General features: G+C 40.1%; 1 protein-coding gene, 1 long non-coding RNA gene and 1 other non-coding gene across 5 annotated transcripts; 1 reads left to right on the top strand and 2 right to left on the bottom strand.

The window, feature by feature from the left end:
- The first annotated feature begins 30,389 nt into the window (after positions 1–30,389).
- On the top strand, positions 30,390–78,904 carry olfml1 (olfactomedin-like 1). Of its 3 annotated transcripts, XM_061917384.1 has the most exons (8): positions 30,394–30,819; positions 34,439–34,542; positions 38,611–38,801; positions 38,937–39,040; positions 68,357–68,548; positions 76,611–76,791; positions 78,241–78,400; positions 78,577–78,904. In XM_061917384.1, exons 1-8 carry the CDS (start codon positions 30,685–30,687, stop codon positions 78,731–78,733), a joined length of 1,224 nt encoding a protein of 407 aa, XP_061773368.1. In that variant the 5' UTR covers positions 30,394–30,684; the 3' UTR covers positions 78,734–78,904. The 3 variants fall into 3 exon arrangements, with proteins under 3 accessions (XP_061773370.1, XP_061773368.1, XP_061773369.1); XM_061917386.1 differs by lacking the exon at positions 68,357–68,548 and having other exon boundaries at positions 30,390–30,819; XM_061917385.1 differs by lacking the exons at positions 30,394–30,819; positions 34,439–34,542 and adding an exon at positions 36,815–36,995.
- On the bottom strand, positions 31,999–32,071 carry trnak-uuu (transfer RNA lysine (anticodon UUU)). Its single transcript has one exon. It is a non-coding gene; the product is annotated as a tRNA-Lys (tRNA).
- LOC133563316 (uncharacterized) lies at positions 51,830–54,253 on the bottom strand. The gene is made up of 4 exons (XR_009809028.1): positions 54,048–54,253; positions 53,054–53,131; positions 52,443–52,520; positions 51,830–51,910 (listed from the first exon to the last, which is right to left on the bottom strand). It is a non-coding gene; the product is annotated as an uncharacterized LOC133563316 (long non-coding RNA).
- Positions 78,905–144,179: the final 65,275 nt, after the last annotated feature.

The raw sequence follows: 144,179 nt of genomic DNA, 5'->3' as shown, positions 1-144,179 counted from the left end.
TTATTTATTTATTTATTTTTTTAAATTTATACTACCATATTGTATATGCACCTTAGGAGGAGCTGCTCCAATTTCGTTGTTCTTTGAACCTGTTCATTGCAATAATGACAATAAAACTCTATTCTCTATTCTCTATTCTCATTTTCGCCTTCTGCCTCCATATTCCAACCATCCGTTTCAATACATGCGTAATCTGTTGAATCGCTTAAGCCGCTGAAATCCGAGCCTGAATCCGAGCTAATGTCGCTATATCTTGCTGTGCTATCCGCCATGTTTGTTTGTATTGGCATCACTGGATGACGTCACAGGAAAATGGACGGTGGCTTCACAGATAGCGAAAATCAGGCACTCTAAAGCCTTTTTTCGGGATATTCCAAGATGGGTAACATTTTTAAAAAAACTTCGAAAAATAAAATAAGCCACTGGGAACTTATTTTTATTGGTTTTAACCCTTCTGAAATTGTGATAATGTTCCCCTTTAAGCTTTATAGTGCATTCACTCGGTACCAGTAGATTCCTGATGCTTCACCCGTTCCATGCATGTTCATCTCATCTCTCGTCTAGTGTTTACTTGTTCCTCTCCACCCTTTCGTCAGCATCCAGAGTTGTTGTTTCTCACTCTTTTTTGAGTTTGTATTTTGGTATTATTTGTACTCATTTTCTGCTTTAGGGTCCTACTCCTGCGAAGGCCGATGGTGACACTAACATTATCAATAGTGCAGTGGTGAATTTCACATTCATTGGACCAACATCTCGCAAGCAATAATAAAGTTTTCCTCCTCCCTTCGCCCACCCTACTACAATTAGTCTTTATTAGCTTCTGCTAAACAAGCCCAGACACAATGACAGCCAATCAATGTCCACTTCAGGGTGTGACTGACCATTGTTTTACAGCCCTAACAAGTCAAGCACAAGGAGAGGGCACGGTAATTTGCAGACATTTTGAATGTGCTAAATGTAGATGAAAAACAGCTGTTGCAAAACAGTTTCACGCTTAATAAATCACATAACAAGCGCTAAATGATTAAATCTCCTCTCAGTATTGCGGGCGTTTTATTAATCAGCATATTTTCTGCATATAAATGCATAAAAGCAGACAAGCTAAATGGATTGCACTCTATTTTGCTCAAGTTAGAGACGGATCCTCTGCGCACGAGTTTATGGATCAGCTCGGTGTGTGCCATGAAGTTTGTACGCGTGTTAGTACGCACAAAACAGTTCAGACCCGTCTCCCCAGTCCTTTTTCAAGCTATTTTTAACAGTTTGTGTCTGGTGTGAAAATAATTAACATAATTTTACATACTATGCAGAATAAGTCAGTTGATTTAGCAATGTTTTATTAAAAAAAATTAGCTGTGAAGAGAAGCACACACGCTGATGTGTGTGAACGTACTGTATGATAATGTAAGTAGTATTCAGTTACGAAAGGCACGAGGTACTGGATCATTACATCAGTCTTTCTCTGTGATCATCTTAAAGCTGATGATCTTTTTTCTGAATGCCCGTATTAGTCGATATCCACTGTTTAATTCAAGGGTGTCAAACTCATTTTAGACGGGGGGCCACATGGAGAAAAATATACTCCCAAATGGGCCGGACTGTTAAAAATCACGACACGATAACTAAAAAAAATAAAGACAACTTCAGAGTGTTTTCTTGTTTAAAAATAGAACAAGCACATTCTGAAAATGTACAAATCATAATGTTGTTGGGGTTTTTTACACTCACATTTTGCGGTTAATAATTTATTTGTCGTTATTTATATTTTTGGAATAAATTATGTAACAGTGTTCATCAGTCAACTCATTTGTGTTAATTTTCAATCTATCAAGATAAACAAAAATTACATCAAATTAAAATTACAGGCATGTAGTTTGATAATTTTCATCATGTGGTTTATTTTGTACATATGTAGCATCATTTACTAAGATACAAATAGTTGCTATTGTGATATATAGTAGACACATTTAGAACAGCTGTTTCTTTCATTCAAAAATTTCAGGTTAATTTTTCAACTTAGCAAACTCATCCCGCTGGCTGGATAAACCTGTTCACGGGCCTGATCCGGCCCTCGGCCCGTACGTTTGACATCCTTTGTTTAGTTAGTTAATAAGGTAACTCTAAAAGTCATGGGCGGATTTTCAATAATCTTTCAAGAAATGTTTGAAATGGTATAAGTAACTACTGATGTTATCCAGATCATTTATATTAGTGGTGCCCAACCGTTTTGTAGCTGCGGACCGGTCAACGCTTAATGATTTGTCCCGCGGGCCGGCGGGGGGAAAATTGTTTTTTTATTTATTTTTTTTGTCATGAAGAAGGGAGGTTTTTTGGGTTGGTGCACTAATTGTAAGTGTATCTTCACTAATTCTAAGTGTATCCTGTGTTTTTTTATGTTGATTTAATACAAAAAATTAAAAGAATAATAATAATAATGATAAAAAAATCAATCAATAAATAAATAAATATATAAAAAATTATTCTGCGGCCCGGTACCAATCGAGCCCGGTGGTTGGGGACCACTGATTTATATGATGCTACCTCATTTGGTGAAATTTATCAAAATTAGGGTGGTCTGAAAAAAGAAAGATTTTTCAAATTGACTGTGTGTCGGTTTTAAAAGTGCTCCCCCTCTGGTAAAACGTATGAAAAAACAAGTGTGTGTAAGAAATTGAAATGCGCCTCCTCTGGCCAAAATTAATTAAAAAAAATAAAATAAACATGTATATAGAGACGTACTGTGATAACTTGAAGTAAATAATGAAGATTAAAAACCAATTACAAACAAAAAATTCCCCAAAAGATAAATGAACTAAAATCAGTCTTTTTTTCACAATGTGTTGACTTTTGTCTTATAAAATTGGGAACAATTTCTCATATACTCTCTGTTTCTGTAATATTTGAATATTTTCATTATTATAGTAAAATTATTACTTTTTAATGCAAAATGGTGACATTTGTCGTATAAAATTCTGACTTGTATCACAATATTGCCACTTTTTTTGTTGTTCTTTTGATGACTTTTGTTATATATTTGCCAAGTAAAAATCAGATTATTATTACATTTTTAACTTTTCTGATAAAATTGTGACTTGTTTTGACTTTCATCAAATTGCCAAAACTTTAAGCTTTTCTGGTAAAATTCCAACTATTATCATAACATTGCACAAATGTTCAGTTTTTCTTGTAAAATTTTGACTTGCGTTGAGTAAAATTGGGACTTTTATTATAATCCTGCCAAAATTCCAAGTTTTTCTTGTGAAATTGTGACCTTTTCCTTGTGAAATTCCAACTCATTTTCCACAAGAAGAGTTTTTATATTTGCATAGTATGTATAAATTATTAAAGGCCTACTGAAACCCACTACTACCGACCACGCAGTCTGATAGTTTATATATTAATGATGAAATATTAACATTGCAACACGTGCCAATACGGCCGGTTTAGTTTACTAAATTCCCATTTTAAATTTCCCGCGAGGTATCCTGTTGAAAACGTCGCGGAATGATGACGCGTGCTTATGACGTTATTGGTGGCAGCGGACATTTTAGCCCAGCACCACTCACGGCTAAAAGTCGTCTGCTTTAATCGCATAATTACACAGTATTTTGGACATCTGTGTTGCTGAATCTTTTGCAATTTGTTCAATTAATAATAGAGACCATAAAGAATAATGCTATGGGTGGAAAGCGGTGGATTGCAGCTGCCTTTAGCAACCGAAACACAGCCGGTTATTCTTTGTTTGATGTGCAGCTTTAATATGGAACAGAGCGGTCAAGCGAACATGTTTCTCTACCACATGTCAACCAGCAAGCTTTTGGATGAGTAAATTGTGATATTAAGTCGGCTCTTACCAGAGACTTCAGCGGAGTTCGCGTCCTCCTGCAGCAGCTGTCAAAAAGGCAGCTGTGACCTTCTTGGCTCCTCCATGGTTTCCCTCAGAGAAACTGGCGGTCACCGCAGCCCCCCGAATTTCAGGTTTGACTTTATAATCTCATTAAAACAGTAGTAACACAATAAGCAGATAAGGGATTTTCCAGAATTATCCGAGTAAATGTGTCTAATAACATCTGAATCGCTCCCACTGTGGTCGCCTTTTTTTTTTCTCGTGCTACACTCTAACTTTCCTTATCCACAAATCTTTCATCATCGTTCAAAATTAATGGGAAAATCGTCGCTTTCTCGGTCCAAATCGCTTTTGCTGCTGGTGGCTATGATTTTAAACAATGTGAGGATGTGAGGAGCCCTACAACCCGTGACGTCACGCGAACATCGTCTGCTACTTCCGGTATAGGCAAGGCTTTTTAATTAGCGACCAAAAGTTGTGAACTTTATTGTCGATGTTCTCTACTAAATCCTTTCAGCAAAAATATGGCAATATCGCGAAATGATCAAGTATGACACATAGAATGGACCTGCTATCCCTGTTAAAATAAGAAAATATCATTTCAGTAGGCCTTTAATTTTGTCAATATAAATCTTTATATATCTAGATACGGTGGTCCTACAGAGATAGGCATTTTTCGGAGGTATCAAGAAGGATAAAAAAATACAAGAATGTGTGTGTGTGTGTGTGTGTGTGTGTGTGTGTGTGTGTGCGTGTGTGTGTGCGTGCGTGCGTGCGTGTGCGCGCGTTTGCAGCCCACAAAGACAGTGATGTCGAACAAGAGTCTTCACTAGCTGTCTTTCATACCATCTTACCTCTGTAGTCAGCGATTCTTACATTTTGGGGTTTATTCAGATTCACAACTTGTTTTTTATTGGGAGGTAAGAGCCTGGTGAAGGTCTGTGCTGTCCGAGGACTTTTTTAGTTTATATTTCACTTAACAGATTGCATTCACTGAATTCATCCATCCATTTTCTACAGCTTATTCCCTTTGGGGTCGCGGAGGCCGCTGGTACCTATCTCAGCTACAATCGGGCGGAAGGCGGGATACACCCTGGACAAGTCTCCACCTCGTCACAGGGCCAACACAGATAGACAGACAACATTCACACTCACATTCACACACTAGGGCCAATTTAGTGTTGCCAATCAACCTATCTCCAGGTGCATGTCTTTGGAATTGGGAGGAAGCCGGAGTACCCGGAGAGAAACCACGCAGTCATGGGGAGAACATGCAAACTCCACACAGAAAGATCCCGAGCCCGGGATTGAACCCTGACTACTCAGGACCTTTGTATTGTGAGGCAGACGCACTAACCCCTCTGCCACCATAAAGCCCCCATTGAATTCAATTAATCCATAAATAAATTGCAACTTGCCAATACAATTCCAGCAAATTCTAGCAATAACAATACCTAAAATGCCACATTAGCAATGTACAATACAACAATCGAGCTTTATTAAGTACAATTTTTTTCTCCATCCGTGATTTTACAGTTATGCTTACGACAGAGGCATGTAATTATGCGTTCCAACAAAACCTGCATACCCAGTTGTTGACTCATCTACCCACACTGAAACACAGAGCTGAGAGGATTGGTCCTGCCATCTCTGAGCAGGAATCGAGTCAGATGTCTTGCTGAGACTCCATGGATATTTTAAAGGTCTCTTCCACAAATTGTAATGAATCTTTCATGAGCGTACATCTTAATGTCTGTTGGTGTGTATGTGCACATCAGTGGGTGAAGATGCGTGGTTATTGGCTGGGTCATATATAACCATTACCACAGGCATGTTACTTTACGTAATGTGTGTGGATGAAAATGATTGATCGGAATCCACCCCCTGTTGAAGGTTCAATCCATAAATATTGACATCCATCCATTTTCTATACTAATTGTTTTTTCTTTTAGGGCTAGGGGTGAACGGCATCACAGCTTTCTTCATGTGAAGGGTGGGTAACCCCATGGTATAATCATCACTCAATCACAGCGCACATACAGTCGTGGTCAAAAGTTACCGGGGCGGTATAGCTCGGTTGGTAGAGTGACCGTGCCAGCAACTCGAGGGTTCCAGGTTCGATCCCCGCTTCCGCCATCCTAGTCACTGCCTTTGTGTCATTAGGCAAGACACTTTACCCACCTGCTCCCAGTGCCACCCACACTGGTTTAAATGTAACTTAGATATTGGGTTTCGCTATGTAAAGCACTTTGAGTCACTAGAGAAAAAGTGCTATATAAATATAATTCACTTCACATACACTTGTAAAGAACATAATATCATGGCTGTCTTGAATTTCCAATAATTTTAAAAATTCTTATTTATTTGTGATAGAGTGATTGGAGAAGGTCTTATCTTAGTCCATCTGATGTCAGAAGAAACAAAAATTGTGCTGTTTGGCCACGATACCCAGCAATAAATGATAAATGGGTTGTACTTGTATAGCGCTTTTCTACCTTCAAGGTACTCAAAGCGCTTTGACACTACTTCCACATTTACCCATTCACACACACATTCACACACTGATGGAGGGAGCTGCCATGCAAGGGTGAAGTGTCTTGCTCAGGACACAACGGACGTGACAAGGTTGGTACTAGGTGGGACTTGAACCAGGGACCCTCGGGTTGCGCAAAGCCACTCTCCCACTGCGCCACGCCGTCCCAATATGTTTGGAGGAGAAAAGGTGAGGTCTTTAATCCTAAGAACACCAATCCTACTGTCAAGCATGGTGGTGGTAGTATTATGCTCTGGGCCTGTTTTGCTGTCAAGGGAACTGGTGCTTTGCAGAGAGTAAATGGAACAATAAAAAAGGAGGATTACCTTCAAATTCTTCAGGACAACCTAATATCATCAGTCTGGAGGTTGGGTCTTGGGCGCAGTTGGGTGTTCCAACAGTACAACGACCCCAACTACACGTCAAAAGTGGTAAAGTAATGTGTAAATCAGGCTACAGTTAAGGTTTTGAAATGGCCTTCCCAAAGTCCTGATTGAAACGTTTGGACGATGCTAAAGAAACAAGTCCATGTCTGAAAACCAACAAATTTTGCTGAACTGCACCAATTTTGTGAAGAGGAGTGGTCAAAAATTTAACCAGAAGCTTGTGGATGGCTACCAAAAGAACCTTATTGCAGTGAAACTTGCCAAGGGACATGTAACCAAATATTAACATTGCTGTATGTATACTTTTGACCCAGCAGATTTGGTCACATTTTCAGTAGACCCATAATAAATTTATAAAAGAACCAGACTTCATGAATGTGTTTTGTGACCAACAAGTATGTGCTCCAGTCACTCTTTCACACAAAAAATAAGATTTGAAGAAATTATTGGAAACTCAATACAGCCATGACATTATGTTCTTGGCAGCCATGAATCATGAACCATGTTTACATACAAGTGTATGTAAACGTTTGATTGTGACTGTACGTACCACTCTTCAATTATCCATACATGCATGTTTTTGGTATGTGGGAGTAAGCCGGACAACCCGGAGAAAAACCCAAGCATGCACGGGGAGAACAGAGAACACAAAGATGTTCCAATGAAGATTAGAACCCAGATCTCCAGGTGGTGGAGCTTCAGGTGTAGACCTGTTCATACACATCTCTTATTGTTAAGTGTTTCAATTTATATTTAAAATTAATTGGAAAATTGGGTAATTGATTTGATAAGGTTAGACCGGGGGTCGGCAACCCGCAGCTCTGGAGTTGCATGTTGCCCAAGTGGCTCTCTGGAGCTTTTTCAAAAATATATGAAAAATGGAAAAAGATGAGGGGAAAAAAACATATAAATAAATGATAAATGGGTTGTACTTGTATAGCGCTTTTCTACCTTCAAGGTACTCAAAGCGCTTTGACACTACTTCCACATTTTACCCATTCACACACTGATGGAGGGAGCTGCCATGCAAGGCGCTAACCAGCACCCATCAGGAGCAAGGGTGAAGTGTCTTGCTCAGGACACAACGGACGTGACGAGGTTGGTACTAGGTGGGAATTGAACCAGGGACGCTCGGGTTGCGCACGGCCACTCTCCCCACTGCGCCACGCCGTCCCATATCTTTTGTTTTAATATAGTTTCTGTAGGACGAACATGACAAAAACCTCCCTAATTGTTATAAAGCATACTGTTTATTTTAAAAATGTTTTACTGATTAGAGTATTTGGCGAGTGGCGTTTTGTCCTACTCATTTTAGCAGTACTTGAACTCACCGCAGTGTGTTTACATGTATAACTTTCTCCGACTTTCTAAGACTTGTTTTATGCCACTTCTTGTCTCATTTTGTCCCACAAACTTTTAACTTTGTGCATCAATGCACAAAGGTGAGTTTTGTTGATGTTATTGGCTTGTGCAGAGTGCTAATCAGACATATTTCGTCACTGCATAACTGCAAGCTAATCGATGCTAAAATGCTATTTAGGCTAACTATATGTACATATTGCATCATTATGCCTCGATTGTAGCTATATTTGAGCTCATTTAGTTTACTTGAAGTCCTCATAATTCAATTTATATCTCATGACACACTATCTGTATGTAATATGGCTTTTAATTTTTGGCGGCTCCATGGGGATTTGTTTTTGTATTTTTGGTCCTACGTGGCTCTTTCAAAATTTTGGGTTGCCGACCCCTGGGTTAGACCCTGACCCTGTCTACATTAAACCGGATAACTTATTAAATGAATAATTCTTTAGCCTAAGCCCCGTTTCGGCCACACTAAATCATTGTTAAAGATCCATTTTTTTACACGGGTAAATGCACCGTGTATTTTTTTGAATCTCCGGCTCTTAGCTTTTGTGTGGACTCATTGATTGTTTACAAACTAGGTTCGGAGAGGAAGTGACGCCAGAAAGACCGCGCCACAGCCAACTTCATAACAAAGCGATTTTGTAACTCGGAGCTATTGCTAACCACTGGAAACATTTAGGCGAGTCATCCAGACATGCCCCTGTTCCTCTTTCCGTCCGTACTGACGCTTGTGGAAATCACACATGAATACCTTAAGAGAAAGCGATTGCAGCTCTTTGGGATACAACATTTCTCAGATGGCAAGAGAACGTTCCCGTGTCCAGGTCAGCTGTGTTTCTACTTACCGAAAAACTTTGTTCATTTGTCGAAGGAGAGACAACGTAAATGCGGGCTCCCGTGGATGTGATAAAAGAAATTACCTGGCCTTTGAGGGACGACTACGGAAAACTGCGAATGCTTTTGGACTGACAAAGCAGACTATCAGTTATTGTCCGCCACGTATATCGCGGACTCAGCGTCTCGTTCCAGAGTATATAAAGTCACCAAAAACAAATGGACAATGAAGGTGAAGGCAAAAGAGTGAGTGTCCTGACCAGATATCTAAATCCCGAGTTAGAGTGATGTAAAATGTCCTTCATCACATTGTTTACCTTCACGTGTCTAACAAAGATCTGATTAATTTATGATGGTCTGTGTTGGCCCTGCGATGAGGTGGCGACTTGTCCAGGGTGTACCCCGCCTTCCGCCCGATTGTAGCTGAGATAGGCGCCAGCGCCCCGCGCGAACCCAAAAGGGAATAAGCGGTAGAAAATGGATGGATGGATGAGGGCTCAGGTGTGATTCACTACAACTGGACCCCACGGCACACTGGATTCCAGTTAATTGAAATACCACAACACTGGATATTGTTCAGATAAGTTACATTTAGGAACTTGCACACAAAGCAACACTGGGGCTGACTATAATGTGCATGCATACTAGGTCGTGTTGCGCCGAGGGACGGAGGGGGTCTTAAATGACCATTGTTGTGTGTGTGAACAAGGATAAGGTAAGTTGGGATTTATCCTGGAAGTCATTAGCCGGCTTAGTGTAGAAGGGGCCTACTGACTTGAACTAAAACTATGTTAGGGATGTTGTAAGAGTTTGAGTCGAACAGTGTTTTAGTGTCATTTAGTTTGAAAGGTCAGAAAAGATCGGAAAGCCCTCTCCTATTGCTTTATTGTTGGTTGCTTTAAAGGCCTACTGAAACCCACTACTACCGACCACGCAGTCTGATAGTTTATATATCAATGATGAAATATTGACATTGCAACACATGCCAATACAGCCTTTTTAGTTTACTAAATTGCAATTTTAAATTTCCCGCAAATTTCTTGTTGAAAACATCGCGGAATGATGATGCGTACGCGTGACGTCACGGATTGTAAGGAAATATTAGCGCTGCACCAAACACGGCTAAAAGTCGTCTGCTTTAAACGCATAATTACACAGTATTTTGGACATCTATGTTGCTGAATCTTTTGCAATTTGTTCATTTAATAATGGAGACTATAAAGAACAATGCTGTTGGTGGAAAGCGGTGGATTGCAGCTGTCTTTAGCACAGAGACACAGCCTGTATTTCTTTGTTTGTTGTGAAGCAGAGCGGTCAAGCGAACATGTTTTCTCTACGCCAACCAGCATGTTTTTGGATGGGGAAATTGTGATATATATCTTACCGGAGAAATCATTGGATTATTCGTTGTCCTGCAGCAGCTGTCAAAAAAGGCAGCTGTGAGCTTGGCTCCTCGGCTTCTCTCTGAGACACTGCGTGTTCACAGCAGCCATCCGACCTCGAGGTATGTCTTTACAATCTTTAAAATCTCACTTAACGCCGTGGCATGGTTGGGAGAGTGGCCGTGCCAGCAACCTGAGGGTTCCTGGTTCAATCCCCACCTTCTACCAACCAGGTCACGTCCGTTGTGTCCTTGAGCAAGACACTTCACCCTTGCTCCTGATGGGTTGTGGTTAGGGCCTTGCATGGCAGCTCCCGCCGTCAGTGTGTGAATGTGTGTGTGAATGGGTGAATGTGGAAATAGTGTCGAAGCGCTTTGAGTACCTTGAAGGTAGAAAAGTGCTATGCAAGTATAACCCTTTTACCATTTACCATTTAAAACACTATTAAAACAATAAGAAGATAAGGAAGCTTCCAGAATTATCCTCGTAAATGTGTCTAATTACATCTGAAATGCTCACACTGCCGGAGCCGTCGCTTTTTTTTTTCTAGTCCTTCACTATCAATATCCTAATTCACAAATCTTTCATCCCCGCTCAAATTAAAGGGGAAATTGTCGCTTTCTCGGTCCAAATTGCTCTTACTGCTGGAGGCTCCCATTATAAACAATGTGAATATGTGTGGAGCCCTGCAACTCGTGACGTCACGCGCACATACTTCCGGTAAAGGCAGGGCTTTTCTGTTAGCGACCTAAAGTTGCAAACTTTAACGTCGATGTTCTCTACTAAATCCTTTCAGCAAAAATATGGCAATATCGCGAAATGATCAAGTATGACGCATAGAATGGACCGGCTATCCTCGTTTAAATAAGAAAATCTAATTTCATTAGGCCTTTAATGCTTGTTGTTAAAATGGCAGTTCACAAGTGAAGTCAGGTAATGGGGTCATTGGGTGGTTGTGAATGTTTATGAGCACAAGAAAGGCTTCAGCATGTATTACTATTTCATAGGGTGTGCTGCTCTCTTGTGGTGCACTTTTACCACATGACTTCAGGAGTGTAATAGGATTCAAAAAAGAAGGACGTGATAATACAGATGCTTGTTGTGTTAGTCCCTTACTGCATTGCACTTGTTCACATTAAACTGTCAAACTAAGCAATTTCCTATTATGTATGCGCCCCGTTCTGGCATACTGTGGGAAGCTGACATGTTATGGGCTGCAAAAAAAAGAGCCAGAAGCAGACCCAGGTGGCTCTAAAAAGCACCAGATGGAGACCGAATACAAGTGAACTGTGAATTATTCATAGTGGTGGTGACAGGTTTTGAACCTAAATCACTCCAAAAAAATACAGTGTGTACATCAAGACAAATTATAAAAAACAATGGCACACTATCAGGCTCACTCAAACTTTTGTAAAAATGTTTCAAGCTATACTGTGATGAGGTGGCGACTTGTCCAGGGTGTACGCCGCCTCCCAGCCGAATGCAGCTGAGATAGGCTCCCAGCACCCCCCGTGACCCAGAGAGGGACAAGCGGTAGGAAATGGATGGATGGGATTTCACCCTGTATCCTCAGTTTTGGTCTTCTTGCACGCATTCTTAAACACATTTATGTGCTGGTGTTGTTCTATTATTGTTGTTGTTTTTGTTGTTATTGTTGTGTTTACTGTTGTTGTTGTCTCTCTGTCTAATCACCTTCTTATACCCACAATTTCCCCCTCTGTCTTCCTTTTTTTTCCTCTTTCTGTACCCTCCTGCTCCGGCCCGGCTGCACCAAATGATAATATAAATATATTTAATTAAGTCAAATTCAAATAAGGCAACAAGAGGAGTATCCTACACTTCTCTTTTGTAAAGCAAATCTGTACAGAAAATATGGGTATCTACATCAACTATATGATTTGCCTGAGAAGATGGACAAAAAAACCTAAAAAAAAACAAACAATAAATAAATAAATTAAGTTGTAAAAAATTACTATTCCTTACCACGCATCGATGATGACAATGTCACGAAGTCAGGACCGGTTTTCCAGACAGGCGAACCAGACGGCTGCCCGGGGTGTCCTCTGTTGGAGGGGGCGCCAAATTGCAAAATGTACAATTCTCTATTTTTTTAATTATAAAAATATGAAAATAAAAATGTATGTATAATGCGCACTCTGTACATTTAATCGGAATATTTTCTTAAAAAGAAAAAAATAATCAAACTGTCATGATCCGCTACTTGTGTCATATCGTGTCATATTCTGTTTGTATCGAGTTCTGTTATTTGACTTCCTTAGTTCCTGGTGGCACTTCCTGTTTTGTTCCGTTGCCATAGTTACACATTAGTGTCACCTGCCTTTTGTTTTTGACGTGCACCTGCCTCGTAATGACTCTCCCTATTCAAGCCTGCCTTTTTCGTTACTCGCTCTCGCATTCTAGTTTCTATTCTGTACAACAGGTGACGACGCTGTTTCCCAATTGTGGTAAAAATCTATTTATTGTACTTGTTAGCTTCCGCGCTACTCCTTTGTTTGTTGCCTAGCTCACATGCTAGCGCTTTTTGTTATTTCTAGCTCCCATGCTAGTTCTGTTTGTTTTGCCTTTAGTGCCTTGTGCAAGTGTTTTGTTAGTATTAATAAATAATACTTTCTTACCTTTACGCTGTGTCCAAGTCCGACTGCATTATTTGAGAGAACGAACCATCACCACAATGCCAGCCAACCGTCACACAAACCTCAATAGAGTGTCCGCCCTGAGATCGGTAGGTCGTGAGTTCAAACCCCAGCCGAGTCATACCAAAGACTATAAAAATGGGACAATTTGTCTCCCTGCTTGGCAAATAACTACTAAAGTACACATTTACTTACCTTGTTATACAAAGCAAAAGATCAGTTGGAACAATACATAATGCCTACAGTCATCCATTTTCTACCGCTTGTCCCTTTTGGGGTCACGTGGGTGCTGGAGCCTATTTCAATTGCATTCGGGCGGAAGGCAGGGTACACCCTAGTAATCCTAAATACATTAATTTGGAGGCAGCCACCACGGTTAAAATACTGTGTATATATAAACAGCCATCATCAAACTACGGCCCGCGGGCCAAATCCGGCCAACCAGCGTCCAAAATCCGGCCCCGGGGAAGTCCCAAGCTAAAAAAAAAAAAATCTGTCTTTTCTAATCCGTTTTCTACCGCTTGTTACTTTCGGTGTCTCCTAGCCGCTCAGGCAAATCATATTGTCTAAAAATGCATTTTCCCATCGATAATGTGACATCATCAATGGAATCAATGGCAAAGTGCTCTTTCAGTCATATATATATATATGTAAATATATATATATATATATATATATATATATATATATATATATATATATATACATATATATATATATATACATAAAAGGATAGCACGGTGGTACAGGGGTTAGTGCATGTGCTTCACAATACGAAGGTTCCGAGTAGTCCTGAGTTCAATCTTTCTGTGTGGAGTTTGCATGTTCTCCCCGTGACTGTGTGGGTTCCATACGGGTACTCCGGTTTCCTCCCACCTCCAAAGACATGCACCATGAATTGTTCAACGTGGATCCTGACTTAAACAAGTTGAAAAATGTATTCGGGTGTTACCATTTAGTGGTGAGTTATACGGAATATGTACTGAACTGTGCAATCTACTAATAAAAGTTTCAATCAATCAATCAAACCTGGAGATAGGTTGATTGGCAACACTTAATTGGCCCTAGTGTGTGAATGTTGTCTGTCTATCTGTGTTGGCCCTGTGATGAGGTGGTGACTTGTCCAGGGTGTACCCCGCTTTCCGCCCGAAAGCAGCTGAGCTACAGTGCTCCCCGCGACCCCAAACGGGACAAGCGGTAGAAAATAGATGGATATACAATAGACTTTGAGACACTAGTGATTTAGGGCTATATAAGTAAACATTGATTAATTGATTGATTGACTATAGACAGTGATTTTAAACTTGACCAACAAGTCAATTGTCACACAGCGGTAAGGGAAGTCCTGTTTTGGGGTTGTCAGCGAATGTCCTGTTTTATGTTGAAAGTCTAATCCTCCTGTCGTTTCAGGCCACTTGCTCTTCCTCCTGTCTGATGTCTTTCCTGGTTGCCCGATTGTGCCCACCTGTGTCATCTTCCCTCATGTGCATATAGTCCTGTCTTGTTGCCAGTGTTGCAGGTCCCGGCTTGGGTACTGGGTTACAGCTTAAAGTTATCCTGCAATATGGACACAAGGATCACAGATTGAAACGTGTTTGTAATGACTGATTGGCATAGTAATGCCAGGTTTCTCCCTCCGTGGATGCGTCGACAAGAACACAGCAATGGTAAGTTTAAATGATTTATTAAACTTAACAAAAACAGGCTACGAACAAAAATACTGGAGCTAACAGACAAAATAAACCAAGGGCGCTAGCATAAAAGCTAGGAATAGAAAACAGAATAACTAAGACTGGCAAGAAGGCACACAAAAAGGAAAAATAATTCATCAGCGTGAGAGCTGGAATAAAACAAAGGCTTAGCGTGAAAAGCTAGTGAGAATATATATACGTGAAGTCAGTCGATACTGTTGCTCAAAGACAAATTATGAACCCAGACTGAACAAAGAAAAGAGGAAGGCTTATATAGGGAGTAATCAAGGAGAACCAGGTGTGTGTAGAAAACGAGGAGCAGGTGAAATCAATGTGTAACCAAGGTGACTGACAAAACAGGAAGTAAGCTGGTCGGATGGAGAATGAGACAATGGAACAATAAACAATGTGTGAAGATCCGTGTAACGGATCGCAACAGTGTTGTTGTCGTTTTCACAAGGTCCACAGGATTGTGGTATTTCTATTAAAACAATACCATATATTCTGTCTCTTTCTTTCTTTAGTTTTTTTTCCATTGTCTTTTAAATGTTCATATTTTTGTATCATCACAATAATAATCAATGACAAATTTTTGTGGGTGTCACACCAGAGTATATCTTCTGACTGTGTACCTCCAGCCGTCTTCCACAGTCTTGTCCGAGTCGTTGAGTATCGCCTTGCTTTATTCTTTGCTTTCTTTGTACCCTCTGAAGAAGAGTGATTTTGATTCATTAAAGTTTTTTGATCAGTTTTTTTGAGCTTGTTTCATATTGCTCTGCCTTCTTTTGGGGGGCTTTAATTTGTTGTTTTCTTAGCCCTTTATAGAGTAGTTCTGTTCATAGCTTTTTGTCTCCTCTTCTTGAACGATTTTCTTTTGGTGCAGTTAATCGTAGATTGTTGATTTTTGATTATTAGGTCCGTAAAGATTTTGCTATCGCCTTTTTTCCTCCCTTGGAAGTCATTTTCCGTTTGTTTTTCGGCCTGTGCTATGTGTGTCAAGTCTAGAGTTTTATAGCCATTTGTTTATTCACTCTATCTGATAAGAGTTATCAGATACTGTTGAATAAAAAGCCTGCTTCAATCATTTCTTGTCTGCAACTGAGTCCTCATTCTTGCAAAGGCCTAACATCAAGGGCGTTTTAAAATCGTGTTTTTATCATCTATCATCTTCGTCTTTTAGCAAAGGTAAAACCGTTTTATCTTAACTTTTTTGAACAAGTCCTGCATGTAATTGTTTTTATTGAATCAAAAATACTGAAATTCCATGACATAGTGAATTTGCAAACAGCTAAAATTATACACAAAGCAAACTATAATCTGCTACCCAAGAATATACAATAATTATTATAAAGAAAAAAGAGGAGAACTATAATCTTAGAGAAAAATGTAACTTAAAACATTTGTATGCAAATACAAAACTTAAGACCTTCAATATATCAGTATGAGTAATTAAATTATGGAATGGATTAAGCAAAAAAATCAAACAATATGATCTACTTCAAGAAACTCTTCAAACTTAAAGTGTTTACGAAGTACAAAGAAGAAGAACCATGATAAACATTCTGAATTTATTTCATCCGTCCATCCGTTCATTTTCAAAATAATTGTACTCAAATGTAACTTACTTCACTGATTGTTAATTATTTATTTATTATGTGATTACTTATGGATTATATTGTGAATAAATTGAGAACAAGAAATGAACATAGGTTTTAGCAGCTGTTATGAAAAAGGAAAAGGGGTAGGATGAAATAAGCTCTGCTTCGTCCTACTCCTTTTCGGACATGTTGAAAAGAGAAACTGGAAATTGTGATGTATCATGTTGTATGCATGCACGTTCGAAATAAACTCAAACTCAAACTGGCATTAGCTAAATAGCTCTCTCCCAGTTGCAGTTAGTCCAGAACGCGGCAACACGACTTAACAGGGGCCAGGGAACGCAAGCAAATAACCCCAATTCTTGAGACTTTGCACTGGCTCCCTGTTCATTTTAGAATTGATTTTAAAATGTTACTGTTTGCTTTTAAAGCTTTGCATGGACTGGCACCTCATTATATCTCGGACCGCCTCCAAATTTACACTCCTGCGCACGCTCTGAGGTCTGAGAGCCAGCTCCAGCCCGTGGTGCCCAAGACCAGACTAAAAACCAGGGGAGACAGGGCCTTCTCTGTGGTCGGCCCTAAGCTCTGGAACACTCTGCCCCTCAATGTTCCAACTGCTCCCGGAGTGTAGTCTTTTAAGTCTCGTCTAAAGACCCACTTTTACTCTTTGGCTTTCAACACTACGTGAGTTGTGTGGTCCTCTGTGTTTTTAAAGGAGGGACGCCTGTAACAGTTAAATGAAATGACTGTTGTTCTTTGATGTCAGAGTGTTGTCGCAGCACTGATGTCATTAGAGGGCGACAGTTTTGTAGTTTAAGTTGTATTTGGGATCTGAGCCAAGGATGTAGTTGTGGCTTGTGCAGCCCTTTGAGACACTTGTGATTAAGGGCTATATAAATAAACATTGATTGAAAACAGAATGAAAGGGAGTCACACGCACAATTCAAAAGAATACAAGTTCCTGTGTTGTTGTCATCTCAGAGAGTGCCTTGGATGTCCTAAACCTCGGACATGACACTATCAATGGGCCACTATCTGCTTTGGTGCTTATAATAACAATATTACTCCTATTTGGAGCTGCATAAAAACAGGCCAACCAATAGACAAAGTGGATATGAAACTAATAAATGCTAAAAGGAGAAAATGGCGTGAAGTGCTTACCAGGTTAGTAGCAATCATTTGGTCATTGGCAGAGCAAAACATTGCTCTCAGGGGAACCACTGACAAATCAAATAAACAATAATGATAACTTTTTGACAGAGATCGAGTTAATGGCTGTAGCAAGGCTCGTGCTTGGGTTCTGATGGATCACAGGAAGGTGGGACACTCCAGGCAGCGGTTACACTTTTTTGATATCTTTTCATTACACTCAAATATATTTTCGTTAAACTCAAATATCTTTCCGTTACACTCAAATGTCTTTTGGACTTTTCAGCCCGTACTTGGAATCATCAGTCTTTTTCTGGTTTGTCCATGCACTCTGCGTTCCTCCCACTTGTGCCTCCTGTTTGCGTCTCTTCCGCGTTCCTCTCTCATTGAGGTCTCCCGAGCTGCAAATAAAGGAACAGGTGATTAGATAACTCGTTCCAGCTGAGATTATCCACTCACCTGTCAGCTGCTTCATGACCGATCTCTGCACACATCCCACCAGCAGGGAACGCGCGGACCACGCCCCTTGCCACAATGGCTCAGTCTCCTCTTTCAACCTTGGCAAAATGTCCTGAAGGAGAATGTTGCCAAGGTGGGAAGAGGAGCCAAACACATTATACCTTGAAACAAATATTCAGTATGAACTCATTGATTGCATCAGTCAGAAGATTGTTGAGTCCATTGTGTTTGAAATCAGACAGTCCGAATACTTCCAATAAATGTAAACTGCACTTCAAATGTCAGCCATAGAGAGCAGTTATTCATTATCATTACAATTGTTTTAGTTGAAGATCCTCCCCATATAAGAGAGAATTTCTCTGGGTTTCTTGTGGCAGACAAACTACTAGAGAAAGTTGAAGTTAAAGTACCACTGATAGTCACACACACACTAGTTGTGGGGAAATTACCCTCTGCATTTGACCCATCTCCTTGTTCCACCCCCTCGGAGGGGGAGGCAGTGAGCAGCAGCGATGGCCGCGCTCGGGAATCGTTCTGGTGATTCAACTCCCAATTCCAACCCTTGATAGTGAGTGCCAGGCAGGAGGTAATGGGTCCCATTTTTTATAGCATTTCTCTCTGGCACCCATCGAGGGTGAACGCTCCTCTTTCCTCTCCCTCATCTCTCCTGCTTGCTTCTTTGCCTTATCATGTCTTAACTTTTTTTTGTTGGCTCTTTTTGCACTGCTCTCCAAATCAACATTGGAACTATTTAACTTGTCTCAACGAAATTGACAAGATCTTGGGTTTAGGGGAACCTGCTTGTTGTGACGAAGCCGTTGTTGCTGTACATACGACGAACTCTTGGAAGAAGGAGTGCCGCGTGCCTGGCGACCCTTTCAGTCGAGGACGTGAAGATATCCACCTATTCGGAATAATGACAACAGGACATCTGCTGATTGGAGTGAGCGTTGTTCTGGTTTGTCGACAAATTAGAAGTTTCTGGCAGTCTTCAAAGTGCCCCAAAGCTGCGACACATAATTGCAGGATGCGGTAAGAACTGTGATTTCGGATCACATCGGACTGTCTGCCCTGCAGGTTTGAGGACGAGTCGTAGACAATTTAGAGTGAAAAGCACATTTTATTTTTGCTCGTGTACAAAACATTTTAACTTGGATTGTTTCCCTGGCTTCGAGACTCTCCCGAAGGACAGTGCAGCGAAGACACAACAAATTCCCTTCTTGTCTCTCATGGACACACACCTGTTGTTGTTGATTTTGGACTAGCGACTGCACGACATCAAGGCCACGGAACAGAGACACATTGCAGGCTTACACACAAACATGCATCCACAAAAATACGACACACACATACATAACCTCCCCCCAATCCAACGCCCTCGACGTAAATCCCGAAGGGGTGATGAAAGGAAGGTCAGCGCCTGAGAGCTGTGCCCTACCACCATGACCGCGCACTCCCTTCACTCTGTTGCTAGATATCTCAAAATGTATGTTGTAATATGTACAGTATATGTGCTTTGCTATGGACGTTCTTTCCCACTCCATCCTTCCCCAGCATTTTACCTTTTTCCTAATCTTTTATGGGGCGCCTTGTGGCGACTCATCAGCGTTCCTGTTCTGTAACCATGTACACTGTTTGTTTGTCTAATCTTGAACAGGTTTGTGCTGAAAACAAAGTTTCGTATTACTTGTGCAATGATAATAAAGACCTATCCAATCCTATCCTTTGGTATGACTCGGCCGGGGTTTGAACTCACGACCTACCAAACTAAGGGCGGACACTCTAACCACCAGGTCTCTTAGCCCTCATATTCAGGAGACCTCAAAAGCTGCAAACATAATGGTGCAAACATGAAGGGAAAGAAGACCGGAGTCCAAGCCAGACTAAAGCAAATGAACCCAAGAGCATTATTTGTGCCATGGGGAGCATGCACTGTCAATCCTTTTGTATCGGACGCAGTTAACAGCTGTGCAGATGCAACTGGCTACTTTGGCTACCAGCAACAACTTTTCACTTAGTTTTCTGCCTCTGACTAAGGTGGTCATTTCAAAATAAAAAGCTTGTTAGACCACATTACAGGCCAGATACAAGATGAGAGTCAAATTAAAAGGGTGGCAGCTGTAAAGTTTCAGGCTGCCAAGGTTTGATATGTCCTCATTGAGGTGAAAGACAAAACTGCGGATCCAATCAATCAATCAATCAATGTTTACTTATATAGCCCTAAATCACTAGTGTCTCAAAGGGCTGCACAAACCACTACAACATCCTCGGTAGGCCCACATAAGGGCAAGGAAAACTCACACCCAGTGGGACATCGGTGACAATAATGACCCAGTGGGACGTCGGTGACAATGATGACTATGAGAACCTTGGAGAGGAGGAAAGCAATGGATGTCGAGCGGGTCTAACATGATACTGTGAAAGTTCAATCCATAATGGATCCAACACAGTCGCGAGAGTCCAGTCCAAAGCGGATCCAACACAGCAGCGAGAGTCCCATTCACAGCGGAGCCAGCAGGAAACCATCCCAAGCGAAAGCGGATCAGCAGCGCAGAGATGTCCCCAGCCGATACACAGGCAAGCAGTACATGGCCACCGGATCGGACCGGACCCCCTCCACAAGGGAGAGTGGGACATAGAAGAAAAAGAAAAGAAACGGCAGATCAACTGGTCTAAAAAGGGAGTCTATTTAAAGGCTAGAGTATACAAATGAGTTTTAAGGTGAGACTTAAATGCTTCTACTGAGGTGGCATCTCGAACTGTTACCGGGAGGGCATTCCAGAGTACTGGAGCCCGAAATGAAAACGCTCTATAGCCCGCAGACTTTTTTTGGGCTTTGGGAATCACTAATAAGCCGGAGTCCTTTGAACGCAGATTTCTTGCCGGGACATATGGTACAATACAATCGGCAAGATAGGATGGCGCTAGACCGTGTAGTATTTTAGACGTAAGTAGTAAAACCTTAAAGTCACATCTTAAGTGCACAGGAAGCCAGTGCAGGTGAGCCAGTACAGGCGTAATGTGATCAAACTTTGTTGTTCTTGTCAAAAGTCTAGCAGCCGCATTTTGTACCAACTGTAATCTTTTAATGCTAGACATGGGGAGACCCGAAAATAATACATTACAGTAGTCGAGGCGAGACGTAACAAACGCATGGATAATAATCTCAGCGTCTTTAGTGGACAAAATGGAGCGAATTTTTGCGATATTACGGAGATGAAAGAAGGCCGTTTTAGTAACGCTTTTAATGCGCGCCTCAAAGGAGAGAGTTGGGTCGAAGATAATACCCAGATTCTTTACCGTGTCGCCTTGTTTAATTGTTTGGTTGTCAACTTGTAAGAATCCAATCTTACAAGTTGAAGCATTGTCTTTAACTAAAGAAGTTGGCTCATACCGCTTCTGAATTTGCACTGTTGTCTGGTATGACATTCAAACAAAAGTCCAGACTGTTAATAAACTGCTGCAATCAGTAGACATGCACACTGATCTGTGGATCAATTGAACAAAGCTGAGGTCTTCCTTGCCAGCTACCCAAACACTGGTTTTGCTGATGCCCAATCTTCTGCAAAGTAAATGTACGAGGAGATGAAGATGAATGTAGTTGATGCTCTAAGGCACAAGAGACTCGGAACTACCAAAAGGCAGTTTTCCTATGAGTCTCCCGACAAGCAGCTCAGTGATGAGATAAGAGAGAGAACACAAATGATGGCTGACATTTCCAATACGTTTAGTGTTCTCACAAACTTCCCCGAGCTGCCTACTGATGAGCTAGTAAAGCAAGCTAAATGTCTAGCCAACACGATGACCTTTGGAGATAAGTCAGACATAGAAGTGGAAGTGAATTTTGTTCAAATTTTTGTATTTATAAAGCGCTTTTTCTCTAGTGACTCAAAGCGCTTTACATAATGAGTGAGACCCAATATCTAAGAATAACTGATTGGGGAAATTCAAACTTTCCCAACTTGAACCAATCCCAAAATGACAACGCTGGAACGTTTGCGTTTTCTTGAGGACAAAAACCTTAAAAGGGGAACATTATCACAATTTCAAAAGGGTTAAACACAATAAAAATCAGTTCCCAGTGGCTTGTTGTATTTTTTGAAGTTTTTTTCAAAATTTTACCGGTCCCGGAATATCCCTAAAAAAAGCTTTAAAGTGCCTTTTTTGTCGCTCTCTGCGAATACACTATCCATTTTCCTGTGACGTCACACAGTGCTGCCAATGTAAACAAACAATAGCGAATAGCACAGCAAGATATAGCGACAGTAGCTCGGATTCAGACTCGGATTTCAGCGGCTTAAGCGATTCAACAGATTACGCATGTTTTGAAACGAATGGTTGGAGTATGAAAGTATTGAAGAAGAAACTGAAGCTATTGAGCGAATAGCTATTGACGCTATTCATAGCCATAGCATGGCCGAATAGCTGCGTTAGCATCGCCGGTAAAATGTGCGGACCAAATGATCAGAACTTTTGCATCTTGTGACACTGGAGCAACTTAAATCTGTCGATTGGTAAGGTTGTTTTTTTTTGCATTAAATGTGGGTGGATGGAAACGTAATATAGTTGCAAATGCATCTGTAGGTTATCCATACATCTCTGTGCCATGTCTGCTTTAGCACCGCAGGTAAATAGCATGTTAGCATCAATTAGCAAAGCATGTTAGCATCGATTAGCTGGCAGTCACGCCGCAACCAAATATGTCTGATTAGCACATAAGTCAACATCAACAAAACTCACCTTTGTGATTTCGTTGACTTTATCGTTGCAAATGCATCTGCAGGTTATCCATACATCTCTGTGCCATGTCTGTCATCGCCGGTAAAATGTGGAGGCACTCCAGCACATTCAATGGGGGTCTGGCGGCAGACACTTTCGCATCTTCGGACCAGTGGTGCAACTTGAATCCCTCCCTGTTAGAGTTGTTACACCCTCCGACAACACACCGACGAGGCATGATGTCTCCAAGGTTCCAAAAAATTGTCGAAAAAACGGAAAATAACAGAGCTGAGACCCGGTGTTTGCAATGTGTTGAAAATGAAAATGGCGGCTGTATTACCTCGGTGACGTCACGTTCTGACGTCATCGCCACAGAGCGATAAACAGAAAGGCGTTTAATTCACCAAAATTCACCCATTTAGAGTTTGGAAATCGGTTAAAAAATATATGTGGTCTTTTTTCTGCAACATCAAGGTATATATTGACGCTTACATAGGTCTAGTGATAATGTTCCCCTTTAAGGAAGCGTATGACTCCCAAAGTGTGGACAGCACTAAGGATTGCTGTCACCACTCCAGTGACTGTGGCATCAGCTGAGAGAAGCTTCTCCAAATTCGAGCTGATTAAATTGTTTTTGAAAGCTACAGTGTCTCAGAAACTTTTCAGTAGACTGGAATTAATTGATTGATTGATTGATTGAGACTTTAATTAGTAGATTGCACAGTACAGTACATATTCTGTACAATTGACCACTAAATGGTGACACCTGAATACGTTTTTCAACTTATTTAAGTCGGGGTCCACGTAAATCAATTTATGTTAATCAATATTAATTATGAAGTATCAAAACAAATGTCATTTGATGAAACCCTTCTCTATAAAGTCCAGACAAATGCTGTTTATAACAGCATTGAAGATGTTAGCGCAGTTTTGTTGTTTTTAGAAAGTCTTCTTTGTACATTGTGTTTATTGTTTTTACGTTTGCCTTATGAAAAGTATAACCAAACAGAAAAGTAGAAATGGTTGCTTTATTACACTATTTTGTAGGGCTGCGAATCTTTGGGTGTCCCACGATTCGATTCAATATCGATTCTTAGGGTCGCAATTCGATTATTCATCGATTTTTTACGATTCAACGCGATTCTCGATTCAAAAATGATATTTTTCCGATTCAAAACGATTATGTATTCATTCAATACATAGGATTTCAGCAGGATCTTCCCCAGTCTGCTGACATGCTAGCAGAGTAGTAGATTTGAAAAAAAAAAAGCTTTTATAATTGTAAAGGACAATGTTTTATCAACTGATTGCAATAATGTAAATTTGTTTTAACTATTAAACGAATCAAAAATATGACTTGTTTTATCTTTGTGAAAATATTGGACACAGTGTGTTGTCAAGCTTATGAGATGCGATGCAAGTGTAAGCCACTGTGACACTATTGTTTTTTTTGTTTTTTTTACAAATGTCTAATGATAATGTCAATGAAGGATTTTTAATCACTGCTATGCAGAAATTATAACTAATATTGATACTGTTATAGATAATATTCATTTTTGTTTCACTACTTTTGGTTTGTTCTGTGTCGTGTTTGTGTCTACTCTCAATTGCTCTGTTTATTTAGTGTTGCTGGGTCAGGTTTGGTTTTGGAATTGGATTGCATTGTTATGGTACTGCTGTGTAGTGGTTTGTTGGACTGATAAAAAAAATAAAAATAAAATAAATACAAAAATAAAAAATGAAAATAAAAATTGATTTTTTAAAAAATGAGAATTGATTCTGAATCGCACAACGTGAGAATCGCGATTCGTATTCGAATCGATTTTTTTTTTTACTATTTTGTATTTGCTACTATTTCCCCCCTTGCTATTTGCACTACATTTGTAAGTGGTGTAATTGTATTCTCAGGGAAGTTATTCAAATGGCAGTATATATTTTCCTCATATTGCATTAATTCATAATTTTTGGGGTCTTTAAATAGATAATATGTAAGTAAGTCCACTCTCACCTGGGGCGTCAAATGATCTGGAGCTGGCTCTGAAAAGATTGGAGCGTTGGAGCGCATGCATCTAACATGGGCTCAGTTTTAATCAGTGATGCAACAAAAGTGAAAAAACAGCCAGGCCCTCCCGAATTTTGACAATAACCTAAAACAGCACAGGATTTAAAAAAAAAAAAAAAGGAAAACAAATACTGTATTTATGTTTTACTTGTTGTAAACCACATATTCCTAAAAGTAAACACCAGATATTGCAAAAGCACATACTTTGAGCTTATTGACAAATCACTGTGCTGTCCTAAATATTTTTATTTAATAATAATTAATTATAAATACAAACTTCCTTTTTGTCTGCTGTTGTCCAAAAATTGCTTAAATTTTTTTTGACAATGAGTTATTTACCATAAATCAGTCAGGAAATACCAATTAAACAGAAAAACATGCAGATAGCATGAGGAGTAATGGCGAAGCTTAGTCCAAAAACAGGAATCACAAAGATATTCACATGTAACTTGTTGCATGGAGCAAAAAAACAGCCAGCACTGAGTGTGGCGGAAAGCAGGAATATATAGCTCTCTGATTAGTGCCCTTGAACCAGCTGAGCGTCCCAAACACTAATCAGAGGGAGGTGAAAATAATCAGCATCCATGAAACACAAACCCAGGGGTGCTAAAAACAGAACTAAGGGAGTCAAAGTAAAATAAAACATGATCCGGGCAACGGATCCTGACATATACATACATATGTGTGTGTGTGTGTAAATATTCATATATACTGTATATAAAGAAATACATAAAATGCTTATAAATGTATATATACATAACGATCTCTCTCTCTACATGTATACATATATATATATATATATATATATATATATATATATATTATATATATAAATGGGTTGTACTTGTATAGCGCTTTTCTACCTTCAAGGTACTCAAAGCGCTTTGACATTACTTCCACATTTACCCATTCACACACACATTCACACACTGATGGAGGGAGCTGCCATGCAAGGCGCCAACCAGCACCCATCAGGATCAAGGGTGAAGTGTTTTGCTCAGGACACAACGGACGTGATGAGGTTGGTACTAGGTGGGATTTGAACCTGGGACCCTCGGGTTGCGCACGGCCACTCTCCCACTGCGCCACGCCGTCCCATATATATATATGTAGGTGTGGGAAAAATCACAAGACTACTTAATCTCTACAGAACTGTTTCATGAGGGGTTCCCTCAATCATCAGGAGATTTTAATGGAAGCATTCACATACAATGGTTTGTATAGGGCACAAAGTGGGTGGGTACAGGCAGGCGTAGGGGCGTGGTGATTGGCTCATGTGTTACCTAGGAGGTGTTTCCATCTGTGGCGGCATGTTGAAATGATTTCACTGCGCTTGTTGAGGGATGATAGATCTGGATGATATATAATAAACAGTTTCTCTTTTAAGCATAGGTTGCATCTTTTATTACCACTGTTGTAAGGTGTGCTGGATGCAAGAATTTGCCATGTTATTGAATATTCAACATTATTGTCTTTGAGGTTCCAAATGTGTTTGCTGAGTTTTGTAGGATTCCGCAAAGTCTGGTTTCTAAAGGAGGAGTTGTGATTATTCCATCTTTTTTTGAACGCTCCATCGGTTAATCCTACGTACGTGTCGGATGTGTTAATGTCCTTGCGTGTTACCTTTGCTTGGTAAACGACTGATGTCTGTAAGAACCTTCCGTTGAGAGGGCAATGAGGTTTCTTGCGACAGTTACATTCCTTATTGGTTTCAGAGTCGTTTAGTCTGGGGGTAGGCAGTCCTTTGCAATTGCTTTGTTGTGGTTTGAAATGATTTGTTGTATGTTATTCATACAGCTGTAGCTCAATTTAATGTTGTTCTTGTTGAATATTTTTCTTAGGGTGTTGCCTTTGGGGAAGTGTTTGTCGATCAGAGTGAGGAACTTGCGGCCGATGTTGGTTGAGACGTTTTTGCTGAATGGCGGATTGTACCAGATGATGTTGTTTCGTTTTCTGCTCTTTTTTGGTTGGTTTCCTGGAGTGGGTTCATAGGTGAGGGTGAAGTTGTATCCGCTTTCATCAAGTGCTTTCTGGTAAGGGGGGGTTGCTTGGTCGAATTCAGATTTGCTAGATGACAGCATCGATAGCCTTTTATTAATTCCGGTAGGTATTCTTTTCGTGGTGGTGAGTGGGTGGTTGCTGTCATGGTGCACGTATTGGAGTGTTGTGTTGGGTTTCGTGAATGGTTGGTAGCTGTTATTTCTCAGGTTGAAAGTGACGTCGAGGAAGTTGACGGTTTGCTTGTTGGCTTCAATCGTGATCCGTAGGCTGTTTTCTTTGAAGATTTGGCATATGCGCTTCTTGGTGTTCTCGCTGCTCCTTGGCGAGGCGCGGCACACTGCCAGTCCGTCATCACGGTAAATACCAAGGTTCAGGTTGAGGCTAGCAAGCTTGGAGAGGAGGAAACTCCCAACGAGTTCGCACGTTTCTGCTCCGTCAAAACTCCCCATAGTAACGTCAAATGTTGAATTGTTCTTTTTTTGCCATGGTGTACTGTTGTGGATGAGTATGGAGTTCTTTGCGTGGATGATGATGTTTCTTTCGTTGCCTGTGATTGAGTCGTAGTCCGAGGCGAAGTTTAGTGCTTGGGTCAGTAGGTCTTGCATGATGAAGGGTAAAATTCTTCGATGTCGAAGGAGATAAAGTTGTGTTGTTGTTTGTCTTGGATGTTGTTAAACCATTTGATTACTGCTGCTGTATTTCTCCATTGGTTGAGTGGTGTTTTGTCCTTGATTTTTGTGTTGATTCTGTCCAGGATTATTTTGCTGATTTTTCCTATTTCGGATTTAGTTGGGTTTATTAGTCGGCATCTTGAGTTATTTGCGAAGTTGGGTTTGTGGTCCTTCAATGTGATGAAGGCTTCTTTGTTGGCTGTGGCGTCCACCCTGTCCTCAATGTCCAGTTCGGTTGCGATCCGCTTGTTTTCCCGGTGGATGTTCTGTAAAGTGTTGGGTTGCACTTTTTTGTATGATTTGGTGATGCTTTTGTCCAGTAAAGAGTTATGTTCTGGTATGTCCATTCTGTAGAAGTTTGTGGTTTTATCGGCGGTTATGATGAGGTTGCTTACTTTCTTGATGCGCTCCGTGTCATTTTTCAGCTTGGTGAGGAATGGGTTGCGGGCTGGCCTAAATTTGACTGATTGTATCATTTTGAGCATGTCGTTCTCAAAGTCCTTTAATTCCTTGACTGTGGGTGGGTTCTTGGTAGATTTGAATCCGTAAGTTTCCTTTTGCGTTCCTTTTGTTTCAGGGTGGAGGAAAAAGTGTGCTTTCCACCGCATCCTTCTTAGGAAGTGTTCCGTCTTTTCTATGAGCCTTTGCTTGTAGTCCTTCCGCGCGGGTATGGGAATGTTCTTCGTGGAGTAGTCGATGCTGAACTTTTCCATTTCGGATCGTCGTACAGTGCTCAACAAATGTCAATTTGGAGCGGAGTATGTCTTGATTGGATTATCCAGAGAATAGTGCTCGATACCGTGGTAGAGCGCAATATGTAGGTGTGGGAAAAATCACAAGACTACTTCATCTCTACAGAACTGTTTCATGAGGGGTTCCCTCAATCATCAGGAGATTTTAATGGAACCATTCACATACAATGGTTTATATAGGGCACAGAGTGGGTGGGTACAGGCAGGCGTAGGGTGTGGTGATTGGCTCATATATATATATATATATGTATATACATATATATATATATATATATATATATATATATATATATATATATATATATATATATATATATATATATATATATATACATATATATATAGTGGGATAGTAGGGGTTAGAGTGTCCGGCCTTAGATCGGTAGGTCGTGTGTTCAAACCCCGGCCGAGTTATACCAGAGACTATAAAAATGGGACCCATTATCTACCTGCTTGGCACTCAGCATCAAGTTTTGGAATTGGGGGTTAAACCACCAAAAATGATTCCCGGGCGCAGCCTCCGCTGCTACTCACTGCTCCCCTCACCTCCCAGGAGGTGATCAAGAATGATGGGTCAAATGCAGAGAATAATTACACCACACCTATGCGTGTGTGACAATCATGGGTAGTTTAACTTAATATATATATATATCTATATATATATATATGCTAACCCTTGTATCTTGATGGCTAACACATGAACAAGAGAGGGCGTTCCAAGCCATTGGGCAATCCCTTTCAATTGCTTTTTAATAATATCCCCATTCATTCACTGATTTTCTACTGCTTATCAAGCCATCCAGGAATTTGCAACGTCGGGATCGCACCAATTTATGCAAATTCAACCAATCGTCATAAGTCATGCGCTGCCTTTCAGCTTTGTCCAAAGTCCGCAATTTCCCCACACATTTTTGGACAGTCGAATACGAATACTTGGTTGATATTCAGGTCACGAAATGAAAATAGAGTACCGTTGGCAGTTTGTGGATGTTTTTTTCGTAAACCCTATGGGCGTAATCTGCCCAATGACATCATGCGTCCTGATTTGCTAGCATGTATATACATATATATATATATATATATATATATATATATATATATATATATATATATATATATATATATATATATATATATATATATATATATATATATATATATATATATATATATATATATATATATATATATATATATATATATATATATATATATATATATATATATGTCTTAATTGGATTATCCAGAGAATAGTGCTCGATACCAGGGTAGAGCGCAATATGTATGTGTGGGCAAAATAATCTCCTGACGATTGAGGGAACCCCTCATGAAACAGTTCTGTAGAGATGAATAATTTCACCACACCTATGTGTGGTGAAATTATATATATGTATATATATATATATATATATATATATATATATATATATATATATACAAAGTTAAAGTACCCATGTTTGTCACACACACATAGGTGTGATGAAATTATTCATCTCTACAGAACTGTTTCATAAGGGGTTCCCTCAATCGTCAGGAGATTTTTTAGGGCTTACGAAAAAAACATCCACAAACTGCCAACGGTACTCTATTTTCATTTTGTGACCTGAATATCAACCAAGTATTCGTACTTGACTGTCCAAAAATGTGTGGGGAAATTGCGGACTTTGGACAAAGTTGAAAGGCAGCGCATGACTTATGAGGATTGGTTGAATTTGCATAAATTGGTTCGATCCCGACGTTGCAAATTCCTGGATGGCTTGATAAGCAGTAGAAAATCAGTGAATGAATGGGGATATTATTAAAAAGCAATTGAAAGGGATTGCCCAATGGCTTGGAACGCCCTCTCTTGTTCATATGTTAGCCATCAAGATACAAGGGTTAGCAGGGACAATGGTGGGCTCACTAGCCAGAAGCATGAAACGAGTCATTCAAAGATTGTGGTTATAACAGAAGAAGAGTGCATGTGGTAAGAAATAACTTTTAGTTATTGGAGAATGAGGCGACGATAACAAAAAAGGGAACCTATTGAACAACTTTCCAATTTGATCCAGTTGCTGTTCAGCTGCTTTGTGTGAGAGCTGAGGACGTGTCACTGGGGGAAGAAAATACAATCATAACAGAGCAATCATTAAAATTTCTTGCTATTTCCTGTTTTTTGGTGCTTTAAGGGGCACCACCCAGTTTCTTGTTTTTATTCCTCATACCTCACGAGTAAAAAAAAAAATGCAACGAAAAAAGGAGTGAGAGCATCAGAACTAAAGACAGATTGGAGGATTGGAGGAGGAGAGAGGCGAAGTGAGCCAAAAAAACCCCACTGGCCTCTGAGCAAAGACTGATAGTGAAACAAGCAGAATGTTCTGGAGCTACAAGTCGGAGCAGAGCTTTTTTTTAATCCAAGCAAAGAGAAAAAAAACATATTTTAACGCAGCAAGTACATTGCTACTGACTCAGAGCGAGTTTGTTTTCTTGTATCTTGTTTGCAGGGGAGGCATTCTATGAAGTGTATTTCGCAAGAGAAGTAGGCAGCGACTGTATTAGATTCAGCCTCGGTTTATTGGCTTCGGGAGAGCAAACAATGTCAGGCAGAGAGTTTCTTGTTCTTGTTCTTTTGCTGTGTTTGTGTTTAAATGGGAGTTCAGTCAAGAGCCAGGGTTTCCCCCAGGATGGCTTTCTCATCCAGTACCTGGAGAGGAGGTTGACTCAGATGGAGGTAAGTACAGGAGAATGAGGCGGAACAAACTATTTTCCTATAGAATCAGAATCAGAATAGATTTTATTGCCATTGTTTGAGAACGGGTTCACAAACTAGGATTTTTACTTGGTGTAATCGTGCAACGTAAAACACATATAATACAGACTAGAATAAATTTGACACAGTTAAATATTTTCTTGTATTAATCTACATTAACTTAAAACGTGATACTTAAATCGTGGAACTTCGAGCTTAAGAGTGGCCCGATTTAAGAGTGTTTTGAGATAAGAGCTGTCTCTCGGCTAATTGACATGCTTCAAATTACAAGCAAAAATGTGAGTTACATTAGTTGGCATAGCATGTCACAGTGAGTGAAACTCGTACGATTTTCCCAAAACATCTGGTCTTACTGACTTCCAATGCTAGAGATGGAGATAACTTTGTTTTTCAACCATGGGAAAGAAGCCTGAAGAGGGTGAAGGCAACACTGATTTGAGATACAAGTGTTTTGAATTAAAAAGCTCCGTCACAGAGCCCATACTGTACTTTGGTTTTAGAACATGGTCAATTCCTTCTCTAAATGTATAAATATCTTCTGGTGTGACCGTAGATTACAGTATGTGCAGTACTGGGCAAAAGTCTGATGACACCACATGACGGGATGTTTAAAAAAATGCTAAAATTATAGTAGTGAAGCAAATTCAAGATTCAAGATTCAAGATTCAAGATTGTTTATTGTCATATGCACAGTTAAACAGACAGTTTGCCGTACAATGAAAATCTTTCTTTGCTAGTCCACCCTTCAACAAGTCACACGGTACTTAGCTAAAAGTAAAAAAAATAAAGATACAAATGTATATACAAGGTACAGTAAGTAACATAACATTCTTGCACATTCTGATTGACAGTCAACAGTATAAATATGGAGGTGACCTTGGGTCACAGCAGCTGTTAAAGTGTCTTCAGTGATCAAAGGTGAAAAGTGTCTACAGTGATGGTTCACAGTTTGGGGGTGGTCAAGGTAGCTGTCTTTTGTTCAAAAAAACAAAGTAAAAAGTAAAAATGGGGGGGGGGGGGGGGCTAGCATTCACGAGTTAGCATTCACAAGCCTGATGGCCTGTGGGTAGAAACTGTTTGTCAGTCTCGTAGTCCTGGATTTCAGGCTCCTGTATCGTCTAAAAAAATAATGAGACTTACTGCCTGAACGGGAACGTGAACCCTGGACCCTCAGATTAAAAGTCTGATGCTCTACCAAATGAGCTATCCAGGCTGTTTATAAATTATATTTGTATAGCATGTTTCTTTACTGACTCAAAGCGCTTTACATGGTGAAACCCAATATCTAAGTTACATTTTTAAATCAGTGTGGGTAAAGTGTCATACCCAAGGACACAACGGCAGTGACTAGGATGGCAGAAGCGGGGATCGAACCTTGAACCCTCAAATTGCTGGCACGGCCACTCTACCAACTGAGCTATACCGCCCCAATTGTACAATCTATTTTAGTGAAAACACAGTACCGTACTTTTCGGACCATAGGGCGCACCGGATTAAAAGGCGCACTGTCGATGAGTGGGTCTATTTTTGTAACAAAGGCGCACCGGATTCTAAGGCGCATTAAAGGGGTTATATTATGATTTTTTTTTTGAAATTCAAAAGAATATATTGTGGTCTATATAACATGTAGTGGTAGTTATTTGGTCAAAATGTTGCATGGATTGTTTTACAGACCATTTTCAATTAGCTATATGAGTGTCTCTTCAGGATGCGCCGTTTTGTGGGCGGTCTTACCTAAGTGGCTCACCTTCGACAGCGTCTTCTCCCCGTCATCTTTGTTGTAGCGGTGTAGCGTGCAAGGACAGTAATGGAAGAAGTGTCAAAAGATGGAGCTAACTGATGGACATTCAGACTTCACTTAAATCAACAACGGAGCAGCATCTCCTCATCCGTGGCTCATTGTTGCAACAACAACGCTGGAAATGTATCCGGAGAAAAATCGTCCGACTGGAACCCTCGGATAAATAAAGTTCCTTGGGTAAAATTATGTAAACTCACTACAGTTTTTAGCACTTTGATACCTAGTCTACTGACAGATATATGTAAAAACGTAATGCTCCTTTATATTAGAAATGGCAACAGCAGACGATAAATGCCACATTAGAAGGTAGAGAAAAAGAAGAAATTTCGACTACGGTGTCGCCACAAACTACAATGTTCGACGCGCGCAAATTTTCAGGACTTATGCATATCCAAATACACATCAGCCGGTACTAGAAGGTAAGAAAAGTTGGTTTTGCATAACATTGCAAAACAAAACACCAGGTAAAATGTCTGCTAATAGGTGCCTTTTTGCAGTCTTTATACACAGACCATATTAATACTCGTATGTTTAATGAGCCGATAATCCATCAAGTGGTGCGGCTTCATAATTTACCGATGTCGTACTAAAACCATTTTGACAGATTTTTGAGCGCCGTGTGTAATGTTCTCTTTCTCAATGGAACATATAAAGTTTTGGTGTTGTTTTCTGCCATCATATTGCAGCCTACACGTATCTCTTATGGATGACTGCCATCTACTGGTCACGCTTATCATTTACACCAAATAACAAATGAATTTGCTTGGAGGTCGGTAAGCACCACCAGAATTATGCCATACATTAGGCACACCAGGTTATACTGTAAGGCGCACTGTCGATTTTTGAGAAAATTGAAGGATTTTTAAGTGCGCTTTATAGTCTGAAATATACAATAAATTCCTGTATCAGCACCTTCTTAACAAAAATGTAATTGGATTCATCTTTCACCCATGAACAGTGAACACTGTTTTGTGGAAATCGATATGTTTGGAGTAAACTTTAAAAAAAAAGTGAGTGAAAGAACAAACCTAAAGTGACCCAAGACTTCGGTAAAGGACACTACGTTTCTTATGCTATCTGAACTCACTATGTTCTCTGCTCGCTCTACATATCCTACGAAGTAAGACCTACACAATTTCAATGTCCATTCCTCTGTGAATGTATTTGTTAATGACTGAAATACTGAAATCAACCAAAGCTCCTCATCCCAACCCCCGGATTGTAAATAATGTAAATAATTCAATGTATATACTATGATGATTAACCTGTGTGATGACTGTATTATGCTGATAGCATATATTTGTTCCATGAATTGGTTAACGTGGAACCCGACTCAAACAAGTTGAAAAACTTATTCAGGTGTTACCATTAAGTGGTCAATTGTGCGGAATATGTACTGAACTGTGCAATCTACTAATAAAAGTATCAATCAGTCAGTCAATCAATCAAAATCAATTTTGGTCAGTCATGTGTGTATTGTATGTGTCAGTGTGGTAATAGACATTTTTATAGTGAAATTGTAGCTTTATTAAATAGTGATTTCTAATGAAAGAATAGAATCCATCTTGTTAAACTGATTGGGTCGTTAAGATTAGATGAGCTACTAAAACTCAGCCAGAAAAACACTGTGTAAGTTAATGATCCCTGAACACATACACAGATGTGTTTTCCTTTTGCAAGAAGACACATATTAAGAACTTTAAGTGATTTAGTCTTTTTGGTATAAAACGAGAAAATTCTGCATTTGTAATATTTTTTCTTTTATATTAATTCCGTCAGGAGCGTCTAAACCAATGTGAGCAAAACACAGTGAGCATAACCCAGAAGACCTATGATCTGTCCTCAGGAATGAGAGGCCATCTGTCCGCCCTCAATGTTATGAGGTATGTTGCGTTCACACCTGCGTTGTTTGGTCTGGTGAAAAGGAACTGTTGTGGTTTGCTCTGCTTGTACAATTATTTAGTTGAGTGTTAATTCATTCATCCGAAATTAACTCTGTTGCGATACAGGGACCAAAGATATTGACCTGTGTTTAGAAGTGCATGTATCAATCAATCAATCAATGTTTACTTATATAGCCCTAAATCACTAGTTTCTCAATATGTCAACATGCATTAAACCTGCGCTTTCCCAATGTATGTGTGAAAATATCTCTATAAATGTATATTTTAGAAGCGTTTCATAAAATCTGTGCTGGTAAATATTGCAGATTATTAAAATAATTTATGCTTTCAACTAGGGTTGTACGGTATACCAGTATTAGTATAGTACCACGATACTAATTAATCATATTCGGTACTATATCTCCTCTGAAAAGTACCGGTCCGCCACCACACCCCATGCCCCCGTCACGTCGTCTCATTGCTGGTTTACGAGCAGATGTGCATGTTCGGCAGCGCATAATCCCAGAATATTTACAAGCAGACAATGTGTGTGGACAAAAAAGGGGGAACGGACGCAGTTTGGCTTAAAAACTAATGATAAAGGTGAAGTAATAGCACTAAAAAGCCCATAGGAAGAGGTGCTTTAAGACATGGCTAGCGGCTAAAGTCCAGCCGCAGTCGGCAGTGTTTTAGCGACTTCTAAATCACTAATCCTCACCTCCGTGTCGACAAATAAAGTACGTTTTTTACAAGTATCATCCCTGCAGGACAAAGAATAGCTAAACTACACACTGTAGCTTACCAGCGCCAAAATGTAAACAAACACCATTGGGGGATCTAAACCTAACATCCACTGTAATGATACCAAGTACAGTAGCGTATCTAGTTGATACCACTATGATTACATGGATATTTTTTGGGATCAACACATCTTCTTTCGTTATTCCTGGACACATGAGGACTTTGAATATGACTAATGTATGATCCTGTAACGACTTGGTATGGGATTGATACCTAAATTTGTGACATCATCTAAAACTAATGTAAAGTATCAAACAACGGAAAAATAAGGGAATATTACATTTTAACAGAAGTGTAGATAGAAGATGTTAAAAGAAAAAGTAGGCAGATATCAACAGTAAATTAACAAGTAGATTAATAATTCATTTTCTACCAATTGTCCTTAATTTTGACAAAATAATAGAATGGAAAATGACAATAATTTACTGCATATGTCAGCAGCTAAATTAGGAGATTTTGTTTGTTTACTTACAACTAAAAGACATATTGTCTTATATGTTCACTATTTTATTTAAAGACAAACTTGCAATAAGAAACATATGTTTAATGTAACATAATATTTTTGGTTAAAATAATGCCAATAATGCAATTTTTTGTGGTCACCTTTATTTAGAAAAGTACCGAAAGGTATCGAAATAATTTGGATACCGGTACCACTACTTTCAACACAACAATTTGGTTCAGAATATGTAAGTTATGTCATGAAAGCTGTCCAATCAAGTCCTTTATTTATGCCTTTAGTCTTTGCTTTTCAGCCTTTGATCCAATGATAAAATTACCTATGCAAACTCAAAGTGTGCACTAAGTATCTTATTTTTATAAGTACCGTATTTTCCGCAGTATAAGGCGCACCTAAAAACCTAAAATGTTCTCAAAAGCTGAAAGTGCGCCTTATAATCCGGTGCGCCTTATATATGGACCAATATATATAAGAATAATTTTGCTGAGCCAACAGGTCTAACAACTACGGTAAGCAGCCGCCGATTTCCTTGTCATTTTCCCCCGCGGACGGTGCATGCTGGGATAGATGACTCCGCCAGGCCTTGCCATTTCATTTCCATTTGTGTGTTTATGTAAAGACCCCAAAATGGGAGACATGATTTCAGGAAGGCAAGAATTGTCACTGAACTGCTAGACAACACCAGCGACACTGACTCCTTTAACGACGTCTCGAAATAGTGCAAAGCAATAACAATATATCAATAACTCAACGTTGCTCAAACATTGATGTCACACAACACAACACACAAAATAAACATGTAAAGCTTACTTTATTAAGTTATTCCGCATCCACGAATCCCTCGAATTCTTCTTCTTCAGTGTCCAAATTAAACATGCCACAAGAGGTCTCACAACTACGGCCTACCTTATTTTCCCTAGTAGAAGAAGAAGCGCGCGGTGCATGCTGGGATATATGACTGCGGGAGGAGTGCCGGGTTTTAAACTCAAGGTGATCAGTCACACAGTAGAAGACGAGAATGGAGCAGCAACCGAGAGAATTTAACATTAACAGCAGCGACACTGACTCGTTTAATGACGACTTCGACGAGACGGATCCGGGCGTGTTGGATGCCGTATTCGCCCAACTGTTTGATTCGAACACTGAAGAAGAAGAATTTGAGGGTTTCGTGGATGAGGAATAACTTAATAAAGTGAGCTTTACATGTTTATTTTGTGTGTTGTGTTGTGAGACATTATTGTTTGAGCAACGTTGAGGTATTTGTATATTATTGCGTTGCACTATTTCGAGTGTTACTATATTGTGATTTACTGTAACAGTATCAGACTGTTTTTTTTACGTGTTTATTGAATCGGGGAAAATAATAAAACAGCTGTTTATTTATTTTGGGAGTGAACGAAATTGTCAGAATGCTGATTTGTAATCTATTAATAAAGTTTGACTGACCTATCTGACTGTTGTGTTGACATTCCCTTTAGCGCAGCTCCATCTAAAGCAGGGGTCGGCAACCCGCGGCCCCGGAGCCGCATGCGGCTCTTTGGCCACTCTGATGTGGCTCAGCTGCACAATCGCCGACCCCCCTGATTGTTACGGGGGGATTCCGGTTCTAGGGAGCCTCTTCCGGACATCACCCGGGGTCAACATTCTTCGATTTTAACTTGGACAACAATATTGAGGGCGTGCCGTGATGGCTTTACTTTTGACGCGTTTCACAAAATAAAAAAGACAAAGGGATCTGCAACCATTCTCGCGAATAACCGCTGGTGGTCACCCATATAACAGTAATAAGGGCGTGCCATGAAGCCATTGCCTTTAACGCCTTCTACAACATGTACAGACATCTTGCCAGTCCAGCATCATGTTGTATGTGGCTTCCGCGGATACACGTACACGACTGCAAGGCATACTGGGTGACACAGAGTACGCTGAAGGTTGTGATATAAATAACTTTAACACTCGTACTAATATGCACCACACTGTGAAGCCACACCAAACAAGAATGACAAACACATTTCTGGAGAACATCCTCACAGTAACAACACATAAACACAACACAACAAATACCCAGAATCCTTTGCATCCATGACTATTCCTGACTATATTATACACCCCCGCCCACCTCAACAGACGCACGGAAGGGGTGGTGGGGGGAAGCCGGTTTTGGTGCTAGCGGGGTGTATAATATAGCCTGAAAGAGTCATGGATGCATAGCATTCTGGGTAATTGTTATGCTGCATTTATAATGTGTTACAGTGCGGATATTCTCCAGAAATGTGTTTGTCATTCTTGTTTGGTGTGGGTTCACAGTGTGGTGCATATTAGTAAGAGTGCTAAAATTGTTTATATCACAACCTTCAGTGTACTCTGTGTCACCCAGTATGCCTTGCAGTCGTGTATGTGTATCTGCGGAAGCCACATACAACATGTTACTGGACTGGCAAGATGTCTGTACATGTTATAGAAGGCATCAAAGGCAATGGCTTCATGGCACGCCTTTTTTACTGTTATATGGGTGACCACCAGCAGATATTTGCGAGAATGATTGCGGCTCCCTTTGTCTTCTTTAATTTGTGAAACGGGTCAAAATGGCTCTTTGAGTGGTAAAGGTTGCCGACCTCTAATCTAAGGGATGCATAACGTAACCCCAGCCTCTACTGTAGCATCTATTCTATGCGCCTTATATATGAACTAAATAATAAAATAGGCCATTCATTGAAGGTGCGCCTTATAATCCGGTGTGCCTTATAGTGCGGAAAATACGGTGCCTGTATCAAGATTGACCATAATCGTGGTATTTTACACTTCAGATCAGAGGTGAAGAATCAGCTGGAGAGTATGTCTGTACGTGTCGACCGGATGGAGCGAGAGCTAGAATATCTGGAAAACAAGATGCCTGCCCTTTCCGACATTGAGATGGAGGAGGCACTGATTGAACAACAGATAAAAGCTGCAGAACTGGACCAGCTCAAAAAGAAAGCTAAAATCCAAGTGGAAAATGGTATGAAGTATATTACTATCAAGTGGAATACCATTTAAAATAGAAAACAAGGACAGAGAAAAATACAATAGAAAAGAAAAATACACATGTGCAGTACAAATATAATTTAGTCATTGTTGACTGTATTGTTTATAGATTGTAACGCAGCCTTGAGCCAAATCAAGTCGCTCAAAATTGTGAAGAAGATGGGAGACACTTCTGGTTCCTGGTTTAAGGACCCTTCAGATGGATCGAACAAGGTCAGTGTGCATATGTACAGAATGAATTGTCAAAAAATCGTTTGTTGTCCTCATTTTTGTATCCGTCACACTGTTGTTGTTGCTCATCAAGTCCAGTGTGTTCATAATAGGTCAAATAATGAAGCATATGATTAACACATAAACACTTAAAAAACTGTAGCTTTTTCCATACAAAAAAAAAAAGATGTGGTAGCATCAAGCGCCTTTTAGCTTTCTTACACCACCTCAATTCCTACTGACTCAGTGTGTTTTGCAACTAAGGGCCTGATTTACCAAAGGTTTGTGTGTACTAAAATCTGCAAAGCTGTCTTGTTCAGAGAGCAAAATAAGGCGTGCAATCCATTTTTCATCCGTCTTCATTAATATGAAAAAAACATGCTGATCATCAAAACGTCCACAATCCTGGGAGGAGAAGATGCAAATATAATTATTTAGCACGCGCAATGTGATTTATCAACACTCATGAGCGTTTTGCGAGCACTATTTTGCATGTGAATCCTCAGTCCTATGTGTGTATGTCAACACTTAGGACTGTGAGAAGAAAAAAAAATTTAAACATATTGTCTATTCATCATCATCATCATCATCATTTTATATTATCTTAGCTGCCAGAAGATTTAAGGATTTATTGAAACAAATTCAATGTATTTGTTTTGGTGTCATTTAATATATTTTTTTCATAACATTTGATTATTTCACATAGAATATATATTATTAAAATATTCCTTACATTGAAAAAAACGTATTTAAGTACGCCGGAGTAAGTACAGCCTCCCTTCAATGAGCACACTTTTGGTGATTAAAAAAAAAAAAAAAAAAAAATAGTGGTTCCAATGTGGATGCACTGCACAACTGCTTCTAAAATGGCCATAAAAAGTGGTACATGTCGCCTGCATGTATGAAAACATAACAAAACATGCATTCAGGCAGTGCTCTCTGTCTAGCATACAGTAGATGTCATAAATGAATGACGATTAATTACAGTTTGTTTTGTTTTGACCGCTGGAAGGTGGCACGCATCGCACAGGCTGAGGTTAGTTCGAGTCAAACTCATTTTAGCTCAAGGGCCGCATGAAAGAAATGTATTCCCCACGCGGGCCGGTCTGGTAAAATCATGGCATAATAACTTAAAAATAAGAACAACTTCGGATTGTTTCTTTTGTCTCACGTTGGCCAAAAATAGAACAAGCACATTCTGAAAATGTACACATTACAAACAAATCCTCTTGGCTAAACAATTCAAGTTTGTTGAAAATTCTAAAGAAAAAACTGGGGATGTTCCAAAAAAACCATGAAGAACACGTAACTTAGACTTTGTCTCAGTGTTTTTACAAAGCCATTAAACCTTAAGCACTTGTTGTTTAGGATTCTCATGTTGGCTGTTCCTCATTAAAAATATTACACTTATAGTATAAACAAAAGAATTATCAAAATGACACCATAGCTGAAATCTAAATATACAACTATAAATTTAACCAATGTATAGATGGTAGATTTAAGCATTAAAAAATAGAACGAACAAATGTAGAAAGACACATTTTTATAATTGAGTTCAGGATGCGCATCAGGCTGGAATTTTTACTACTACAAAGATTACAGTCATGTTACCTAAGTCTTTCTTTTTTACCGTTTTGTTATTTGATCCATTGAGTGGATAATTTACAATCGAAGAAGGTATTGTGTGTTGCTACTGCATCAGTCTGCCGCCATCTGCTGCCAGCCACAACAGGAGCAGCTGATTGCTTGCACCTGCACTGACTGGAGTAGCGGCAGCCAACCCAGAGGACGCTTAAAGTCAGCTGACCCGCCATCTTCAAACAGTGTTATGTCTCCCGTCCAAAGGCAGAACCTAGTAACTCACTTCTAGCTGATTTTGAGCAAACAAAGGAAAACCAATCTATCTTGATGCTGTCTTACAAAGATCTCCAAAGTCATCAAACGTATGGATGTTTTCTTGAGCTTTCATTTTCTTGCCGATTGAGCCATGGATTGAATATGCTCTCATGAACATGTGCCCTTTTTCCAGATATTTTATCACAATCTCGGGTGGGCCCCATTCTGCGTTTGCACATTGGGCAAGAACCGTGTAAAGCGTCCAGTTTTTATTTTGACCTCCACAGTTATCTGCCTAAAAGAGTATGTAAGGGGAAGAATCAAGAACAATACATTTAATGAAGGTGCTTGAAACGTCCTGGGCCAATCTTCCAAATATCCCCTCGTGCCATAATATCACATAATCAGGTTGACCGTCGGCCCGCATTCATGCAAATGTCTCATTAAAGACAATAAGGTGACTGACAAAGAAGCTCCGATTTGTCCCTTGAGATACTAGGTTTTTCTGTTGTATCTACGCGGTTATGTGGTAGTTGCTAGGTCCTGCCATGCGCGTAACAGCTTACTTACGGAACAAATTACAATATCGCATACACTAATGTAAAGCATATCACCTAGGAACTCCAAAATTATTATCAGCTGAGTTTTGACTAAAATTGAGTTACTGGGTTTTGCCTTTGGACGGGAGATGTGTGTCGTGGGTTACACTTGAATTACAATTGCGACATCCAGTGGACTCTCAATTGTGTTTAGAACAGCAGTTTATGTCAATAAAAAATTGCAGCTCATTTTTAAACCTAGTAAACTAATTTTGTAAGCCTCGGGCCAGATTAAATCTGTTTGGGCACCCTTAGAGTCCTGCAGACAGGTTTGACACCTCTGAGTTACATAGTTAGAGAGGTGTGTGCTCTGCGCACTTCAAAACAAACTCCAACGCAGGGTTAATTTTGTTGACTAACAATTTTCGCCTTCGGTATTGTCAACAACCTATTTTTCCCTTGAAGAAATTAAGATGATAATGAATAAAAACATAAGCAAAAGCACGTTGTGACTAAATCAATGATGAAATTGATAGACAATGTAGTCAACAAGTTAAAACAAGACGAAAATGTTGACCGAAATTCAATTTCATTGAATTTCGTCTTTAAGTGGGTGGGACAAAAAATCCAATAACATTTGCATGTGGGAGAGGGGCAGGTGGAAAAGCACAGAACTACTGTATTTGTAAGTCCCAGTGTTTTAAATTTTTCACCCGGAAAAGCAAGAATCAATAAAAAACACCAGCACAATATGTCTTCTACACCAGTGGTTCTCAACCTTTTTTCAGCGATGTACCCCTTGTGAACATTTTTTAAATTCAAGTACGCCCTAATCATTTTTGGTTGAAAAAAAGAGATAAAGAAGTAAAATACAACACTATGTCATCAATTTCTGATTTTCTTAATTTTATAACATTGCAAAATATCGCTTATTTGTAGTGATATTTTTTTAACTATTTGGAAAGAAAGATATAAAAATAACTAAAAACTTGTTGAAAAATAAACAAGGTATTCATCCATCCATCCATTTTCTACCGCTTATTCCCTTTTTTTGGGGTCGTGGGGGGCGCTGGCGCCCATCTCAGCTACAATCGGACGGAAGGCGACCTGGACAAGTCGCCACCTCATCGCAGGGCCAACACTGATAGACAGACAACATTCACACTCACATTCACACACTAGGGACCATTTAGTGTTGCCAATCAACCTATCCCCAGGTGCATGTCTTTGGAAGTGGGAGGAAGCCGGAGTACCCGGGGGGAACCCACGCATTCACGGGGAGAACATGCAAACTCGACACAGAAAGATCCCGAGCCTGGATTTGAACCTAGGACTGCAGGACCTTCGTATTGTGAGGCAGACACACTAACCCCTCTGCCACCGTGAAGCCCACAAGGGATTCAATTATAAATAAATAAAGATTTCTACACATAGAAGTAATCATCAACTTAAAGTGCCCTCTTTGGGGATTGTAATAGAGATCCATTTGGATTCATGAACTTAATTATAAACATTTCTTCACAAAAAAAGAAATCTCTAACATCAAAATGTATGGAACAGGTCCACAAAAAAATCTAGCTGTCAACACTGAATATTGCATTGTTGCATTTTTTTCACAGTTTATTACATTCATATTTTGTTGGAGTATTATTCCTTAAATATATTTATAAAGGATCTTTGAATTGTTGCTATTTTTAGAATAATTAAAAAAAATCTCACGTACCCCTTGGCATACCTTCAAGTACCCCCATTTGAGAACCACTGTTCTACACCAAGAAGAAACAGAAGAGAAAATCCAATAAACCTTTGCAGCGTTAAACAACAAAACAACTTGTAAACCCTATGGCTCGATTTTATGAGGAAAAAATACAACCAACTTGAAGCACCATCTGCAAACTAACCATTGGGACATGGACACAACAGTAAGTAAGCCAAAGGTAACACTCTGAAATGACTCATACCGTACTGAATTGCTGTTAAAGATGGTGCAAGATGGAGCAAGAGTGCTTACTTTACCTCATGTCCGAAAATTAACTACATGATCTCATGAGCTTAGCCGAGTTTACCCAATACCTGCACAGTTCACTTTAATCGATGTTCAGCTGATGTTGTGTTCAGCTACTAATTGCACAACTTGACAACCCAAAAGACAACATTTGTCACGTACAAAGAAAGAAAGCTATGCGAGACACATTCTTTATGAGTTAGTGTTATGACACTGGTTGCTGTACTTCCACAGGACAGTGGCCAAGATGTCAATTATTGTGCACACTGACTGTATTTATATACAATACAAAATAAAACTAGTTTGTTTCTTCATATGACCATACCCGTTCACACATATTTTCATGCACTGTACACTGGCATTGAGAGTGTTCCTTTTTTTTTTTTATCTAACTATAGATGAGTGATATTAATACTTTTCTAAATAAATAGACCTACATGACAAAATGTACACATTACATTTTAAAGGCCTACTGAAATGAGATTTTCCTATTCAAACGGGGATAGCAGGTCCATTCTATGTGTCATACTTGATCATTTCGCGACATTGCCATATTTTTGCTGAAAGGATTTAGTAGAGAACATCCATGATAAAGTTCGCAACTTTTGGTGCTGATAAAAAAGCCTTGCCTTTACCGGAAGTCGCAGACGATGACATTACAAGGGTGAGGGCTCTTTACGTCCTCACATTGTTTATAATGTGAGCCTCCAGCAGCAAGAGCTATTCGGACCGAGAAAACGACAATTTCCACATTAATTTGAGCAAGGATGAAAGATTTGTGGATGATTATATTGATAGCGAAGGACTAGAAAAAATAAATAAATAAATAAATAAAGTAGAAAAAAAAAGGCGATAGCATTGGGACGGATTCAGATGTAATTAGACACATTTACTAGGATATTTCTTGGAAATCCCTTATCTTTCTATTGTGTTGCTAGTGTTTTAGTGAGATTAAATAGTACCTGATAGTCGGAAGGGTGTGTCCACGGGTGTCTGAGGGAACTCACGGCAGATACAAGAACGGCACAAACTCCACAGATCTCCGGTAGGAGGCGACTTTTTAACACAGTTTTCTCACCGAAACCTGCCTTTTGACAATTGGTCAGGAACCATGTTCGCTTGACCGCTCTGATCCATAGTAAAGCTTCACCTCCGGGAATTTTAAACAAGGAATCACCGTGTGTTTGTGTGTTTAAAGGCTAAAGCTTCCCAACTCCATCTTTCTACTTCGACTTCTCCATTATTAGTTGAACAAATTGCAAAAGATTTAGCAACACAGATGTCCAAAATACTGTTTAATTGCGTGATGAAAAGAGACGACTTTTAGCCGCAAATGGTATATATATATATATATATATATACCATTTGTCCATATATATATATATATATATATGGAAAAGCAATACCCCTCAATACTCCTTATAAGTATGCAAATCCTGGTCAGAAGAATAAGAACCACGCTGAAGAACCATCGACAAGCTGGCTGAGGGTGCTGACATTGGCAGACAGCGTGTGGAAAGCGGCAGTTAAATCACGCAGCAGCTGGTCGTGGTTATCGAGAGTTTGTCCAAAGGCAGTTAGCGCAGATTAGAGGTGTTCCTTTTTTGCGGGGTCCATGTTGGCCAGTAGATTTGTCACGATCGGCTTTGCCTGAGTAGAACCCCAACGCAGCGAAGAAATAAGCAAAAAACAAAAAGTGCACTCAAAAAAGAATTGGGGCCTCTGTGTGTTTATACATGTCTGATAAAGACCACATTTCACTTGTAAACTAAACAGTCAGCTGGAAAAATATCAGATTTTCAAAAAAATTAGATTTGGTCCACTTTGGCCTGCAGTGTAAACATAGTCATTGAACTCCATTCTAAGTGGCCTGAAGTGCAACATGCAGTCAACACCAATGTGGTCACATACTTCCTTGTTCTCCTGTAGGGACGTGCATGATGTCATCACCACTGACAATGGGCCCGAATAATCTTGGTTAGCTTTGCTGTCTTTTTATAGGAGTGAGGAAAAAGCACATTAGGACAGTCTTACACAATCCTCAGGCCAACGGCTGTTTGGAGAGGTTCAAGCTCAAGAATGGCATCAGAGCGCACCTTGCAGGTGGACTTACATTGGCCTTGGCACGCTGTTGCATTACAGGGCAACATCAAGCAGTTCTTCAGTCCTACTGATACTCGGCCGTGAGCTGCACTGTTAACGTCCACTTCAGATCAGGCTGAGTCAGTAGACCTGCACCACACAGATGATGACTGGGTTTTGCTGTAATGCAGAGCTGCCTGAGCCACCTGGCCCGCCTGACTCAGGATGACCTTGTGCAGCCTGGCCCCCGTCATGTCAGGGCCCCACAAAAAAACATCTACAAACCCTGTTTCTTTATGAGTTGGGAAGTTGTGTTAGATGTATATATATATAAATGGAGTACAATGATTTGCAAATCCTTTTCAACCCATATTAAATTGAATGCACTACAAAGACAAGATATTTGATGTTCAAACTCATAAACTTTATTTTTTTTTTTACAAATAATAATTAACTTAGAATTTCATGGCTGCAACATGTGCCAAAGTAGTTGGGAAAGGACATGTTCACCACTGTTTTACATCACCGTTTCTTTTGAACAACACTCAATAAACGTTTGGGAACTGAGGAAACTAATTGTTGAAACTTTGAAAGTGGAATTATTTCCTATTCTTGTTTTATGTAGAGCTTCAGTCATTCAACTGTCCAGGGTCTCTGCTGTCGTATTTTACGCTTCATAATGCGCCACACATTTCGATGGGAGACAGGTCTGGACTGCAGGCGGGCCAGGAGAGTACCCGCCCTCTTTTTTTACGAAGCCACGCTGTTGTAACATTTGTCTTGCTGAAATAAGCTTGGATCACAACATATGTTGCTCCAAAACCTTTCAGCATTAATGGTGCCTTCACAGATGTGTAAGTTACCTATGCCTTGGGCACTAATGCACCCCCATACCATCACAAATGCTGGCTTTTGAACTTTGCGCCTATAACAATCCGAATGGTTATTTTCCTCTCTGGTCTGGAGGACACCACGGCCTCTGTTTTCAAATATAATTTGACATGTGGACTCGTCAGACCACAGAATACCTTTCCACTTTGCATCAGTCTATCTTAGGTGAGCTCGGGCCCAGCCAAGCCGGCGGCGTTTCAGGATATTGTTGATAAATGGGTTTGGCTTTGCATAGTACAGTTTTAACTTGCACTTACAGATGTAGCAACCAACTGTAGTTACTGACAGTGGTTTTATGAAATGCTTGTGAGCCCATGTGGTGATATCCTTTACACACTGATGTCGGTTTTTGATGCAGTACCACCTGAGGGATCAAAAGTCTGTAATATCTTTGCTTATGTGCAGTGATTTTTCCACATTCCCTGAACTTTTTGATTGTAAAATCCCTAAATTCCTTGCAATATCTCGTTGAGAAATGTTCTTCTAAAACTCTTCGACAATTTGCTTACAAATTTGTGACCCTCACCCCATCCTTGTTTGTGAATTACTTAGCATTGCATGGAAGCTGTTTTTATACCCAATCATGGCATCCACCTGTTCCCAATTAGCCTGCGCACCTGTGGGATGTTCCATATAAGTGTTTGATGAGCATTCCTCAACTTTATCAGTATTTATCGCCCCCTTCCCAACTTCTTTCTCACGTGTTGCTGGCATCAAATTCTAAAGTTAATGATTATTTGCAAAAAAAAAATGTTTATCAGTTTGAACATCAAAAATGTTGTCTTTGTAGCATATTCAACTGAATATGGGTTGAAAATTATTTGCAAATCATTGTATTCCGTTTATATTGACATCTAACACAATTTCCCAACTCATATGGAAACAGGGGTTTGTACTTAGAGGACTATGTTGGACTTTTAAAAAAAGTGGGTTCAATGGAGCAAGGGCCTAGTTTGTCATGTAGCAGAATAATTTACATGCCCTTTCCGCCCAGCTACCCAGTGAGCATGGCTATATGCAGTCATGGGCAGTAACGTGCTATAAGTAGCAAAGCTATGTAGCTCAGCTGCATTTCTCAGTAGCGTGGGGATAGCGTCACTTCTTTTTAAACGAGAAGCGATTCCTGGAGCTTAGTTTTTTAGACCCATGAAGCATAAAGCATTCATCAAAAAACAAAGAAATACAGAGAAAATCCATGATGATGTCTTGGTTTATGCATGATGAATGAATGAATGAATGAATGGTTTATTTTGAGCCATGCAAACAAAACAAGAGAATGACATAAAATACAAAAGAAATATATAAATACATTATTTTTACACCTACATTGAAAACATTACATGTGACTAATCTTTTGTAGATGTCAAGATTGGCTCAAAAGGGAGTGGGAAGAAGTAAACTTATTAGGTCCCACCCCTATACATATACAATATATATATATATATAATATGTAATACAATAATATTTATAATATAATTCAGTTCAGTGGTTGCTGCGTAGATGCTATATATTATCTATATATAATACATTTAAATTCACACACACTTACATATATACATATGTACACACACATATATACACACACATATATACAAGTTATATATATATATACATATACATATATATATACATATATACACATATATATACATACATATACATATATATATATATATATATACACATACATACATACACATAATCACATACATACACAAATGCATATACCCAAAATACACATATGTCCGTCATATACACAGACACACACACACACACACACACACACACACACACACACACACACACACACACACACACCTATATAAATACTATATATATAACAGTATATATAATGTACACTTTTGTCTAAACATTATTAACAGTTTATGGTGCCTATGGGAACAAGCTTTCATTTTGACTGTGATATTAGTGGTTAAAAGTGGATCTGTGGCTGTGAAGCTGCTGCCCCTGATCAACAGGACCTGAGGACCACTCTTGCTATGTGTCCTATGCTGTGCATTAAAAGAGACGAGGAGAGCCCCCTGCCAGAGGAGTTATCCACGAGCAAAAGAGCCCCCACTCGCCTGCCCTGTACTCCAGATAGTGTACCCAAATCCCTTTTCTTAGTTTCCATCGGCACCAATTCTTTAGTCAGAATTCATATTTGTTTTTACATTTGCAGAATATTAGTATTACTCAAACTGCATATAGGATTGTTTGTACACACACACACACACACACACACACATACGTGTTTGGGTGACATATGAGGACTTATGACAAAAACGTGACATATGGGGACATGCCTTTCCAATGGTCCTACAGGCCTGGGAATCAGACGGTTAGTGAACCAGAATTTTAGAAACACAGTGGTCTATTAAGATTTTTGCAACTCTTTTGTTTTTTTCTGAACCTGTTTTTTATGGTACATATGAGGACTTGTCAGGTTTAGGTGACAAATGAAGACCAGAGTGTTTAAGATTTCAAGTTTATGTGACATATGACGACCATGACGTCACAGAGTGTTTAAGATTTCAAGTTTGTGAAATATGACAACCATGACATCACAGAGTGTTAAAGATTTCAGGTTCATGTGACATATGAGGCTAATGACATCAGAGATTTAACAAAACCACCTGAGTTGGTTTAGTTGATGTGTTGTCATTTAAAAAAAAATCCCAATCTCATGCTACTGTAATCTAAAACCAAGAAGAGTTTAAAAGAAACATGGGTAAAAATGTAATTGTCGACTAAGGGTAACTGAATTGTTTTTGTGGATTTTGTCGCTAAGAATTATCTGGAATAAATACAAAACGCTTGCTGTTTATTTTGCTTTTTTATAGTCTGGTAACATACTCAAACTACCACAGAAGATGTGGGAAAACATTTTTTTCCCCTTTTTTTAATATAATTCTGTTATGGATGTAGTACTTGATGGCAAGCCAATCTCTGTCCTGTAGAGCTACTAGTTCTTTATGGAGGCAGGCTTCACAATCTTTTTTACCTGGTACTTTGTTGCCAGTTACAAAATGCAACATGTGTCATTCAACTGCTTCCACTTCTTCCCCTTTGCAGCTGTCATAAAGGAGACAAAATACAATTTCTTACTGAAGGAAAAATGACTATAACACAGTGAAAAGGTGCAAAACGTAATATAATATTCTAGTAAATGATGTGGATTATTTATTTACCCCGCTTTGGAGTGGACCAAGTGGAAGAAGCTTGAGACATACCCACTTACAGCGATTTGTCCTGCTGTCAATGTGAAAGGAAGAATTAGAAAACTGTAAAAGTAAACATTTAACATATTGTGCTTTGTGAAGCAGCGGAGTATATGTGTTGTCTGTCTATTTATCAATAATGCAGACCAGGAGTGTTGGCTGAGTTCTTAACGTTTGCTTTCAGAGCGTGCATATCACAACATACAAGATGCCGTCATGGCGACACACAACCTATACCGGGCTACCGCGCATGCTCGTCACTCCTGTTGCATGCTGGGTAGGGTAGTTCTTTTTTCCCCTGGCTCATAACATTACAATATAGTACCATGTATATGTGTTCAGTTTATAAAAGCACCAAGCAAACAGATATGGTCATAATTATTTTAAGTCCACTACGCAGAATAAACACAACATTATTAATATTGCTACTACGGATAATTTGATCAAAAATTCCCTAAAACAGCCCACCACCTATAATATAAGTTTTTTAAACATAAGATCCCTGATAAAAAAAAATGTTTCTGCTGTTACCTCAGAAATTGCCTGTTCAGATGTTATGATTGTGGCTCAGAGATTTGTATGCAGATTATATTTATTTTCCATAACAAACAGGATAACTTAAATACCCTGGCAGTGGCAATAAGCTTAAATGTTTGTATTTACATTTTTTGAGTTGATTTTCATAAAATTTGCTATTTAACTGCTACTGTTTAACAAGGACTGATTTAAATTGTGTTTGCACAACAAATGTTTTGGCGCTTTTGTTCATGTGGGAGAATATTCCGATAAAGGTGCACTACACACTACTTTTGAATTCATTATTGGGCTTTGCGTATACAATGCATTTAATCGCGATTAATAAGAGAAATAGTGCGATTTACGCTTTATAATGCGCTACACATTTTCGATGGGAGACATGTCTGGACTGCAGGCGGGCCAGGAAAGTACCCGCACTCTTTTACTACGAAGACACGCTGTTGTAACACGTGGCTTGGCATTGTTTTGCTGAAATAAGCAGGGGCGTCCATGATAATGTTGGTTGGATGACAATATATGTTGCTCCAAAACCTGTATGGACCATTCAGCATTAATGGTGCCTTCTCAGATGTGTAAGTTACCCATGCTTTGGGCACTAATACACCCCCATACCATCACACATGCTGGCTTTTGAACTTTGCGCCGGATGGTTATTTTCCTCTTTGTTCCGGAGAACACCACGTCCACAATTTCCATATATAATTTGAAATGTGGACTCGTCAGACCACAGAACACTTTTCCACTTTGCATCAGTCCATCTTAGATGAGCTCGGGCCCAGCGAAGCCCGCGGCGTTCCTCTGTGTTGTTGATAAATGGCATTTGCTTTGCATAGTAGAGTTTTAACTTGCATTTACAGATGTAGCGACCAACTGTAGTAACTGACAGTGGTTTTCTGAAGTATTTCTGAGCCCATGTGGTGATATCTTTTACACACTGATGTCGGTTTTTAATGCAGTACATCGCTTACGTGCAGTGATTTCTCCAGATTCTCTGAACCTTTTGATAATTTTACGGACCGTAGATGGTAAAATCCCTAAATTCTTTGCAAAAAAAAAATGTTTAGCAGTTTTAACATCAAATATGTTGTCTTTGTAGCATATTCAACAGAATTGGGGTTGAAAATTCTTTGCAAATCATTGTATCCTGTTTATATGTACATCTAACACAATTTCCCAACTCATATGGAAACGGGGCTTGAATGTATTTATATATATATAGCCTATTATTTGCGCACTATTTACAAGTTATGTACCAAAAACACGACCACCGAAAAAATACTTTGATCAATGAAAACAGCGCTGCAGAAACCGGCTGTAAACAAGAGGAACTGCATTTTCTGAATTGAAACACTCATTTTAAAGCTTTGACATTAACATTTTAACACACACTAATCTGGTTCAGAAAACATGAGGACCTTATATGAAACACACCTAGGTCTTTCTTGGTTCAAACAATATGAGGACATGACGAGTGCTCACATGTAGAATTTATGTTGTTGACTTGTAACATCTCCTGTTTTGCTAAACATGAGTTCCAAACTCCCTACTGACTAACATGGATGTACCCTTACGAAAATGTTGTCATATAAACTGATCTGTGAGAGATTAAAATTAATAAATGTCTTTCAAAATATAGGTTGGGTCAAATTTAGAGCAGATATAGTAAAAATAGACATGTAATAACCTGTTGGAGGGATGAAGTCGGTTTATGGCTGTCATCTGAATCTAGAGAATGTTGAGATAGAACCTCAACAGTTGGTTTCTGCAACAAAACACAAAAATATAATGTCATAACTAATTAATTATAACATTCTCACCACTTTTTGTTGATAAAAATCTGAGCATACAATGCCAGATAAAGGGTAAAGATTATTACAGAGTTTCAGCTCTTAGACAATTCATTAAGAATGTAACACACACAAAAATCTGGTTCAGAAAATATGAGGACCTGAATTGAGACACTCATTTTAAAGCTTTGACATTAACATTGTAACACACATTTTCTGGTTCAGAAAATATGAGGACCTTATATGAAACACACCTAAGTCTTTCTTGCTTCAAACAATATAAGGACATGACGAGTGCTCACATGTAGAATGTATGTTGTTGACTTGTAACATCTCCTATTTTGCTAAACATGAGTTCTAAACTTTCTACTGACTAACATGGATGTACCCTTGCGAAAAAGTTGTCATATAAACTGATCTGTGAGATATTAAAATAAATAAATGTCTTTCAAAATATAGGTTGGGTCAAATTTAGAGCAGATATAGTAAAAATAGACATGTAATAACCTGTTGGAGGGATGAAGTCAGTTAATGGCTCACATCTGAATCTGGAGAATGTTGAGATGGAACCTCAACAGTTGGTTTCTGCAACAAAACACAAAAATATAATGTCAGAACTAATTAATTATAACATTATCAGCACTTTTTGTTGATGAAACTCTGAGCATACAATGCCAGATAAATAGTAAAGATTATTACAGAGTTTCAGCTCTTAGACAATTAATTAAGAATATAAAACACACTAAAATCTGGTTCAGAAAATATGAGGACCTGAATTGAGACACTCATTTTAAAGCTTGGACATTAACATTGTAACACACACTAATCTGGTTTAGAAAATATGAGGACCTTATATGAAACACACCTAAGTCTTTCTTGGTTCAAACAATATAAGGACATGACGAGTGGTCACATGTAGAATGTATGTTGTTGACTTGTAACATCTCCTGTTTTGCTAAACATGAGTTCCAAACGCCTTACTGACTAACATGGATGTACCCTTATGAAAATGTTGTCATATAAACTGATCTGTGAGAGATTAAAATTAATAAATGTCTTTCAAAATATAGGTTGGGTCACATTTAGAGCAGATATAGTAAAAATAGACTTGTAATAACCTGTTGGAGGGATGAAGTCGGTTTATCGCTCACATCTGAATCTGGAGAATGTTGAGATAGAACCCCAACAGTTGGTGTCTGCAACAAAACACAAAAATATAATGTCAGAACTAATTAATTATAACATTAACAACCACTTTTGGTTGATAATATTCTGAGCATATAATTCTACATAAACAGTAAAGATTATTATAGCGTTTTAGCTCTTAGACTATTATTTAAGAATGTAACATTCACTAAAATGTGGTTCAGAAAATATGAGGACCTGGATTGAAACACTCATTTTAAAGCTTTGAATTAAACATTGTAACACACACTAATGTGGTTCAGAAAAATATGAGGACCTTATATGAAACACACTGAAGTCTTTTTTAGTTCAAACAATATGAGTACATGACAAGTGATCACATATAGAATTCATGTTGCTGACCTGTAACATCTCCTGTTTTGCTAAACATGAGTTGTAAACACCACAGACTAACATGGATGTACGCTTAAAAAATGTTGTCATATAAACTGATCTGGGAGATGTTAAAAGGATTACATGTATTTTCAAGTATAGGTTGTGTCAAGTTTTTAGCAGATATAGGGCAGCACGGTGGAACAGGGGTTAGTGCATGTGCGTCACAAATCGAAGGTCCTGAGTAGTCCTGAGTTAAATCCTGGGCTCGTGATCTTTCTGTGTGGAGTTTGCATGTTCTCCCCGTGACTGCGTGGGTTCCCTCCGGGTACTCCGGCTTCATCTTACCTCCAAAGACATGCACCTGGGGATAGGTTGATTGGCAACACTAAATTGGCCCTAGTGTGTGAATGTGAGTGTAAATGTTGTCTATTTGTGTTGGCCGTGTAATGAGGTGGCGACTTGTCCAGGGTGTACTCCGCCTTCCGCCCGAATGCAGCTCAGATAGGCTCAAGCACACCCCGCCAACCCAAAAAAGGGACAGGTAGTAGAAAATGGATGGATGGATGGATAGTAAAATAGTCAAGTAATAACCTGTTGGAGGGATGAAGTCGGTTTATCGCTCACATGAATCTGGAGAATGTTGAGATAGAACATCAAACAGTTGCTGTCTGCAACAAAACACATAAAAATAATGTTAGAACTTATTAATTATAACATTATCAGCACTTTTTGTTGTTAACATTATGAGCATATAATGCCAGATAAATAGTAAAGATATTTATAGAGGGTTTCTGTCTCTTGTCCCGCTCACGTCTTGAGATGAACTTCCCTCGGTACTTGACCACAAAAGAACCTTTTTAAATTGATGCAAGAGCAAATACACCATATCCTGATAAAACAGTTTATCAATTAACAATGTTTGGAATATCTGTTTTAAAAAGGAATAATAATAGTCGTTACTTGACTAAAAATTCAATTACAAACAGAATTACTCTTTCATAAATGTAAATAATTATTAAATTAAGTACAAACCCCGTTTCCATATGAGTTGGGAAATTGTGTTAGATGTAAATATAAACAGAATACAATGATTTGCAAATCATTTTCAACCCATATTCAGTTGAATATGCTACAAAGACAACATATTGGATGTTCAAACTCATAAACATTTTTTTGGTGCAAATAATCATTAACTTTAGAATTTGATGCCAGCAACACGCAACAAACAAGTTGGGAAAGGTGGCAATAAATACTGATAAAGTTAAGAAATGCTCATCAAACACTTATTTGGGACATCCCACAGGTGTGAAGCCTAATTTGGAACAGGTGGGTGCCATGATTGGGTATAAAAACAGCTTCCCAAAAAATGCTCAGTCTTTCACAGGAAAAGATGGGGCGAGGTACACCCCTTTGTCCACAACTGCGTGAGCAAATAGTCAAACAGTTTAAGAACAACTTTTCTCAAAGTGCAATTGCAAGAAATTTAGGGATTTCAACATCTACGCTCCATAATATCATCAAAAGGTTCAGAGAATCTGGAGAAATCACTCCACGTAAGCGGCATGTCTGGAAACTAACATTGAATAACCGTGACCTTCGATCCCTCAGACGGCACTGTATCAAAAACCGACATCAATCTCTAAAGGATATCACCACATGAGTTCAGGAACACTTCAGAAAACCACTGTCACTAAATACAGTTTGTTGCTATATCTGTAAGTGCAAGTTAAAGCTCTATTATGCAAAGCGAAAGCCAATTATCAACATCCAGAAACGCCGCCGGCTTCTCTGGGCCCGAGATCATCTAAGATGGACTGATGCAAAGTGGAAAGGTGTTCTGTGGTCTAACGAGCCCACATTTCAAATTGTTTTTGGAAATATTCGACACCGTTTCATCCGGACAAAAGGGGAAGCGAACCATCCAGACTGTTATCGACGCAAAGTTGAAAAGCCAGCATCTGTGATGGTATGGGGGTGCATTAGTGCCCAAGGCATGGGTAACTTACACATCTGTAAGTTACCCATCTGTTTGGAACAACATTTGCTGCCATTTAAGCGCCGACTTTTTCATGTACGCCCCTGCTTATTTCAGCAAGACAATGCCAAGCCACATTCAGCACGTGTTCAGCTTCATAAAAAAAGAGTGCAGGTACTTTCCTGGCCGGCCTACAGTCCTATCAAAAATGTGTGGTGCATTATGAAGCGTAAAATACGACAGAGGAGACCCCGGACTGAAGCTCTACATAAAACAAGAATGGGAAAGAATTCCACCTTCCAAGCTTCAACAATTAGTTTCCTCAGTTCCCAAACGGTTATTGAGTGTTGTTGAATGAAAAGGTAATGTAACACAGTGGTGAACATGCCCTCTCCCAACTACTTTGGCACGTATTACAGCCATGAAATTCTAAGTTAATTATTATTTGTAAAAAAAATTATTCCGTTTGGATTTACATCTAACACAATTTCCCAACTCATATGGAAACGGGGTTTGTAATTAATGTGTTACTTGAAAAAGAAAAGTTTTAAATATCTAGCATATGCAGTTGAGAGACATTTCATGAGAGCAGAGTGTGTGTGTGCCTTTAAAAAGCTGTGCCTTTAGCCAAGTGACGTGGGACTTCAGCGCCCAGACATAGCAGAATAGTTCAGCTGTATTTTTTAGCTTAGCAGTGGCAGTTAAGATAGTTCTGTTGAATGTTTTTGTTTGCGTGTGGATGAGGCCTCTTTCTATTTGATATCGTGTTCGTAATTACTTCCGGGGGTTGCTTTCATTAGTAAAAAGATATTACCTGCACTAACCCTTTTGTGCTTCTAACGCTGTCTTGTTGACATACAATCACATCAAAAGTAGCATGCCATATTACATCAAACGCATCGTAACAGCATTGTAGCGTACATAAAAGTTATTAGATTACTCGTTACCGGTAAAAGTAACAGCATTAGTAACATCGTTTTCATATACCGCTGTTATACCATCCATCCATCCATCCATCATCTTCCGCTTTTCTGAGGTGGTGTCGCGGTGGCAGCAGCCTAAGCAGGGAAGCCCAGACTTCACTCTCCCCAGCCACTTCGTTTAGCTCTTCCCGGGGGATCCCGAGGCGTTCCCAGGCCAGCCGGGAGACATAGTCTTCCCAACGTGTCCTGGGTCTTCCCCGTGGCCTCCTACCGGTTGGACGTGCCCTAAACACCTCCCTAGGGAGGCGTTCGGGTGGCATCCTGACCAGATGCCCGAACCACCTCATCTGGCTCCTCTCCATGTGAAGGAGCAGCGGCTTTACTTTGAGTTCCTCCCGGATGGCAGAGCTTCTCACCCTATCTCTAAGGGAGAGCACCCCTACCCGGTGGAGGAAACTCATTCCGGCTGCTTGTACCCGTGATCTTATCCTTTCGGTCATGACCCAAAGCTCATGACCATAGGTGAGGATGGGAACGTAGATCGACCGGTAAATTGAGAGCTTTGCCTTCCGGCTCAGCTCCTTCTTCACCACAACAGATCGATACAACGTCCGCATTACCGAAGACGCCACACCGATCCGCCTGTCGATCTCACCATCCACTCTTCCCCCACTCGTGAACAAGACTCCTAGGGGCCATAGAGGTCGGGTGCATTGTGAGCTGGGCGGCAGCCGAAGGCAGGGCACTTGGCGGTCCGATCCTCGGCTACAGAAGCTAGCTCTTGGGACGTGGAACGCTGTTATTCCAAACACTTCTAATTAAAGCCATATAATACAACTTCTATTAGACAGTAAGGAAATGATCCAAATGAGATGTTGATACAGTTACCATTGATATGTTACATAACAAGACATACCTTTCCAATCATTGATCCACTGGGCCTTAAAACAAGACTTGTCACACCCAGATCAAATAAACTCGGTGGCTTCAGCCTCAGGATTACGTCTCGCTCTTCTTTTGGACACGATGTCTATTTCACGTGTTGATGCGCCTAACAAATCCACACATAAAAATGAAAAAAGTCAGTGACACAGAAATAAAACAAAGAACTAAACCCTTCAAAAACTGTTAAATTTAGGCTCAGTGCAGACATGAAGCTTCTCAAACAAAGAACTAATGTAACAATATCAGTAACATGCCAACTCCACAGTGCTTATCAGCTTGAAATATTTGTATTTGAGAAAAAGTATAAACAATTTGAAGAACTCTAGTCTGTCTTGTTTAAAATTAAGAAAAGGTTTACTAGCATAGTGATCAAGGGTGATGGGTCAAATGCAGAGAATAATTCCACCACACCTTGTGTGTGTGACAATCACTGCTACTTATAATCTTCCATGCAACTTTAAAAAAAAAAAATGTAAATGCCTTGGCCTTGGCCCAGAACTGAAATGCTTTATTTAACCTCATAAAATCAAATCTGGTTGCAATTAATAACAAAAAACATTTAACTGTTCTTTATAATGAACTATTTTTCTATGTTAAAAAACATTGGTCTATTTAATTACGTTAAACTCCATTTTATGCTCACCTGATTCAACCATGCTGCCGAAGACTGTCAAAGATGGTTTGTGGCCAAGATAGATGTCCCCCTCTGGTGCTGCACGTCCCGGAAGTGCTGTTCACTGAGCGCTCTGTTGTGCTCAAAATCGTGTGTGAAGTTTTGTATTTCGATTATAAATGGTCCTTTTGGAAAACCCTTTTTATATATATTCAATATTAAGTGTGATACGTGAGCTGTATAACTTCCATGAGGAAAATAATAAACTAGTGATTTAGCCATCTGTTAGGATCCGACATCATCCACTGGCCAATCAGGCAGCGCCTAACTGAAAATTGGACCAATCAGACGCCGAGACTCTTCAGAGTGGGCGGAAGTAACCATCTTGAACACCATGTAAAGTGAATACCTCCAAAAACAATCCCCAATTGAATCCAAAATTTGTCCCAAAGATAAAAATACCAAAATCATGTGCTATTGTAACCATTTGAAAATATTAAATACTGTATGTAGTTTGAATTCCATTTGAATTATTGCCTTAGTCTCAATCAAAGTTGAGGGTTTTTTTTTTTTTTTTTTTTTTGGAGGGGGTGGAGTGGGGGTGGGCATATATGCAAAAACCTACATTTCAGGCACATTTAAATTAATTATTGTGCGGCATTGTATTTTAGTCAACATAATAGTAAAAAGACCAATACAGTAAAATACTGAATCAAACCGATTAAATCATCACCATAATCCCTTTATTACTAATTGTGTAGCCCAAATCCTCTCCAGATAAACCAAATGAATAGATAAAACTAACATAAAAAAGGTTGAGATAATCAGATCAGTTGAAAATGTGTTATTTGATTTAGAATTCAAAATTATGTTTATTGCTGTAATGATTAGATGTTTTTCAAAATGTTGGAGTGTGTGAGTTTCTGACCTACATGACATATGGGGACATATGACATATGAGGACAAGTGTGTGTGTGTGTGTGTGTGTCATAATAGCAAAGATGGCCACTAGGGGCAAAATCGAAGGTGACCCAAAAAATTAAACACACTTTCACACACTTTTTCTGAAAATTTGACAAATGAAGACTTTAGAGATTTTTGGTCTGGGAACATGCTGGGAGGGTCTAGAACACGATAGCATTGCGGGAAATATGAGGACATGGAAAATCAATCAATCAATCAATGTTTACTTATATAGCCCTAAATCACTAGTGTCTCAAAGGGCTGCACAAACCACCACGACATCCTCGGTAGGCCCACATAAGGGCAAGGAAAACTCACACCCAGTGGGACATTGGTGACAATAATGACCCAGTGGGACGTCGGTGACAATGATGACCATGAGAACCTTAGAGAGGAGGAAAGCAATGGATGTCGAGCAGGTCTAACATGATACTGTGAAAGTTCAATCCACAATGGATACAACACAGTCGCGAGAGTCCAGTCCAAAGAGGATCCAAGACACAGCAGCGAGAGTCCCGTTCACAGCGGAGCCAGCAGGAAACCATCCCAAGGGTAGCGGACCAGCAGCGCAGAGATGTCCCCAGCCGATACACAGAGGGACATAGAAGAAAAAGAAAAGAAACGGCAGATCAACTGGTCTAAAAAGGGAGTCTATTTAAAGGCTAGAGTATACAAATGAGTTTTAAGGTGAGACTTAAATGCTTCTACTGAGGTGGCATCGCGAACTGTTACCGGGAGGGCATTCCAGAGTACTGGAGCCCGAACGGAAAATGCTTTATAGCCCGCAGACTTTTTTTGGGCTTTGGGAATCACTAATAAGCCGGAGTCCTTTGAACGCAGATTTCTTGCCGGGACATATGGTACAATACAATCGGCAAGATAAGATGGAGCTAGACCGTGTAGTATTTTATACGTAAGTAGTAAAACCTTAAAGTCACATCTTAAGTGCACAGGAAGCCAGTGCAGGTGAGCCAGTACAGGCGTAATGTGATCAAACTTTCTTGTTCTTGTCAAAAGTCTAGCAGCCGCATTTTGTACCAACTGTAATCTTTTAATGCTAGACATGGGGAGACCCGAAAATAATACGTTACAGTAGTCGAGGCGAGACGTAACAAACGCATGGATAATGATCTCAGCGTCTTTAGTGGACAGAATGGAGCGAATTTTAGCGATGTTACGGAGATGAAAGAAGGCCGTTTTAGTAACGCTTTTAATGTGTGCCTCAAAGGAGAGAGTTGGGTCGAAGATAATACCCAGATTCTTTACCGTGTTGCCTTGTTTAATTGTTTGGTTGTCAAATGTTAGAGTTGTATTATTAAATAGAGTTCGGTGTCTAGCAGGACCGATAATCAGCATTTCCGTTTTTTTGGCGTTGAGTTGCAAAAAGTTAGCGGACATCCATTGTTTAATTTCATTAAGACACGCCTCCAGCTGACTACAATCCGGCGTGTTGGTCAGCTTTAGGGGCATGTAGAGTTGGGTGTCATCAGCATTACAGTGAAAGCTAATACCGTATTTGCGTATGATGTCACCTAGCGGCAGCATGTAGATGCTGAAGAGTGCAGGGCCAAGGACCGAACCCTGGGGAACTCCACACGTTACCTTAACGTAGTCCGAGGTCACATTGTTATGGGAGACACACTGCATCCTATCAGTAAGATAAGAGTTAAACCAAGACAGGGCTAAGTCTGACATACCAATTTGTGTTTTGATACGTTCTAATAAAATATTATGATCGACGGTATCGAAAGCAGCGCTAAGATCGAGGAGCAGCAACATAGATGACGCATCAGAATCCATCGTTAGCAATAGATCATTAGTCATTTTTGCGAGGGCTGTCTCCGTGGAGTGATTTGCCCTGAAACCGGATTGAAAGGTTTCACATAGTTTGTTAGACGCTAAGTGTTCATTTAACTGCTCCGCAACAATTTTTTCAAGGATTTTTGAAATAAAGGGAAGGTGAGACACCGGTCGGTAGTTTACCATGAGGTCAGGATCGAGGTTAGGTCTTTTAAGAAGAGGATGAATAACCGCTTTTTTGAATGCTAGGGGAACAGTGCCCGAGGAGAGTGATAAGTTTATAATATTTAGCACTGATGGACCTAATAATACAAAAAGCTCCTTGATCAGTTTCCCAGGAAGAGGGTCAAGTAAACATGTTGTCTGTTTTATTCCATTTACACGTTGTAACAATTCCTCTAATGTTATTTCCTCAAAACGAGAGAAACTATTTTGGAGGGCAGTATCCGCCGTATATACAATCGTGTCAGTGTTAATAGAACCCCGTTGTAGCTGGGACGCATTGTCTTTAATCTCCTTTCTAATGACTTCAATTTTCTTACTAAAGAATTGCATAAAGTCATCAGCTGAGTGGGTTGAGCTACTGGAAGGGGTCCCTTGTTGGGTTAGCGATGCTACCGTACTAAACAAAAATTTAGGATCGTTTTTATTACGGCGGATGAGATTTGAGTAATATTTAGCTTTAGCTAAGGTAAGCATGCGTTTATAAGTTATTAAACCATCACTCCATGCTTGATGGTGCACCTCAAGTTTAGTCTTGCGCCATTTGCGTTCCAGCTTTCTACATAATAATTTCTGAGCTCTAGTTTCTTCTGTAAACCACGGGGTGCGCTTTTTTGGAGCCTTTTTTAACTTTAGCGGTGCTATGTTATCAATGGTTTCGCGCAGGGCGTCGTTAAAGTTGTTAGTGAGGTTATCAATAGAGCCCACATACTTTGGGAATGGTGCCATTACCGAGGGCAGTAGGTCAGCAAGAGTTGTCGTTGTGGCTGTATTAATGTTGCGGCTGCTATAGCAGGTATTATTATTATTAGTTTGACGAACATGCGTCTGAACCTCGAATTTTATAAGGTAATGATCGGACAATACTTTAGTATACGGGAGTATCGTAACTTTGGAAACGGTGATGCCCCTGACAAGCACTAGGTCTATCGTATTACCGTTGCGATGCGTGGGTTCATTTATTATTTGTGTGAGACCACAGCTATCAATTACAGTCTGGAGCGCTACGCACGGTGGGTCCGATGGGGTATTCATATGGATATTAAAGTCCCCCATTATGATTATATTATCGGCGTGTGTCACTAGATCAGCAACGAACTCTGAGAATTCATTAATAAAGTCCGAATAGGGCCCTGGGGGGCGGTAGATAACAGCCAGGTGTAGAGGCAGCGGTGTGACAGACCTCATAGTAAGCACCTCAAACGATTTATATTTATTATTTATGTTAGGACTAAGGTTAAAGTTTTCGTTGTATATTAGTGCGACCCCCCCACCCCTTTTGAGCGGACGGGCAATATGCGCATGTGTAAAGTTAGGAGGACATGCCTCATTTAGCGCAAAAAAGTCGTTTGGTTTAAGCCAGGTTTCGCTGAGACCGATGACGTTAAGATTGTTGTCTCTGATAATATCATTAACTAACAACGTTTTAGGAGACAATGATCTTATGTTTAAAAAACCTATATTATAGGTAGTGGGCTGTTTTAGGGAGTTTTTGATCAAATTATCCGTAGTAGCAATATTAATAATGTTGTGTTTATTATGCCCAGTGCATTTAGTATAGTTACGACCATATCTAGGAATTGATACGACAGGAATTTTCCGATTGTTTGATTGTTGCTTTGATAAACTGCACGCATCATGGTTAGCCACCTCAGTAACGGGGATTTTCCGATTGTTTGTTTGTTGCTTTGATAAACTGCACACATCATGGTTAGCCACCTCAGTAACGGGGATTTTCCGATTGTTTGTTTGTTGCTTTGATAAACTGCACGCATCAAAGTTAGCCACCTCGGTAAAACACATGTCCAACTCTGAAACACTCAAAGCAGAAAAAACTTGTTCTAATTTAACTGACTCCTTACCCAGACCAGTAGTCTCGCATTTTCCATCTAAATCCGTCTTCGGGATGGAGGAAAGTGGTGTTCTGTGGGGATTAGCCTTCTGCTTTGTTTTAAGCCCCGCTCGGCATCCGCGTTTCCGATCACACCGCTGGCGTCTGCTCCGTAGACGGCCCCCGCTGCTACTAGACTCCCCTGCTTCACAGGCCGCTGGATGTAGCCGCCGATGTATTCCCATGCTAGTTAGCAAGTCTAGCACGCAAGTGTCTATCAGTCCAAAACGGCCCGATTCGTCCACATCCAGAAGTGTCTGGCGGTCGTACGTGATCACGGAGTGACCACGATGCGAGCCAGCCATAAAGTTTGTGGAATTGTCCGGTATTTCTGCCAAATGTTCCATCTTTAGCAGGAGCTCCTCGAGAGCGCAGCCCGTCCGGGCGCCGCCATCTTTGGAGATTTTGCTTTGTATATGTCTTATGTGTGGTTTCCAGCTTAATTTATTATCAATAGTGACTCCTAAGAATTTCATTTCTGACACCGTTTCTAGAATTACGCCATCTATATTTATTGCTGGTCCTGGATTGGAATAGCCGAATAACATAACTTTTGTTTTCTTTAAATTAAGGGATAATTTGTTTATATCTAACCATGTTTTTAATTTTGCAAGTTCATTATTTAGGGTGGATACAAAATTTGTATAATTATCGTTAGAATATAAAATATTAGTGTCGTCTGCGAATATGACTAATTTTAATACATTTGATACTGTAAATATGTCATTAATATATAAGTTAAATAACTTGGGACCAAGAACGGATCCCTATGGAACCCCACAAGCAATGTCCAAATGCACAGATGTAAACTAGCCCATCTTCACAAACTGCTGTCTTTGTGTTAAATTGCTCTTTATCCAAGTCAAAGCTACTACCCTTATTCCATATCTGTATAATTTTTTCAGTATTATTTGATGATTAATGGTGTCAAATGTATTTGTAAATTCCAGCTGCATATTTCTTACTATCTAAGCTATTGGTTATCTCTTTTACTGCATCAATTATTGCCATAGATGTTGACCTTGCTGTCCTAAAACCGTATTGACTTTCATTAATGATCTTATGTTTATCTATAAATTTCTCTAATCTAGTGTTATATAATTTCCCTAAGATTTTGGAAAACTGCGGGAGCAAAGAGACAGGTCGGTAGTTTGTGAAGATGTGTTTGTTCCCATTTTTATATATTGGTATTACCTTTGCCATTTTCATTTTATTAGGAAATTGTCCTGTTTGGAAGGACAGGTTAAGTATATAAGTTAGTGGTTTGGTGATGGAATGTATGTTTTTTTTCACAAGTGTCATAGCTATGTCAAAACAATCAGTAGATGTTTTATTTTTGCAATTATTAACAACATCTATTATTTCCTCTTCAGTTACTCCCAACAGAAACATACTCATTGGATTCATTTCAATCAGTGACTCCATTTCATTGCTGCTATAATCAAGGATTTTGGCTGCCAATTCTGATCCGACATTTACAAAGAAACTGTTAAAACTCTCCACAACATTATTCATATTATAATTATCTTGGTTATCAGTGAAATAGCTAGGATACGAGTTATTTTTTGATTTGCCTTTAATTATAGTGTTAAGTATTCCCCACACCTCCTTAGTGTTGTTCTTATTCCTATGTAATAGATTGGTATAATATAATTTCTTACTAGTCTTTATTATATCAGTCAATTTATTTTTATATGTTTTATATTTATGTTCAGAGTCTTCAATCAGTTTCTTTGTATATTCATTTTTTGAGCCAGGTTTTACATGACTTAATTTGATGAATTGTCTATATAAAGTGTTTTTCTTTTTACAAGCGTTTTGTAAACCCTTGGTTAACCATGGGCACTTTAAAGTTTTGTTGTTGTTTCTAATTTTTTTTATTGGACATTTTTGGTTATATATTGAATTAAATATATCTATAAATGATTCAAAGGCACTATCCACATCCTTTTTGTTGTACACGCAATCCCAGTTTTGCATTGTTAGGTCCTGATTTAATAGATTGAAAGAGTCTTCTGTTCTAACTCGTTTGTAAGTATATTTTTGCTGTGAATTCAGGTCTGTACTGGTCTCATCATTATACACTGTGAATACAGGCAGATGATCGGTTATGTCACAGACCATTACTCCACTGATGTTTGAATACTGCATATTATTTGTGAAGATGTTATCGATGAGGGTTGCACTGTGCGATGTTATTCTAGTCGGTCTTGTAATGGTTGGGTATAAACTCATACTGTGCATCCTGTTAATATAGTTTTCTGTTGCTATGTGGTTATTTGGATTCATGAGATCAATATTATAATCCCCACAAATAAGTATTGTTTTATTAACTATTTCTGAGAAAGTTTTTTCAGCCCACTCAGTAAATAGTTCCACATTTGAACCTGGTGACCTGTATATACAGCTAACTGTGATATTTTTTTTCCTTTCATTAATGATTTCTATTGATAAGCATTCAACTATATCATTTACTGATACAGTAATGTCTTCTAATATTTTGTATTTATATTTCTTATGAACGTACATAGCGACTCCTCCACCCAATTCATTTGTTCTGTTAATATAGTTTAAATTATAATCCTTTATCTCAAAATCAATGCCTTTCTCTTCATTAAACCATGTTTCGGATATAGCAATTATGCTAAATGGATTCACAAAATGTTCTAAGTAGTCTTGAATTGCACTGGAATTTGCATACATGCTTTTACTGTTAAAATGGATGACTGAAAATGTGCCTTTTGATTTTATTGAGTTATTATATTCCTTTTTTGAATAGCATTTGCAGTTAATGGAGTCAGATGATGGAAACATATTATCTGGATCGAGATGATATTCCAAGTCTAATGAATTGTGATCAGTATACTCAGATGATTTTAGTTCAAAAATCTTGGAATCTAGAAACCTTTGTTGTATTGTTAAATTGTTGTCTGTAATATCAGAGGACTCAATCAATCAATCAATCAATCAATGTTTATTTTTATATCCCCAAATCACAAATGTCTCAAAGGACTGCACAAATCATTACGACTACAACATCCTCGGAAGAACCCACAAAAGGGCAAGGAAAACTCACACCCAGTGGGCAGGGAGAATTCACATCCAGTGGGACGCCAGTGACAATGCTGACTATGAGAAACCTTGGAGAGGACCTCAGATGTGGGCAACCCCCCCTCTCTAGGGGACCGAAAGCAATGGATGTCGAGCGGGTCTAACATGATACTGTGAATGTTCAATCCATAGTGGCTCCAACACAGCCGCGAGAGTTCAGTTCAAGCGGATCCAAGACAGCAGCGAGAGTCCCGTCCACAGGAAACCATCTCAAGCGGATCAGCAGCGTAGAGATGTCCCCAACCGATACAGGCGAGCGGTCCATCCTGGGTCCCGACGAGCGGTCCATCCTGGGTCTCGACTCTGGACAGCCAGTACTTCATCCATGGTCATCGGACCGGACCCCCTCCACAAGGGAGGGGGGGACATAGGAGAAAGAAAAGAAGCGGCAGATCAACTGGTCTAAAAAGGAGGTCTATTTAAAGGCTAGAGTATACAGATAAGTTTTAAGGTTTGATTGTATGCCATTGAATGAACTTGTTAAAGTACTTTTTAACTCTCCTTGTCCCATTAATTCACATATTTATTCATATTTCTTCAGTTCCTGTATGTGTTTAACAACCAGCACTTTTGCTTGTTCAGGTGATCCGTTCAGTTTTATTAATATTTTACAGTTTGTGACCCAATTATTCTGTATTTTGTTTTGTTTCCTTAAGTGCCTGGCTTTTTTTACAATATCTGCATTCCTTTTGATCAGGTGATCATTCAAATATACGTTGGTGCCTTTTAGCTTTCTCCCTTGTTTCATTAGTTCAGTCTTTCTTTTCCTGTTGACGAACCTCAGGATGACAGCAAGCATGACGTCCCTCTTCGCAGGCAGAGGATGACACGCTTCGATTGAATTCTTGTCCAGATGAATGTCTCTGGAAGCCAGAAAGTCCACAACCTGCTCCTCCACCGAGCCAGCCTCCGGGTCCCCAGATGCACTCTCGCTCCCCGCAGCATGTGCATATGAGCGGGGTTTAACTTTTAGCACAATCACATCATTCAGTCTAGAATACTGCTCCAGATCTCCCACTTTCCTCTCCAACTCGCCAATCTTCTTATCCCTCTCCTGGATGCACATACGGAGCTCCGTGACTTCATCCACAAGTTTAAGAATTATATCGTGTTTAATCTGTATGTCATTTACGTCTTGTGAAAGAAATTGAAGTGACTTTTTAATGTCCTCGTTTTCCTCCGCCGCTGGGGTTCTCTTCGGTCCCATGACGACGAGCCCTTAAGACCCCACAGTCTGGTCAAAAATGATATTTAGCTGCTCAGGGATGTGTTGACAACTTCATTGATGAGTCACGATTGTTAAGGGGCAGGGCAAAGTATTACACGCAGGCCAATCAGAGGCAAGATAGGGCGGGTCATAAAAACCAGGGGGCAAAATCAGCTGTTGCAAAAAACACATAAAAAAAGGGTCTCTCCCGGGACGAGATCATGTGAGTATTCACTGCACATGTGTGAACTCAACCAGAATGTAAAATGATGTTATTCACTTTAGGAGGGCTTCCAAAATTAAATCTTGCACTCCATAAACATGAACAAATATTCAATTAATAATTATTTTTTGAAGTTAAGTTCTGCCTTAACTGCCTAGCCTGACAGCAAGTCCCTGCGATCTAATGACACTCGTCAAATAAAACATTATTTTTGTATGGCATACGCACCAAATATGCAATATTTTTCCCCAAAAAATATTTCAAAGGGAAATATTCGATGTGAAGTATTTGGAGCCTTGAACAGGTCAATAATTCATAACATAGCATTTAAGTCTCACCTTAAAACTCATTTGTATACTCTAGCCTTTAAATAGACTCCCTTTTTAGACCAATTGATCTGCCGTTTCTTTTCTTTTTCTTCTATGTCCCACTCTCCCTTGTGGAGGGGGTCCGGTCCGATCCGGTGGCCATGTACTGCTTGCCTGTGTATCGGCTGGGGACATCTCTGCGCTGCTGATCCGCCTCCGCTTAGGATGGTTTCCTGCTGGCTCTGCTGTGAACGGGACTCTCGCTGCTGTGTTGGATCCGCTTTGGACTGGACTCTCGCGACTGTGTTGGATCCATTGTGGATTGAACTTTCACAGTATCATGTTAGACCCGCTCGACATCCATTGCTTTCGTCCTCTCCAAGGTTCTCATAGTCATCATTGTCACCGACGTCCCACTGGGTCATTATTGTCACCGATGTCCCACTGGGTGTGAGTTTTCTTTGCCCTTATGTGGGCCTACCGAGAATGTCGTGGTGGTTTGTGCAGCCCTTTGAGACACTAGTGATTTATGGCTATATAAGTAAACATTGATTGATTGATTGATTGATTGATTGAACCTTGATTTTGATTATTATTAATTTTTGAGAAATGACGGTTAAAAAAAATAAAAATACCATTAAGATTCTTAGGGATCCACCTGGGAAGCTACCAGTTGAACACCTCTGCTTTTGTCTAATCAGACCCTGAACTTGTTTCAGGTATACGTGCTGAGTGGAATTCGTAACGACACTCTGTTGGAGTATGAATCTCTACAAAGCTTCTTGGAAAAGACCTCTGCACCACCGGCCAAAGTGATTCAACTCCCATCTCCATGGCAAGGCACGGGTCATCTGGTCTACAATGGATTTCTCTACTACCACAGAGCTGACACGCTGAATCAGATCCTGAAAGTGTGTAAAGTATTTACAGCTTAATATGGTTAGTATGTTGTTTTGTTGTGCAGAAGAAATTAATCGCTTGGCAACATGTGGAAATTCTGATTGCTGACTGATTGTACAGTTTAAGGTGGTTATGTAACCATGCAGCACTTGGCTCTGGACTACAGGTCACTGCAAGGCATACAGCATACACTATTGCCCCAATACTCACACATATAATAAACCTCTCAATTAAACAAGGTCAAGTACCCAAGGATTTCAAGATAGCAAGAGTAACCACCCTTTATAAAAAGGAAGAAAATTAGAACCTGGTAACTACCGACCTGTTTGTATTCTCAGTTCCATTTCAAAAGTAATGAAACAATTGTTTATGAACAGGTCAATAGATACCTTGCTACTAATAAATTAATGTACAAATTCCAATCCGGCTTCAGAACTAACGACTCCACTGACACATGCCCTCTCTATCTGACCGACCACATCAAACATGAGGTGGATGCGGTCAAGCTGGACATTCAGAAGGCCTTTGACACCGTTAATCACGCTATACTGTCGGATAAGCTCAGAGCAATCGGATTCAATAAAACCTCATCGAGCTGGATGCAATTTTACTTGGAAGGGAGGAATCAGGTGGTAGAGGTGAACGGCACCGTGCCCCCCGCCCCCTCTCAGTAAGCTGTGGAGTCCCCCAAGGCAGTATACTAGGACCTTTACGGTTCCTAATATACGTAAATGACATGCCATCAGCACGCGACTGTGAATTGTTCCTGTTTGCGGATGACTCGGCCCTGCTGGTATCCGACAAGGACAAGTCACAGGTGGAACAAATCCTCAGTGCTGAACTCCTAAATATTTGTACCTGGCTCGCTGACAACAAGCTATCCATACACTTAGGTAAAACGGAATCCATCCAATTTGGGTCCCACATCAACCCTAAGAAAGTCAGTGACTTCAGTATAAAAGTGGGAAACATTGTTATCACCAGGAAAGATGAGATCACCTACCTAGGTTCCATTCTAGAGGCTAATCTTTCCTGTGATAAAATACCAATCAAGGTAATCAAAAAGGTCAACCAAAGAACGAGATTCCTCGACGGAATCTCCTCTCTGCTCAACCAAATCACCTTGAAGATTTTATCGGGAACTCTCATTCAACCCTGTTTTGATTACACTTGCACCTCCTGGTACCCCAGCACCTCCAAATCCCTCAAATCTAGACTCCAAACATCCCAGAACAAGCTAGTCCGGTTACTTTTAGACCTCCACCCCAGATCACACCTCACTCCAACCCACTTCTCCAAAGTGGGCTGCTTAGGGTGGAGGACAGAGTAAAACAACTTGCACTGAGCCTAGTCTATAAAATCCACTACACCTCCCTGATACCCAAATACATGTCAAACTACTTCCTTTACGTAAATGACCGGCATAACCACAATTGAATGCCCTGAGAATACACTGACCTGGATGATCCATCGTCAGTTTTTTTTTTTACAATTCATTTAGACAAAATGATTAAAGCTATTAGTGAAAAGCTCATCAGTTTAATGTTCTGCATTTTGTTACCTTCTTGTACCAAAATGTAATCAAAATGTAACCTTATAACCAAGGTATGAATCAAATCTTGGCAATGGCTTTGTCCTACTGTTATACTCCTGATAGCTATTTTACGGACTATAAGGTACACTTAAAATCTTAATTTTTTTCTCAAAACTAGACAGCGCCAAACCCAGTGCGCTTAATGTACGGAATAATTCTGGTTTTGCTTACCTACGAACTCGAAACTGTTTTATTTGGTACGTGGTGTAATGATAAGTACATGGCAGTCAAACATAAGAGCCACATGCAGACTGCACTATGACGGCAATATGACTCAAGTAAACAACACCAACATGTTACATGTTCCACCGAATATATAGAGCATTACACACGGCGTTAAAAAAATCTATCAAAATGTTTTAGAACGACTTTGGTAAGCTACGATGTAGCACCGCTTGATGGATTGTCGGCGCATTAAACATACTAGTATATTGTGGTGTGTGTATAAGGTAAGACATATTCTCTGGCATTTTGTTTCGCAATATTATGCAAAAGCAACTTTTCTTACCTTCTGGTACCTGCTGATCTGTATTTAGTATCTGTGTAAATCCTGAAAAATTGCGCGTGGCCGCCTTTGTAGTCCGTACCAAAACCGTCAGTAACCTCGCCATGAAAGCGCTAAGACATACCGGTGTAGTGAGTTTACATTATTAACCCATGGAACTTTAGTTATTAGAGAGTTCCGATTGAACGTTTTTTCACGAGACATATTTGTTTTCTAGTTGTTTCCGGATGAGGAGATGCAGCTCCATTATTGATTTAAGTAAAGTCTGAATGTCATTAAAAAAGTTAGCTCCATCTTTTTACACTTCTGCCACTCCCGTCCTTGTACTCTACACCAAAGATGACGGAGAGAAGACACTGCCGAAGGTGATCCACGTAAATAAGACCGCTCCCAAAACGGCACATCCGGAAGCGACTGTCAGAAAGCGACTTGAAGATGATCTGTAAAACATAATCTATGCAACATTTTGACCAAATAACCACCATTACATGTTATGTGGACCACAAGGAAGTGTTTTACATTTAGAAAAAAAAATTATCTAATATGACCCCTTTGATGCCCCCTATAGTCCGGTGCACCTTATACAGGTACATGAAAAAAAAACGAAAATAGACCATTCATCAGCAGTGCGCCTTATAAGCCGGTGTGCCCTATTGTCTGGAAAATACGGTACCTGCTAGAACAGGGGTCGGGAACCTTTTTGGCTGAGAGAGCCATGAAAGCAAAATATTTTAAAATGTATTTCAGTGAGAGCCATATCATATTTTTTTAACACTGAATACAACTAAATGCATGCATTTTTTAAGTAAGACCAACATTTTTTAAGTATAATGAGTCTCTTATTCTTTTTAATAGAATTGTTATTCTGAACCTAACCTATAATAATTAAAATACTTCTTACCATTGATGCAACTTCTTGAACAGGTGCGGTAGAAAACGGATGGATGATTAAAATGCATGAGGTGAAGTGAATTATATTTATATAGCATTTTTCTTTGGTGACTCAAAGCGCTTTTAGATAGTGAAACCCAATATCTGAGAATGTTTTATATTTTGAAAATTATTTTTAACACTGTGATTAGTAATTATTCATTATGTATCGTGTTATCTGAGAGCCAGATGCAGTCATCAAAAGAGTCACATCTGGCTCGAGAGCCATAGGTTCCCTGCCCCTGTGCTAGAATATACAGTATTTTGTTGAACAGTCAAAGGTCAAGTCCACTGGAATATTTAACACAATTAATAAGATGGCGGCGCCCGGACGGGCTGCGTCCTCGCGGAGCTCCTGCTAAAGATGAAACATTTGGCAGAAATGCCGGACAATTCTACAAACTTCATGGCTGGCTCACATCGTGGTCACTCCGTGATCACGTACGACCGCCAGACACTTCTGGATGTGGACATATCGGGCCGTTTTGGACTGATAGTCGCGTGCGTGCTAAACATGCTAACTAGCATGGGAATACGTCGGCGGCTACATCCAGCGGCCTGTGAAGCAGGGGAGTATAGTAGCAGCGGGGGCCGTCTACGGAGCAGACGCCAGCCGTGTGATCGGAAACGCGGATGTCGAGCGGGGCTAAAAACAAAGCAGAAGGCTAATCCCCACAGAACACCACTTCCCTCCATCCTGAAGACGGATTTAAATGGAAAATGCGAGACTACTGGTCTGGGTAAGGAGTCAGTTAAATTAGAACAAGTTTTTTCTGCTTTGAGTGTTTCAGAGTTGGACATGTGTTTTACTGAAGTGGCTAACTATGATGCGTGCAGTTTATCAAAGCAACAAACAAACAATCGGAAAATCCCCGTTACTGAGGTGGCTAACCATGATGCGTGCAGTTTATCAAAGCAACAATCAAACAATCGGAAAATTCCTGTCGTATCAATTCCTAGATATGGTCGTAACTATACTAAATGCACTGGGCATAATAAACACAACATTATTAATATTGCTACTACGGATAATTTGATCAAAAACTCCCTAAAACAGCCCACTACCTATAATATAGGTTTTTTAAACATAAGATCATTGTCTCCCAAAACGTTGTTAGTTAATGATATTATCAGAGACAACAATCTTAACGTCATCAGTCTCAGCGAAACCTGGCTTAAACCAAACGACTTTTTTGCGCTAAATGAGGCATGTCCTCCTAACTTTACACATGCGCATATTGCCCGTCCGCTTAAAAGGGGTGGGGGGGTCGCACTAATATACAACGAAAACTTTAACCTTAGTCCTAACATAAATAATAAATATAAATCGTTTGAGGTGCTTACTATGAAGTCTGTCACACCGCTGCCTCTACACCTGGCTGTTATCTACCGCCCCCCAGGGCCCTATTCGGACTTTATCAATGAATTCTCAGAGTTCGTTGCTGATCTAGTGACACACGCCGATAATATAATCATAATGGGGGACTTTAATATCCATATGAATACCCCATCGGACCCACCGTGCGTAGCGCTCCAGACTGTAATTGATAGCTGTGGTCTCACACAAATAATAAATGAACCCACGCATCGCAACGGTAATACGATAGACCTAGTGCTTGTCAGGGGTATCACCGTCTCCAAAGTTACGATACTCCCGTATACTAAAGTATTGTCCGATCATTACCTTATAAAATTCGAGGTTCAGACGCATGTTCGTCAAACTAATAATAATAATAACTGCTATAGCAGCCGCAACATTAATACGGCCACAATGACAACTCTTGCTGACCTACTGCCCTCGGTAATGGCACCATTCCCAAAGTATGTGGGCTCTATTGATAACCTCACTAACAACTTTAACGACACCCTGCGCGAAACCATTGATAACATAGCACCTCTAAAGTTAAAAAAGGCTCCAAAAAAGCGCACCCCGTGGTTTACAGAAGAAACTAGAGCTCAGAAATTATTATGTAGAAAGCTGGAACGCAAATGGCGCACGACTAAACTTGAGGTGCACCATCAAGCATGGAGTGATGGTTTAATAACTTATAAACGCATGCTTACCTTAGCTAAAGCTAAATATTACTCAAATCTCATCCACCGTAATAAAAACGATCCTAAATTTTTGTTTAGTACGGTAGCATCGCTAACCCAACAAGGGACCCCTTCCAGTAGCTCAACCCACTCAGCTGATGACTTTATGCAATTCTTTAGTAAGAAAATTGAAGTCATTAGAAAGGAGATTAAAGACAATGCGTCCCAGCTACAACGGGGTTCTATTAACACTGACACGATGGTATATACGGCGGATACTGCCCTTCAAAATAGTTTCTCTCGTTTTGAGGAAATAACATTAGAGGAATTGTTACAACGTGTAAATGGAATAAAACAGACAACATGCTTACTTGACCCTCTTCCTGGGAAACTGATCAAGGAGCTCTTTGTATTATTAGGTCCATCAGTCCTAAATATTATAAACTTATCACTCTCCTCGGGCACTGTTCCCCTAGCATTCAAAAAAGCGGTTATTCATCCTCTTCTTAAAAGACCTAACCTCGATCCTGACCCCATGGTAAACTACCGACCGGTGTCTCACCTTCCCTTTATTTCAAAAATCCTCGAAAAAATTGTTGCGGAGCAGTTAAATGAACACTTAGCATCTAACAATCTATGTGAAACATTTCAATCCGGTTTCAGAGCAAGTCACCCCACGGAGACAGCCCTCGCAAAAATGACTAATGATCTATTGCTAACGATGGATTCTGATGCGTCATCTATGTTGCTGCTCCTCGATCTTAGCGCTGCTTTCGATACCGTCGATCATAATATTTTATTAGAACGTATCAAAACACGAATTGGTATGTCAGACTTAGCCCTGTCTTGGTTTAACTCTTATCTTACTGATAGGATGCAGTGTGTCTCCCATAACAATGTGACCTCGGACTACGTTAAGGTAACGTGTGGAGTTCCCCAGGGTTCGGTCCTTGGCCCTGCATTCTTCAGCATCTACATGCTGCCGCTAGGTGACATCATACGCAAATACGGTGTTAGCTTTCACTGTTATGCTGATGACACCCAACTCTACATGCCCCTAAAGCTGACCAACACGCCGGATTGTAGTCAGCTGGAGGCGTGTCTTAATGAACTTAAACAATGGATGTCCGCTAACTTTTTGCAACTCAACGCCAAAAAAACGGAAATGCTGATTATCGGTCCTGCTAGACACCGAACTCTATTTAATAATACAACTCTAACATTTGACAACCAAACAATTAAACAAGGCGACACGGTAAAGAATCTGGGTATTATCTTCGACCCAACTCTCTCCTTTGAGGCACACATTAAAAGCGTTACTAAAACGGCCTTCTTTCATCTCCGTAATATCGCTAAAATTCGCTCCATTCTGTCCACTAAAGACGCTGAGATCATTATCCATGCGTTTGTTACGTCTCGCCTCGACTACTGTAACGTATTATTTTCGGGTCTCCCCATGTCTAGCATTAAAAGATTACAGTTGGTACAAAATGCGGCTGCTAGACTTTTGACAAGAACAAGAAGGTTTGATCACATTACGCCTGTACTGGCTCACCTGCACTGGCTTCCTGTGCACTTAAGATGTGACTTTAAGGTTTTACTACTTACGTATAAAATACTACACGGTCTAGCTCCATCCTATCTTGCCGATTGTATTGTACCGTATGTCCCGGCAAGAAATCTGCGTTCAAAGGACTCCGGCTTGTTAGTGATTCCCAAAGCCCAAAAAAAGTCTGCGGGCTATAGAGCGTTTTCCGTTCGGGCTCCAATACTCTGGAATGCCCTCCCGGTAACAGTTCGAGATGCCACCTCAGTAGAAGCATTTAAGTCTCACCTTAAAACTCATTTGTATACTCTCGCCTTTAAATAGACCTCCCTTTTTAGACCAGTTGATCTGCCGTTTCTTTTCTTTTTCTTCTATGTCCCACTCTCCCTTGTGGAGGGGGTCCGGTCCGATCCGGTGGCCATGTACCGCTTGCCTGTGTATCGGCTGGGGACATCTCTGCGCTGCTGATCCGCCTCCGCTTGGGATGGTTTCCTGCTGGCTCCGCTGTGAACGGGACTCTCGCTGCTGTGTTGGATCCGCTTTGGACTGGACTCTCGCGATTGTGTTGGATCCATTGTGGATTGAACTTTCACAGTATCATGTTAGACCCGCTCGACATCCATTGCTTTCCTCCTCTCTAAGGTTCTCATAGTCATTATTGTCACCGACGTCCCACTGGGTCATTATTGTCACCGATGTCCCACTGGGTGTGAGTTTTCCTTGCCCTTATGTGGGCCTACCGAGGATGTCGTGGTGGTTTGTGCAGCCCTTTGAGACACTAGTGATTTAGGGCTATATAAGTAAACATTGATTGATTGATTGATTGAAAATTGGTCAGAGGTAAATGTTACTGGGCTGGTCTCACTCTTGTAAATACATCTGCAGGTCAGTCAAGAGCAAGAGTGATCCCCAATAGGGAAGTCTTCATCCTCTTTATTGGAGAAGGTCAGTCCCATGTGTTCAAAGTTAATTGATGGCTTGGGTCAAGTTCTGGTGCTAGGGTGATGCAGCTAGAGAGGCTGAGTTGCTTGGTGGCTTCTTAAAATTAAACTGACAGTGTGTGGCAACAATATTTCTATCTTTGATGCCTTAAATCCTGTAGTTTGTTCCTCATATTGGATATTACAGTAAATGACCTTTTATTCTTGCAGTACTTGTTAACATGAACATGAAAGACTGAAAAACATCACAAGAGCAGATTGCAAGCATTCTTGACATAAATGGGAAGGATAGAACACAGGTGTAATATGTCAAGCTGGCCACTCAAACAAAAACAATGACTTAATTTGACTTTGAGTCAAATTAATTTACAGTAAATAGTGAATTCAAAGAAAATTAAAAGCAAAACTGTATATATTCAAAATATTCCAACACCTCTCGCTGCTGCATTTTGGTCCATGTCCAGGTCCATGTACAGGGATTCTCTATTTTTCAAAACTCACCATTTTTCTAATTTACGTTTAGGTAGACCTATCGAATGCTTCAGTGGTGGACAGCACTCTTCTTCCAGGAGCAGGTCGTCTTCCGGTCTACAGCTTGAACTCCAACACCTACTTGGACATGGCTGTGGATGAACTAGGTCTTTGGGTCATCCACGCTGACCCTGAATACGGTGGAAACTTGGTCCTAACTAAGCTTGACAAAGGTAGACCACTGTACGTCTTCAAACAGTAGTGTGGCATTTAATTTCAGAGTGTGTTGTCCAATTACACAAATAACAGCTTTACCAAAGACAGATGCCATTAGTTGCATGAGCATTACAAATACATGTTCTGACCAATTAATGCAGTGGTTCTCAAATGGGGGTACGTGTACCCCTGGGGGTACTTGAAGGTATGCCAAGGGGTACGTGAGACCTTTAAAAAATATTCTAAAAATAGCAACAATTCAAAAATCCTTTATAAATATATTTATGGTGTAATACTTCAACAAAATATGAATGTAAGTGTCAAGCTTGAGCTGTGGGTGTTTGTGCTTCCTCGATGCAAGGATGATGTGGGATGAATCAGGCATGAATGTAAGTACATTTTTTATTTGTTATTTAAATACAAAAGGCAAAACAAAAAGCACGCTCGATGGCGGATAATAGTATATGCTAAAACGTTAACAAAAACAGCATAATGGCATGGCTATCTATAAATGAATAAAAGATGCTAACAATAAACCAAAAACAAACAGCACTTAGGCAAAAAAATACATGGATCTTACGTGGCGTGGTCCAAATGTTTAGCAGCGTGGCAAGGCGTGGAGATTTGTGATATAAATGTGGCATGAAGCAGAATGCAAAAATCCCAGACTGATGGACAGAAAGAAAATGATTTAAGTAGTGGCTGTGATAATTAGGAACAGGTGCGGGACTGAGGGCAGGGGCGTGACTAGGATAAAACTAATGAGGTTGTCATGGAAACAAACAAAACCAGGAAGTGCAAAACGTGACTGATTGTCCAAAATCAAAAACATAACATGACAAAACAAGATCCATAGGTGTGACAGTAAGTTCATAAACTGTGAAAAAAAAATACAACAATGTTGACGGCTAGATTTTTTTGTGGACATGTTCCATAAATATTGATGTTAAAGATTTATTTTTTTGTGAAGAAATGTTTAGAATTAAGTTCATGAATCCAGATGGTGCTCTATTACAATCCCCAAAGAGGGCACTTTGAGTTGATGATTACTTCTATGTGTAGAAATCTTTATTTATATTGAATCACTTGTTTATTTTTTAACAAGTTTTTAGTTATTTTTATATCTTTTTTCCAAATAGTTAAAAAAAACCCACTTCAAATGAGCAATATTTTGCACTGTTATAGAATTTAATAAATCAGAAACTGATGACATAGTGCTGTATTTTACTTCTTTATCTCTTTTTTTCAACCAAAAATGTCTTGCTCTGATTAGGGGGTATTTGAATTAAAAAAATGTTCACAGGGAGTACATCACCACTTAACTAATGGACAGTATTTTTAGCTCTTTCCCTGCATACAAATCAAATAAACACACAGCCGAGTGCTAAATGCTGTACCTTGTCTTATGTTGGCAGACATACACACACACAAATGGTGCATAACAGTTATATGTCTCTTAATCACAGGAAACTTGGCAGTAGAGTACATCTGGGATACGCAGTGTAAAAGTCATGATGCTGAAGGAGCTTTCATAATATGTGGAACTCTCTATGTGGTCTTCAACACGCATTATGGCGGACGGTCCACCGTGCAGTGTCTCTATGATATTCACGACACCACCCACAGGTCGGTCTTGACATACAAATATGACAACATCCTGCACACACACATTTAAAAATGTTGATTTTTAATAACTGTACCTTGCATCACTCGTCACATGCTACTGTCTGAGCAATACACTTGTTGAGCAACTTCCCAACAAAATGTTTAATTTTCCCTATGCTGTGCTAATCTGATGGCAGTGCTGAGAGTCCTGTGGTGTTCTTCCCCAAGCGATACACAAGCCACAGCAGCATCCACTACCATCCAAGAGACAACCAGCTATACGCCTGGGATGATGGATACCAGACAATATACCAAGTGGAGATGCACAGCAATGATCAAGTTACCGCTGGATGATACTCTTTTTCCATGAAGAATACACGTACAATTACACACCATTAGCCCGTACATATACAGTACCAAATACTTAAGATTGTTGTCTTTCTCTTGATATTTTGCTGCCATTTGGTCAAACTAGTTAGACATGAGCATTTTGTAAGACTGTAATAAAAAGCATTTTAATGATGATTGTAGTTGCAGATACTTTTAACAAAGTCTCGCAGCCCCTAAGTGGCTCCTCAGATTTTTCTTGTGGCTTAAATGAACATATTACCTACATATGTATTAGGGGTGTGGGAAAAAATCGATTCGAATACGAATCGAATCTTTTATGTTGTGTGATTCAGAATCGATTCTAATTTTTAAAAAATCTATTTTTTTTTTTTAATATATATATATTTTTTTTTAATCAATCCAACAAACCACTAAACAGCAATACCATAACAATGCAATCCAATTCCAAAACCAAACCTGACCCAGCAACACTCAGAACTGCAATAAACAGAGCAATTGAGAGGAGAAACAAACACGACACAGAACAAACCAAAAGTAGTGAAACAAAAATGAATATTATCAACAACAGTATCAATATTAATTATAATTTCAGCATAGCAGTGATTAAAAATCCCTCATTGACATTATCATTAGATATTTATAAAAATTTAAAAAAAGTGTCACAGTGGCTTACACTTGCATCGCATCTCATAAGCTTGACAACACACTGTGTACAATATTTTCACAAAGATAAAATAAGTCAGATTTTCGGTTTGTTTAATAGTTAAAACAAATGTACATTATTGCAATCAGTTGATAAAACATTGTCCTTTACAATTATAAAAGCTTTTTACAAAAATCTACTACTCTGCTAGCATGTCAGCAGACTGGGGTGGATCCTGCTGAAATCCTATGTATTGAATGAATACAGAATCGTTCTGAATTAGAAAAATATCGTTTTTGAATCGAGAATCGGATCGAATCGAAAAAATCAATATATTATCGAATGGTGACCCCAAAAATCGATAGATTCACAGCCCTAATATGTATACAATTAATCTGTAATGTAAATATTTAATGACAAACAAATGGGCAGAGGTGGGTAGAGTAGCCAGAAATTGTACTCAAGTATGAGTACTGTTACTTTAGAGATTTATTACTCAAGTAAAAGTAAGGAGTAGTCACTCAAATATTTACTTGAGTAAAAGTAAAAAGTATGTTGTGAAAAAACTACTCAAGTACTGAGTAACTGATGAGTAACCTGATTACGGCAACAAATAATGCACAAAAACATAAAAATAGCAATGAGCCAATTCAGCCAATATATTAAATATTAGTACATTAAAATAAAATAAAAAAATGGCACATTGAGCCACAATAACTTAAAGGCACCATAGCCTCAGTAGGCATTCATTGATTTGATTGATTGATTGATTAAAACTTGTATTATTAGATTGCACAGTACAGTACATATTCCGTACAATTGACCACTAAATGGTAACACCCCAATAAGTTTTCAACGTTTATCAATTACTTAGTAAATGACCAAGTCGAGGTGATCTACCTCATATATACATACACACACATATCATTTATACACACACATATCATACATACACACACATATCATTTATACACACACATATCATACATACACACACATATCATTTATACACACACATATCATACATACACACACAAATCATTTATACACACACATATCACACACACACACACACACATATATATATATATATATATATATATATATATATACATACATTTATATATACAGTATATAATTTATATTTATTTATTTTGCCGTTTTTGTTCACATGTTGAAAGTGTTTTAATGAATATACATGCATGTTTAACATATAGATTCCTATCTTTCATGAAGACAAGAATACAAGTTGGTGTATTACCTGATTCTGATGACTTGCATTGATTGGAATCAGACGTTTTCAAATGGAGGAGAAAAAAAGTTCCTCTTTTCTTTCTAATACCACATGAAAGTCGTTGGTTTTTGGCATCTTATTTGTCAAAGCTTCCATATTTGTTTTTATACACTTTACAAGAAATATATTGGCGGCAAACTCCGGAGCTTGCTAGCTTGTTTGCTCTGGCTTTCGGACATTCTTATTTTGTTAACGCAGGCGCGATGGAGCGGCGCTTTTATTGTGAAGACAGGAACTGTGCGATCAGTCTTTAGGCTTATGACGGGAAGTACGGTCGAAATAAAAAGTGTCTTTTTTCCTTTACACTTTTGATTGATTGATTGAAACTTTTATTAGTAGATTGCACAGTACAGTACATATTCCGTACAATTGACCACTAAATGGTAACACCCCAATAAGTTTGTCAACATGTTTAAGTCGGGTTTTACGTATCACGGTCATGTGACCGCCTGGCCCTGTTTGATTGGTCCAACGTCACCAGTGACTGCATGTGATTGGTGAAACGCAGGCATGCGTAGATTCTACTTTGACGCTCTGTCATTAACCAAAACAAACATTAATAGATCAATTAAAAAAAAAGTAGCGAGTAGCGAGCTTAATGTAGATAAATGGAACGGAGTAAAAGTAGCGTTTCTTCTCTATAAATATACTCAAGTAAAAGTAAAAGTACGTTGCATAAAAACTACTCGTAGAAGTACAATTTATCCCAAAAGTTACTCAAGTAAATGTAACGGAGTAAATGTAACGCGTTACTACCCACCTCTGCAAATGGGGTGTAGCGTTGATTGGGAACCAGTAATGTGCCTTCATGGCCAGCAAGGCCTTCTTTTCTGCCCTTACAACCAGAAATCATGATCTTAAAGGCCTACTGAAATTAGATTTTCTTATTTAAACGGGGATAGCAGGTCCATTCTATGTGTCATACTTGATAATTTCGCGATATTGCCATATTTTTGCTGAAAGGATTTAGTAGAGAACATCGACGATAAAGTTCACAACTTTTGGTGCTGATAAAAAAGCCTACCTTTACTGGAAGTCGCAGACGATGACGTCACAAGGGTGAGGGCTCCTCACATCCTCGCATTGTTTATAATGGGAGCCTCCAGCAGCTAGAGCTATTCGGACCGAGAAAACGTCAACTTCCCCATTAATTTGAGCGAGGATGAAAGATTCGTGGATGATGATATTGATAGCGACGTTCTAGAAATAATAAAAAAAAGTAAAAAAAAAAAAAAAAGGGGATTGCATTGGGACGGATTCAGATGTTTTTAGACACATTTACTAGGATAATTCTGGGAAATCCCCTATCTTTCTATTGTGTTGCTAGTGTTTTAGTGAGATTAAATAGTACCTAATAGTCGGAGGGGTGTGTCCACGGGTGTCTTGAGGCCAGTCTCTGAGGGAAGCCGACGTCAGCTGCATGGACGGCGCAAGCTCAGCTGATCTCCGGTAAGAGGTGACTTTTTACCACAATATTCTCACCGAAACCTGCTGGTTGACAAGTGTTTGGGATCCATGTTCCCTTGACCGCTCTGATCCACAGTAAATCTTTACCTCCGGGAATTTTAAACAAGGAATCACCGTGTGTTTGTGTGGCTAAAGGCTAAAGCTTCCTAACTCCATCTTTCTACTTTGACTTCTCCATTATTGATTGAACAAATTGCAAAATATTCAGCAACACAGATGTCCAGAATACTGTTTAATTGCGCGATGAAAAGAGACGACTTTTAGCCGCAAAAGGTGCTGCGCAAATATGTCCTCTACAGTCCGTGACGTCACGCGCACGCGTCATCATTCCGCGACGTTTTCAACAAGAAACTCCGCGGGAAATTTAAAATTGCAATTTAGTAAACTAAATCGGCCGTATTGGCATGTGTTGCAATGTTAGTATTTCATCATTGATACATAAACTATCAGACTGCGTGGTCGGTAGTAGTGGGTTACAGTAGGCCTTTAATTAAAGATAAAAAACATTTTAATTTACTTTCCCTAAATATCTAAACTTCATGTCATCTCTTCATGTCATATTATACTCCTTCCAGTGCTGCTGTTTTTAGTTTTAGTTTGTATCCAATCAGAATTCAGCTAGCTTATGTTGCCATGCTGTAAAAAATCTGCCGGGTCCTTCGGAATCAACACTATGGGCGTCCATGCACTGTAAGTGAACAGGCACATACAGGTGATGGACAGTTGCGATAGCCAATCAGATCACGAGTTGTTGTCAGTAAGGCCTTCTAGATGGCTTCACATTGAACGTGATGTTTATGCGTCCTGTGATTGGATACTAATCGAGACCATTAGCGAATGAAATTGAGAACACAAAGTTGAGAGACAGTTGCGATAGCCAATCAGATCACAAGTTGTTGACAGTAGTCTATCCAAGTAGTCTGATGTTGACTGGATACTCACTTGTCACTCCAAAGTGAGTATCCATTCACAAGTGTCAATTTAGCAGGAAGCGGCAAAAAGAACAAAACGTTGATTAGGTGGCAGATATATTGTAGCGCCCTGGAATAGTTGGTGCTGCAGGGAATTCTGGAAATTTGTTGTATTGTGTTTATGTTGTGTTGCGGTGCAAATATTCTCCCAAAATGTCTTTGTCATAGTTGCTTGGTGTGGTTTTACTATATGAACGAATGAATGAAATAAGTGTATTTCGGTCATATAATCAATCAAATCAATCAACCATTTTGTGTGATCAGTTTTACAGTACAGGTTATACGTAAACAATCATACACGTTTACACACAAAAGAAAAGAAAAAGAATGGCCGAAAAAGGAATAGGCTGAATCCAAAGCTTATATTTGCCTATCCTATACCTTCACTGAAAATTATATTGCCTGGAACATCAACGTTAAAAAAAAAAAAAAAAATCAATGGGATGAAAGTAATTGTTACTATATTTTATAATTTTCAATTATTTCACCTTTCAAGGTTTTCTTAAAACTTACCAAAGAAGTGCATGTCTTCAGCTCATCACTGAGCTTGTTCCACCATTTAACTCTTAAAACTGTAATACATTTGTATTTTATATTCGTTCTCGCTTTACCTATTTCAAAAATCAATATCCCCGTAAATCATATATTTCTCCTCTTAAATGAAATAGCCTAAGAATACAAGCTGGAAAGCTATTGTTCTTTACTCGAAACATAATTTTCAGTGTTTTTAAAAACACAATGTCTGAACATTTTAATACATTTGAACTTATAAATAATGGATTGGTATGTTCATAGTAGCACGCTTTGTGTATTATTCTAATGACCCTTTTTTGAAGTTTTATTATTGGGTTTATGTTTGTTTTGTAAACATTTCCCCAAATTTCAACACAATACATTAAATATGGAAAAATAAAATAATAATACAACATATACAGGCATTTATTATTCAGCATGTGTCTTACTTTATAAAGAATAGCAATAGATTTGGATATTTTTCCCTTTAAATATTCAATCTGTGGTTTCCAACAGTTTATGATCAATTACTACTCCCAAGAATTTAGTTTCATATACTCTATCAATTTCCACTTGATTTAATTTTAAATTTGCTTCACAATTTGTCCTTGCACCACTAAACACCATAAATTTAGTTTTCTTATCATTTAATGATAGCTTATTAATATCAAACCATTTTTCTAGCTGAATTAATATGACACACGTTTATGACAGTGTTAGCGTTGTATACCCTTTGTTTACGTACGAGTTCAGAATTTACAAGATCATTAAAAATGGGAATGATCGAACAGATTTAAATATTTTCTTGACACCTTCAACCAAAGACTATTATTAACCCATCAAACGCTACAATATAGGTGCAAGGCCATTTTCAAGAAGGATATTTAAAGATAAACTTTATCTTGTGAGATGATGTCGGCTAACCCTGGAGGCTAGCTCTGCCATTTTCACTTGAATCAGCCGACGACGAGGGGTACTGGCCTATGCGGTGTCGAATAGTGACTTCAATTAGTTTATTTTTTTCACTTTAAATATGTTTTTTGCCGTTTTCATTTTGACAATACCACATAAGATATGTTGTTATTGCTGATGCGTTTTAATTGATTTTTAAATGCGCCAGAAAATAACCCGTTTTGTACACTGTTGAGGTGCTTCAATGGCCAGTAGTGCGTAAATGTGTTGCTGTATAGTATTTCTCCAGCGATGGTCATGTGGTGACCGAGTCATACCAAAGACTATAAAAATGGGACCCAATACCTCCTTGCTTGACACTCAACATCAAGGGTTGGAATTGGGGGTTAAATCACCAAAAATTATTTCCGGGCGCAGCCACCACTGCTGCTCACCGCTCCCCTCACCTCAAGGGTCAAGGGTGATGGGTCAAATGCAAAGAAAACATTCATCACACCAAGTGTGTGTGTGACAATCATGGGTACTTTACTTTAAATTATGGTATTTTGAGAGATAATTATTGAAGTCGGATATCACTGAAGGCCTAGGTGGGAAGCGCATGGCCAGCCACTGCTACTGAGGTAGTTGGAGTTTAGTTCTTGCACTAAGTTACCTAATCAATGTCTTCCCCAAGGTCGCCACTGCACCATATGTTATGTCAAATGCTATCAAATATTTGTCATTTATATGGCTTTATTTGTATGTTTAACACAGAACTGATTTATTCAAAAATAAATCATATAACACAAAAACAAGGCAATTAGACAAAAAGGTCCAAATCTAATAATGTATAATATTGGTAAATTAACAACTATTTACTGTTCAATGGATCAACATAACATCAAGAAAACCTTACATAACACAATATTTAAAAAATTGATAGCTGAAGCCATAGCCTTTTATGGCCTGAATTGCACAGTGGCCAACAGGCACAGCAACGTCCAAACACTCCCAACACAGAAATTATCCAAAAATTCCAAATGCAACAAAAACACACACAAGCCCTCAAAACAACTTTATGACAAACAATGCTGTAAGTTTATAATACAAAATGAAAGGACTACCAGTGGTGCCGGTACAGAGGGACATTTGTCTTTTAGCACACCCCTTAACTAGATCATATCTCTCCGACCGCACTCAGTTTGTTCAACTCTGTTCATTTAAATCCCCTCCGTCTCCCGTTTCCTCTGGTGTCCCCCAGGGCTCTGTTCTCGGTTCCCTGCTTTTCATCATTTACATTCTTCCCCTTGGCAATATTTTCCATAAATTTAAAATACCTTTTCACTGTTATGCGGATGACACCCAGCTCTACATCGCAACCAAACCAACTGCCTCTCTTCCTCCTTCCTCCCTTACAGACTGCCTCAGTGAACTCAAGCAGTGATTCTCATCCAATTTCCTTCAACTTAATAATAATAAAACTGAAATCCTACTTGTAGGTACAAAAACCATACTCGCCAAAACCAACAGCTTGTCCGTTACTCTCTGCAATGCCTCTGTCTCTCCCTCCTCCCAAGTCAAGAGTCTGGGTGTCATCCTCGACAGCGCACTTCCCTTTCAAGCCCACAACAACAGCATTACCCGGTCTGCTTACTTTCACCTACGGAACATTAATCGTCTTCGTCCATCCCTTACCCCACATACTGCTGCCATATTTGTCCATAGCCTGGTCACGTCTCGCCTCGACTATTGCAACTCTCTCCTGTTTGGTCTCTCTCACAAGTCACTTCACAAACTTCAGCTTCTCCAGAACTCTGCAGCCCGGATAATCACCAGAACCCCTTCAATCCAGCACATCACCCCTGTTCTGCAGCAACTCCACTGGCTACCCATCAAACGTCGTATCCACTTCAAAATAATTCTTCTAACTTCCAAACCCATCCATAACCTCTCTCCATCACATCTCTCTGACCTGATCCATGTCGCCACGTCCTCAAGTTCCCTACGATCCTCTTCATCCATCCATCTCACTGTCCCCTTATTTAAACTGTCCACCATGGGTGCCCGAGCTTTCAGCCCCACATCTTTGGAACTCATTACCACCAGACCTTCGCAACTTGGACTCATTATTCCTCTTCAAGTCGAAAATCAAAACACACCTATACCGGACTGCTTATTCTTTGTAATCATCCTATCTTATCTATCTTTGTTGTCATTAGTGTTGTTTTTATCCAATTAGATTTTATTGTTTTGATTTTGTACGGTGACCTTGAGTGCCCAGAAAGGCGCCTTGTAAATAAAATGTATTATTATTATTATTATTATTATTATTATTATGAGGAATTTTGTCTTTGCTGACATATTCCAAATGATGGCAAAAGCAGCAATTCTTAATGCAGAGTCTGGAAGAAGAAAATAGCATTAAGGACTTCAAGATATACATTTAAACAATGCACATTTAAAAAAAAATAATTATGATACTTTTGGGGAGGATAGGGTGTGGTTTTATTTGCAATCTGGGAACACCTACGCCTCCGGACACCCTCAAAAAGCAGTTTATTATTTTGACTGTAGCATAACATTTACGCACATTTTACACCACAGCAAATCCAATACCTATTATCCAGATCACAAGGAAAATTGGCTGGCTTTTGAACAAGCGGAAATAACTTTTTTTTTCCTTATATCTTTGACAAAAACTTGACCGTGATATTTGACAATATTATTGGGCATTCAAAAGAAAACTGTACAATTTTTGGGAATTTTGATGAGCGACAAGAACACACATCTTTTTTTTTAGGATTTTAAAGATTATAAAAAACGCTTGAAAGATGGGGCTAATGGGAGTCACCATTGTAGCTTTCAAAGCCCTCTAAAACAACTTCAGAACCCTCCATCAACATTTTATTTACACACTACAAGTATAGATACATATATATATATATATATATATATATATATATATATATATATATATATATATATATATATATACAAACAGACATTGATTCCTGTTTCCGCAGCAGCACAGGTCCGAATTCTGGCAACAAATGGGTGTTCCTACTTCCGGAAACAAATGCGAGTGTGTACTAATCATGGCAGAATCAATAACAGACAACAAATACGAGTATTTTTGGACCATATAGGATTCACAACCTACGAAGGTCCTGCAGTCCTGGGTTCAAATCGAGGCTCGGGATCTTTCTGTGTGGAGTTTGCATGTTCTCCCCGTGAATGCGTGGGTTCCCTCCGGGTACTCCGGCTTCCTCCCACTTCCAAAGACATGCACCTGGGGATAGGTTGATTGGCAACACTAAATTGGCCCTAGTGTGTGAATGTGAGTGTGAATGTTGTCTGTCTATTTGTGTTGGCCCTGCGATGAGGTGGCGACTTGTCCAGGATGTACACTGCCTTCCGCCCTATTGTAGCTGAGATAGGCGCCAGCGCTCCCCGTGACCCCAAAAGGGAATAAGCGGTAGAAAATGGATGGATGGATGGATGGATGGATTCACAACCTTATTTTTGAAGCTGAATATACAGAGGATGAAGCAGACGAAAGCCGAGAGAGTGATGTGAAAGTGATGACGCTATAAATGTGGAACTTGGAGCCAAGCTATTTCAACAGAAATAGAGTGCTTACCCAAATAAACAAACAAACAAACAAACAAAAAAAAGTTCCTGGCTAGTCGGACCAAACGCACCACAGCCCATTGAGTGAATCACATTTTAATATTAATCAAGGTACACGCAGCACTTCATCCGGGGTATTACAACTACAGTATATACGCTGTCGAGCTGTGTACAAACAAAACATGAAATTAGGGCTATTACTTTACGGATACTGTAGTATGATTTTTCATGTTTTTTAGTCTATACAGATTGGTGTCCTATCGCAGTGTTGTGCATTACGAACTCAAATGTGTTTCATGTTGTCGTAGAAGCTGGCTTATCTCTTTCCTTTTATGGATAATACTGAAGCGATGTGTTACTACACTAGAGAAAGAGTTCCTCAGTGTTCGTTCTTACAATATCAATGTCACTACAGTTTGTTTATTGTACAGGTTACAGAACATAAATTAAGTATTGTTGACGGTCTTTGAATGCCTTTTTAAGTGATTTAGAGGCAGAATTGATTGCTCCCATTAGCTGCATCGCCAGCCACCTAGAAAGTGTCGATTTGTATAAGTTGGAAAGCAAAACAAAAAGAAAACCTTTTGTCTTCTTGTTACTCATGAGGATTTTAAAAAGTGCAGTTTTTAGTAGGTGATGTTGGAGCGAGACCAAGTGTTTCAAAAAGACATAAAAAATATTTAATTCATTATCCCGCTTCTTCTGGTATGAAGAGATGGACAAACATTCCTTTAGGTATGGCTCCACTGCTAGCCTGGCAAAACCTTTGTCAGTGAACTCACAGAATAGTTTAATTTTTTGTGCGTGTTGTGTTCAGTGTGTTTTTTTTCATTCGCAATAGTATTTTTCTTGAAAATTTTGATCTTGCAGCCTTTGTGTGATAGCAGAATTATTAATGTGCAGCATTTCCCCAAAGTATTTGTTTTATTGTTTTTGTGTTTATTTGTTTTTGGAACATTTGGACCTTGCTTCACGTTTGCACCGGCCAACCTAAAATGGAACTTCTGAATTTAAAATAACTTCTACACGATATTCTACTTCATCAGTCGCACCGGTGTATGTATAATAAAATGTCTGCGACAGAATGAGCACATTTTTAGTGTCTCTTGGGCCACTTTTTCTGCCAGTTACCCTCAGTTGAGCTCAGTGAGGGTGAAAGAGTTTTGTCAGCTGCTCAGCTACTGTGAAGGTGCCAGGATTATTACCACACATTCATTTCTTTAATGTTTATTTGCAAAAAAAAAAAGTTTATCAGTTTGAACATCAAATATGTTGTCTTTGTAGCATATTCAACTAAATATGGGTTGAAAATGATTTGCAAACCATTGTATTCCGTTTATATTTACATCTAACACAATTTCCCAACTCATATGGAAGCAGGGTTTGTACATTAAATAAACAGAAACTGAAACAGTGATTGAAAACTAAATAGACATGCACGCACAATTAAATTATTCACTTGATTTTTTTTTGTTTAATGTTTTAGTCCATAGTCTGTGCTAATGATATGCTTGTAATGTGTAATGTCTTGTGATTTATGTATTCTTTTGTATATTGTGCCTTAGGACTACCGATGGCATATTTACTGTACATTGTTGCTCTGTTGATGAAGATGCATTGTCCTAATTAATAAATAGAAAATAAAAAAATCATACCTAATTAATGCATTTAACAATAATAAATACAATCTACAAAAAAATAAAATCATAATTACTGTAGCAAAACAGAACATAGAGAATATGGAAAAAACGGCTTCCTTGAATTAAAATGTTTGATTCTCAAAATTCTGGGTATTCTTGAAAATAGGAAGTGCTGTGTTGTTGTGGCTACTGCCTAGACAAGCGCTGCAGTGCTAACCATGCTATGAGGGCTGCTCTTGGTGTGTTAATAAAGTTTAAAACGACCGTCAGACTCTGTGTGCTTCTGTCACTACGCTGCATTACTTACAAGTAGAGATGTCTGATAATATCGGACTGCCGATATTATCGGCCGATAAATGCTTTAAATTGAAAATGATGGGTATTGGTTTCAAAAAGTAAAATGTATGACTTTTTAAGACGCAGCTGTACGGAGTGGTACACGGACGTCGGGAGAAGTACACAGCAGTTGCATCTCCCAGTCACACTTGCCAACCCTCCCCATTTTTCCAGGAGACTCCCAAATTTCAGTGCCCCTCCTGAAAAATCTCCTGGTTCAACCTTTCTCCCGATTTCCAACCAGACAACAATATTGCGGGCGTGCCTTAAAGGCACTGCATTTGCGTGCCGGCCCAATTACATAATATCTACGGTTTTTCACACACACAAGTGAATGCAAGGCATACTTGGTCGACAGCCATACAGGTCACACTGAGGGTGGCCGTATAAATTACTTTAACACTGTCACAAATATGCACCACACTGTGAACCCACACCAAACAAGAATGACAGACACATTTTGGGAGAACATTTTCACCGTAACACAACATAAACACAACAGAACAAATACCCAGAAACCCTTGCAGCACTAATTCTTCCGGGACCGATAAAATACATACCCCTTTTTTCGGTGTGGTTACTAACGTGTAAATCAGCACTGATGCCCTTCTATAACCGAGTGTCGGTGCCCATCTGAACTCATTTCTCACCAAATATGCTGTCAAAGTCCCTAAGTTGGCAACATGGATTCCTCATGCTTGGTCTTCTCATTCTATGCCAAAGCAGGTGCATTATAATGCATTTATGAGCGAGGGGTGAACAGGATGAGTCAAATATATTTGTGCCAGGCTGCCACAAGTAAATAAATGTATGGGAAACACTGTAGCTAATGCATTATGAGAATAACATTTAAGTGGTAAACAAAGCAGGACAAATTGCCTATTTGTGGTTGTTTCTTTTAGAATTGTAGTTGTAAAGCTATATGTACATTGTATATTTATCAGTACAGTAATTTATTTATATATGCAAATTACTGCTCTTCTATCCTGCACTACAATGAGCTAATGAAAAAAAATATATGTATATTATCTGTACTGTAAAGTTCAAATTTGAATGACAGTAAAGGAAGTCTAAGTCTAGTTTTGTCACAGCCAGAACAAGACTCTGAACACAGATGCAGGATTTTAAGAAAATATATTTGGATAAGGGAAATGGTCCAAAAGGGGAGAAACTAAACAGGCTATCAAAACAGAGCTTACCTAACCTCTAAACTAACAAAAATCTCAATAAACTCAAAACGCTCCAGCAGCAGAGGGAAAAAAGGTGCTAAGAATACCAAATGCAAAATACAACAAAAAGCGCTCCAACGGAGGCAATGCTAAGAAGCTAATCTTACCTGACAAAAAGGTTTACAAACAAATAAAGTCCCGTGGATCAAAAGGGTACAAAAACGTGGCAATGACTGTGGACATGGAACGCTGGAGGTACGCACAAAAGATACGAAACACTCTGGCACAGGACATGAGGAGGGCGAGACATTTATACACATGAGGGAGGGTGACACAGGTGGGCACAATCAGGCAATCAGGAAGGACGTCAGACCAGTGAAACAGGAGGAAGGGCAAGTGATCTGAAAGGAGAGGCAGAGTCAGCATTTCAAAATAAAACAGGAAATGAAAAAACATGAAACCAGACGAAACCCAGACAAGACTTCACCCAGGTGTGACAAGTTTAAAGCAATTGTTTAATCATGTTTCATTTTACTCCAACAAAGGTGAAGGGGGTCGCTGGTGGACTTGGGCGTCTGTGAGTACGGTATTCTCTCAGCAATTGCACCATTGAGTGGTACTCAGAACAATTTGGGCGTGAACCTTGAGCAACCTTCCAGCCATACTGGTCAACATTCTCAATTTTACCGGGAGACTCCCGAATTTCAGTGCCCCTCTCGAAAATCTCCCGGGGCAACCATTTTCTCGAATTTCTCCCGGTTTCCACCCAGACAACCGTATTGGGAGCGTGCCTTAAAAGCACTGCATTTAGCGTCCTCTCTCACCTGAAAAGGAGACTATTATATATGTCTCCGTTATCCATAGGTTTATCTATAACCCATAAAGTAGGCAGGCACGGAGCTATTTCTCAGCGTGTGTTTATTCCAGCCAGCACGTTAATACACTGACACACAACATCCGGATTCCCATCATGCATTGCTTCAAAACTACGGCAAGTAGCAATGTCCAAAAACAAAAAAGAGACGAAGCAGAAGAACGAAGAAGAGACATGGCGACGACAAGTAAGAAGAAGAACTACGTTTGCAAGTTCCGAAATGATTGGAAAAAATAATTTCACTTCATCCAGGACAGCTCGAAGGGGAAGAGGTATGCTGCCGGCAAATTTTGTAGATCACACTTCTCCATTAAACACGGTGGCCAAACGGATATACTCATTCATATATATATATATATATATATATATATATATATACTAGCACTACTCTTGTGCCGGCCTGAATGACGGTTTGGGAACCCAGCTGTCAGGTGATACAATTCATATTTTCACTGGGGATGGCGTGGCGCAGTGGGATAGTGGCCGTGCGCAACCCGATGGTCCCTGGTTCTATACCCACCCAGGTTAGCGCCTTGCATGGCAGCTCCCTCTATCAGTGTGTGAATGTGTGTGTGAATGGGTAAATGTGGAAGTAGTGTTAAAGCGCTTTGAGTACCTTGAAGGTAGAAAAGCGCTATACAAGTACAACCCATTTATCATTTATTTATTTTTATCATACACCAGTATGGTTTGCTTTTCAGCAGTATATAATTAGGACTTTTCAGTCCAGCGTGTCTCTGCTTTCCGTGTCGTTCTTCTCTTTTCCCACTCATGGTCTCCAACGCTGCTGATAAAGAGACAGGTGATTAGACAACTCGTTCCAGCTGAGAAATCCCCTCACCTGTCACATGCCCCGCCCGCAGGGGACACGTGGACCACGCCCTTTCCACAATATACAAACCTTGTTTCCAGATGAGTTGGGAAATTGTGTTAGATGCAAATATAAACGGAATACAGTGATTTGCAAATCATTTTTAACCCATATTTAATTGAATATAATACATCATATGCTGCCACTTAAGCGCCGTCTTTTTCATGGACGCCCCTGCTTATTTAAGCAAGACAATGCCGAGCCTCATTCAGGACGTGTTACAACAGTGTGGCTGCGTAAAAAAACGAGTGCAGGTACTTTCCTGGCCAGCCTGCAGTCCAGAACTGTCTCCCATCAAATATGTGTGGCACATTATGAAGCGTAAAATACGACAGCGGAGACCCCGGACTGTTGAACGACTGAAGCTCTACATAAAACAAGGATGGGAAAGAATTCCACTTTCAAAGCTCCAACAATTAGTTTCCTCAGTTCCCAAATGTTTATTGAGTGTTATTAAAAGAAAAGGTGATGTAACACAGTGGTGAACATGCCCTTTCCCAACTACTTTGGCACGTGTTGCAGCCATGAAATTTTAAGTTAGTTATTTTTCATATTATTTTCGATGGGAGACAGGTCTGGACTGCAGGCGGGCCAGGAAAGTACCCGCGCTCTTTTTTTACGAAGCCAAGCTGTTGTAACACTTGTGTTGCTGAAATAAGCAGGGGCGTCCATGATAACGTTGCTTGGATGACAACATATGTTGTTACAAAACCTGTATGTACCTTTTAGCATTAATGGTGCCTTCACAAATGTGTAAGTTAACCATGCCTTGGGCACTAATACATCCCCATACCATCACAGATGTTGACTTTTTAACTTTGCGCCTATAACAATCCGAATGGGTATTTTCGTCTTTGTTCTGGAGGACACCACGTCCTCTGTTTCCAAATATAATTTGAAATGTGGACTCGTCAGAACACAGAACGCCTTTCCACTTTGCATCAGTCCATCTTAGGGCCCAGCCAAGCCGGCGGCGTTTCAGGATATTGTTGATAAATGGGTTTGGCTCTGCATAGTAGAGTTTTAACTTGCACTTACAGATGTAGCGAACAAATGTAGTTACTGACAGTGGTTTTATGAAGTGTTCCTGAGCCCATGTGATGATATCCATTACACACTGAAGTTGGTTTTTAATGCAGTACCGCCTGAGGGATCAAAAGTCCGTAATATCATTGCTTACGTGCAGTAATTTCTCCAGATTCTCTGAACTTTTTAATGATTTTACGGACCGTAGATGGTAAAATCCCTAAATTCCTTGCAATAGTTCGTTGAGAAATGTTGTTCTAAAACTGTTCGACAATTTGCTTACAAAGTGGTGGCCCTGACCCCATTCTTGTTTGTGAATTACTTCACATTTCATGGAAGCTGCTTTTATACCCAATCATGGCACCCAACTGTTCCCAATTAGCCTGCACACATGTGAGATGTTCCATATAAGTGTTTGATGAGCATTCCTCCACTTTATCAGTATTTATTGTCACCTTTCCCAACTTCTTTGTCACGTGTTGCTGGCATCAAATCCTAAAGTTAATGATTAATTGCAAAAAAAAATGTTTATCTGTTTGAACATCAAATAGGTTGTCTTTGTAGCATATTCAACTGAATATGGGTTGAAAATTATTTGCAAATCATTGTATTCCGTTTATATTTTAAGTTAACACAATTCCCCAACTCATATGGAAACGGGGTTTGTAAATATATATATATATATATATATATATATATATATATATATATATATATATATATATATATATATATATATATATATATATATATATATATATATATCCAGGGTGTACCCTGCCTTCCGCCTTCTGCCCGATTGTAGCTGAGATAGGCGCCAGCATCCCCCGCGACCCCGAAAGGGAATAAGCGGTAGAAAATGGATGGATGGATAGATATATATATATATATATATATATATATATACTTGAACATATATACACCCCACCCCCAACACCCCCCATCTCCCGAATTGGGAAGTCTAAAGGTTGGCAAGTATGCTTCCAGCTGCTGCTCGGGAGACCACTTCTCAGTCCTTCGACAGATCGCCATTTAAAATTTAAATTGTGCAGGGGAATTGTTTTTGGTGATTATTTAAACGTGTAAAGATTTGAGTTAAGAAGCCAAAATGATACGGCTTAATACCGGGATTTACCCATCTGATGGCAAATTTAAGATGTACTTGTAAGGTAGAAAAATATTGTTTTTTTTTCTCTCTCTTTTTATACATCGTTCCTTTCCTACTCATGGGGGAGAACCCCGAATATATTGAGGGTCAAGCCAAGCTTTTCAGGGTCCTCATCACATATGCCTGATACAATCCGCAGGTCGGATGCAACCAAGGTATTTACAGTAACTAACATGACATCACAGAGAAAACTATAACTGTGGATGTTACGCAATGCACCTCTTTTGACTTTTTATGCAAGGAATATAGAAGAAAAACTTAATCACAAACAAGGAAGAAATAAGCATTTGGATTATGTAGCAATGTATTTAAATTATGTAAGAAACTAATGATACTGCCAACACATTATGACATTGCGCAGGGCTGACCGGCGTTGTTGTTTTCTTCTTTTGACAATACATACATTGTCTTTAGTTTGTGACTCCTTTTTCCAATTGAATTCGACTCACTTTGTTTGATGCTGGTTCCTGTAGTACACTCTATGACCACCAAGTGGCGACTCAACACAGTTAATACTCCTGGCAATGAGAATGACGTTATTGATACAGGTGGCTAAAAAAAGTTCCCTCTGGGGTGACTTTATAACTTTGGCACTGCTCGCTCATGCTTTGCCAGTTGCTGAGCAAGTATTTAATTTGATGAATTATGCTGTCCTGCCTTTAAAGTTGCAATATACTAATAAAATTATATTAGATACAAACTGCTTCTCTTCACCATCTGTTTGTAAATGTTGCGCACTTGGTCATGTCAGTCTTATGGGGAGCAATGACATCACCTACCCTCTGTAATCAAGTACAAATATAAAAATATGTAACATTTACATATTTTTTTAGAATTATGTTTAGAATTAAATCTAATTACTATGATATGTGTAACTACTGTAGATTATTTTAACATACTGTATTTTCCGGACAAAAGGCGCACCAGATTATAAGGCGCACTACCGATGAATGTTCTATTTTTTTTTAAAATCTTTTTTCATACATAAGGCGCATTGGATTATAGGGCGCATCATATTATTAATTTTTTTTTCTAAATTGAAAACACTTCCTTGTGGTCTACATAGCATGTAATGATGGTTCTTTGGTTATAATGTTGCATGAATAATTTTCAAGCCGCTTTTTGACAGTCACTTCCGGACAGATCCCAGATGTTCCAAAAAAACAAAAAACTTGAACCCCCCCCACAACAAGAAAGTTCACAAGCGAAGGGAGGGTGGAGGGAGGCCATGGTGGAGGGTCGCCAAGTCATGTGTCCCCGAATCCACCGAGGATAAGTCAGGTGGCGGCGGCGGATGGAACGCCGCTGCCGCAAAAGTCTTGGCGGGCGACCTCGAAAAGGCCACATCGGTGGCCGCCGAGAAGGTGGCCGTGAGGGTCGCCAAAAGTTAAGCAGCCGTAGAGTTCCTAAACAAAGTCGTATGTTTGGCTGCTGTTTGCGCCACCGGCGTCCATGTACTGACCTTTGAGAGGGCCGCCTGCAGGCCCCAGATTGCTGCTTGGGCAGCAGGCCAGCTCGAGGACGCTGGGACGTCATCATGGAGGCAGGATGTGGAGTAGTCATCGCCGTAAAAGCAGGAGGCGGAGTCGTCGTCGTTGAGGAAGAAGGAGGCGGCGTCGTCGTCGTCGAGGAAGCAGGAGGCGGAAGCGTTGTTGTCGCCGTGGAAGCAGGTGCGGGTGCTGCAACCAGAAGAAGTCGGCGTCATCGTGGAGACAGGCGTAGTATTCGTCGTGGAGACAGGCGTAGTAGTCGTCGTGGAGACAGGCTTAGTAGTCGTCGACGTGGAGACAGGCCTAGTAGTTGTCGTTGTGGAGACAGGCGTAGTAGTCATCGTGGAGACAGGCTTAGTAGTCGTCGACGTGGAAGCAGGAGCTGGTGTGGGCTCCAGCTTAGGAGCAGGTGCTTGAGACCTTAGGGGCGGGGTCGAAAATGCAGGTGATTGTGGTTGACCGGACCTACACTTAATGAAAATGTCCTGAAAGTATCTGATTTTATTATTAACGTCCAAATCTTTAAAACCTAGCTGAGAGTTAGAATCTTTAAAAAAAAAAAAATATTCTGTGACATCACCGGGGGGCGTTACGGAAATTACATCACCGCTGCTGTCTGTGAGAGAGACAGGCCAGCCATAGGAAAATTTGGAAATAGAAACAAAAGGATTACCTGACAATTGAGGGGAATATTGGTCGGATTGTTGCTGGCTGAGTTCTAAAGGGGGAAGTCGTGGAGTGGGAGCGTCTCTGTCGCGAGGCAAAACCTTCTTCTGCAGCTTCCGCCTTCGCCAACGAGTGCGAGCGGCTTGGGAGGGACATCACTGTACCAGGTGGAATCGATCGGGACCAGGTAGCCATCAGGGCCCCACATCATGTCATCACCTGGCTCACAGCGGAGTGTCTCAGCTTCCAACGCTCGGAGCACCATCTAAGTTCCTTCGTCGTAGACGTCCTCATTGATGCCCGACGCGGAAGAACCATTCCCTGCTCGGTTCCTACTGTGAGACATGCGTGGCATAGCGATGCCGGATATGTTCTTCCAGGGATGCGTCGGACAAAAACACAGCATAAGGTAAAAAACGAGTATTTATTAAACTAATAAAACAGGCTAGAACAAAAACACTGGTGCTAAGCAGAATAGGCACACAAAACGAGCTAGCATGGGAGCTAGGGAAACAAACAGCAACACTATACTTGGCACAAAGGCACAAAAGGGAAAACAAAAAGTACTATCATGAAAGCTAGGGAAAAACAAAACGCAGCGCGAGAGCTAGCGAGTATTAACATGGAAAGCAAGTCGTCATCTGTTGCGTAAAAGCAAATTAGGAACCAAGGCAGAAGAACGAAAAGGGGCAGGCCTAAATAAGGCAGTAATTAGTAGAAACAGGTGTGCTTAGAAAGCAAGGGGCAGGTGAACTAATAAGCTACAACGGTGACAGAACAAAACAGGAACTAAGGACGTCAAACAACAGAGTGTGATACCAAAAATGGAACAAACAAGAAATATGGTATGATCCGGCCATCGGATCATAACACTATGCACAGTTATGTACACCAGTGGTTCTCAAATAGGGGTCCGCGTACCCCTAGGGGTACTTGAAGGTATGCCAAGGGGTACGTGAGATTTTTTTTTTTAATTCTAAAAATAGCAACAATTCAAAAATCCTTTATATATCTATTGAATAATACTTCACAAAATATGAATGTAAGTTCATAAACTGTGAAAAGAAATGCAACAATGCAATATTCAGAGTTGACAGCTAGATTTTTTGTCGACATATTCCATAAATATTGATGTTAAAGATTTATTTTTTTGTGAAGAAATGCTTAGAATTAGAAATAGAGCTGGATCTCTATTACAATCCCCAAAGAGGGCACTTTAAGTTGATGATTACTTCTGTGTAGAAATCTTTATTTATAATTGAATCGCATGTTTATTTTTCAGCAAGTTTTTAGTTATTTTTATATCTTTTTTTCCAAATAGTTCAAGAAACACCACTACAAATGAGCAATATTTTGCACTGTTATACAATTTAATAAATCAGAAACTGATGACATACTGCTGTATTTTGCTTCTTTATCTCTTTGTTTCAACCAAAAAGGCTTTGCTCTAAATAGGGGGTACTTGAATTAAAAAAATGTTCACAGGGGGTACATTACTGAAAAAAGGTTGAGAACCACTGGTGTACACAATGGCTATAGAATATTTTATGATCGTTTCTACACAATCTGTCAAACCTGTTGGGGGGGGGGGGGGGGGGGGGGCTGCAAAAAAAAAACTTCTGCAGTCTTTCAATATGGCTTGTGTTATGAGCTTTCTAAACTAACTTTCTAAATAAGAATCAGACAAAAATGGTAAAAAAAATAAATAGATAAAAAAATCAGTTCGATTCTCTGTCAACCCCTCATCAAAGAGTCTATTGGTGTCTTGGTTAGTTTTGTGATGCTTTGGTTTCTTACTCTCTTCACTTCCCTGCCCTGCTGGGACTCAGTCTCGGCTCTCTGGGATCTCATTATTTTGAATGGCAAGTGCACAAGAACAAAAACAGTGACACATACCACTGCATGCGTTTTTAGAAATGTTCAAACATTCACAGGAAAGAGACGTTATTTTTAACTTTAAAATGTAATATTTTAGTCATGTGCAATTACCATTTCCACTTGCATAAAGTATCCATCCATCCATCAATTTTCTATTTGCATAAAGTATGTCATGTACATATATAGTAGTATTGTTTATGATTTGCCATACATGCTGCTGCTCATTTGCATTGCCTTGCATAAACAAAATTGTATGTAGCTATTTTGGACTTTTAAACGGGAACATTATCATAATTTCTGAAGGGTCAACACCAATAAAAATCAGTTCCCGGTGGCTTATTTCATTTTTCGAAGTTTTTCTCAAAATTTTACCCATCACGCAATATTCCGAAAAACGGCTTCAAAGTGCCTTATTTTAACCGTCGTTATATCCACCCGTCTATTGTCCTGTGACGTCACTGCGTGAAGCCACCAGAAACAAACATGGCGGATAGTACAGAAAGGTATAGCATAGTAGCTCGGATTCAGACTCGGATTTCAGCGTCACAAGCGATGCAACAGATTACGCATGTATTGAAAAGGATGGTTGGAGTGTTGAGGCAGATAGTGAAAACGAAATTGAAGAAGAAATTGAAGCTATTGAGCCATATCACTCCAGACAGTGGCACGGGAGAAAGCACGGACGAATTCGGCGATCGCCTTCTAACCAACGATTGGTATGTGTTTGTTTGGCATTAAATGTGGGTGGAGGGAAAGGCTGGATGCAAATACAGCGACAAATGAGGCATAATCATGCAATATGTACATACAGCTAGCCTAAATAGCATGTTAGCATCGATTAGCTTGCAGTCATACCGTGACCAAATACAGTATGTGTGATTACCTCACTCCACGTAAGTCAATAACATCAACAAAACTCACCGTTGTGATTTTGTTGACTTTATCGTTGGAAATGCATCTGCTTTGAGTGTCGCAGGATATCCACACATTCTTTTCATCTCTGTCGTAGCATAGCTGTCGTCGGTAAAGTGTGCAGAACAAACGAGGGACTTTTGCATCTTTTGACCACTGGTGCAACTTGAATCCGTCTCTGTTCCTGTTGTTACATCCTCCGACAACACACCGACGAGGCATGATGTTTCCAAGGTACGGGAAAACAGTCAAAAAAACGGAAAATAACAGAGCTGATTTGACTTGGTGCGTGTAATAAGATTGAGAAAATGGCGGATTGCTTCATGTTGTGTTTAAATCGCCAAATTCACCCTTTTAGAGTTCGGAAATCGGTTAAGAAACATATGGTCTTTTTTCTGCAATATCAAGGTATATATTAACGCTCACATAGGTCTGGTGATAATGTTCCCCTTTAACTTGTTTCTACTCATTTTACAGCTACTGTCCACTTTGCTGCAGTAAAACCAAAATTTTCTCCTCGAAAGAGTTTTTCATTCATTCTTATTTTTAAAATGAAGGTTAAGTTTAGTTTCTGTATAAGGTACCCGCTGTTCTTCAGACTAAAACATATTTTGTCTTTTTGGATACCTGTTTGTCAACCCTTACAGTAGGGCTGGGTGATATAGAAAATGACTATATCGTAATATTCGAGTATACGTTCTCACGCCGTTGTATTTAGCTGCTGGTATTACACTATAGGCTCTTCACATTCCTTCTTGTGTCTCCTCACAGACAGCAAGCGTACAAACTTACACACGTCACATACTGTCACGTCATACATCACATACGTATACGCCCTCGCCCAGCAGAGAGGTAGCAGCATGGCTAACGTTAACTGTGATGCTAGCGGACTCGGAGGTGCTGATTCTCATCCCAGTCGAGTGGTAATACGAGAGAAAGAAGGTGCGAATATGGTAACAAATGAAGGAAGAATCAATTCCCAAGAAAAACAGTTCTGGGTATTTGTTCTGTTGTGTTTATGTTGTGTTACGGTGTGGATGTTCTCCCGAAATGTGTTAGTCATCCTTGTATGGTGTGGGTTCACAGTGTGGCGCATATTTGTAACAGTGTTAAAGTTGTTTATACGGCCACCCTCAGTCTGACCTGTATCGCTGTTGAGAAGGTATGCATGGCATTCACTTAAGTGTGTGTCCATCGTCTGGCGGTGGTTCTGCTTCAAGCAGGAATATGTCGAATAGACAACTTTAATTTGTCATGTGTGGGGCACAAGCATTGCTACCAAAAGTAGCATTACTGCTAATATGTAGCATCATTTGAAAAGTCACCTTCTAATAACATTAATAAATACAGTTTTGGTAAATTGACTTAATTGTGATTTCCTTCTCTGCATGAACGTCTAAAATGAGCATATATGAATGCAGTATGAAGAAGAATGTTTTAATGTAGACACATAGAATCATCATACTGCTGTGATTATATGTATCAAGTGTTCATTCGAGGCTAAGGCAAAATACCGAGATATATATCGTATATCGCGATATGGCCTAAAAATACCGCAATATTAAAAAAGGTCATATTGCCCAGCCCTACCTTACAGTGTAAGGTATTCATAGCAATTCATTTTTACGACATTTTGCTATGTATTCCAAAATTGAGTAAATAATTTTTGTCCACCAAATTTTACATGCCCCATAATAATTATGTAAAAAAGTTTTTTAGACCTTTTTGAAATGTACTTGAAATAAAATATTTGCAGCCTTTGCTCATTACTTTGTTGACGCACCTTTGGCAGAAATTAGAGCCTCAAATATTTTTTAATATGAAGCCACAAGCTTGGAACATCTATTTTTGGGCAGTTTCACCCATTCCTTTGTGCAGCGCCCCTCAAGCTCCATCAAGTTGGGTGGGAAGCGTCCGACTTTATTCTTGGTTTGTGCTATGCCATGCACTTTATAGTCTATGTCAGGGGTGTCAAAGTCAAATACAGAGTGGGCCAAAATTTTAAACTGAACAAAGCCGCGGGCCAAGGGTTGAACAAATGAACCTTTTAATAGGGACCCAAACACGTTTTGCATTGAATATTGAACAAGCAAGGCTTATATAACTTTATAGTGACATGCAAAATCGAGTTTCAAATAATAATAATAATAATTTAAAAATATCAATGGCATATCAAATACAATTTAAATACAAATTGAGTGTCTCTTTTCTATTTGCAGCCTTCTGAGGTAAATATCAAAATAAACTTTGTCCACAGGCTAATAATAAATTTGAAAATAAAATAACAATAATGAATGAATCAAACAATCAAGCCTTGAAGTAACAAGAGAAAGTGCATGAATGAATTGTTAATGATTGCTCAGTTTGCTACACTGATTTGCTTGAACAATGAATATGGAACAAGCAATAATTATATAACTTAATAGTGCAAAATCAACATTTAAAAAACAAACGAAAAAAAAATAAATGGTCAAATAAATACAATTTAAATAAAAAATGTAATGCCTCTTTTCTATTTGCAGCCTTCTAATGTAAATATCAACATTACACTTCTCCACAGGCTAATAAATCTTAAAATAAAATAATAATCAGATGGGTGCTGCAAGGGGTTCTGGGTATTTGTTCTGTTGTGTTTATGTTGTGTTACGGTGCGGATGTTCTCCCGAAATGTGTTAGTCATCCTTGTATGGTGTGGGTTCACAGTGTGGCGCATATTTGTAACAGTGTTGAAGTTGTTTATACGGCCACCCTCAGTCTGACTTGTATGGCTGTTGAGCAAGTATGCATGGCATTCACTTAAGTGTGTGTACAAGTTGCATATATCATGTGACTTGGCCGGCACGCTGTTTGTATGGAGTAAAAGCGGACGTGACAACATATTGTAGACAACGCTAAAGGCATTGCCTTTATAGTATCGGCGGGCCTGCTCTAATGTTAATTTGATATTCCCTCAAGGGCCAAATGAAATTATACGGCGGGCCAAATTTGGCCCGTGGGCCAGAGTTTGACACCGATGCTCTATGTAGACTGGTGCAACTTTTCAAATCATGGCCAAACAACTGAAAGTACCACAGGCTCGCTGGGCTCCCTGCAGTCCTGCGTACGAGTACGACTTGGTCTTAATGCCGGTGATGACCAGATCATTCATGCGGGAGTACTGCTCCAGCTCGTCCACTCGCCACTCCAGGTCCACAATGCGCCGGTCTTTTACCACATTCTGGAGATGTAGCTGTTTTACCTCCTCCAGTAGCCCCAGAAGCTGCTCCTGCTGCGTTCTGACCACAGTCACATCACTGTGTAGCAATGTAGTACTCTTTTGTGTTGTGTTTTCCCCCAAAAGACGACACCCAGTCTTTCATCGGGCTCAAACATAGTTGAATCTGGTGAAAACAATCATTGTGAGTCTCCAATCTGACCTTCTCTCTACATTTTTTAAACCGTCACGTGGAAGACAGCCGACTGACTACACATACTGACACACGATAAAGAAAACACAATACCTGGTGAAAACAATCATTGTGAGTCTCCAATCAGCCTTCTCTATACATTTTTAAACCTGCACAGAAATAAAACGAAACAAAACTTAAAGGCCTACTGAAACCCACTACTACCGACCACACAGTCTGATAGTTTATATATCATCCATCCATCCATTTTCTACCGCTTATATATCAATGATGAAATATTAACATTGCAACACATGCCAATACGGCCTTTTTAGTTTACTAAATTGCAATTTTAAATTTCCCGCGGAGTTTCTTGTTGAAAACGTCGCGGAATGATGACGCGTGCGCGTGACGTCACGGATTGTCAGGACATATTCGCGCAGCACTATTGGCGGCTAAAAGTCGTCTCTTTTCATCGCACAATCAAACAGTATTCTGGACATCTGTGTTGCTGAATCTTTTGCAATTTGTTCACTTAATAATGTAGAAGTCAAAGTACAAAGATGGAGTTGGGAAGCTTTAGCCTTTAGCCACACAAACACACGGTGATTCCTTGTTTAAAATTCCCGTAGGTGAAGCTTTACTATGGATCAGAGCGGTCAAGCGAACATGGTTCCCGACCACTTGTCAACCGGCAGGTTTCGGTGAGAAAATTGTGGTAAAAGGTCGCCTCTTACCGGATATCAGCTGAGCTTGCGCCGTCCATGCAGCTGCCGTCGACTTCCCTCAGAGACTGGCCTCAAAACACCCGTGGACACACCCCTCCGACTATCAGGTACTATTTATTTAACTCACTGAAACACTAGCAACACAATAGAAAGATAAGGGATTTCCCAGAATTATCCTAGTAAATGTGTCTAAAAACATCTGAATCCGTCCCAATGCAATCGCCTTTTTTTTTTTTTTCATTTTATTTTTGTATTTCTTCGCTATCAATCTTTCATCCTCAGTCAAATTAACGGGGAAATTGTTGTTTTCTCGGTCCGAATAGCTCTTGCTGCTGGAGGCTCCCATTATAAACAATGAGAGAACTGAGGAGCCCTCACCCGTGTGATGTCATCGTCTGTGACTTCCGGTACAGGCAAGGCTTTTTTATTAGCGACCAAAAGTTGGGAACTTTAATCGTGGATGTTCTCTACTAAATCCTTTCAGCAAAAATATGGCAATACCACGAAATGATCAAGTATGACACATAGAATGGACCTGCTATCTCCGTTTGAATAAGAAAATCTTATTTCAGTGGCCCTTTAACATAAATGTGTCTCTTTTAGGCCTACAGCAATACAGCTAGCCTGCTAATAAGTTAGCTGAGGGCTAATTCACGTTGCGCCAAAGAGCACAACTTACCGTCACGTGGAAGACAGCAGACTGACTACACACACGTGGCTCAGCCTGGACTCTGCTGTGACATGTGACGTTCTATGTATCAGGACTTGGATTTGTTTTGCTTCTTTGACGCAGAGGAAATTTGGGACAAGCCAGGCATAATTTAAGGTACATGTTTATTGATTAATGAACAAACAGACTAAAACAAAAGGCAAACAAATGGCGCGCTCGAGGGCGGAAAACTTGGCTATGAAACAAAAGACTACAACCGAGGTTATAACTATAAACATGAAACCAAAACACTTGCTCAACGGCATGAATAACAATGAACTATAAACAAAAACAGCACGATGGCATGGCTATGAACAACTAAAACAAACACTTACTTTGACCAAAAACAAGGGGCATGAATAGCAAGGTGCGTGGCAGGTGATCGAGGGCATGAAGGATGTGCAGCATAGGTAGGTAGGTAGGTTGGCAAGTAAAGTTCCCAGGCCGAAGAACAGAAAACAAATGACTTAAATACTGGCTGTGGTAATTAGAAACAGGTGTGAGAGTTGAGGACCAGGGCGTGACTAGGAGGGCAAGGTGAACATCAATGAGTTGTCATGGTAACAAAAACAAAACCAAGAAGTGTAAAAGCAAGAACTGAATGTCCCAAAAACATAACATGACCAAACATAAACCTGATTTACAGGCATGACACTATGACCATAAAAAAATACAGGAAATCACAGTACTGTAACAAACAGTTCAGGGTGTCCCTCCAGTGTTGCCGTAAGAGGTCTATATAAAGGTGGGTTGTTGAAGAAAGTGAGGTATATGGAGAGAGGTGTAAAGAAGGGAACAATAAAGAAGTGGTGGAGACCGGACCTGCTCTCATGAATCCCTTTTATTATTTTATTTTATACCCAGAATATGCGAACCCAGGACACCCGGCTACAGTACTAAACTTAGAATAATAAAAAGTGCAAAATAAAGTGTCACATTACATAATGTGTAAATGTAATAAATTAGATAAGATGACATTAAAATAAAATGACATTAAAATAAAAAGAGTAGTTAGACAGTAAGCAATTGAGATCATAAATTACCTCTGTTACAGCCGCACAGGGAATGGAGTGTGAACGACATCTCCTCGAACTCCTCCGAAGTTGGGCTTTTCCTTAGTGGAGCAATTTTAATTGTCTATATGCGCCGCCCGCGACCCCAAAGGGAATAAGCGGTAGAAAAATGGATGGATATATGCCGAAGCATCCAGCAACAGAAGAAATCCACATCTCTGTATCTCAGGCTGATAATGCTCGCCAGCTTCGGTGCGCTAGTCCGCAGCACCGATCGACACAAACCGCAAAATGTCACGGCACAGTGACACAGCGAAGCCCTCGACCCGAGCCACAGCACAAAAAAATGTACCGTATCGTCTTTGACGACCCGCGAAACAAGGTCCAAATACCAGACGGCCCAGTCCTGACATGAGCATGCTAACGCTTTGCTATTGTGCTGCAAGCTGGGTATTGTCATCCAAGGCCTGAAGGTAGTAACGGTTGAAAACCAAGAAGAAGTTTATCGGCTCCTGGAGAGAGGAGCTGCTAAGAAGAGGAACGCGTTCACGCCCATGAACGCATACTCCAGGTAGCCCCGCCGGCCGAGGCCCGGCTTCATCCACAACATCCCAAGTTTGCCAACTGACCGACTGCCGTTTGTGTTGCCATACAAGCCACATCTTGTTTTATGGACGCCGCTGCTTATTTCAGCAAGACAATGCCAAGCCACATTCTGCTCGTGTTACAACACCATGGCTTCGTAGTAGTGCATGGCATGGCGACTACCAGGCATTTCAGGGTATAGTGAAACAGCCTGGTGCTAAGATTGCAGATCAGAAAAGTGTTGGCAAAGATGAAGCCTTGGAGACATTTCTAGAAACAACAGATGATGCCAGTAAAAGCAATAAGGTCAACAGCTTCATGCTTGCAAGATCACAAGACAGTCTACTGGTGCATGGCGACTATCAAGCATTTCAGGGTTTAGTGAAACAGCCAGGTGCTAAGATTGCAGACCAAAAAAGTGCTGGCAAAAATGAAGACTTGGAGAAGTTTCTAGAAACAATAGAAGATGCCAGTAAAGATAAAAAGGCAGACGGCTTCAAGTTCGCAAGGTCACAAGACAGTCTTCCAGTCAATGGCAACTACAAAGCATTGCAGGGTTTAAGTAGGCAATCTGACATTAAGTTTGCAGACCTGACAAGTAGCAAGAAAGAGGAAGACTTAGAGAAGTTTCTAGAAAAAACATCAGAAGATGCCAGTGAAGGTAAAAAGTCTGACGGAATCATGCTCGTAAGATCACAAGATAGTCTTCTAGTCGATAGCAACTACAAAGCAATGCAGGGTTTAGTGACGCTACCTTGTTCTATGACTGCACACCAGAAACGTGTTGGGAAAGAAGAAGACTTGGAGAAGTTTCGAGGAAAAACATCAGAAAAGGCCAGTAAAGGTGATAAGTCAGACAGCTTCATGCTCGCAAAATCAGAAGCTAGTCTTTTAGTGGAGGACAAAGCATTGAATGGTTTAGTGAAGCATTCTGGAAATACATTTGCAGCGCAGAAAAGTACTGGAGGAGAAGAACAATTGAAGTTTCTTGACTTAGTTTCACGTCACATGCAGACGCCTTTTTTGCTCGCTACTGACCAGCAGCATGAAATTATCACTGTGAGCGGCTACAAAAATGTGTAGCGTGCTGCTTCTTTAATGCTTTTGATCGTTTGCGTATGTTTTACTTAACAGTACATTGTGTGTGTGTGTGTGTGTGTGTGTGTGTGTGTGTGTGTGTGTGTGTGTTTGTTTGTGACTACCATGAATTGATTAACGTGGACCCCGACTTAAACAAGTTGAAAAACTTATTCGGGTGTTACCATTTAGTGGTCAATTGTACGGAATATGTACTGAACTGTGCAATCTACTAATAAAAGTATCAATCAATCAATCAATCAAAGAGTGCGGGTACTATACTGGCCTGCCTGTAGTGCAGACCTCTCTCCCATTGAAAATGTGTAGCGCAATATGAAGCCTAAAATACCACATTGGAGACCCTGGACTGTTGAACATCATAAGCTGTACATCCAGCAAGAATGGGAAATAATTCCACCTAAAATGCTTCAAAAAGGGGTCTCCTCTGTTGCCAAATGTTTACTGAGTGTTAAAAGGAAAGTCCATGTAACACAGTGGAAAAAATGCCCCTGTGCCAACTTCACTGGTTTTAGGTTTTGTACATACAAATTCACATACATACTCACGTACACACAATTATACATACATATATGTATATTATTTAATTAATTAATACATAGATACGCGCACATATCGGTACTCACCCACGTACATTAGGTACCTACGCGCCTACATACATCCACAAATACAGTACAAACATACACTCACGGTACATCCATCCATCCACACTTTCACTGTGCAAACATACTCATACACATACTATATACCATATTTTTCGTACTATAAGTCGCAGCTTTTTTCATAGTTTGGCCAGGGGTGCGACTTATACTCAGGAGCGACTTATGTGTGAAATTATTAACACATTACCGTAAAATATCAAATAACATTATTTAGCTCATTCACGTAAGAGACTAGACATATAAGATTTCATGGGATTTAGCAGTTAGGAGTGACAGATTGTTTGGTAAACGTATAGCATGTTCTATATGTTATAGTTATTTGAATGACTCTTACCATAATATGTTACGTTAACATAGCAGGCACCTTCTCAGTTGGTTATTTATGTGTCATATAACGTACACTTATTCAGCCTGTTCACTAATCTTTATTTAGTTTAAATTGCCTTTCAAAAAGTCTATTTTTGGTGTTGGGTTTTATCAAATACATTTCCCCAAAAATGCGACTTATAGTCCAGTGCGACTTATATATGTTTTTTTCCTTATTTATTATGCATCTTCAGCAGGTGCGACTTATACTCCGGAGCGACTTATACTCCGAAAAATCCATCCATCCATTTCTACCGCTTATTCCCTTTTGGGGTCGCGGGGGGCGCTGGCGCCTATCTCAGCTACAATCGGGCGGAAGGCGGGGTACACCCTGGACAAGTCGCCATCTCTTCGCAGGGCCAACACAGACAGACGGACCACTTTCACACTCACATTCACACACTAGGGCCAATTTTAGTGTTTCCAATCAACTTATCCCCAGGTGCATGTCTTTGGAAGTGGGAGGAAGCCGGAGTACCTGGAGGGAACCCACGCATTCACGGGGAGAACATGCAAACTCCACACAGAAAGATCCCGAGCCTGGATTTGAACCCAGGACTGCAGGAACTTCGTATTGTGAGGCAGACGCACTAACCCCTCTTCCACCGTGAAGCCCCACTCCGAAAAATATGGTATATATGGTATATATTTTTTAATTGTATATGTAATTAATATGTAATTATAATTAAATTTTAATTTTCCTGAGAGAACTGTCCTGAAAGAATCAATAAAGTACTATCTATCTACCTACAAGTACATATGCATACAGTCATGCATATAATCACGTTTCATCAAACATATTAACGTTGTCTCCCTCGGGGAAACTGGGTAAAACATGGCACACTGACAAATCTTAACCTACTGGTACTATAACAATCTACAAGGTTAATAAAGTGTGCTTCTCTTTCTTCCACTACATTTATCTGCTTTCTTTTGGAATTCAAGTTATCATTACATATATTTATTGTTGAATTTCATATGCATATATATTTTTGCTGTAGTTGTATTGTTCATGTTTTCATTAGACATCTTTTTTTTTTTTTTTTTTAGTTTCTTCAATGCTGTTCACGCCGGATCGCGTTGTCTGATTCCTACTGTGTTGAATAGAAATGTGACATGCTGCTAGACATGCTTTGTTGACGTGAAGCTGTCGTTATAGCAACTCGGCGGGATCAGTGGCTTCAATTTAACTTGCATTCTTTGCACTGTTTTTTTTTTTTCACAAAACAATTGCCAGTAATGTTGTTTTTTGTGGACAGCATTTGACCGGCCCATTTTTCCATAAAACTTTATCCAGTAAACAGACAATCTGCCAACCCTATCATTGTTGCCACACTCTTCGTAACAAATCAACACTTAGTGGTCTGACTTGCCCTATAACAAATCTGTGAGACAAAAACATGCAATTAGGAAAGTACAAAGAGATCAGAGGTCTCCACTAGTATCCATGGATCTGGTGTAAAGTGTGACAATGCATATAATAGCTTGTAGTTAGATGCAATCAGTGCCAAAGCAGACAGTTGCAGCATTGAGTCCCAAAACACCCTCACCATTCACTATTACCAGTCAAATCTCTACAACATCTCCCACAATCTATTCTCAGTCAATCTTGGCCACTGCTGGTAATCTCGGAAGTGAGTCAGACCCCATTCAAGCTGATATTGTAAGCTTAGACATTCCACACAAGCACATATACTTACATTATGTTCACTCCACCAGTTTTGTTTTGTTAACCCCCACAATGTCATTTGTCACTTCCCATAAATACCCTCCAGCACCCCTCTCCGTGTTCTTCTTTCTACCCCATGTGTGCCTTCTTTCTCTTATTCACTTCCACTGATGACACATTGACACCCCTATTCCGCTGGAGCGGTTAACACTTGATTTGTTCGCTGCACTCTGACAGGGCTCCCTTTGGTAAACTTCTATTTTACCCCCTCTAAGCCTTTTAAAATGTCAGAATGCATTCGCACAGTGGACTTATTTCTTCATCATTTATGCTAATGCCTGCAATCATATGTGGTTCTGTCATGTTTTATTCTTGATGCAGTGTTTACTGTGGTTTGCATTCATGTAAATTATATTATGCATATATTGGGCAAGGCAGGTTCATTTATAGTTTATAATTTGTACACAGGGCAATTTTAAAGTGTGTTACAAATGCATAATATTACAAATAAATAAAATAACTAAAAATAACAATAATCCTGAATCAAAGTTCCCATTTGCACGGCTAAAAAAAAGTGTTTGAACTTTGCTAAAGTCTCTGTTTTGCCATAGAGCTGTTTTTAAAGTACCGTATTTCCTTGAATTGCCGCCGGGGCGCTAATTAATTTAAAACCTCTTCTCACTCCTGCACTTACCAAAGGCATGCGGTGAAAGTAAGCATGCGCTAATTATTTTAAAACCTCTTCTCACTCCGGCACTTACCAAAGGTATGCAGTAAAAATTTGAGTGTGACGTAAGCTTGGACCTTAAATCCTACTGAATAGCTCTTAATCTTCTTCCCTTTATGCGATTTCAAATTGCCGGTATTGAAATCAGCCTCCTCCATTTTGAAAATGATGACAGGGGAAGTGTCACTCATGACATCACGAGTTTGACCAGGCGGTAATACTAAGCATGCGCTAATTATTTTGAGAAGCGAGTTTGACCCGACAGTAATTCACTATATGCCCTGCGGCAATTCAAAGAAATACGGTATATTCTCTTTGCAACAGCAAGCCAGGGTAGTATCCTAAGGACTAGACCAGACCTGGGCAAATTAGGGCCTGGGGGCCACATGCGGTCCGTTAAGCTTTTCAATCTGGCCCGCCGGACATTCCCAAATAATTTTTTTCCGATCTTTAGGATGGAGAGTGTAGCTGCCATGATGATGTGCAGTGATGTTTTCCAATGACGGTAAGTATTTCAATGGTTGGAATCTGTGCTTTTGCATGATATACTAGTTACTATGGTTAACTAATTAGTTACTATGGTAATCTAATTAGTTACTATGGTCATCCAAGGGAAAGCAGCTCAGACGAGGCACCAAGCAGTGTGTGTGGGGAGCGTTTCCACAGAGTGTTTCCAGAGCGGCCAGCCTGAAATGCGGGTTTCAGGGACAGACGTGTAAGGAGATTTTTACAACAAAGTTCTAAAGTTTAGTGATATAACAGATGTATCAAATTGTAGGTGGGTTTTTTTTACCCTTCACGTTCATATTTTGCTGTGTTTGTTGCATTTTTGTTGCGTTTTGCTTGATTGTAAAATATGTCGATCGAGACGGGGTGTGACGTTCATGTGGTCAATATTCAGTGTTTTATCCCTAACAGTTAATATTGTGAATCCCACATTCTTTATTTTCATGTACATTCTGGGCGTAAAAAAAACGTAAATTCCATTATGTTTTTTAAGGCGGTCTGTCATAACGTTTTTAGCATTCAATCACACTGTGGAGAGGCGTGGTTCAAGCTTTCCCTGTGGGCAGGGTGAGTGCAGGGGCCGGCCATGAAACAGCAGACAGCTGAGTGGATATCTCAGCTGGAACGAGTTATCTAATCACCTGTTCCCTTTATCAGCAGCATCGGAGACCATGAGAGAAGAGGGAGCTGGAGAACGAGAGGCGAGGCCGCCTGAAAGAGCTGAAAAGCCAAAAAGACTTTGCACAATTGATTGTCATTAAACATATTGTAAAACGCTGCGTAAGGGTGTGGTGCTTTCCCTGTGGTCACAGCAAGAACCCGAGACAGAGACACTCCACACATACATTATTGTGAGGTTTCGTATTAGTGTTCCTAAAAATCAGATATACCGGCCCCTAGACTAATTTTTTTCTCTAAATTTGGCCCCGAGTCAAAATAATTGCCCAGGCCTGCACTAGACTAATATGGTCATATTTTCTAGTCAGAACTCGAGAAGCAGCATTATGGATGTATACACTGATTATTAATTTTCAGAGATAGGATCTCAAAGTGATTGGTAACACTTTCTCTGTGCTTTTGCGGGCCACAGACAGTTATTCTGCATAACAATCTGGCGCTCGCCCTTCAGCCATCTAGCAGGGTAGGGAGAGCTCAACATCCTTGGCCGGACGTCTTCCTATGAGAAGGACAACTCTGACCACAAACCAGGGTATGTAATACTTGTAGACTTGGTGTTTACACTCCACCGATGGGCGGATGAGCTGAACAAATCAGCAAACGGCCAGGGCGGAGGAGGTCTATACATATACTTAGACTCAACGACCATGTGTAAAGGAGTAAATCTTTTAAAATCAGGAGTGGAGCCCCGAAAGCGGATTGGTGCCTTGCAAACACTGTTTCGGCAGCTCCTGCAGCCAAGCTGATGCCAAACGTCATGCTCGGCATTCCTTTGGATTTTTTTCAGCAAGGCCGAGAGGGGGATCCTGACGACTGGGCAACCCAGGATATCCATATGTAATGCCCAGGCTTACGCTCTGGAGAGGACACTCCAGCTTCACTTTAACCAAGTGTGGAAACAACACGGATTCTGACAGTTACGGGTTATAAGCCCCCATCCAATTGGCGAAGGAAAGGAGCGCCACGGGTCAGTTTCGACGGTGGAAGGGATCATCGTGTCTTATCGGTCGACTACTGGCCACCTTAAGCCAGACAGCCCCTGGTCAAAAAGGTGTCGTCCGGCCAACATTTGCCTGCTTTAGTGGGTGCCTGGAGCTCAGTGTACAGCAAAGGCATGAAAAGCAGACGGTTAATATATGTACCAGACCAACAAAATAAGAAAAGAAAGAAGACTCCAGCTGTTCGATTAGCAAGCTGGAATGTGCAAACAATGTGCACAGGAATCTCTGATGACCTACGTGAAGTGGACGACGCCAGAAAGACGGCCATCATAGATAAGGAGCTTGCCAGGCTTGATGTCAACATAGCTGCTCTTCAAGAAACTAGGCTAGCCTCCAGTGGGTCTCTCAGAAAGGCTAACTATACATTATTTTGGAAAGGTAGAGAACCTGAGGAGCCTCGTCAGCAAGGAGTTGGTTTTGCAGTCAGAAACACGCTTTTGGCATCAGTGGAACTTCCATCAGGAGGTACTGAACGATTGCTTTCTATCCGTCTCAACACTGCTACAGGTCCAGTGACCATTCTCAGTGTCTATGCTTCTACTCTTTCTTCAACTGAGGAGATTAAAGATAAATTCTATGAGCAACTTGATGAGCAGATCAAGGGTTTTCCTAAAGATGAGTGCTTAATCGTCCTTGGCGATTTTAATGCCAGAGTAGGCGCTAACCATGCATCATGGCCATCTTGCTTGGGATACCATGGCATCGGAACGATGAACATAAATGGCCAGAGGCTGCTGGAATTATGCACCTATCACAACCTCTGTATTACAAAACAAATTTTTTAAAGAGCAAACCATCGCACAATGTATCATGGAAACAACCCAGGTCTCATCGATGGTATCAGCTTTGATCTGATAATCACTAGGCGGTCGTCACTAAATACCATTCTTATTACCAGAAGCTATCATAGTGCAGATTGCAATACGTGCCATGCCTTTGTGAGCGCCAAAGTGCGCCTTCAGCCCCCTAAAATTCCCTGCTCCAAGGCAAAGAGTCGTGCCTGCATTGACACATCAAAGATGTCAATTACATGCAAGGTGGATGATTATGTATCAACCCTGGACCAAGCTCTTCAAAACCTGCCGTAGCATAATGCTGCAACAAAATGGAACGCCATGAAAGAAGCAATTTACAATACAGCTATTTCTACTTTTGGGAAGAAGGAAAGAACTAGTCACGACTGGTTTAATGCCTATCTACCAATCATGGAACCAGCAATTGAGGCCAAACGCAATGCATTTTTGGCATACAAGAGGTGTCCAAATGCTCAGTCACTTGCAACACTCAAGAGTACTCGTCGTTCCACACAGCGCATTGCCAGACAGTGTGCAAACAACTATTGGCAGAAGCTCTGTGAAGATATCCAGATGAGTGCTGAATCTGGTAACATCCGTGGCATGTACAACAGTATCAAGAAAGCAGTAGGACCTGCTGTAAAACGGACTACTCCAATTAAATCTCGGATAGGGGAGAAGATTACCAATCGTGAAGAACAGATGGTCAGATGGATCGAGCACTACTCAGAACTATACAGCCGCGAAACAACTGTCTCTGATGCTGCTCTAAATTATACGAAAGAGCTACCAATCAAGAATGAACTCGACAAAGTGCCTACAATGGTAGAGCTTGAAAAAGGTATTGATTCACTTCCATCTGACAAAGCACCAGGTAACGATAACATTCCACCTGAAGCTATCAAGCAATGGACGCCTAATGTGTCTTTGCTGGGAGGAAGAAGAAGTACACCAGGACATGCGTGATGCCACTATTGAAACACTTTATAAGAATAAAGGGGACCGCAGTGACTGCAATAGCTATTGAGGAATTTCTCTCTTGAACATTGTTGGAAAGGTTTATGCACGCATAATCCTAAACAGGCTACAGATACAGATCTATCCTGAATCCCAATGTGGTTTCAGGGCTGGAAGATCGACGACTGACATGATATTTTCAGTCAGGCAGATTCAAGAGAAGAGTAGAGAACAAGGTCAACCTCTTTACATGATGTTCATAGATCTAACCAAGGCTTTCGATCTTGTCAGCAGGAAGGGCCTATTCAAGCTTCTACAAAAGATTGGATGTCCTCCAAAACTTCTCAGCATGTTGATCTCTTTCCATTCCAACATGAAGGGAACAGTCTTGAATGATGGATCTTGTTTGGACTCTTTCTCTTTCAACAGTGGGGTTAAGCAGGGTTGTGTCTTAGCACCAACTCTTTTTGGAATATTCTTCTCTATACTCCTGTCCTACGCTTTTGACACATCCATTAAGGGTGTCTATCTACACACACACGGTCTGACGGCAAATTGTTCATTCTGGCAAGATTACGTGCGAAGACCAAAAGGAGGTCAGTGTTAATCCGAGAGATGCTTTTTGCAGACGATGCTGCTCTTGTTACCAACACCAAAGAAGCCTTACAACGACTAAGTGACTGTTTTGCAAATGCTTGTGAACAGTTTAGACTTACAGTTAGCCTGCAGAAAACCAATGTTAGCGTTCAAGGTGATGCAAATCCTGTTATCAAGATGAATGGTGACACTTTAGAAGTAGTAGATAATTTTATATACCTAGGCTCGACAATCAGCAATAAACTTTCACTTGATGTTGAACTTGACAGGAGGCTTGGAATGGCAAATACCATGGCTAAACTAGCAAAAAAGAGTATGGGAAAACAACGCTCTTACTCAACATACAAATATCCAAATTGATCAGGCCTGCGTTCTCAGCACTTTACTCTACGGAAGCGAGACCTGGACTACTTACATGAGACAAGAGCGTTGACTTAACGCTTTCCACATGCGGTGCATCAAACGTATCCTCGGTATCAGTTGGCAGGACTATATTCCACACAGTGTCATTCTTCAGTGGGCTAATATCCATAGCATGAACTTTTATTACCCGGCGCCGTCTTCGATGGCTGGGACATGTTCGTCGGATGGAGGACGGACGGCTTCCCAAGGATATTATGTATGGACAACTGGCTGCTGGTTCCAGACGTGTTGGTTCGTCCCTCCCTCCGGTTCAAGGGCTTATGCAAGAGAGATCTGAAGGCATGCAATATTCCTCTAGACAGCTGGGAGACACAGGCGGAGAACCGAAATGTCTGGCGTCAAGCGGTTGGACGGGGTATTGCAGAGGCTGATTTGAGGAGAGGCCAGCTCGCAGAGGAAAGGAGAGACAGGAGGAAACGTACTGCAAATTCCATTGCACAGCAGGAGCGGGACGAAGTCTCTACACGTTTGTGCAAAGTGCAACAGGGACTGTCACTCAAGAATTGGATTGTACAGCCATGCTAGGCGTTGTCAACAAACCTGAATGTACCGTATCAACAAAACATCAATTTAAAATGTGAAAATTATAATTAAATAAGGCCATTGTATAATTACAACACTCATTAAAACTGAAAAGATATTACAAATAATTGACTAAAATAGGATGACAAAACTGTATAAATAAAAAAAACAATAAACTATTAATAATAATTAAAGTACCATTACAAAATTGAAAATATATAAAATAAAATAAAAATAATAATAAAAAATAAATAAATAAATAAAACACCAAATCGAAGTAAGTGTCTGACACAAAAGCGTAAATTAACATGGTCATCTGTGACTAAGCTGCCAAAGAGATGCAGTGACAAAGTGAATCAGCAGGCCATTTTTCACCTGCCATCAGTGACACGTACATCTGTGTGCACAGTTGTGGTTGGACACATTGTTCCGTATTAGCTGGCCTAATAACAGAATGTACAAATTAAACAATAGGGCTTTCAGAATTGACCTGTGAGGAAGCCTACATTTCATAACCATTTGGTCTGAGACATTGTTACCAATTCAAATAAAGTATGTCCTGTGCTCAAGATAGGATTTGAACCAATCAGAGCAATACCAGAGATTCCCACCCAGTTTTCTATCCTCCGATAACGATAACATGGTCAACTGTGTCAAAGGCAGTGCTTAGGTTCAGCAGATCCAATACTGAGAATTTTCCATTAAAAATATACATTGTGTTATTTACATGTTTACGATTTAAAACATCCATCTATCTATTCATCTATTTGTTTCCATTGTTTTTTTCAATGGCCTCCTCCTTTAGCTCCACTGGGTGAACCCCAAGGCCAGCTGTGAGACATAGTCCCTCCATGGTGTTCAAAATATGCCCCAAGGCAATCTCTGAACGTATGGTATAAAAGGTGGGAGGGTGGAGTGCATTTTGACAATAAGTGTTTGTTACATATTGCATGTTGTTTCTGCTAACACTTTCCAACTTTGTAAAGAATACCGGGACATACATACTTACTACCTTTCAGACAAAAAGTACAGGGATATGGATTTGGGGCCAAAATACCCAACCCGAGTCCAACTGCCTGTGTATCCCCATCCACAAAGTCAAGTACACCATGTTGGTGTCTGCCCAGTGGAATATTGACATTGAAGCCTGGGAGCTCAAGTGCATGAACAGTTTAGTGCTGGATAATACCCAACTAGAACTGGAAGCAGGTGCATTTTTGTCTCTCTTATCAATCCCATATGCACTCATACTTTACATAAAAATAGACAAAGTTGATCAAGTAGCAGCTTATAATAACTATGACATCACATGGCCCTAGATAAGACCTTCTGGAAGAAAGTTCTGTGGTCAGATGAAACAAAAAAATGGCTGTTTGGCCACAGAACCCAGCAATGTGTTTGGAGGAGAAAAGGTGAGGCCTTTAATCCCAGGAACACCACCCTACCGTCAAGCATGGTGGTGGTAGTATTATGCTGTGGGCCTGTTTGCTGCCAATGGAACTGATGCTTTACAGAGAGTCGATGGGACAATGAAAAAGAAGGATTACCTCCAAATTCTTCAGGATAACCTTAGAACATCAGCCCGGAGTTTGGGTCTTGGGTGCAGTTGGTAAAGGAATGGCTAAATCTGGCTACAATTAAGGTTTTGGAATGGCCTTCCCAAAGTCCTGACTTAAACGTGTGGACAATGCTGAAGAAACAAGTCCATGTCAGAAAACCAACACATTTAGCTGAACTGCACCAATTTTGTCAAGAGGAGTGGTCGAACATTCAACCAGAAGCTTGCCCGAAGCTTGTGGATGGCTAACAAAAGCGCCTTATTACAGTAAAACTTGCCGAAGGGCATGTAACCAAATATTAACATTGGTGTATGTATACTTTTGACCCAGCAGAATTTGGTCACATTTTCAGTAGACCCATAACAAATTCATAAAAGAACCAAACTTCATGAATATTTTTTGTGACCAACAAGTATGTGCCCCAATCCCTCTATCACAAAAAAATAGAATAGTATAGAATAGAATAGAATGTACTTTATTGATCCCTGGGGGAAATTCAGCACCACAGTTCGCTCACAATAAACAATAATAAATAATATAATATATATAATATATTATATACATAATATATAATATATGAATAATATAAATATATTCTACATATATTTTACATTTAAGTGCAGTCAAGAAGGAACATATGCATTATACAGTCTGATGGCTGTCGGTATGAAGGACCTCCTGTGTCGTTCCGTGTTGCATTTTTGGAGTCTGAACCTTCCACTGAACGTGCACATTCTCCCTGCAAGGTCCAAGTGTAGTGGGTGGGAGGTGTTGTCCATAATGGCTAGGAGTTTTGCTAGACTTCTCCTCTCTGACACCACCGCCAGAGAGTCCAGCTACACTCCCACCACGTTACTGGCCTTCTCTACCAACTTGTCCAGTCTGTTTGTGTCCCTCACTCTCAGCCCGCTGCCCCAGCAAGCCACGGCGTACAAGAAGGCGCCCGCCACCACCGACTCGTAGAACATCTTCAACATCTTTGTACAGACGTTGAAGGATCCTAGCCTCCTGAGGAAGTAGAGGCGGGTGTGTCCTTTCTTGTAGAGGACCTCAGCGTGTTTTGACCCATTCAGCTTGTTGTCGATGTGTACTCAGAGGTATTTATAATCTTCCGCCATGTCCACATCGACCCCCCTGATGGAAACGGGTCGCCGGAGTATTCTTCCTCCTTCCCAGGTCCACAAATAACTACTTGGTCTTCATCACATTGAGTTGGAGGTGGTTCTTTCCACACCATGTGACAAAGTCTTCCACAAGTGCCCTGTATTCCTCATCATCACCATCCTCAATACACCCCACTATCGCAGAGTCATCAGAAAACTTCTGAAGGTGGCTGTTCAGTTTAGCAGGTAGATGACAGCGTCCTCCACTCCCAGTCGTGGCGTGTAGGCGAATTGGAGTGGGTCCAGGTGGGGCTTGACTGTAGGGCGGAGTTGTTCCAGGACCAACCTCTCCATGGTCTTCATGAAATGGGAGGTTAGAGCCACCGGCCTTTAGTCCTTTGACGTGCTGGGTCGCGTGCACTTGGGGATGGGGACCACCCATGAGGTTTTCCACAGTGTAGGGACTTTCTGCAGCTTAAGGCTCATGTTGAAGATGTGCTGGAGCACACCACACAGATGTGGGGTGCAGGCTTTGAGCACCCTGGGGCTCACACTATCAGGACCCGCGGCCTTGCCTGTGTGTAACTTATTTAGCTGTGCATTCACCTGTTCTCCAGACAGACACACTGGAGGGGTCTCAGGTGGTTGGGGGAGGGGGGTGTCATCTTTCTGAGGGTGAGGTGTTAAGTGGGTAGAAGTAGTCATTGGTGTTGGGGGACTATAAGGCGGGAAGGGGAGATGGATTGGTTTGCTGAAGTTGTCAGGGGCCCGGCTGGCATGTCTCGGGGGGAGGGGCAGGAGCTTGTCGGAGCCACTGTGTCAAACCTGTTAAAGAACTTGTTTAGCTCATTGGCCCTCTCTTTTTCTCCGTCCACCCCCTTACCCCATTGGCTGACGAAAGATTTAACACCAAAATAAGATGCTCTCTTGAATTAAACTTTGGCTATATTGCCTCTGCTCTAACACTGACATATTCATTAAACAGGTTTCTAATCTAATTTACTGCTTCAGCATGATCAACTATCGTGAATATATTGCATGTTTTGTATTTCTAAAATACCAATAATAGACTGTCATGTTATATCTGGCTTATACTGTAATTATCATGGCCAAAGGGGTTGTAGATTGCATCAATTAGTGCCACAAGAATGTCACCTTTATAACCTGCATAATGAGGCTTCCAAGCTGTGAGAAAAAATGAGCCTACATGTGACTCTTGTTAGACTTGCCTTAGTTTTTTTTTATAAAACAATTGTTGTCACCCCTATGAACTTCTACATTCCACTTCACATCCGCCATCCTAACTGTTTATGTATACTATAGCCATCACCAGGCATAGAGTCGATAATTGATTGAGAGGTTACTTTAATCATCCATCCATCCATTTCCTACCACTTATTCCCTTTTGGGGTAGCTGGTGCCTATCTCAGCTACAATCGGGCGGAAGGCGGGTACACCCTGGACAGGTCGCCACCTCATCGCAGGGCCAACACAGATAGACAGACAACATTCACACTCACATTCACACACTAGGGTCAATTTAGTGTTGACAATCAACCTATCCCCAGGGTCATGTCTTTGGAAGTAGGAGGAAGCAGTTTTCTAAAAAACTCGGATTCAGGACGAACAGTGTGGTTTTCGTCCTTGTCGTTGAACTGTGGACTAGCTCTATACTCTCGGCAGGGTTCTTGAGGGTGCATGAGAGTTTGCCCAACCAGTCTACATGTGCTTTGTGGACTTGGAGAAGGCATTTGACCGTGTCCCTCGGGAAGTCCAGTGGGGAGTGCTCAGAGAGTATGGGGTTTCGGACTGTCTGATGGTGGCGGTCCACTCCCTGTACGATCAGTGTCAGAGCTTGGTCCGCATTGCCGGCAGTAAGTCGGACACATTTCCAGTGAGGGTTGGACTCTGCCAAGGCTGTCCTTTGTCACCCATTCTGTTCATATACCTTTTATGGACAGAATTTCTAGGCGGAGTCAAGGCGTTGAGGGGTTCCGGTTTGGTGGCCGCGGGATTAGGTCTCTGCTTTTTGCAGACAATGTGGTCCTGATGGCTTCATCTAGCCGGAATCTTCAGCTCCCACTGGATCGGTTCGCAGCCGAGTGTGAAGCGACCGGAATGAGAATCAGCACCTCCAAGTCTGAGTCCATGGTTCTCGCCCGTAAAAGGGTGGAATGCCATCTCCGGGTTAGGGAGGAGACTCTACCCCAAGTGGAGGAGTTCAAGTACCTAGGAGTCTTGTTCACGAGCGGGGAGAGGGTGGATCATGAGATCGACAGGCGGATCGGTGCGGCGTATTCAGTAATGCGGATGTTGTACTGATCCGTTTTGGTGAAGAAGGAGCTGAGCCGGAAGGCAAAGCTCTCAATTTACCGGTCGATCTACGTTCCCATCCTCACCTATGGTCGTGAGCTTTGGGTCATGACCGAAAGGATAAGATCACAGGTACAAGGGGCCGAAATGAGTTTCCTCCGCCGGGTGGCGGGGCTCTCCCTTAGAGATAGGGTGAAAAGCTCTGCCATCCGAGAGGAGCTCAAAGTAAAGCCGCTGCTCCTCCACATCGAGAGGAGCCAGATGAGGTGGTTCGGGCATCTGGTCAGGATGCCACCCGAACGCCTCCCTAGGGAGGTGTTTAGGGCACGTCCAACCAGTAAGAGGCCACGGGGAAGACCCAGGACACGTTGGGGAGACTATGTCTCCCGGCTGGCCTGGGAACGCCTCGGGAAGAACTGCATGAAGTTGCTGGGGAGATGGAAGTCTGGGATTCCCTGCTTAGGCTGCTGCCCCCGTGACCCGACCCGATGGACATTGTTCCAATGTTGTTCTTTAAGGTAATTCTTAAAGATAATAATTTTTTCCTCTGTGCGTAAGCTTTGAAATGTCATTTTGTCATCAATGTTCCTCTTCTTGTTGTTTCCGTCACAAATTGTGAAAACTGATAGATGATCATTGACGTCAGTTATTAATAGTCTGCTTGTAGTGTTACTATCAAAATCAGTGGTAAATATATTATCAATAGTGCTCTGGTCCCCTTCCCACAAAAAGGCCTTCATTGTTGAGCTCACTGTACCCTGGGAGGAATCCATGGAGGAGGCATATGAGAGGAAACATTCTCGGTATTCCGAGCTGGCCGCAGAAGCTTAAAATCGTGGCTGGAATACTGAAGTCCGCCCTGTGGAGGTTGGGTGCAGAGGCTTTGTGGGAACGTCTGCCACAAAACATCTGAGGGACTTGGGAGTCCTCTGCATTGGACCAATCACCCTCACCCCCTAGGAGGTGAGGGGAGCAGTGAGCAGCAGTGGAAACCGGATGCAATGGACGTCGAGTGAGTCCAACATATTATTGTGACAGTCCAGTCCATAGTGGATCTAACATAATAGCGAGAGTCCAGTCCATGGTGGGGCCAGCGGGAGACCATCTCGAGCAGAGACAGGTCAGCAGTTGATCGAGTTCTGGAAAAGTTGGTGGAAAAATATCAGTTGACTTGCACAAAACATGGCGGGAAAAAGTTGGCCGTCTCTCGCTCTCTTTCATTAGCCATCCATTTTCTACCGCTTGTCCTTTTTGGAGCTGCGGAGAGTGCTGGAGCTTATTTTGATTGATTGATACTTTTATTAGTAGATTGCACAGTACAGTACATATTCCGTACAATTGACCACTAAATGGTAACACCCGAATAAGTTTTTCAACTTGTTTAAGTCGGGGTCCACGTTAATCAATTCATGGTATCTCAGTTGCATTCGGGCGGAAGGCGGTGTACACCCTGCAAAAGTCGCCACCTCATCGCAGGGCCAATATTGATTGATTGATTGATTGATTGATTGATACTTTTATTAGTACAGATAGACAGACAACATTTACACTCACATTCACACACTAGGGCCAATTTAGTGTTGCCAATCAACCTATCCCCAGGTGCATGTCTTTTGGAAGTGGGAGGAAGCCGGAGTAGTCGGAGGGAATCCACGCAGTCACTGGAAGAACATGCAAACTCCACACAAAAAGATCCTGAGCCTGTGATTGAACTATTTATTGTCTTGGTAATAACAGCTTTCAAACAAATGCTCTAGCTGTAATGGGTTTTTGTTGTTCTACTCTTTGTCTCTGCTTGTCTACTCTGTATTTAACCCTTGCCCCTCATTTTGATTTATTTCAACCGTCCAAATCCAACTCGTGCTTATATCTCATTAGCTCATCCTGGTGACGAGATACTTGTTGTTGAGTGCCAAGCCCCTGGTGATGGTTTAGATCTTTGGCACCTCAAAATGAACTTTTACCCTGCAGCTTTTCTTAAGATAAGTGTGGTGGTGTGAATGACTGGGCGTAGCGGGGGTTTAAAACTCCCAGGTCATTTGGGATCAGGGCCCTCAGGCCCACTCAAGACATTTATATCCCAATCCTCAAATCATTATTTTCTCTCTTATTCTATTCTTCTCTGCTTTCCTAATTAGAAATAATTTCACTCTTAATAAAGGCATGATCTACTCCTTGGTAAGGTAAAAGAAAAGTAATAATAATATTAATGGGTTAGATTCATATAGCGCTTTTCTAGACACTCAAAGTGCTTCACGGAGAAGTGAGAACCCATCATTCATTCACACCTGGTGTTGGAAGCTACATTTGTAGCCACAGCTGCCCTGGGGGAGACTGACGGAAGCGTGGCTGCCAGTTTGCGCCTACACCAGTGTGAGTGCACTAGGGCAAGAATGAAGTGTCCTGCCCAAGGACACAATGGCAGTGACTTGAATGGCAAGAGGCGGGGAACAAATCTGCAACCCTCAAATTCCTGGCATGGCCGCTCTACCCACCACGCCATTCCGCCTCAAAAAGTGACCCACACGGTGCCTAATTCCTACTTTTAAACACCTGAGATTTAAAATATAAGACATTTTATTCCCCGTCAGATCCAAGGACATAAGCTCGGTTGGTAGCGTGGCCGTGACAGCAACTTGAGGGTTCCAGGTTTGATGCCCGCTTCCGCCATCCCAGTCAATGCCGTTGTGTCCTTGGGCAAGACATTTTACCCACCTGCTCCCAGTGCCACACACACTGGTTTAAATGTAACATAGATATTGGGTTTCTTTATGTAAAGTGCTTTGAATAGAGAAAAGCGCTATATAAATATAATCCACTTCACTTCACATAAGAGATTTTTCAGCTATCCATCCATTTCCTACCGCTTGTCCCTCTCGGGGTGGCAGGAGTGGCCGGCGGAGGGAACCCGCGCAGTCACAGGGAGAACATGCAAACTCCACACAGAAAGACCCCCAGCCCAAGAATTGAAACTAGGAGATTTTTAAGGAGAGACACACGCACTAACCCCTGTGTCACCGTGCTGCTTACGTTTTTTTCATCAAAGCCAATGGCAGGTAAAATGGATGGATTGAGAAAGAAAAGCAAAATATGTGATTCCAACAAGCTCCAAGTCACCTTTACCCGTTATAAGAAGAATGCTTGGTTTCTAATCAGGCTAATTTTATGGCAGCACAGTGAACAGGGGTTGGTGCATGTGTCTCACAATACGAACGTCGTGGGTTTGATTCCTGGGCACAGGGTCTTTCTGTGTGGAGTTTGCATGTTCTCCCCATGACTGTGAGGGTTCCCTCCAGGTACTTTGGCTTCCTCCTACTTCCAAAGACATGCACCTGGGGATAGGTTGATTGGCAACACTAAATGGTCCCTAGTGTGTGAATGTGAGTGTGAATGTTGTCTGTCTATCTGTGTTGGCCCTGTGATGAGGTGGCAACTTGTCCAGGGTGTACATCGCCTTCCGCCCGAATGCAGCTGCGATAGGCTCCAGCACCCCAGCGACCCCGAAAGAGAAAAAGGGTAGAAAATGGATGGATGGCTTCTAAAAAAAACTTTGAAAATGTCTTTGTCAAAACATTTGTCTTTGACTATTCCACAGAATATATAATTCACATATTCCAATCAAAACTTTGAACTCTACAGCTTTTGTCCTAAGCCATTTAAAACAGTTTCAATTTAACTTTATAACTAAAATATATTATGAGGGCAATACACACAAAGTTCAGAAGTATAATTTGATTAAAAACATATTTTTTTCTTTTTCATTTTAACGTTTTAATTTGCAAGTTCATCTTGCCTGATGCTCAAGTCCCCGTACAGTTTTGTTTCTATCAGCAATGATAACAATTAAAAAACAAAACAATACGGCACTGAGGAGTTAAAAGTCACATTGTATCTCGTTTCAATTTAAGCGGAATTATCACATTAAACAGATCACTTACAGAGCTTGTTCAATGAGTAGCGTTTGGCTCTGGGCAAGGGATACCAATTAGTGGATATCACGGTTAGCTAATCTGACAAATCTCTCTGCTCCTTATGATGATCTTTCTTGTCTATTTACTAATGCACAAAACACTTTCTACCCAACAGAGCTATGCTAAATGTTGTCTCTCCTTCACAACGCATGCTGACTTGGAGAGAGAGTGGTTTTATTTCTGTGTGCCCAAATGACCTCTCTGCTTTCTGCTTCATTTTGAGATTGGAGTTGGAATGGATATGGATGACCTTGTCAGCAGTGCTGTAGTGGCTGCTGTTGGCAGGAGCTCTGTGCTCTTGTGTCATTGTGTTTCCCTCCTGTTTTCATGGGTTATTATATTTTTTTGCCTTTTGGTCCGGGACCCTTTGGGACCGTGTGACAAGGGGTGGCACATTCGTGACCGCTGCAGTGCTTTTTTGTGGACTTCTGGATCTGCCTCCCGGGAGCCTTTTGGCCATGGAGACCAGCTGCTGGGTCTCTGCCACACCAGAGTCTGTTTGGAGAGACTGGAGGAGATGCGGATGAGGGGACAGGGCTGCGGAGCTGGAGAGGCTTCGCGGTGTCTTGGCTGGGTGAGCAGGTGTCGGACAACTCAGTCTCCTTGGACGTATCCTCACTCACCCATGCGGACTGGACACTGGCCGAGAGTTGGTTGGCGGCCAAAAGTGAAGTCGGCTCTCTTGGTTGCTTTGTTGGGTCTGCTCCTGTCTCTGGCCATGCTCCCTCCACCCCAGCGGACGATGGCGTGGAACACCGCAGAGGCCACCACAGTGTATATGTTTCTTTTACTTTTTATTCATAGCTGTATGTAGAATTGGCTGGTTGCAACAGCTCCGTTACTTTAATGTCTTTCATGTTAATGTCTTTCATGTCCTTTGTGTTCTTTGATTTTGATGTTTCCCTCTTGCACACATGTAAGATGGATGTGTGCTATGGCTATGAGTTGTTTTTTTCCCCTTGGCCTCTGGCCCCCCTCTACAGGGCCCAGGCATAGACTGATTTTTTTATTTTATTTTAATCTTCTATTTTTTTTCTCCCATTCCCCCCACTTGTTTACCTGTATCTCACCTTTTTTGTAAGGGGTGCTGGAAGCCGGCAGACCCGTCAGCCATCCTGTTCTGTCTCCCTGTAAAGTCTGTCTGATCTTGAATGGGATTTTGCTGAAAATTTTAATTTTCCTGAAGGAACTCTCCTGACGGAATAAATAAAGTACTATCTAATCTAATCTAATCTAATACTGTTCTGAAGTGTGCTGTCGTGTCAGTTAGTTGTGTCAATTACTTCATAATACTAGTTTTTGTTGCTTCTAATTGAAAAAAATGATAGGTGAAGATTAACTTTTGTGAGTTTAAGATAATTGTTGTACTATTTGGCCAAACCTGTATATTGAACAATGGTGTGCCGTCTCTGCTGGCCTAACATAACCAGAAATCATGATCATAATTAAAGATCAAATTCTTTTTTTAATTGACTTTCCCATAAGATCTAAAAGTATTCATATTCTCCTCATGTCGTATAATGCTCCTTACAGTGCTGTTGTTTTTAATTTAGAGTTTGTATCCAATCAGAATTCAGCTAGCTTATTTTGCCATGCTGTACCAAATCTGCCAGAGGCCTTCAGAATCAACAATGCGGGCATCTCTGCACTTTAAGTGAACGGGAACATACAGTTAGTTGATAGACAGTTGCGATAGCTGCCTTATGTTGAACGTGACATTTACGTGTCCTTTGATTGAAACTCACCAGGCCCGTTAGCAAATGAATTTGAGAACACATAGAGTTGATAGACAGTTGCGATAGCCAATCAGATCACAAGTTGTTGACAGTAGCCTATCTAAGTAGCCTGATGTTAACAAGACTGTGATTGAATACTCACTTGTGAGTATCCATTCACAAGTTTCAATTTAAAAGGAAGCAGAAAGTGTTGCGCTGTAGCCAGACCAGGATAGCAGAGAAAGAGAACAAAACGTTGATTAGGTGGCAGGTATATATTTGCAAGGCCATTTTCAAGAAGGATATTTAAAGAGAAACTACATCTTGTGAGACGATGCCGGTCAACCCTGAAAGCTGGCTCAGCTCTTCTGGCAATGAAATGGGGATTTCCACTCGAATCAGCCGACTTACGAGGGGTACCACTGGTTTATACGGCGTCGAATGGGTGCTAAAAATTGTGTCGCTGTAGCTTATCTCAGCTGCATTCAGGCGGAAGGCGGGGTACACCCTAGACAAGTCGTCACCTCATCGCAGGGGAAGGGGGGTTATCAAACCTAATTTTAATGGTTCATCAATCTTACTTGGGTGATGTTTGGCAGGCCAAATAAAAAGCTTTGGCGGGCCGCCAATTGAATAGGATTGCCCTAAAAAAAGTATGTCACCAGTTTTCATTGTCAGATACTGAGGGATCAGCAGAGTACTCTGTCATCCAACACTGACTTTGTTTGGGAGAGTCATTCATACGCTCTCATATCCTAAAGTCAGAGAATCCACAGAGCTGAGCTCACTGACATTGACTTTTGCTTGTGTTTGACTTGGGATTTGGGATATCTTTGTTTACCGTGACGTTTTATTTGTTATGTTGTATGTTTTTTTTCCATGTGTTTTTGATGTGTAAATCACATATATATATATATATATATATATATATATATATATATATATATATATATATGTATATATATATGTATGTATATATATGTATATGTATACATATATATATATATATGTATATGTATAAATACATATATATATATATGTATATGTATACATATATATATATATATATATATGTATATATATATATATATATATATATATATATATATATATATACATATATATATATATATATATATGCCTTAGCAAACTTTGCCTACCTCTGCAATAGCCGTGAATGTTGAACTGTAATGCATTCACAGTCCAATTCCTGACTGTGCCTGTCTTTGCAAATGGAAAGTCAGCATGGTTTTTGAACTCTACTTTTTAGAATGCTTAGTGTCATTTAGCCACCTGTGTACTTGCAAACAAATTTTTACCATCCATCCATCCATCTTCTTAAGCTTATCCAAGGTCGGGTCGCGGGGCAGCAGGCTAAGCAGGGAAGCCCAGACTTCCCTCTCCCCTGCCATTTTGTCGGGCTTCTCCCAGGGGATCCCGAGGCGATCCCAGGCCAGCCGGGAGACATAGTCTTCCCAACGTGTCCTGGGTCTTCCCCGTGGCCTCCTACTGGTCGGACGTGCCTGAAACACCTCCCAAGGGAGGCGTTCGGGTGGCATCCTGACCAGATGCCCAAACCACCTCATCTGGCTCCTCTCGATATGGAAGAGCAGCGGCTTTACTTTGACTTCCTCCTGAATGGCAGAGTTCTCACCCTATCTCTAAGGGAGAGCCCTGCGACCCGGCGGAAGGAAACTCATTTGGGCCGCTTGTACCCGTGATCTTGTCCTTTCAGTCATAACCCAAAGCTCATGACCATAGGTGAGGACGAGAATGTAGATCGATCGGTAGATTGAGAGCTTTGACTTCCGGCTCAGCTACTTCTTCACCACATCGGATCGGTACAGCGTCTGCATTACTGAAGACGCCGCACCGATCCGCCTGTCGACCTCACGATCCACTCTTCCCTCACTCGTGAACAAGACTCCGAGGCACTTGAACTCCTCCACTTGGGCCAAGATCTCCTCCCCAACCCCAAATTTTGACCAATTTCTATATTATTGTTTTTCCTGAAAGGGTCATATTATATATATTTCTACATTAAAACGCTATTGTGGTCTACATGGCATGTACATTTGGTGTTTCGGTCAAGATTTTGCATAGATTTTGTTTTACAGACCATCTTCAACCCACTCTCTGACCATGTTTTGAGAATGTGCCAAGTTGTGGGCGGTCTTAAATTAAATGCTGAAGTCCCATCAGCTATGTTGTAGTTTTTGGCATGTTAATATTGAATCTACTGACAGATATTACTTTAAAGTATCGCTACAAGGGAAGATTTTAGCATGCCTGTGCATGTACAAGCCATTTTGCCCCACAAAAAGGGATCAAGGAAAATAAGGAACAAACTGACTACAACTTTGGACTACAACTGCATAAAAATCACAGACTGATGCAGAGCTCTTTGGGTAAACCTCTATCATACAGGGAGATGTCCATCAATGCTACTAAAGCAAAATACATCACAGTCATCTCAAATTTCAAACAGAAGGCAATATGGTTTTATGAATACAGTATATCCGCCATGCCTCTGTGGTTTGATTTAAAATTTTCGGGACTTTTGGGCATCCCAAATACAGAAAAACAAGAGCCTTGAGGTAAGAAAAATTGGTTTTGCATATTAGGGCCCCTTCAAAGAACAAAATAATTTCAATAAAATGTTCTTCCGACACCTGTGCCAATAAAACTGTAGTGTACTTTTACAAAGTTGAAGTCGATTTTAGAGTTGTGATAATTTGATATTTTTGAATTACAGCAGAGTTTATTAGCACTTAATGACACCACCTACTCAAAGGTTTGGTGCACATTTTATATTTCACTGTTTGAGGACTTTTATCCTTAGGGGTTGTTAAGGTGAAGAAAACCGTTTTCTTACAACTCCAACTAGCAATGAACTTTTAGTCGGGTTGCAGCGCTGTTAGCCACAAGGTCTTATTCAACCAAAAAATCACTCATGGTTGTAAAAACCTTCTCATAGTTTGGAATTGGTGCCCTTAAAGTACCAGTATTATTATATGCTTAATTGTGTTTAATTGTATCCATCCATCCATCCATTTTCTATCGCTTATCCCTTTCTATTAAACCAAATGTAGTTGTATATACCATCGCAAAGTGTCATGTTCTGTGGTCACGGTTTATTCAGTTAAGTTCTGTTTGGGTTTTGGACTCTTTGTGCACTCTTGTTTGTTTTGTCACCATGACGACCAATCAGTTCACCTGAACAATTTGGACTCACACACCTGATTTCTTTAGGGTTCATGCACCTGTGTTAATCATGTCACCATTATTTAAGCCTTTAGTTGCCAGGTAGTCAGCCTGGTGACATCACTCTCGATACACTCTCGATGCACTCTTGTTTTTGCTCTATCCATGCCATAGTTTGTACTGATGTTCATTGTTTATGCTGTTTTGCTCATGTCACTGTAAGTGTTGTTTATTTTATGTTCATAGTTTGTGTTAAAGTATTAGTTTTGTTCCCAGCGTTAAGTTTTGTGCGTTCACTGTGAGCACCTTTTGTTTGTAGCTTTTGAGTTAAGACTAAAATCATGTATTTACCTTCACGCCTTGTCCAGTCCAGTCGCTTTGCACCATGGGAAAACAAACCGCGTCAAAGTCCTAGTCTTGACACAAAGTCTGCATAAATACCGTTTTAACGTCACAAAATGTCAGAAATTCAGTCGGCCCTTTTTAATTTGCAGCATCTTCTGCAATTTCCATAGTGACCAAATCCTCAGATAAGTCTTATTGAAAACACGAATACGTTGGAAAAATATGCGCTGTTTATCATTCACAATCTTTTTTTAATACAAGAACACATACGCTTGGCTTTTTTATGCATTTTAAATCGTAAACAAATAGCTAACAATTGAGTTAACAGATGGAGGGCCCTTTTATCACGCCCATAACGACTTTGATATCCACTGAGATGCCAAAAAATACACAGTTTTTTTCAACCCTTCGTGGGGATTGTGATTGATTCTTCTTCTAAACGAAATTATGCAAGCGTACTGTCAGTCGGCATCCCAGCGAGAGTGGAATAACACAGTACATGTTTGTTTTATTATGGTTAGATTGTATGTTTAGCACCTAGCAATGCTGCTGATGCTAGTGTTTCAATAAAGCTGCATTCGTTTAACATTCAACTTCTAAAAACGTATTGCTTATCCTCTTTGTTTTCAGGCTCAAAAATATTAGATTCAGGATCATAATTTTCCCAAAGTAATTGTTGGATCTCAGAAAGTCTGCTTGATTATCATTGTTGTTGATGGGAAAGGGATCTGCGGTTCCTCCCGCTATGTCACGGATCACGTGACTGGCTTGCCTAATAACTCTCAAAATGGCTCAGGAATCTCCATGAGATGAATATTTCTTTGGTTATATCTACTTACTCACAAACTTTGACAGTCTTTTGGTGTCATAAATCAGGTATATTTGATAATAGCTTCAACATAGTGGCAACTTGATTTTGCCATTATAATGGTACTTTAATATCACTGTTATATATATATATATATATATATATAGCAAGGTGTTCAACTTCGGGTGACCAAGACATGTTGTAACACGTCAATGTTTTGAAGTCGGATGCATGTCTGACAGTGACTGAGCGAGATCGGAAAGAGACACCCAGAACCAGACATGGGCTGCACAAAGTGAAGAGAGTGTGTGGGAAATGGGGTTGGTTCAACATCAAAGCTATCTCTTCTCAGGACTCTGCAAATATATCACATTAGGCAGTCAGTTCTTCCTGTATGACGGAGGCCTTACACTTGAAGCTTGCCTTAAGTCATTTAAATCACCTCTTTTTTTACCCTGAGCAAGAAAAAGTTGTCCGTGAAGTTTTTAAAGTGTTTGACCATAACATTAACTGCAAATCATTCGGATTTAAAACAATGTTGAATGTACAGTATGTATGCTGCATGTATTTACAGTGGTCACCATCAATGTTCCCTCTTAGGTGCGCACTTTTCTGCAGAGAGAAAATCTATGCAGTGCACAAAAGACCAAATCAAACATCAATCCTGAACTCCAAACCAAATAAACACATAACAATTTATTCTGTACCATTTTGCGATGCAAATCTGTGAGTGACAGGTGACAATAGGTTGTTATAACAGATAAAATTATAATGTTGGCCCAGACATTTTAAGGCGGACTATGTTAAGGTAACATGTTGAGTTCCCCAGGGTTTGGTCCTTGGCCCTGCACTGGGTTCAATCTCGGGCTCGGGATCTTTCTGTGTGGAGTTTGCATGTTCTCTCCGAGACTGCGTGGGTTCCCTCCGGGTACTACGGCTTCCTTCCACCTCCAAAGACATTCACCTGGGGATAGATGGATTGGTAACACTACAATTGGCCCTAGTATGTGAATGTGAGTGTGAATGTTGTCTGTCTATCTGTGTTGGCCCTGTAATGAGGTGGCGACTTGTCCAGGGTGTACCCCGGCCTTCCGCCCGATTGTAGCCGAGATAGGCACCAGCGTCCTCCGCGACCTCAAAGGGAATAAGCGGTAGAAAATGGATGGATGGATGGATGTATTTAACAAGGCAAAATCCCATTGAGATCAAAGATCTCTTTTCCAAGAGACCTGGCCAAGAGGGCAGCAGCAATGTTACATTAAAAACAGTAAACAACACATAAAATATCTAATTTATAATATTAAAACTTAATGACGATTATTGTCCAAACAAAAGGAGATGGGGCAAAAGTGCACAGCATATAATATGATTAACACTGATTTTCCAGCGGTTGGCGAAGGGATGGCCAGCACACAGTGGAAATTGTTTCAGTTCACAGAAAGATAATTCTCAACCTCTGGAGAGGAGATCGAAAAATAAATGTTGAAGAGGTCTGCGTGGAAGGCACAGAGAGCAATAAACACACCAGCGAGAAAAAGCTGTCTATGCCCTGCCTAAATAGCCCAGTGAGGAATTAGGATCAGGTGTGTCCATTTAGGCTGTTCCCAGCCGAGAAAGGAAGCACGGACGAGGGAAAACAAAAAACAAGAGTAAAATAATCTGGAAATCAGGCAAGCCACAGTTGAAAAACAAAATAAAAGGTTTTCCAAGCAGAGGTGTGCTGTCAAGGTCAGCAAGGCCTTCTCTGCTGGCCTAACATAACCAGAAATCATGATCATAATTAAAGATATAAATATATGTGTATTTACTTTCCCTAAATAGCTAAAAGTATTCATATTCTCTTCATTTCATATTATGCTCCTTGCAGCGCTATGGTTTTTAGGTTACAGAGCTTTTATCCAAACAGAATTCAGCTAGTTTATGTTGCCATGCTGTACCAAATCTGCCCGAGGCCTTCAGGATCAACAATGCGGGCGTCTGTGTACTGTAAGTGAACGGGCACATACATTTGACAGACAGTTGCGATAGCCAATCAGATCAAGAGATTTTGTTAGTAAGGCCTTCTCGCTGGCCTCAGGGTTAGGGTTGTTATGTTATGTGCTGGGTAACATAAGAACTCCATTACCCAGCATGCCACAGTAGTGAAAAGCATGGCAGTAGCCTTGTTTAGGCTGTTGAATGTAGTAGCAGCTGGATGTTTTTGATGAACACGCTGTGGAGTAATCTTTAAGAACTCAGCCAACACGCCTCGTCTGCATCTTTTATGATTAGACAAGACAACAAGGCCATTTTCAAGAATTATATTTAAAGAGTAACTACAGCTTGTGAGACCATGTTGGCCAACCCCGAAATCTGTTACCCATCGGAATTTGTAACTCCAGGGGGCGATGTTCCCATGGCGTTTGTTTAATGGGTAAACGGCAAGACCAAAGAGGAGGAGAAGAAGAACGCTTGTGTAAATGGCGTAAACCATCCTTAATGCTGAAACGTCAGTTGTCAGAATAGCAGCATTAATAAATTACACATATGTGGAAGTAGTGTCAAAGCGCTTTGAGAACCTTGAAGATAGAAAAGCGCTATACAAGTACAACCCATTTATTTATTTATATTCTTGAAATCAATGACTTGCGATTTCAAGAATATGTGTAATTTATTGATGCTGAGATTCTGATAACTGACCTTTCAGCATTAAGGATAGTTTACGCCATTTACGCAAGCGTTCTTCTTCTCCTCCTCTTTGGCATTGCCATGTAACCATTAAACAAACGCCATGGGAACATCGCCCAGTGGAATTACAAATTCCGATGGGTAACAGATTTCGGTACAACACCGGCGATGAAATGTGAGTTCAGATATTTTATTTCTTTATTTTTTTCCACGTTTAAAATGTTTTTTGCAATTTTATTTTGACAGTACCACATCAAATATGTTTTATTTGCTGATGCGGGTTCATTGATTTTTAAATACGCCCAAAAAATTACCCATTTTGTACAATGTCCATTAGTGCGTAAATGTGTTTCTGTACAGTATTTCTCCAGCAATAGTCATGTGGGGACATAAATGATGGTATTTTGAGAGATAATCAATTAAGTTGGACATTACTGCAGGCCTAGGTGGGAAACGCACGGCCCGCCACTGCGTCTAAGGAATGCTCATACACATATCAAATTATGTTCTTTAGATAACTACACAATCATAATCCTGTGATGTAAATTAAGCAGGTGGCAAGCAAATAATTTGTTGAAAGGACTAGTTGGTACAATACCTGGGGACTGCATGGCAGTGGAGTACTCCTCCCTGAGTTCGGCTTGCACCTGAGTGAGGCTAGGTGACACTGCTGGGAGGCTTTTCCACCATTGGGACACATCTTCCGTTGTGTGCCCCAGCTTTCGGCCCGGCTTAACACAAGACACACTCTACCGAGGAAGGGCCCACCCCAGGGTGATCAAATCCCTGGGTGTGTGCGTCCCCATTAGGTGTTAGTCTTATCAGCCCAGCTGGTGTCACTTATCTTCAACCACAGCCAATGACTCGTCCTCTCTGCGGTGTTGGCCAGCTCTTTAATAGCCTGTCTGAGAGTCAGCCCCCTGACTCCAACCTCCCTAAGGAGATTTGTGTTGTGTTCGTTTCAAAGCCCTACACCCCACCTTTACTGGGCACACCGTTACCCTTAAGCCTCTGTCCTCTGCCTCAGCTGCAAGGTTGGAGTACCGCAGCTTCTTGCGCTCATACGCTTCTTCAATGGCTTCCTCCCATGGAACTGTCAGTTCAATGATGTAGACAAGCAGGCAGGTTTCAGACCATAGGACGAAGTCTGGACCCAGGGTGGTCGTTGCGATCTCCGTGGGGAAAATGAGCCTCTGATTCAAGTCGACTCGCATCTGCCGGTCTCTGGCTGCATTCAATGGGTTTAGATCAGGATCAGGTTCGTAAATGTGTTTCTGTACAGTATTTCTCCAGCAATGGTCATGCGGGGACATAAAAGATGGTATTTTGAGAGGTAATCATTGAAGTCGGACATCACTGAAGGCCTAGGTGGGAAACGCACGGCCCGCACTGCTCATACACATGACAGATGATGTGGGAACATTGGTCTCCATCCTTTCTTCTTAGATAGATAACTACACAATCTTAATCCTGTGAGGTAAATTAGGATCTTCTGCAGGTGGCAAGCAAATAATTTAGTGGGGAATTATCAAAACCGAATGACGTAAATTTTAGGATAAATCGATCATTTGGATACCTTCTATTGTGCAAAGTGAACAGTGAGCACCGTGTCGCACTCAAATAACAACTTAAAGTAAGTGACATTTAAAGGCTTACTGAAATGAGATTTTCTTATTCAAACGGGGATAGCAGGTCCATTCTATGTGTCATACTTGATCATTTCGGGATATTGCAATATTTTTGCTGAAAGGATTTAGTAGAGAACATCCACGATAAAGTTCGCAACTTTTGGTCGCTAATAAAAAAGCCTTGCCTTTACCGGAAGTAGCAGACAATGTGCGCGTGACGTCACCGGTGTGAGGGCTCCTCACATCCTCACATTGGTTATAATGTGAGCCACCAGCAGCAAGAGCTATTCGGACCGAGAAAGCGAACATTTCCCCATTAATTTGAGCGAGGATGAAAGATTTGTGGATGAAGAAAGTTAGAATGAAGCGCAAAAAAAAAAAAAAAAAGTGACGCCTCCAGGCGGCGGCAGTGGGACCGTTTCAGATGTAATTAGACACATTTATTAGGATAATTCTGGAAGATCCCTTATCTGCTTATTGTTTTAATAGTGTTTTAGTGAGGTTGTAAAGTCATACCTGAAAGTCGGATGGCTGCGGTGAACGCCAGTGTCTCTCAGAGAAGCCAATGAAGGAGCCAAGATCACAGCTGCCTTTTTGAACTGCAGGAGGAAGTCGCATAATCCGCTGAAGTCTCCGGTAAGAGCCGACTTAATATCACAATTTTCCCATCCAAAAACTTGCTGGTTGACGTAGAGAAACATGTTCGCGTGACCGCTCTGTGTTCAAGCTTCACAAGAAACAAAGAAACACCGGCTGTGTTTCGGTTGTTAAAGGCAGCTGCAATCCACCGCTTTCCACCAACAGCAATATTCTTTATAGTCTCCATTATTAATTGAACAAATTGCAAAAGATTCAGCAACACAGATGTCCAAATTACTGTGTAGTTATGCGATGAAAAGAGACGACTTTTAGCCGTGAGTGGCGCTGGGCTAATATGTCCCCTCCAACCAATAACGTCACAAACACGCGTCATCATTCCGCGATGTTTTCAACAGGAAACTCCGCGGGAAATTTAAAATTGTAATTTAGTAAACTAAACCGGCCGTATTAGCATGTGTTGCAATGTTAATATTTCATCATTGATATATAAACTATCAGACTGCGTGGTGGGAAGTAGTGGCTTTCGGTAGGCCTTTAATCGTAAGCTTTATACCTAATCTGTGCTCCAGTTGAGTTCCCTTACAGATAAAGTCAAATTACCCGGCCACGGAGTGAAAGACATATAATTTATGGGCACTGTCAGCAAGAGATAACATTACTGAGAAAAGTGGACGTTTATTGTGTTCATATGCACACTATTGTGGGATGCCAAATGTAAAAGGTCAGTCACACTTTTCTAGCAGATAAACTGTATTTCACACATTTAGCTAATTTTTCTCACATTCAACATACTCTTTTAACATTTAGCTCAATCTCATCACATTTAAGTTTAAATTAAATGTTGACTCTAAATATTTTAAATTTAAATGTTGAATACAAATCTTAAGAATAAATGTTAATGTTAAATCTAAAATTAAATCTTGATTCTAAATCAAAAGTTTTCCTGTAAACCTAAATCGTAAATCAATCTTAAATCTGAATATTAGATTTTACTCTAAATGTTACATCTAAACCTAAATGTTTAATATTAATTTGAATGTTAAATCTACATCTTAAATCTAAATCTTAAATCCAAATTTGGATGTTAAATCTAAATTCAATTCCTAAATGTAAATATGAACTTGAATATTTTTTTAGCTCACAATTAAGAAATATTGTTTTGTACCACTCCAAAGGTAAAGTTATTATGACAGTGATTCAATGCCAGTGACGTGCGGTGAACTAAACACCAGGTGAAGCATACATACTTTTTTTTCTTCTTTTTTTTTAAACTTAAATTCATATGTGCAGCTTTAGTCATTGTTGATTTAGGTTGCACATTAAAGTTACAGGGGGAAAACAAGGGAGTTATTCGCTTTCATAAAAACGTTATCATAATGATATTATGATATGATAAATGGGTCCAAAAACTATTTGATAAAGTTGTTATTAAATAATTTTCGGTCCCATGTGCTTTTAACAAAATAAATCAAATATTGTGAGTGTATCTTACCTTTCTGTATTTGTGTATGATGCAGCAATAGCTATCCTCCATGAAAACGTACTTTGTATGATCGCGTTCATTTTGTCTTAAAGTCCAGTTTAAAGAAGTATTTAATCTTGGATACAGTAAATAATCCTCCATATTGGCAGAAACATTTATTTAATTCAATTTAATTCCAAGAAATTAAACACTATTTTTGCATCTGACAAAAAACACCCACAAACGCTGGCTTAGAGGTACTTGCTGCCTCAAGACCTGCCTTTTCCACGTGGAAACAAGCATGTGCCCCCTCGCTCGCACACGCCCAATACACACTGTGTGTAGCCGTTGAGGCACCGCCTGTGTCCGCCTCACTTCTCATCTGATGCATTGTTTTGATCAGGAAACATGGAATTTCTGCGATTTTGACCATGAAAATTATCAAAATATACAGGAACTACACCAAAATCACATAGAAAGCATAAACCAAAAGAGAAATATTAAAACTTATTTTATTGTATTACTTAGTTTTGGAACATCTCATGGTTAAGCCACCTCGTGTGTTAAATTATTAAACAAGAATGCCGCATTTGCTAGCATTAAAACATTCAACAATGAAAACACACACACACACTTATGTGCATGTCATTGTTACCTAAAAAAGGTATTTGTCCAAATGCTCTGTATTTGTTATATTATTTTAATGTACATAATTGAACGGGTTAATACCTAGACCGCATATTTCTCACTGTTTATTTATCCATCCTCCTCACCTCATTGTTTTCCTGGAAGTGTAGATGTACTGTGTGAATATGTTTAATACCACAATGTCAATTTGGTATTTCTTGCTACAGCCAGCGTGTCTTTCCACAACACTTAGAATTTCACATCAGTTTTCCAATCCTCTCATTGTGATGCCGTTTTCTTCTCAGTGACAGGAACAATGCTCAGAGCAACAAATTGTCGCTCTCATGCTAGTGTGTGTGTGTAAGTGTGTGCTTGTGTGTGTAAGTGTGTGTGTGTTCTTGTAATTCTACCCTTCTTGAGACACAAACAAGGAAAAGTACCTTTCATATGAGGACCGGTTAACAAGTTAGGACATAAATCATGGTCCCAATATGGAAAACCAGTGCATCTAATCAAGAATGTCTCATTTGCACTCCTCCTGGTGAAATATATCAAAATTAGGGTGGTCCCAAAAAGGAGGGATTTTCCAAATTGACTGTGTGTCGGTTTTAAAAGTGCTCCCCCTCTGGTCAACTTATGAAATAACAAGTGTGTGTAAGAAACTTAAATTCGCCCCCTAAAGTAATTAAAAAAATGAAATAAATATATATATATATAAACATTCTGTAAATAATGAAGATTAAAAAAAACAGTTACAAACAAAACATAAAAAAAAACCGAAAAGCAGTCTTTTTCTCCCAATCGACGTTTTTCCAATAAAATTGGGAACAATTTGTCATATTATTTCTGTTTCTGTAATATTGCAATATGTTCTCATAAAATTATTACTTTTTAATGCAAAATGGTGACATTTGTCATATACAATTCACAGTTGTATCACACTGCCAATTTCTTTTGTTGCACTTGGAAAATAGTGAAATTTTTTTGAGTGAAATTATGCCTTTTTTCATAATTTTGCCAAGTAAAATTCCCGATTATTATATTAATATTGCTAACATTTCAAAGTTTTCGTATAAAATTGTGACTTTTGTCGAGTAAAATTAGGACTCTTTTCATAAAAATGCCAACATTATAAGCTTTTCTTGTAAAATTGTGTTATTGAGTAAAATTCCAACTTTTATCCTAATATTCCACAAATGTTAAGTTTTTCTTGTAAAATGTTGACTTGCGTTGAGTAAAATTAAGACTTTTATTATAATACTGCCAAAATTCTAAGTTTTTCAACTACTTTTTCACAACAAACATTTTTAAATGTGCATAGTATGTATACATTATTAATGTTGTAAATACAAATCTTTATACGGTATATCTAGAAAGGGTGGTCCTGAATAGGTCGGCATTATTTGGAGGTCTCAAGAAGGTGACAAATACGTGTGTGTGTGTGTGTGTGTGTGTGTGTGTGTGTGTGTGTGTGTATGTGTGTGTGTCTGCGTGCATGTGTGCATACTAGTATATATGCGTTTTTAAGTGTGTTTGCATGCACGTGCATGCAGTCTTGTTTGGCATATTTACCATTCCTCTCAGCTTTAGTCTTATTGTCAAGTGTTTTTAGTTGTTTCAGCTGTGACTCTGGGTCACCAAAAGGATTACTGTAATTGAATGGCAAATGGACAAATTGAAAGAGAATGTACACTGAACGGTGCCCAGGGTCAGATATTGAAAACACACTTCATCCCAGTGAGGGTAAGAAACTATATTAGCACAGTTAGAGTGTAGTATACATCAGTCATCCTGTTAAGTGTAACATATGTAATACTTCAGCTGATGAGGCAATAATAGCACATTATGCTATTAGAAATAATCACAATGATCAAGGTTTCAAAAGCTTATTTCATCCTCTCCCTTTTCATATCTCAGCACGGTAATCCCATTTTTTTTGTTCTCTGTAACAGAACAGTGAATAATTAAATCAATTAATATAAAAAAAGTAAGTAAACAAATATAAAATATGTATATATTAGAGATACAAACATATACACAATTAAAACTCTCATAAATACATTGTTAAGTAATGTATGGTTCATTTAAGAGTTGAATGAGATTATCTAATTGTATTTGTATTTTTTTTAAGTTCAAGATGTTTATTAAAATTGTTTTCTTTGAACTTTGCGAACAGCTGGAGTTTCAACAGTCTCTTAAAATGAAATATATTAGTACTTTGTTTGGCTTCCTTGCTTAATCCATTCCATAATTTAAGTTGTCATACGGATATGCTAAATTTTGTTAGTGTTGTACGTACATACAAGTGTTTTAAGTTAGATTTTCCTTTAAGGTTGTATTTCTCCTGTTTTGTTGGGAAGAATTGTTGTACAGTCTTGGGCAGCAGGTCATAGTTCGCTTTGTACATAACTTTAGCTGTTTGCAAATGCACCAAACGTTGAATTTCAATATTTTGGATTCAATAAACAAAGGGTTTGTATGTTCTTCATATCCAACATTATGTATTATTCTAATTGATTGACTAATGTATATTACAATTACAACCTGTTGAGTGTAAAAAGATTAGCTGTTGAGGTAATATACAGCTCATAATGCTATTTGAAATAATCACCATGATTAAGGTTTCAAAAGCTTCACACTCACTGCGTATGAATCATATTGTTTTTGTTTTTTTCAAGAACATCTGCATTAAAGTGAGAGTCATCTTTAAGTAGTAAGTTTGTTTCAGAATGCGTCTACTTTGCCAAAAATACTCATAGCCTCGATTTACCTTAAAGTCACACTAGTGGAATATCACAGTCACTTGACATTATACCACAATTGTGCGACATATCTCTGGTTGTAAATGTGTTGTCTGAGCACCTTAGCTATTTGAATGTCTTTGTTTCTTTGGAATTCTCCAACAAGCACTGTCAGACACGTTGAATTTGTTAAGAAACCGCTAGCAGCAGGAACAGAACGTTAAAACAATGGTGTTTTTATGTTTGGTATGTTACAGTTCGATTGTCATCAGCTTTAAAGGTTTTCATGAATCAGAATCATAAGTACTTTATTAATTAAGATTTTCAGCACAATCCCATTTAAGAGCAGGCAAACATTACAGGGAGATATAACAGGATCGCTGACGGGTCTGCCAACTTCCGGCGCCCCTTGTAAAAAAGGGGAGAAAGAGGAAAACACAATTGAGGAGGGAGGGGGAGTGTAAAAAAAATATCCAGTCTAAGCCTGGGCCCCAGGAGAGGGGGTCCAGACTAAGGCCAAGGGAAAAAACTCATAGCCAAAGCACACATAAACGTGTGTAAGACGGAAACATCAAAGAACATTAAATACATTAAAAGAGCAGAGCTGATGCAACCAGCTGCCACTCCAGCAGTGCCACTTCTACACACAGCCACAAAAGTAAAACAAAAACAAAAAAAATCAACCAATAATAGATACATTGCGCACACACGATTACACCATGCATGGACAAGCAACCAAACAAAAACATCATTTCAACACCCACACACATCGTGACGGCCTCTGCTGTGTTCCACACCATCGTCTGCTGGGGTGGGAGGAGCATGGCCAGGAACAGGAGCAGACCCAACAAAGCAACCAAGAGAGTCGACTCCATCCTCGGCCGCCCACCAACTCTCGGCCAGTGTCAAGTCCGCATGGATGAGTGAGGATGCGTCCAAGGAGTTCGAGGCGACCGATACCTGCTCATTCAGCCCTGTCTTTTCTCCTCTCCTCAAGTCTCTCCAAACGGACAGAAACCTAGCAGCTGGTCCCCACAGCCTAAAGGCTCCCGGGAGGCAGATCCAGAGGCCCACAAAAAAGCACCACAGTAAAATATTTTTCATACTTTAAAATGCAACACAAAGTACTTTATACCCGTAAAAACAATGTCCCAATAAGCCACCTCCTCCCACACAACCCATCATCACAGACACACAAATCAATGCATGGCTGGGCACAGAAGCGTCAGGTGAGGAAACACTACAACTGGTGTTGTCTGCACCAAGACTTCACCAGACCACGACCACCAAGATACTGACACAGTGCACCCCCACAACTATGGCCATTAAGATCCCTGATGCAGAGGGCTCCCTATGAAGAACACTTGAAAATAAAAAAAATTAAAACACATAAAAATAGTAAGACACTACGGTTAAGAAGAACGGAAAGAATGGAAATAACAAATAGCTTGAAGATGATAAATATATGTAGGATGTGTACAGTAAATAACTAAGAAATGAGTAGGATAGAATGAAATCTGGATATTCAGGTAAAACTCCAAAAATGTTGAGCAAAGGTTTGTTTATTCCAGCAACTAGATTTGTTTAGGTAACACTGATATGACATAGGCTCATAACATGCAACTCAAAACATCCCAAGCCTTATTTTGATATCATTTTCAGGATTATGGCTAACATTTTATGAAAACCACAGATTGAAAATCTCAGAGGTTTAGGGTTTTCAATAATTGTAAGCCATGATCACCAACATTATAACAAGAACAAGCTTGACATTTCTCACTTTGAAATGTGTGAGGCCCGCCCGCGGGATGAGTTTGCTAAGTATGAAAATGAGCCGGAATTTTTCAATGAAATAAACTGCCACTAGATGTCGCAATAGTAATTATTTGTATCTTTGTAGATTATGCTACATATGTAAAAAACACTTGATCCAGTCGACCAGTCAAGGAAAATGAGCAAACTACATATACAACATCCTGTTATTCGATTTGATATTATTTTATAGATCGACTATTAACACCAATGAGTTGACTTATGAACATTATCACATAATTTGTTCAGAAAGTATAAATAAAAACAAATAAAAGGTAGAATAGTATTAACAGCAACATGTAAGTGTAAAAAAACCCAACAACATTATGATTCGTACATTTTCAGAATGTGCTTTTTCTATTTTAAACAAAGAAAACAATCTGAAGTTGTCTTTATCTTTAAGTTATTGTGCCGTGAGTTTACCAGTCCAGCCCACTTGGGAGTAGAATTTTCTCCATGTGGCCCCGATCTAATATAAGTTTGACACCCCTGATCTACAAAAAGAGTATATAGCGAGTCAGGTTACTATTTTGGGATTTGTAGCCTTGGTAACAGAGGAAAGATAGCTGTAAAGGGAAATTAGTTAAGTCGTTCCATTCTACCTTTGTGATGAATGTGGATTTGCGTGCAGTATTTGACCTCCACTAATTAACTTTTTGTTACCTTGGTTGAGCATTGTATGTCACATGTACATTGAATAATTACCAAAAGGCTAAATAAATTATGATGACACAGTTTAGCAAATTGTTAAACACGTTTTTCAGGCAAGAACCCTTCATTAAGACATTGATGGTGCCAATAAACTAGCTCAACCAGTATGCTGACTATGGCTGCGAATCTGTGGGTGTCCCACGATACGATTCAATATCGATTCTTGGGGTCGCGATACGATTATATATATCGATTTTTTTCGATTCAACGCGATTCTTGATTCAAAAACGATATTTTTCCAATTCAAAACGATTCTGTATTAATTCAATGCAAAGGATTTCAGCAGGATCCACCCCAGTCTGCTGACATGCAAGCAGAGTAGTAG

Source organism: Nerophis ophidion, linkage group LG12 (assembly GCF_033978795.1).
Source record: "Nerophis ophidion isolate RoL-2023_Sa linkage group LG12, RoL_Noph_v1.0, whole genome shotgun sequence".
Taxonomy (NCBI): domain Eukaryota; kingdom Metazoa; phylum Chordata; class Actinopteri; order Syngnathiformes; family Syngnathidae; genus Nerophis; species Nerophis ophidion.
Note: the sequence above shows the minus strand (reverse complement) of the source record. Positions and strands in the feature narration are given on the sequence as shown.

Excerpts from the sequence above, each read along its gene's own strand:
- olfml1 (XM_061917384.1), top strand. The coding sequence starts at position 30,685 with ATGTCAGGCAGAGAGTTTCTTGTTCTTGTTCTTTTGCTGTGTTTGTGT. Across the intron at positions 39,041-68,356 it reads CTTCAGATGGATCGAACAAG|GTATACGTGCTGAGTGGAAT; the intron begins GTCAGTGTGCAT and ends AACTTGTTTCAG. Across the intron at positions 68,549-76,610 it reads CGCTGAATCAGATCCTGAAA|GTAGACCTATCGAATGCTTC; the intron begins GTGTGTAAAGTA and ends ATTTACGTTTAG.